Here is a 143,324-nt window from a genome sequence, read left to right on the forward strand (position 1 = left end):
TTCCTTCTCCTCACCTCCCAAAGTAAGCACCTAAAGTTGTAACATCAAAAATGAGGTACTAAAAAAAAAAAAAGAAAAAAAAAATAAATCACACAATGAATAACGTAAGTAAACTTTTACAGATTTTTTTTTTCCTCACAGCAAGAGTATGTATTTTTTGTGCAACATAAAATTCTTCAAGATTGAATTAAACAATCAACAAAAACCACAAAATGAAAAAAGAAATACAAAGAGTCCAATAAAAGGAGAGAAAAAAGAGCAGTACCTCCTCTGCTTTCTAGCCATCGGACAAATAAATAATCAGAATAATAAAAAAAAAAGATTTTTCAGAAGGCCTGCAAAATGCCAAAGGAGGAAAAGAAGCCTAATCGTGATGATCTTCATCGTGAAACCCAAAAAGAATGAACTACCTTTATGCTAGAATGGGATTTTTTCCTTTTCTTACCTTCATACGGTCTCTAACTTGGGCAGATATACCTATATACGCATATATATTTATTTATATATAATTTGTTTTTACTAAGTGTGTGGTATTTAGTGTCAAATATACAATTTCCTAAATATGGTTTTCTCTGGTGTTGGAAGAATGTGGACAGGGGATAGTAACATTGGCTTTCTCCCCTTCCCAAAAAACACAAGTGAGCCAATTACACATCTTCGGGGAAAAAAAAAAAAAAAAAAAAAAAACAATCTTTAAAACACCATTTTGAAAATGTGCTTTTGTAAGTGCCCATAATAAATCGATACAAAGATTCCTTCGTCAATGCTGGTATTTTTTTCCTATTACATAATTTCTTAAACAACCACATGCAGTTACATTTACGGATAGAGATTTACATCTGGGGGAAAAAAAAAAAAAAAAGACTTAAGATCAATAATATTTTCCGTAAACTAGAATCCTTTTATTTCAATTCATCCCAGTTCTGTTTTGCAGCAAAGTAGAGGTCTGTCTGTCAGTCTTCCATTTGTCCTTTTATTTGTATGCGTGTGTGTGTATGTGTGTGTGCGCGTGTGTGTGTGTGTGTTCAAGGTGTTCCATACTCCGAGACAGTAACAGCTTCCCCCGAGTCCTTCCAAAGATGGCGGACGGACGACCTCCTTCCGCGACAGAGCCGTCCCTTCCCCCGAGCGTGGTCTCTCACGCGGCGACGGTGACGTCCCCACCCCTCACTCGTCGTCCTCGTCCTCGTCCTCCTCGCCGTCGGACAGCGAGGCGCAGGGCCGGATCTGCCGGTAGCCGTCCAGCCACTTCTCCACCATCTGCGTGACGAGTGGGTGGTTCCGGCGGCGGGAGCTCTTCTGCAGAGCCACCAGCATCCCGCCGTCCGTCACGCAGCAGTCCAGCCACTCCCGCAGCAGCTTCTCCTGCTGCTCCTCGTTCCCCATCTGAGGGAAGGAAGAAGGGGAAAGGACTGTCAGACAAATACAGGGACTAACCTCACACGCATACCAGTAGAGACCAGGTTACAGGGACTAACCTCACACGCATACCAGCAGAGCCCAAATACAGGGACAAACCTCACACGCATACCAGTAGAGGCCAGCTTACAGGGACAAACCTCACATGCACACACCAGCAGAGCCCAAATACAGGGACAAACTTCACACACACACACACACACACACACACACCAGCAGAGCCCAAATACAGGGACAAACCTCACACGCACACACCAGTAGAGACCAGGCTACAGGGACAACCCTCACATGCATACCATTAGAGACCAGGCTACACCTCACCGTACACCAGCATAAATCAGGCAAAGCTTCCATGTAGACATGCACAACAAGAGCGACCAGGTGAAATTCAAGACGCCAAACTCACACATACACACAACGCAGGGATACACACTATTACAAAGACTACAGGGAAACTACACATCTGCACAGGAAGACAAGACTAACTGCAAGGGCCCTGGCCACTCACACACACTCAAAGAGAAAGTTAAATGCAGGAAACAAACCTCTCCTTAGACAATCAAACAGACAGATCACTCATGAATGCTACAAGGGGAAGCATACTTAGACACACACACACACACACACACACACACACACACACACACACACGCACACACACACACAGACCATCTGTTACATAGCCGAATGGGGAGACTAGGAAACTACACCTCTGTGCAGGGAAAGAGACTGGGAACACTACAGGGAGTAAACCTCACACACAGGAAAGCAGAAACGAGCTCATGAAACCCACAGGGGGAGCCATTTACACATACTGACCCAAGAGCACATACACACACACACACACACACACACACACACACACACACACACACACACACACACACACACACACACACACACACACACACTCACACACACACACACACACACACACACACACACGCGCACGCACGCACGCGCGCACACACACACACACACACACACACACACACACACACACACACACACACACACACACACACACACACACACACACACACACACATGCACACGCCCACACACACAAACACAAACTTATATACACTCACCACATTCAAATCATACAGGGAAACCAAACATGTACAGGAACAGATGCTGGCTGCACTGCTGGGAGCAAATGTTGGGTGCTTTATGGGGACACCTCACTCACTGCACACAATTACCAACACTGAACGGAAACCAAACCCCCTCACAGGACAGCGATCACTAAAACAGGACATAAGCATGCACAGTCCAGCCCCTAAGCACACATGCTGTATGACTGTGATTATGATTTGCTTATGACTGTGCACCTACACACACCACCAATTACCAACAACAGATGGAAATGGAGTCCCATTACAGGACGGTGATCGTTGCAGTGGGATGGACACAAACATGCACGGTCCTAAACGCGCACACCGCAGGGACGACCGCGAGAGCTCCCTACCTCTTGTGCAGATAAAAAGTGGATGTGGAGAAGCTTCCTCTCGCTGTCCACGAGTGGCAGGAAGGTGACGGTGACGTCGTCGTCCGTGTTGAGGTTGGCGCCCGCGCCGCGATTGTCGTAGCCGTCGTTCTCCATGGCCACCAGTGCGGAGAAGTGGCCCCTCGTGTAGCCGAGGGCGATGGGGCTTTTCCAGCAAAAGCTCTGTTCCCACAGTAAAGGCAAATACACACCTACAGGGGGGGAGGCATTTTAATAAACAACCAGGCAGAGTCCAACGTCAAGTGCCCCTACCCGCCCGGACGCGAGGCAGAGTCAGATTGGCAGAGCGATGTGGATTTAACGACGCTGAGCCTCTCTCCCAGGGAATATGGTTTCATCAGGCTGCAATTACCCTTGGCAAGCGCCGAAGTCAAGCGCAATACATTCACCTTGTGACCGTGTATAAATAGTTGGATCCAACCCAGAGAGGCGAGCAAGTGAGTGAGTGAGTGAGTGAGTGAGCCGTTTAAACAGTGTTGCATTGTACTGTTGGGACGCACTCCGCTGCCCTACTTTAATGAGTCCTCCCCGTGGAGAACAACCCCCCCCCCGCCCCAACAGTTCCTCCTTCAGCAACACGCACTGCAAATCATTCCTCCATCACCCCCCGAAATTAGCGCAGGACTGCACCACTACAGCCGGCATTCATCAGTCCAAATTAAAAGCAGGCCGCGTTTTACAACGGGCTACTATGCTGCAGAACACATTTCATGGAAAAACATTTACCTATGGCAGCATTTTAGCAATGCGGCTCAGAAAACAGTAAGATCCGTACATAGTTGGCTTAGTTTTCATTTTGTTAGCCACATTTCATTTCATAATGGTGTTGTCAGGGCAAAGCATTCTCAGATGATGTCTTGATCAGTTCTGAAACGCAGAACAAAAACCAGGGCAATTTGATCTGCAATCAACAGAAAAGCCATGCGGTAAAATCAAGTGGAGCTTGAATTCAATGTTTTTTTGTATGGTTTCAGAATAAGCCCTAATTCAGAGGAGGAGAGAAAACAAAAACACGTCTGTGATTTGAGATACAGCTACAATGGCGGCAGTGTACAGCCCATTCGAGGGCCTCCGCGTTTCGGAGCTCGGCCGAGGTGGGAGGCTTTTTTCCTCACAGGCCTAATTTACGGCCCTGATGCTGCCCCCCGCCCCGCTAGCTCCAGGGTTTTTAAAGACCCGATTCCAGGCTCCGTTTAATAGGTCTGGCTCTCGATTGCAGCCAGGTGCGTCTGGTTAAAATTCTCTGCAGGAGCTGTAGAGCCACACTAGAACGGCCTCAGCATCAACCCAATAATCACTTTTGCAGGTCTGAGGTGGCACTGCCTGTATGGTGCACTCAGGGACATTTACAGGGACTGGCGCTTTACACTACTGTCATTTAACAGACGCCGTTACCCTTACAGATGTTACATAGCCACTTACATAGGTTACAGTTTTATCCATTCATACAGCTGGATATTTCGCGAGGCAACTGCTGGTCAAGTACCTTGCCCAAGGGTGCAGCAGCAGTGCCCCATTGGAGAATTGAACCAGCAACCTTTTGGTTACAAGCCCTGCTCCTTGAGCCGCCTGCCTGCTCCCCACTTCATAATAAAAACTACACCTGGATGCAAGAAGCACATTTAAGTTCTGATAAGAGACCTGTGATGCACAACCACCATGTTTCACCATCCGTTTCACTATCTGAATGTAGAGAAAGGCAACCACACGTCATTTAGCATTTACCTAGTATAAACCGTTAAAATTACGCCTTCAGAAACAGTTCGGATAAAGCCACTCACCTTGAAAACGAGTGTACCCTAATGTTTCGCCACGGAAACTCTTGTAATACTTCACTCCGTAGACTATGATTGGTCTACGAAGAATGTGTGCAAGAACAAAAATGTGTGTCTGTTCCAAGCTGGCTCCAGGCTGCAGTGGGCAGAAGAGAACAGAGGAAGGCAGCATTAAGGCAATGTTAACAGGAACGCCATTCAGTGTTCAGAATAATGCTATAGAATAATAATGCTAAGAAATGCTCTTGGGTATCTCGTGCTGCAAATGCTAATAAAAAATATTTACTGTGGCCTTATGCATGAATTACAACCACACCTGAACTAACTGCCCTTACAGGTCAGTGAAAGTGTGAACACCAAACAGGACCCATTAGAGGTTTATGTGGTTTCAGGCCACAAACAGGGCCTCTTATTTCACTCCTAGTTTTGTTTTAGTTCTAAAGCTTTCCACTCATTTTCTAAGCAATGACATCCTCACCATGCACACAGCATATATTCATATCCTCACAAGTAGTTTTTGGTGCAGTTGTTTATACACAGTATATTATAAAATATAAAGAATATAATAATTTGTGCCTTTAAGGGATCAGATATCTATCCACGAGCAAAGCTGTTTTTAATCTGACACATTTACATTTACATTTATTCATTCAGCAGACGCTTTTATCCAAAACGACTTACATAGTACAGTTACAGTTCTTTACAATGTTATCCATTTATACAGCTGGATATTTACTGAGGCAATTGTGGGTTAAGTACCTTGCCCAAGGGTACAGCAGCAGTGTCCCAGCAGGGATCGAACCGGCAACCTTTCGGTTACGAGTCCTGCTCTTTAACCACTATGCTACACTGCCGCCCCATGACACCATTCATAATTTGTCCACGTGCTGTAATGAAATGCTCTGGCTGGTAGTAAGGGCAGACTGTGTCGGAGTGGAGTAGGAGGGTTTGGTTTCCAGGCACACAGGACTTGTTTTGGAACACTTCACTGTGCATGGCAAGCACTCAGCGCCTAGCATAAAACATTACATTTTGGAGCGATTCCAGACGCTCCCCCTGAAAGAGGACAGGTAAGCGTACCTGGCTGGCCAGGGACAGGATGAAGGCCCAGTCCTCCTGCCACTGCTCCTCCCGCAGGGAGAAATGCAGGCCGAAGCTCTGCGAGTACCACGACTCCCACTCCTTCCAGCGCGTGTAGAACCTGCGGCAGTTACAACCACCGGTTACGACCAGTTAGGACCAGTTAATACCGGTTACAGCGAACACTGTGAAACTGTGAAAGCTCACCATCTCAGAAACCGCCCTTCCAGAGGAACACGCAGCATTACATTACTGTCATTATGTCTCCCTTATCCAGAGTGACTTACATACAGTAGGTACCACTTAACTGTGGCCACATGGTGTTGGGGTTGAGGACTGGACTAACAACCAGAGGATGGCACATCCCAACCACATTATTGTCATTTTAGCAGACGTTCTTCTTCAGAATGAATTACACAGGTTACAATTTTATCCATTTGCTGGACATTCACTGAGGCAATTGTGGGTTAAGTACCAGGCCCAAGGGTACCACAGCAGCGGGGAACTGAACCAGCAACCTTCTGGTTAGAAGTCCCGATCCTTAACACTACGCCACACTGCTATCAGCAAGACTGAATGCGTGCCCTACGCTGACTTAAAATTCTGCTGCGCCTCCCCTGTTATTAATACTGTATTACTGATACAGCTGCCTGACACGATTATTAATGAGAATGTGCTTAAAAACAGCGCAGCTAATACTAATTAGTAATTACTAACACGAATTTTACATCACACTCCCTGTAATACATAAATACAGGCGGGGCTTCTTTACACTATAACAATTATAGTGAGAAACAATGTTCAAGGGCACGCCGGCAGCGCGCTGTCCTCCCCCGCCTACCAGTGAGAGCAGTCGTGTAGGCTGTCGTGCAGAGTCTTGCGGAGCACCGAGTCCTTGTCGTAGATACCCCACGTGGCCTGCAGCACCGAGTCCAGCAGGCAGTCCCCGGCCGTGCGGTTCCACAGGGCGTACAGCCGGCTGTCCAGCCGCGTCCCCAGCTCCAGCGACCAGTTAATGATGGGGGACTCCTCCTCCAGCTCTGCATGAGGGCGACAGACGGGGAGGGGGGGACTGCTTCATTATCCCTCCGACCGACCGGAACCTTCTCCCCGTGACCCAATTAACACCGCTAAAACGGGTCACAAGACGCCTTGCAGCGGTGACCTCCAGCAAACATGGGGGGGGGGATACAAACACCACCGTCCCCGGAGGACGCAGCACTCCATAAGGGGGAGGGGGGTCCTAACTCAATTAGCCTAATTAGAGCAGGAGCACGGAGAGGTTATAAGGAACAGAATGTGAAAGTTGGCAGAGATCAGGCAAAAACACGCAGTGCAACTGCTCTTCCGTGAAGCCTTTCAAAAACAGCACTTGGTTGCCGCTGTTAGACAGATAGATACACGACTGTTTGAATAACAATGGCAACACCGAATGAGGAGACGTAACCGGGTCACGCTGCGGTCGTGTCGGCTTTACCTTTCTGTACGTCACGGTCCAGAACCTCGTCAAACAGCTTCTCCTGAACGGAGGGGGGCAGGTCCTCAATATCTGCATATAAAATTGATTTTGTAAAGATGAACGTTAAAACAAAAATAACAGATGACAGAAACAACTACGCCACTACTGAACCAACAAGTGGCATTTGTTTTAAGGACGTGTCCCATGATCATTACATTACATCACATTATTGGCATTTAGCAGACACTCTTACCCAGAACGACTTACATAGGTTACAATTTTTACATGTTATCCATTCATACAGGTCCATATTTACTGACGCACTTCTGGGTTAAGTACCTGACCTGAGGGCACAGCAGCAGTGCCCCGGCAGGGAATAAAACCAGCAACCATTCAGTTATTAGCCCTGCTCCTTACCACTATGCACACTCTCTTTTGAATGAAATTAAACAGAAAAATGTTGCCACTATACAGTCTTATTATCACCATTACTTTGCAGGACTCAAGGCTATATACACATAATAGAATACTGATAACTGATAAGTCTCTCTGACTGGAAGTGCACTTGTGAGCTCACACCCTCAGATGAAAATATGCTGCTTTCACTGAGCATCAATAAACATCTTCTCTGATTGGAGAACTGCAAATGTCAATGCCTGAGCATTCTTGTCGCAGATATCGTCTGCAGACACTTTGCCGCACTCAACAGGGCCCTGGCAGCCATTCTCTGGTTAAAAGAGGAGCGCGTTTCTTTTGTGGAACGGAGTGGTTTAAGCGGCCTTCAGCTATGTCCTACGTGTGGCCAAAAACAGACACATGAACTCTTAACCCAAGTGTTTTCACAAATGCCTCATTGTACAAATAAAGCCATGGGGCAACTGCAGTATTTCAACATCATATGCTGACTTCACAATCCTCCTGTCCCAGCTGACCAAATATGAAATGGAAAACGCAGATTTAGGAACACCTTTCAGCGGCTGTTAAAATAAATCCCACACAATACATAACTGCATAACTGCAGAATGCACTGTACAACATGTCATTTTAAAATCTAAGATAAAATATATGCACACTTCTCCAGGCAAGCCCTAAGTACACCTGCATTTTAAAACTGACCTGAGAAAAATAGTTTAGAAAATATTTAATATTTCAAACTTGCTCAACTCAAAATTTTTAAACTTGCATATAAGTTTACAATATATATGGTTATGTAGTGTATTTTAACATTATTACATTATTGATATTTATCAGATGCTCGTATCCCGAGCGACTTTTTTTAACCACATTTATTCCATGTTTAAGTCAGCAGAGACAACGGTTCATAATTCAACAAACACCGCTGGCTCTTTAAAAGAGCTGAAGATCTGTAATCGCCGCAGAGCAGCCCCGCAGACCGCCTGCTTAAGCCTGAGTCTCTGCAGCGAGCGGCGAACGCGTGGAGGAATGCTACGGCAGCACACGGCGCAGCAAACGTGTCCTCACCTGCTGGTAGTGTGAAGGTGACGAGGTCGGTGAGGAAGTAGCAGGCGAAGTCGCCCTTTCGCTGGTGCAGGGAGGCGGCGATCTCCCTGCGGATCTGCTCCGTCAGCTCGGGGCACACCATGGCCGGGATGCACTTACTCGCCTGCTGGGAGACCTGGGGTGTGGGCGGGGCACAGGGGGGAACACTTGCTTTAGCCAAACCGGGGGTTCACATGGCAACCCACACGGAACCCCCCTCTCGCATATGCCTTTATATGGTCTTTAGAGCGAGTTTTTAATTTTTTAAATACAAACTTGCCTGTAAACAAAGCTATAGGTTTGGCTACTGGACGGTGCCCTCATCGCCTCTAAACCACGGACCAGAGTCATTTTCCATTGAGAATCACGTGTCTGAATTGGACTGCCCCAAAGTGGAATGTTGGCTTTATGCCACCTGGGGTTATTATTATTATTGGCAGATGCTGTTATCCAGAGTGACTTACATAGGTTACAATTTTTTTACATTACTCATTTATACAGCTAGATATTTACTTATGTACCTTGCCCAAGGGTACGGCACCAGTTCCCCAGTGGCCAATCGAACCGGCAAACTTTCGAGCCCTGCTCCTTACCAGTACGCTATACTGCAGGTTCACACAGCGGAGGCATTCACCATCTCCATATATGGTCTTAAGAGTGACTGTTTAGAGGCAGGTTTGTATTTAAAAAAACTGAAACAAAGTTATGGGTTGGTTACTGAACGCTACGCTCTACACTCGTTTACCAATGCGAATCGCGTGTCTGAATCAGACTGCATCAAGTGCGGCACGCCGATGCACCTCATTACCAGCCTATGAAAATGTCAAGCTGTCATAGTAATATGTTAATAAAAACACACGCATTTCATGCAGTAAGACTCTCCCATTTGAGCAGATCTGCTGAATACTCTGCATTATAGTCTTAGCTATACCCAGTGAAAAAGGATTTGACAGCCAAGCCACCTGGTGCTAGAAAACAAGGAACTGTTGCCACGTGAGTTTAAACCAAGGACAGCACATTGAGATCACAGAGATGCCACATTCATTTTGGATTCATTCTAAAAATACTTTCATGCTCATGTTTCTAAAATACGCTCACACAAAACACAGAACTAAAGGCACAGCTGTTATGCAAAACTGAATCTCTCTTTCTGCAGTGTATTGATGTCCTCTGAACCATGCAGGCATTTTCCATCCTTTTCAACATGAATGGGCTGCAGCCCTGTGCCGAGCGGGCAGCAGGTGGCCTCCGGGCCACACACTCTAAAGGCAGCCACCCCCTCTGAAGGTCACCCAGGGGTTTGAGTCCCTCGACCTTCAAACCAGATCCGGCAGTACCAGTGTAATCTGGGATCATCGTGACAGGTTTACTCTCATCCTATTAAAATTAACACCTGCACGGATATGAAATATGAATAACAAATAATCATTTTAGCGTACTGTGCGGTGACAGGGAATGCATGCCTCGGATTATTCTGCATCTTTTTTCCCCGCTCCTTGAACTCGCTCACTTATCACAGCCTTGCCCACCGCTAAGGCCTCTTTAGCTCCATGACATCACCTGCACCGAGAGCCTATGGCAAGCTGCGATTTGTGTAATCCTTTGTTTAATCCCGAACTCAAAGAGCAAACCCGCTCTGGCATGAACCGCTAGCTTTATTCTGGGAGCGCAGACAGGAAAATAGTCCCTCAAATCACCACGACTGAACTTCCTTTGAGAAAAAAAAAAAAAAAAAGAAAAAAGCGAGTCTATACATGACCTCGTTGATTGCAGGAGCCTTCCTTCCTCCCCCAGTGGCGCTGAGATTTAGGGCAGAATAAAGGCGAGATTTGCCTCCTCGATCCTGAGAGTGCATTTGCTGTAATCCTCCGCTCTCCGGAGCGGAGAGAGTGAGCGCTCCGTGTCCGAGATGCTTCTTCTGGTGTTGGTTTTAGGACACAGGTTTGGTAACAGCGTATGAGGAACCTGACACTGATCATGTCGGGGGAAGAAGTGTGGGGGGGACCTGGGAGGGGAGCTATTGACTTTGGTTGTGGGTTAGCGCTAGTGAGAGTGTTAGCAGTGGAAGGTTTTTAGCTTCATTGAATCCAGCAAGAAGAGCAGAAGCGGTTTACCTAGCTACCCATTAGGTACTATCTTCCCAGCACTTGCTATAGACCCAGATGTGACAAGATCAGGGGAACACGATTCCTTAACAGTAACTGAGCCGATCTCTATGGCGCAGCACAACTGGAAGTCAGATCAGTCAACTACAACCCCGGGCAACAAACGTGCACAAAGTCTGGGTGGGGCGCTGTTAACAAGCACAGGCGGGGCAATGTTCACTGAATTGCATTTTGTACGAAAGTTGATACTGAATTAAATACTTGTTCGTTAGTTTCCTCAGAGTTATCCGGTGCTTGCCTGTGTGTTTGCTTTTTACAAGTATACTTGGCTACACTACCATCAGTCACTAGATCACAGAATCCAAAACACATTGTGAAACTACACGTAAAATAGCAAGTAGTAGGGGGCAGGGATTGAGGTGAAACCAAGATGCAGTCTGGGGAGGTGGGTCTGCAGTCTGTGTCGGATGTTAGCCAGTGACTCCACTGTCCTGACCCCTCCAGGGAGTTCATTCCACCACTGAGGGACCAGTCCAGACAGGGATCGTGTAGGAGAGTGACCACGTCGGGATGGCACAGTAAGTTGTTTATAAAAGCACTTAGCTAAACATACAGTCACAGTATCTGCTCCCCCGTGTTACCTCTGTGAGGAGCACCGCCAGCATGTCCTGCCTCTGGAAGCGGATGGCCAGGTGCACCAGGGTGAAGCCGTCGTCGAAGGCCGAGGGGCGGTTGAGGAGACGCACCTCGTCAGCTGTCAGCTGCCGCGCGATGTCCCCGCCGGACGACTTATACGCCTCCACCGCAGCCAGGTCTCCCTCCACCACACCTGCAGAGAGAGAGAGCCATGTTCGTCAGCAGCTTCACAGCACCCTTACTCAGACAGTATGCATATGCATGCGTTTTTATTTTCTAGTAGGCAATTCTTCACTCGACTTGTTTAAAAAAAAAAAAAAAAAACTTTCAGAAGGACAAAAAAATTTGTACACACATATAAATAAAACATTCTCTCCTACTAAACAATAAAAAAAAAAAAATTGTAGTGGTTTAACACACACTCGTTAGCTTTAACTGCTAGTTGGCACCTCGCCTGGCCAACCTTTGGAACTTTGTCATGCAGTACTTCCAATATTGTTGACTCTGTATGGTTTTTGTGTTTGTATTGTACTGTGTTGTATTGTGTTGTATTGTACCTCACTTGTAAGTGGCTTTGGATAAAAACGTCTGCCAAATGAATAAATGTTATGTAAATGTACTCTTAAGCATTTTAAAAAATGTTGAATGCTGAAAACCTTCAACTTCCAACATCTATTTGCTTTAGTCACAGTGTAAGAACAGTGCCAAATGACACAGCTTGCAGCCCTGTCTTCCCTTGAACTAAAAAGTCCCATCTCTCCTGGGTTGGTGAGCTCAACAGCTTATCGCCTGCGTTCATGGTCATGAAGCGACATGCTCACTGTATAGTAACTGACAGACACTCACAGCTCTGCCCTTGAATCGCACTGCACACCTACTGCTTGAGTTCAGGCCATAAAAGCATTTGTTTATCGAAACACACTCACTCTGTGAACAATGATCTACCAAAAAGCATCCACTGCACAAAAATCTCACATTGTGAGTAAAACAGCTGGATTGCACTGCTAATCCCTTATACCATTATAGCTATTTCCGGAACATCCGTGCGTAGGCAGAGCGTTTCACTGACAAATTTTGCCAGGCCGGCTATTGTCCAAGCACCAGTGGCCACACAATGCTCTGCATTTGCGTTGCCGCTGGGCAGTAGTTTCCAGACACAAAGACGGATGGAAAGGACATTACATTACATTATTGTCATTCAGCAGATGCTCTTATCCAGAGTGACTTACACAGGCTACATGTTTACATGGTATCCGTTCATACAGCTCCATATTTACTTAATTCTGGATTAAGTACCTTGCCCTAGGGTAAAACAGCAGCAGTGCCCCCAGTGAGGAATCGAACCGACAACCTCTTGGTTAGAAGCCCTGAACCTTACCACTATGCTACACTGCCACCCGCCAGGATGAGAGGATTAGAGCGGGAGCTTTGTAACCCAGGCGCACGCGACTTCAGAACGGATACGTCAGCCCTGCCCCAAGTCCATCATCCGCATCATTACAACAGAGTAAAAACTTCTGAGCTCTGTTAGGATTAATACAGACACAGAGTTTAGGAAAGCATTCTTCCACAACGCGGTCCTTTGGTGAAATGCTGTTCCTTCTTCTCAAGCCGGTCGTCTCAAGCCGGCAAAGCGGGGAAAATACCTGGCAGTGAGGGGCGCGTGGACAAAAAAGCCTGCTTTGACATTCCTCTAAGTGCCCGCTCGAGGCGAACCTGCACAATCGCTCTAGACGCTCAAGCGGTTCAAAAAACACAAGACGTCGATGCTGGTACGTTCTGAACAGGCAGACGCCTGGAACACATCCAAGGAAATGTCCCCGCTGTTAATTTTATACACAATGTAGCCAGCTGCCTCAGACCTCTGCTACCCGCCGAGCCTCAGAATGAATGCTCTCAGCAATCTACACTCGCTCCGCAACTATGACTCACAAATGTAAGTGTTACAATTTTCCACCACTGATCCATGTCATTTCAGCAACCATCACGTTATGCAAGGAAAAAAATGAAATAAAAATCACTGGGTTAAATGTGTTACTTCATATCATAAGTTCAATGTGTACAGACAGTATGCCTGACAGTCTTCCTCTTACAGTGCAGACATTTACACTAACTGAGCACATGACTACAGTTACAACTAGGGAACAAACTAGCAAATTAACAATGAATCTGTTACAGCAAAACAAAAGTTATCTACACACTGTGTGGTATAGTTTGAAGCAAGAGACTGGCCTACATGTAGGAAAGGACAATGTTATAATGAAACTATGAGTGAGTGTGCAGCGGACTAAAATATGCTCAACACTTTTCCTGTGGCCAAATGGTTAGAGGCATATTCTCACTTGTGATGACCCAGACTGGCTAGAAAGGTGGCCAGCCTACCTTCTAAACAAGGTAGACACCTCCACTTCTACTGTTTTTTCTGTCTCTTTCTACAAGTATCTACCATCAAGGCTGTGTGTCAGCATCAGCTAACAGAGAGAAAACAAACAGCACTTAGCAAAAGATCAGCGGAAAATGTCACACATTGGCTTAATGTATGGCAAGCTACCACTGCTCAGAGGAACACATAAAATCTGAAATAGCTGATCTAGCTACTTAGTAATTAGATGAAGTCAATTAGTTAATGTAGTTTGATGACACTAGAGTATTTCATACTGAAACAAAGAGTGTAAACAATTCAAACTGAATACAAAACAAAAACTGAGCTCCTAACTGAGCCACCGCATGCTGAATTTCTGACGGAGCCATTAACACTGTGGTCACAAAGTCATAAGATCAATGAGGTTAACTATTTTTTTTTAAATGGTGAGGAGCTATATTTTTCTGTGTGTTCACTTAACCCCCCCACTGCCACCACAAGCACACCACAAAGCGTATACAGTGAAAAGTGTACTTCACACTTACCAGACTGAAATAGTCGTTTGAGAAACTGATGCACAGTGTTTGTAAAGATGTGCTGTCTGTGAAACAACTCTTCAGCCACCCGTGTGAAAATCTGAAAATATACTGCACCTTCCGTTCAGACACTCACGTTCCACTGTGGGATGCATTTCATCTGGTAGCTGAGCTCTGAACTTGAATGAAACTTCTGCTTTACAGGTCTACAGAATTACACAGGTGGTATGCCGGACCCATGCATTCCTAATTACCCGTGTTGGTTAATTTATGTATCAGCATATTTTGCTTAAAACAATTTTAGGTGACTTCTTTAGCTGCTGTCAGAGTGTACTGGCATTGCAATGGCACTCCCGGTATATAGCAGGTCGAGCCGAGTCTTACTATAAGCAGGCCACTGCACTGACCAGAAGTGGCTTTGGTGGCTGGGAATGTGTTTTGCATGCCCAGCATAGCAGTCAAGACGAAGGCAGCTGTGTCCAAAGCGGAAGGCTATTTAACTACCCCGGCAAGCCTCCAATCTCTATTCTTCTCCAGCGGTCTAAACTCGGTCCTACACCTCCTTTACAGTCTCTGCGTCCGGCCCGGCGTCACACAAGGGAGTCAAATTTAGCGTGGAATAAAAAGAAGGCTGCACTGTACCGGTGCCGTCGCCCCCGCACACTGAGTGATGATACACTTAGAGCTTCCACGGGCCCGTTCCCAGCCTCCGCTCCCAGTTTCGTTTATGACAGATGTCCAGCTCTCTCCCCGGAAGCTCCGGCTAATTTTAACACCCTCTCCGTGTGAGCGCGCTCACTGCCAGAGAGTAACGGATTACCTCGCGACGTCCGGACTCGGAATCCTTCAGAATTCCAATCGTGTCCTCTACACCGACCTTGAGCGAGAATTCATAAACAGGCGCTCCGGAACAGTGAGATCGCTTTGAACATTCAGGCTTTACCCCCCACATCTACAATGAAGTGAGGGTAACTACCGTCGACAACGGCAATGAAAAATCTAAACTGATTTTTGCATTAGTTAAACCTGAAGCGCATTTAAAAAAAAAAAAAAAAAAAACAACAAACAACTTGCCCCAAGGTCAGATTGGTTTCCAAGCAGAGGCTTTTTAAAAATCAGTAAATCGGATTTAAAAGAATTAAGTTCAACAAACACTAGGTCTAACACTTCAAAGAGTTTTTGTAATGTTTTCTACATGGACAAGTTACACTGCCGCAGAAGCAAGTTTCCTACTGAAACAAGAGAACAATTTTACATAAACACTGCTCTTCCTCCAATTTGCAAAAAAAAAAAAAAAAAAAAATTCAACAGGATCTCCTAAGTTATGTGTAAAAACAAATCTATGTGCAAAAAAGGGCTGGTACGTTTCCAGCCTAAGAAAACAATCCACAGCAATACCATCAGACTCCAGAGATCTTTGTGGAGCCTCTTGCACTGTTAAAGCCAGCTTTTTGGCTGGTTCCCCTCTTGGATTACTGCATCAAAGAGAGGTCCCGTCAGCCAGGAGGCAGAAAATAAGTTGTTTAAGAAGATGATTTCTGTACAATGTAAAAAAAAAAAAAAAAAAAAAAAACCTCAGGCATTGCCTACATGTCAAAAGAACTATGTAGTGCACTCTCTCTGCTGGCAGTTCTACACATTCTTTCCTCATTCTTACACAATCTTCAGATTTTTAACTTTGTTTTCACTACATCATTCTTTGATGTTACCACAGGTAATGACACACCATCGTGTCAATGATTTCTCTAGCTTTATGGCACTCCCTGTCTGTGGCACTCTAAAAGGAACTGGACGTTCTGTGCTCTTTACAACCAGTTAATACGATATCAACTGTCAGTCCAATGTAATATTTAAAAAGCAGGTTATTCCTTTGAATCAGGACTCTCTGCTATTCATTCAGGACTCCAATAATACATTTTCCCTCAAGGAAACTATTAAACCTGATGATTCTTCATTGAATGAACTCTTAAAGCTGCGGGCCCAAGTGTCATGTCACACTACATCAAGTCCTTGAGAAATCCGTGTTTCGATAGGAAATGACAGACCACGTTAATTACTTCCCTTGACACACGTTTTTAGTCTGGTCAAAGGACAGGCCCTGTGAGCAGTAACCTGTGGCACGGCCACAGCAGGAATCTTAAAGCAGTACCTTCTGTTTCGGCCCCAGTCAATGGCAGCTATGGAATAGGCCTTAGCATAACAGACCATTAATAGGAAACACAGTGTGCGCAGCATAGAGAGAGAGATTCCTGAGCCTCAAAATAACTGACAGTTTGCTGCGGGCGGGGGCGGCATACTGGAGCTGTAACGCACAGCCCGGGGCGAGAAGCAGGACGGAGGTCAGGACTCCGAGTTCACGGCTGCTTATTTTTTGCCCGATGCAAATCGAGGGTCGGGAGCTATTTTGCGCCGCAGAATGGCTGTCTCAGCACATGAGCAGCACTGTTTACAAGCTCGCCTGACTGGGAGCCAGGGGGGCTGCGAGCGCTGCCAGTTCCCGTGTCTGAGGGCCTCTGGACGGGGCTCCTGAGAGAGCAGCTGTTCCAATGCCACTCTAACCCTACACCCAGGGCGGCAGTGTGGCATAGTGGTAAAGGAGCAGGACTCGTAACCAAAGGCTGCTGGTTTGATTCCCTGCTGGGGCACTACTGCTGTACCCTTGGGCAAGGTACTCAACCCGGAATCGTCTCAGTATATCAAGCTGCAGCTGGGTCATGTAAAAAACTGTAACCTATACAAGTCGCTCTGGGTATCTGAGTGTCTGCTAAATGACAATAAAGCAATGTAATGTAAAATACCCCTGCCTCTGCCCCTGCTCCTGACCCTACCCCTCCACCTATCGCTAAAGCCTTCCCCTGTGGCCCTCCACCTAGCCCTAACCCTTGCCCTTGCCCTTCCAGCCTCCACCTCTGTCCGCAGGGTAGAGAAAGGGTGCTACACATCCAACTGCCATGTGAGAGCCCTCTGATTCATTCACTCTGTCACGCGCTCTTCTTACAGCACAGCTCACAAAGCACACACGGGCACTGATGTCACACTCATTCACTCACTCTCTCACTCATCCACTGTCTCTTCCACAGCTGGTACAGCTTGGTGATGACACCACTTTCACTTCTGTACCAGCATTGTCAAGACTCTGTACTCAAGAGCCAAAGATTACTCAAAAATAACTTTAAAAAACAAGCTGTTCCGCCAACGAGATGCTGAATCACTTATCCCACAACACTCGCTCAAGGTAAAACACAGTCCAAAATGAGCTTTTTCCACTAAAAAACACTTGAGGCCTAATAAGTGACAGCAAAGGGAAGACCATGCCTGGTTACGGGTAAAATCAACAGCCTAACTCAGACAAAGGTCAGCTTCTTACTAAAAGTGGAACCACAACTACTGTCTAGAAGCAGATAAGCCACACTTTGTTTAAACACACATACACACATATACACACAAAGATCATCCTGCTGCACATCTCCATTTACAAAATAGTGAGATCATCTGAACAGAGGCACAAAGAGAGGAAACTGAATCCCCCTCCGTTTTAATACAAAGACGATAAAATGATTGCCTCTGGAGCGTCTCTCGCTGCCATCACCACGCCATGACATCACGGAAGCGGTAGAAAGGCCAGCACAATGCTAGTGTTGTTACCGGGAGAAACGGTCAGAACAGAGTACTCTCTCAATAGTGAAAAGCAATTGTCCTTCAGGCATGGGGGTGTGGAACACCAGCACACCAAATAGCACTGAAATAAGTTTTTTTTTTTGTTGTTGTTTTTTGAGGGTTTGCTTAACCTCAACAATGAGGAACACTCAACAATGAGAAGTGGCAAAATATTACTAGAATAAGGATTAGAGATCCACACCCATACACAGCGCAACCGTCAGCAGACACCCCTGTCCAAATGGTAAATTTAAATGTGAACTGTTCTGTGACTGTGACAATAACAAAAATGAATGGCGTTTTTTTTTCCTAAACCTACTCACCCGCGCACGCATTGAGAAAGAGCCAGTCCGTTTTCCTCATGCGGTTCTTTATCTGTTTCAGCTTCTTGAAGTCGACCTCCAGCTCCTCCTTGCTGCCGACGGCGCCGGCCGCCAGCTCGATGCGCTGGAAGTCCATCTTGAGCTCCTGCTCCCTCTTGGAGGTGGGCGGTGAGCGCCTCTGGCCCCCGCTGCAGCCGCTCCGCCAGCGGGCCCGGTCCTGCTCGTTGATGATGGAGGACGGGTCCTCGGGCTCAGCCAGCTCGATGGCCTCCTGGCCGTTGGGCCTGGGGTGGTCGCAGACCACGCACTTCCTGGTCTTGGGCCAGTTCTCGTAGGTGCAGGCCGAGCAGGTCCAGTGCTGCGCGCGGGTGTTGAGCCGGTTGCGGTCGTTGTACTCCTCGCAGGGGTCCTGAGGCGGGGGGCCCGGCCGGCTGCCCGAGCCCGAGGTGTGCGGGGAGTCCGTGGGGCTGCGGGTTCGCTGCCGCTGGCACAGGCACTGCGTGCAGCGGATGGCGCGCGGCCAGTTCAGGTAGGTGCACATCTGGCAGGACCACTTGCTGCTGGTCTCCGCCACGCTGGCCACCTTGACGCGGGGCCGGGCGCTGGAGTCCGGGCAGATGAGCAGGGCGCCGCCGCCGCCCTCCGTGCCGGGCGCGTCCCACTCGCGGCCGCCGTCCAGCCCCGGGCCGCTCTTGAAGGGCTCCTCGGTGATGATGGTGCCGCTGGGCCGCGGGGCACGGCACATGGTGCACTTGATGGCAGACGGCCAGTTCTCGTAGGTGCAGTACTCGCAGGCCCACTTCACCCCCAGCTCCGTCATCGCTGACCGCTCGCTCCGCACGCTCCGGCTGCCTTCTCAAGGGGATCGGGCAGGAGGCAAGCTGCTGAAACACAAACGCAAGTCCGTGAATGACGCTCCTTCCCGGCCGAGCTCTCCGCGACAAACCACATCAGCCACCAGCGAGAAGGTGGCAGCGAGGCTAAAACAGGCCATAACAGAAACAAACTCCAGGGCACCAAGCTACAGCTGGCGGACTTCACAAAAAGTAGGCTAATTCACTCTGAGATGTTTTGTCTGGCGTATCAGCAACAGGCCCACATTTCCTTGCCACAAACATTCGTGATATTTCCATGAATAAAACAAATTCTATGAGCCAGCTCTCTGCTTGAAGTCCAATTATGGCGTGACTAGACTAAACATTTGTTGCAACCACTACCTTGAAAGCTCGGAAACCCAAAAGAGAACATCACAGTGGCATAACCAACTAAACAAAGCTCTCAGCCCAGACACTTGCATTAAATAAACCCGAGAGGCCTCGATGCAAATTCAGCTCGCTCGCACAACAAAACCCTCAAAAGCAAATTGCTTTAGCTCGGGCTGCTTTGATTATCAAATGTTCCTTACAATGCCCGGACCCCTGGCAGCGCGTTCTGCTTCTGGCAAAGCACTTCAAACCAGACACCGAGGTGTACAAATGCTGAATAAAGCTGGAAGTGCTCCTGCATTCGTGCCAGGACAACTGCACTTTTGAGCTCACACATAAGCCAAGATAAAGCTGACTTACTACAATTGCGACTCCGCTGTCTCGACTTGTCTTTTATCTTAGTTCTGAAAGCGTGCGCGGAAGCTGAGCTCGTGTCGATGTGCCAAGGCTGAAACCCCATACTCCACTCCTAGGGCCGAGTACGACGATCGCACAGGCAATCTCAGCCGGACCATTGTAAACAACCTCTCCCACAACAACACCGCACACAGCCTAGCCACCAGGACGCCGCTGCAATCGAGTTCCAGGCCTGAACCTACCCGCGCCGGGTTCACGCCGAGTTCGTACGTTTAAAACTCGGCTTTTGGTAAATGCCTGCAACAATAACTCTGCATGCGTGACACGCGTAATCCATTTAAGCAAACCTAATAGGCCACACAAATTAAGCCAATACTTTCTGAGTTCGTCCGTGGACATGCAACTCCTGCTCAAACACGTTTGCATTCTCAGAGGTAGTTTAGTAGATCTTACACGTTAAATGTGAGGACGGCGTCTTTCCTAATTTGATGACGTAAAACATGTTTTTCTGTTTGTTTTAACAGGTAGTATATTACTAACTTGAACTGATTTCAAAAGTTATTTCACTAGAAGCGCAGATAATACGTGCTGCATCAGTCATTGTGCTATGGAACGTTATGACAGAATGTGGCAGAAAGTGAGAGAACGGAACGCAGAACGAGACCAATGCAGAACACCGCTACTTTTGGAACGACAAAGCGTTTATATTAAACATAGGTGTGTTGTACTCGTTATCTTCATAAAAAATGCATAGCAGATTAGCTTTACACACAACCGTTATCCCGTGCTGAAAAAGTCAGTTACAATTTCGGTAAAATATGCGGTGTTGATAGTCCAAAAATATACTGCTACAATAAACGGAACAAGGTCACGGGTAGGCTACATATTTAAAAAGAAAGTATACAGCACTGTTGGCCCATTTTAAGTTAAACAATTGAACATACCTAGGTCGCTAAATAACTAATAATTGTGCAAAATGGATCTAGATCACACTCTAAAACGACAATGATTTCATAGGCGTTGTATCCTCGAAACGACCTGTCTTAGACTGGGACAATAGAAGCGATGGGGTCAAGTAGTTCGGTAGACAAGCCATTTTAGTTACTTAGTTACTAAAACTATGCCTTCCTCATTTGCTAGTACCTTAAATATCAAAAAGCCACCTCGTTCAATTATTGTTGCAAGCTAGCTATACTGAGCAGAGGAAATATCACTTGCAGTGTTACTTCCTCAACGCTGACAGGCGAGTGCAAGTCCATATACAGTCCCTTTAAGTTCATTTGATCATTTCGGTTTCACGACGCATTTATACGGAGTGTAAACAAACCTCGGGAATTGTGCTTTTCCGTCAAAAGAATGCGACCATCTGTTCAAATCTAGCAGGCTAACGTTAGCTACGCCAGCTAGCTAGCAAGTGACCCTTTGATGTGAGCAGTCACTCCGGTTACAACACATTCGGCTCAAGTTTTGCAGCTGGCTAGCTAACTTTAGACACTATCGTGGCAAGACTGCAACGGGAACAGTTACGTAGCTATCCGTTATACACTTAAATACAATCTGATGAGCTAGCAAACTAGCCACCGAGCTTCCTAGTCTTCAACTAAGGAACTGGGCTCACATATAACTAGCAAACAGGCTCGCTATTTACTTGCTCGAAATTCAATACGGTGCTACCATGAGAGGCAAACAGTGTTACCGGAGACACAGCTAGCTATATCTGGCTTGCAAGACGGCTAGCTAACAACTTAACTGGCTATAGCTTTCCATCAAGCAGGGCAAAGTGACAACAAGCACCAGACTGGCTTAGCTAGACAGGCTAACGTTATCGATAGAAGCCTCTCCGTGGCTAGCTAGCAACACTGACGTTGTCTCGTTTTACGTCAGTGGGGACACCGCAAGATCATTTTTTAATCCCATTGATTGCAAAAATGAACACGGTTTGATATTAAACCACTCAACCTTTAGCTAAACGCCGTACCCTGTGAATGTTTGAAGGTAAAGGGCCGTACCTTTTACAGTGTTTACGCTCCTCTCCCTGGTGCTCAAACCACAACAAACCCTTCCTCGGGCAGCCCCAGTCCCCCGTCCTCTCGAGCTTTTCCAGATCCCTATTTTTTCTCCGTTTAATTCCACGACCCTTCCTTAACCGCGACTCCCATTCCCCACCCTTCGCTCGTTAAACCTCGCGGAAACAGTCACTTTCGCGACACTTATCCCCTTTCCGCCCCCTTTTCTTTTCAGTTTTTTTTAAACCATTTTAATCCCCATTTCCACAGCGTTACTCTTCCTGTGTGTCTAATGGCGGAGACTGGGAAACAGGAGAAGCCAAAATAAACCTTCTTCTCTGAAGGCAGGGGGCTGCCGACGTCACGCACCACCTGGTCTCCGTCGCCAAAGTGGATTGGATGTTTCTGCAGTCCCCTATTATTGGCCAATCAGAGGCCACGTCTTTCATCGCTAATCGTTAAATGGCCTCTCCGCAGAGGAAAATAGAAACTGTGCCTCTTTATAACCATCTTGGCTCTGAGGGAGGCGTTATGAGTTATGAGATCTGTACTATTGTCGGAGCCACAATGGCGACAGTTCCATAACCTCCGTGAAATTGACTCCACTCTACTTCAGTGAAGGTTTTCAGTAGTAACAAGATGATGTCACCACTAAACAACCGCTGCAGCAGTGAGCCCGCAGTAGAAAAAAAGCCTGTTGGAAATGTATTGCCCAATATTGCACATTAGTGCCCTTTAAATATGGCTTGTGCAATCTTCCCTACATCTGGCGCGCTAGTAAGCTTGCGAATGACAGTATTACCTTGGCAACTGTAGATGCTGAATGAGGCAAAAGAGCCACTGGTTTCATTGGCTCATGCTAAAGACGGATGGATAATGAATAATAACGTCTGGAACTATTGTAGATCAATAAGCAGGCATAGTCATCCGTTGTATAACTTTGATTATGTTGCTTATACGCACAGGACAAATTCCGTAATTCGGTTGTATTAATTTAAATCTAGTGACCAGCTGTACAAGCATCTGATCAGTGTGCTTTGCAGATCCAGTTATCCTTGCTGAATATTACAAGAGCGTCTGAACTAATGCCGTGAGCTTATAGCTTATAGCTCTAAGGGGCCTTCGTGATTATTAATCTTTAAACGCACGGTTTTTAAGTAAAGAAGTTTTAAAGCATTTGCAGTCATGTAATCGTTGCATGTCATTTGCATTAGATAACTTGTGTAATATTTTGTCAAGCAAACTGAATGTATTTATCCATGTATTGAAGTAGTATCTTAGTGTTACCTTTGTTGTGACCTTAGTCAGTGGAGCAGAGAGGTCATAGGAGAGATGTCAGCTGAGCCTTAAATATTATGTAATTCAGTGTGTCTGATTTTTATAGCAAGCACAAGCCACATCAGATCTTCAACTGGATTCAATTACCTTTTAATATCACATTCCATTCACTTGAATGGAATGAAGCACCTTTGAAACAAATGTTGAACACACTTTAAAGCAAAAATGGGCCCATTGTAGTTTTGATTCAAGGTAAATTTTAGAAATTTCATAAAAATATGGCGAGCTACACCTGTCTTTGAAAATCTGTGATATTACCATAAAACATTGTGAGGATGCCTTTTGAAGGAAATTTCACACTCTTACTTGTTTTTAGACCGCCTACTATTCGACGTCACAGAAAAATGGCAGCCTACTTGTGCCGGTTGCATCACATTGGTCTCCACGTTACAAACGTGGACAAAATAGCGTATGACCTTGTTGCCAAGTTCAAATTTAATCTATTTGCTGCGAGACTGACAGAACAATCAAGACAATTCGCCTTCAGGAAGGGATCGGCGGTTTTCATCGTAAACGAACGATTGAATCACCCCCTCCATAGTTTGAATGGGGGAGTGTCAAGAGGACAGAACAGTACGTCTCCTCCAGCGCAAGGTCTGAGCAAAATATACTCTAATGTTTTCAAAGTTGGGGACAGAATCGGTAACTCTGACTGTAGGCTTCTTTACGACGTCCAGCGTAACTACTCCGTGGATACTGCGTGCAACGTGTGTTTTGAAGTGAAGGATGTGGAGAGGTCATTCAGAGCTCTCCGCAGCCTAGGGTGCGACTTCCTCGTGCCTCCAACAAATGTTGAGGATGACAGAGGAGTTGTTTCTTATTCCGTTGTGAAATCCATCGTGGGCAATGTTTGCCACACGCTAATCGACAAGACGAAATACAATGGACCATTTTTACCCGGTTTTCAAGAGGTTGAAAATGTGACGAAGAATGAGGCACGTGTTGAGGAACTGTCATCTTGTCCGATTACTCATTTTGATCACATAACATATGCGTGTCCTAGGAAAAGCACACCTGACGTTATGCGATGGTACGAGAAGCACTTTGGCTTTCAGAGGTTTTTCATCGAAAGGTAAGGTTGAGCTGCGCGCCTGCTGTCTGAACAGGGCATAGTTACGCTTTGAAATGGCAAAAAGATTTAAAAAGGAATGAACTCTGAATACACCGAATAGTTGGATTCCTTACAGCTGTGGTACTGTGTCAAAGTTGTTCTTTCTTCGCTTAATATACACAAGCAGCAAAAACGCAGTGGTGGCTGTGGGTTATTACTCGCTAAAAATATAAAACCCCTTGATGACTGATGTTAAGGCAGCAGCAACCTCCTACTTTATGAGAAGCATTCAGCATTACACATTAAATATGAAGTATTGCTGCCCTTTTCCACCTACACAAACTGCTGTTCATGTTGAAATTATGCAATGGTTCACCCTTAACTGCACTGAACGTCTGTATTTTTGTTTTCTGAACAGGAATGAGGATGTGAATGAGGGATACGTGCTGGACGAAGACGGGATCGGTCTGCGTCTGACTGCCATGGAGTACTGGAAATGCAGTGAGTCAGGAGTGAAACTCCCTTTTGAGGACAAGAAGGAGCCTGACTGCAAGTTTGTCATCGCAGAGTCACTGCCTGACCAAGGTAGCTAACCCACGCACAGCCTTGAGGGAAAGATGATAGCATCATAATGAAGCCATAGTATACTGACACTGCCTAGTCAATCTTTCACATGTTATTACAGTTCAGGATGGGCTGTTACTGCAGTTCAAGAACTGATGATGTCCATCACAACGATAGTCAAACAAACAAACAAACGTAATGAAAAGTAATTAGGATTTCAACACAAAGTGCCATAAAAGACAACTGAACCCACTGCCAAGGTAAAGTCTAACTACCTATACACCTGTGCTATAGAACAGCAAATCCACTTCCTATCCAGCAATGGGTGGGCCCTGTAATGCGGACTCCAGGAAAAGCTATATTACTACTCAAACTGGCAAACTCAATCCCAGTGCCACCTGAGAATCTACACTGCTTTTGCACAATTATACTACGACAAAACAACTAGGCTATCAAATGGGAATAAATATAGTAAGTACAAAGTATATGTCTGGAAAAAAATACTTCCATCAGATCATGTCCTGCACTTAATTACAGAGGTCATAATTGCCCCTTAGGCTGAGCTCCAGCCACCAGTGCAGTCAAAGACGTGACATGTGACCTTGGCAATCTTTCAGGGAGAAACCAGGTGGATACTTTTTTGGAGGAGCACAAGGGGGCAGGGATCCAGCACGTGGGGCTGTACACCAAGGACATCGTCTCCACGGCACGCAGCCTGTCTCATGCCGGGGTGGAATTCTTCTCCCCTCCTCCCGCCTACTACACTGAGGTCAGTCTCATACTCATTTTTGATTTCCTTTTGTTCCAACTCAAAGGTACAAAACACATTCAAAAAACAGCGCACTTGGGTTATGTATAGCCAATTCAAGTTCATTTCAAGCCATCATAAGAACAGGTGAATTTTTTGTTGCAAATTGTGTTTTGGTTAGGATATTCTTCATTACAAAAAAGTAATGATTTGATGGTCTGTTTAGACTTCTGTACAGAGGATGCTCTGTAACTGTGCAGCCTAATCAGGAATGTCTTTTGCCTACCAGAATGCAACTGGACCTTTAGTGCTAAAAATGGTATGTCCTGTTCCCTTCTGATGAAGCATTTTAGTGGTCTACGTTTGAGTGAAATTATCAAGATGTTTGTGAATTTTGCATACGAGCCAATGCTGTGGTGTGTCCACCTCTTAAAAAGCTTAGTTCAAGGAACACTGAATATTCCCACATTAGGAATGGGCTGCCACTTTTAGTGACTGTAGTATCATTTCCGCGAATGACACGAATGAGCAAATGCCCGATTTGGTTTCCCCGTGCTGTCCCGTCCTCTGTCGCGGTGGCAGGTGGGGAAGCAGCAGGAGATAGTGGACGCAGGTCACGACCCTCGGCTGCTGTCCCAGCACGGCATCCTTCTGGACACTGACCTACGCCAGGACGCATCGGACTCCCCCTGCCATCTCACAACCCCCGAGAACAAAAGGTACGGCCTCCCCTTCGTTCAAATCATCTGCCAAACTGTACCTCATTCTGACTGATAAAATATATCCGCGGTGAACAAAGCACTATTATAATTATGCTATATGCTATATGCATGTGTAATTGAGTGAGGACATCAAATATCACTTGTTACTCACTGACAGACTGGCTTTATCAGTGCAGTTGTTGAGATACCCTACAGGTGAAAGATGTTATTGCATTTGGACAACTGATGGTTCTCTGAGTTGGATTTTTGTTTTTACGTAGGTATTGAATAAATCAAGTATTAAATCAAGGGTTACAATACATCACGTGACCGTCAGAATCCCAAATTCTTCTTTTCTCCCCTCCTGTCAAAAATTCAGTAAAATGTTTCCACAAGGAGGCATGGCGATAAGTGATGGCTTGACCAACCACAGATGTGGCAAAGAGCATTAGATGGCAATATGGAGAGCACATATAGTAGACCTAAACAGCCAACGCACTGCATGCACTTTAGATATATTTTTTGCACTTTCAGCATATTCCCCCTCTGCTTTCACAGATACCTCCTCCAGGTGTTCACCAAGCCCATTTTTGCGGAAGACACTTTTTTCCTGGAACTGATCGAGCGAAGGGGGGCGTCCGGTTTCGGGGAGGGGAACATCCGAGCCCTGTGGAGATCCGTGCAGACGTACATGGAAAGCGAAAGAGAGAAGGGGCAGATGCAGAGCCCAGAGAGCGTGACAGTGCAAAGCGGACAAAGCTGACAGCGCCAACTAATGGTGCCACTGGCAAAGAACCTTCACAAACCTGTTCCTGGATGTTCACCTGTTAAAAACTGCGGGCACTTAAAAAGAAACTACAGATGGAATTAATATAGAAATTATAATATATAATATATTCAATTGAATAGGTTTACATGGCTACTTTCAGTAACCACAAAATGTGACATTGTATTGTGGTGTAAAATTCATGCCCCCTCAGGCTATCGCTGGAACATCTCTAAAGGATCTAAGAGACTAATGACAGAGTAAATGCAACCAGTCTATGCAACCACATCACATCCCTCACTGCTAAGATAGAGGTATTAACTGAACCACGCTGTCAGTGGAAGCCATAAACATGACAGGGAAGAATGATCACAGGTACTCCGCAGACCGTATAAACGCTTCTCCTTTATTACCCCATACAAATCAAATCGGCTTTGCAAAACAGTCCAGTATTTAATCTGTCCTCAGCCATTGTTACAGATGTTCAGAGCAAACACAGTTGAGCAAGTGGTCATGGGATTTTGTGCTTGACAATAATAAAGCAGGTCCTCAAGGGCCAGCCAAACCGAGAACAGCAGGTATGCGTAAATGCACTTCGGTACCGGGCCAACACCACTTGCACTGTTCCTACCACTGGTCTCAATTAAACGAGTATTGACCAGTGTGACTGTCACAGCTACAGTGATTGTTTTCATACATTTCCTATGGCACCTCTACACTTTGTGTATATATATGTATAAGTTCATTTAACATTTGTCATTGTCTCAAAAAAAGAAAATCCTAACAGTTGTGCTATTGTGCCAAACTTTTTTTTAATCTTTTAAACATACTTAAGCAACAAAAAACCGAACAGAGGTAGCCATGGGTCGTTTCTCCCTAAAAATATAAGACTTCTAGATGATCTTAAGGTAGCAGCAGTAGCAGCAGCCTCCTACTTTTATGAGAAGCATTCTGCATTGTACATTAAAGATGAACCAACGCTGCCCGTTTCCACCTACACCAACTGCTGCCCACATTGAGTTCACATCACCAGTAACAGGTGCAGCTTTCGGCTCTCAGTGCACACTACCCATCTGACGTGTGGCCGTGCTGTGCGGACGCCGGCCCCTTCCTCTCTACACCCATCTAGTCTCTTGTCGCTTGACTGCTAGGCGCTGTCGTCTGGCGCTTCTACAAGCCAGCCCATCTGGTGTCTGACTTTTTTTTTTGAGGGGTTTTGGTGGTCTAACTGTAGACACAGAAGGCACAGAATCCTGGGCGAGGTCTTTTTTTCCCACCTCCCTGCTTGTACACTACGGCGTGTGTCTATGAGGTCTGTCGATAGTAATACCATAGCCATTCACTGGATTTCCCCTCCATTTCAACACAGCAGGACATCCCTTCCCTTCCATATATACATAAACCCATCCTCCCACAGAGGGGCTAATTTCACAACAGTAGTTGCCGTTCACAGTAGATGTGGTGGCTTTACGAGTTGGAGGCAAGAGCAAAACAAAATTCATAACTCCACCACACCACAGAAAGGAGCTTCTTGGTATTATAATGCTTATTCTGTCAGCCCAAAAAATTGCACATAAGTCACAATGTTTTTGCTCCTGGTGGAAAGAGCAAACTTAACCAATGGCACAATTAAAAAGCATTGGAAAGGACAATTGGGGGAAAAAAAGAACAGTACAATGTCAGTGATATTTGAGGATAAGAAACTGACACTGTGTCATAATATTAACCATGGTACACTGGTTACAGAAGCTCACCCCTCAGTAGGTTATAGCATAATGAATTGTAAATCTGTATTTTGTTGAAGTAAGAGACAACATCTATTACCACTTCATCTGATTGCTGAAGGAAGTTAAATGTGTACAAGATGAGCCTGATAACAAAAGCAATCATAGTTTTCATCTTTGCTTAACGTGAACAGATTAGACCAAGACTCTAGCTAACCCCTTAATTTGGCTCAGTAAAAGAACCTTTGAAGGCCACAGAAAAACACAATTTCCCTTTTCGTTTCGATAAATACAAAAACAAGGCAAAACAGTGCAAGAGGTAATGGAACAAATGGATTATCTAAGTTGTTCATACATCTGACGCTCATCCGTGAAGAGCAAAGTGGGAACCCAGCCATTTCACTGGTGTGATCTAACCTAACCAAGCTGGCACCAGCTGGAAGTGTACTCTTCAGCAGTCAGTACAATATGTGGTATTCTCTTCTGAACATGGAACAAAAAACTCCATTCATCAGGGAAATGATCTCCACAATCCCATTAGTGAGGGTTAAAATGAAGGCAGACTTAAAAAAAAAAAAAATGAAACAAGCAAACAGCAGAACTCTCTGTGCATGCCTTTTATTTCCAGGGCCTACACTCTTTAAACACCATCCTTCTTATCCTGGCTTCTATATGGATGTTCAGCTTTTTTTGTTTCAGTCCGAGCCCGTGCACCCCAACACACCCCCCCAGCATTCAGCTCTGAGAGGTTTGCGAGCTGCGGGCATTTCCGTCTGGTCTGACAGCAGCTGGTCGGCCCCGGGCCAGCGCCAGTAGTCTACTATTGGACTGCCCCGAGGGCTCGTTAACCGGGTTTTCATACTCGCTACTGTCCTCGTCGTCCTCCTCTTCTTCTTCGTCTTCCTCGTTCTCCTGCCCAGCGGCCTGTCTGTCCAAGAACTCGGCACTGGAGCCGTCTCCATTCCCGGGGTACTCCGTGCCCCCGAACACCTGGCTGCGGGCGGGGTGTCGTGAGGCCCCCACCGCCTGGGGCCGGGGGAGGAGGGCCGTGCCGGGCGCAGGGGACGGTGCTAGCAGGGGGTCCCGGGGCACTGAGTCTGAGTACGGGGGCGGAGCGTCTGAGGTACTGGGCCTCTCTGGGCCCAGCCGGTCTGCTGCGGAGCTGTGGAAGGCCACGCTGGAGCGGGGAGAGGGGTCTGAATCCTCCACTGAAGCAGCATTCAGCTCTGCTGCTGCTGCTGCTGCTGTTTCCTGGAGTCCTGAGCAGGGAGACCCAAAGGGGACAGGTCAGCCAGAGGCACAGTGTGGGCAGATGGGAGCAGAACAATACTAAATGCTTATATGACCATTTCATTTTGATTTGGCTGGTATTGAATGATTTTTATTTAAAAAAAAAAAACCCTTGCAAATGAAGACAATTGAGAAGACTTACGCCTTCCCTCCTGTGCACTCTTGTGTTTCCTGAGAGATATCTGCTCCTTGAGTCTGCTCACTTCCTCTCGGACCTTCTCTTTCGCGCGTTCGCTCTGTTCCACCTCTCCACACACAGCCTGCGACAGGAGAGACCAATCAGAGCATCCCCCCGTGACCCTGAAAATTACACACGCTGCACACAGGCCCTAGAGCACAAAACACCTGGCTGTACTCTTACACAGGTCAAGATGGCAGCGATGACATCACGCAGACAGCCTTTGCTTCCAGTTGGACAGTGGTTTGATAAAATGAATTCTGATGTACATTCTGGACAAAGGACAAAATGTATTTGCAGTGTGGATCTGGTTTCTATTACCACTGTGTTTGGTAAGTACATAGTGCATTCAGCAAACAGAACAGCAAAACGGCAAAATCAACAGCATTTCCCCAGGAATTGAGATTGAAAGTGAATCACGCCTGAAATGAATTCAGTTTTTTGCTCATCTGAGTACTATGGTAAATACTGTATTTACTTCTCGATTTGCAAATATTGGTCTCTGGGGAGAAAGGCTCACACCACCATATGCTTGGATACTACATTATAAAAATGTGTACTTACTTGAAGTTTCTCTTGTAGTGCACTGTAGACCTGGAAGATTGTTCTGATATCCTTCATCACTCCGTCTCTGTCGAAGAACTCAGCCCTGCAACATTCATATCCGCCTCTGAATAAGTTAATGCTTACTTTGCGTCTATTGGTGGCTTTACAAACTGTGAAATGACAGACAAAACCGTGGCGTTACAAACTGTGAGAAGAGTGTGCCACGGCTCTCATTATGATTTTCTCAGCAGTATTCAATGTAGCTCCAAAATGGTTTAATCTGAGCACAACTGGCTGCTAGCTTCTCTTCCTTACGACAAGCAGTCACATCTGCAGAGATCAGAGGCCTGGTTCTAATGGATGCACACACTATGGGAGACATTATCAGTGACAAAACAAAAAAAAACATGGAAAATGCACCTTTAGAGGGGTCTGTGGATACCATGAACAATAAACACAAATGAAAACACAGCTGACAAATGATTCTGTTTGACTCCAGCTCTTCCCAAACATTACGCTGCATTACATTACATTCACCTAGCAGACGCCCTCATCCACAGTGACTTCCATCACAAGAAGTGTGTCCATTCAAGTTGAATGAGCAACAGTGTCAGACCAGGCTAACAACACTCCCAGACCAGTGAGTGTGAGCATAACACCTTCAAGCCCTACCCCCAAGTTAACTTGTGCTAACCTGAGTGGACAAGGGAAGCCAAGTATACTACCATATATCAGTCACTAGATCACAGAATCCAAAACACATAGCAATATAACACATAAAATGTAGTATCACAGTGAATTTAAAGAGTAGAATCAGCTTCGCTTAGTTCATGTCAAAATAGAAGCGTGAGATCTTGTTTAAGCCTCTTGTGGGAGTAAAGCCCTTTGAGGAGAAGTGACTGCGTAATGGCACAGGGCCAAGCTGCCGGGCTGAGACCATGTGGCTAAGGACAGGGCAGGACGGGACGGGGCAGCAGCACATGGCGGGAGGGGGCCCCTCTGCACCCCCTCACCCCCCCCCCCCCCCCCCCCCCACAACACTCGCTTACTCTGACCACCTGTCACTGCCAGAAACGCTGGCGTTCCCTTAGTGCATTGGTATTCCCAAAAGGGTCAATAAAAAAAACACTGTTTTGTTTAGTTTTCACTACATTACATTACTGTCATTTGGCACACGCTCTTATCCAGAGTGACTTACAATTTCATCCATGTCTACAGCTAGATATTTACTCTAGCAATTGTGGGTTAAGTACCTTATCCAAGGGTACAACAGCAGTGCCCCAACAGCGAATCAAATTAGTAACCTTATTAGTAGCCCTGCTCCTTACCACTAGACCACACTGCTGCCAGTTTTGGGTTTACATATAAAAATGCAGTTATATATGAATAGCTGGCTGCTGTTCTTTAGGTTACTTTTTATGTCCATCAGGTGGATCTGAGCCCGTCACATTACCCCCCTCGGGCCCCCCCCTAAGATCTGGACTCGCTCACCCATGCTCCTTGATGACCTTGGCATAGCTGCAGGAGGTGTTGGGGACAGACGACACCTTGTACTCCTGCTGGCTCGTGTTCCCCAGGTTTGGGATGCTGAGGGACACCCTCTGATTGTACCTGCTGGTGAGGAGCAGCGACCAGACCACTGTCAGTCTCACACAAAGAGCCGCCGGTGGAGGCGGTCACTTTGTTACCGCTGATCTAGGTACAGTGGCTTCGGAAAATATTCAGACCCCTAATCTAAAATGGATTAAATGTATCCTTTTGGCCTAGTAAATATTTTTTGATATTTAATAAATTTGCAAAAAATTTCCCAAAAAATGTTTTTGCTTTGTCTTTATGGGTTATTGCACGTAGATTGACAGCCAAAAGAATACGTTTAATCCATTTTAGATTACTGAATACTGTACACAAGTCACTGTACACTAGACAAAACCGTGTGTTGCATTCACTCAGTCATAAGTGTACTCCTTAGTACATACATTAAAAAAAATCTTCACCATTATCATCTTCCCACCTTTGATGTCAATTCATCCATTTTATTCACCGGTTTTATTTGTATTGTTTTTCTTTTTTCTTACCCACTTTATTAATAATCCTAATAAATTATAAATAATCCATTAGTTACTGTCCCATGTCAACTGATTTGTCCTAAATCATAAAATTACATATGTGTACTGTAATGGGGTGACATGAAGCTGAAATATTATGTGAATCACCCATCATGTCTGGAGTAAAATATAAGGGAATATATAAAAAGGCTATAAGGCTGAAGCTGCAGGTTGTAGTTGTGCCTTGATAAATTTGGAATACATGTCGACAGAGGGCATAAATACATACTGTATGTAGCGGATTAAGAGCCCTTTTGACCTCTCTGTACAGCCTGCAAACAGTATAGGTGAGGGAGCAGAGGAACGTACAGTACAATCTGCAGTCCAAACCGCAGTTTATAAACATGGCTTCAGATAATACGTTACACACGGTCAGGCTATGGCGCGTATTACTGCCCGATGCTTTCTATATCCAAACTCGGCAACCTGGCCTCTTTCATAATCAGTCGGTGGGGGGCTAGATTGAGTTCCAATACTGCTGGCCTCTCACTGTCAGCGCTGACGTGCAGGTAGCTCCTCCTCCCCGGCCTGTCACTTCAGCCGGACGCTGAGGGACACAGTCCACAGCGTGAGCTGCGTGCCCAAGCCTTTAATCCCCACGGGCCAACATCCAGCAACCCCCCCCCCCCCCCCCACACCCCCACACACACACTCACACTACGCCACTCCCCCACCCCCTGCCTTGCTGCTAGCATTTCAGTTTGTGACAGAGTCAAGGCAAAGGACATTCCCAACTGGGGTGGCTGTAATTGACATAACAGCTGTGCCGCTTAGGAACCGCATGGAAAAAAAACAGAAGGGTTTGTGGGTAAATACAGACTGTCAGGAGAGGTGGTGACCAAGTGAAGAGGCTGCCTTTAAGGGACCCCAGATTTAACCCTATAAGCGCAGGACTCGGCGTGGACCTGGTTGGCATGTAGTGAGGATTAGGGAGTATCTGTGACTGGCAAAGGTGCTGTGTGAGCAGAGCTGCGGTCAGATTGCAGATACCGTGGGGCCTTATCTGACCACAGATCAGTTATCCCTCACAGCGCTCCTTAGAGAAGCGGTATCGATAACAGGGCCACCACATTACTAAACAGATTGGATTGCTTTAATCATTGCTTTGCCCTTTAAAGGTGAAAGCAGAAGGTGCATCTGCAACTTTGTCCAGACCCTTCAAGCAATGAATAACTAAGATGAAATGGATCAGTATGAATAGTGAGACCATTAACGTCTAAAATTGGTAAATGTGTACAAAATAATTTATATGAACCCGTCACTTGACCCAAAATAAAATTATTCTTTCCATTCTATGTATCTGAAACAACAGGCTTCATCTGAATAGGAAGGACGTGTCCTTTTTTTCTTGGACACATCAGGTCACCAGGATTTCTTCCCAGCCAAGAAAATCAGCACATTTACTGTCCCGATGAATATTCATCCCAAGCTGATATCAAATATCAAGGACACTCAGTCCCACATGTCAGATGGTGGTCAAACTGACCCCCGCAGCTTGGGTGACAGCTTGAGCAGAAACACCAACGGCTGTGGAGAGGTGGGAAAAAAACCTCAAATAAACCCTCACGCGGGAGCAAGAGGGGGGGGCTCACCTCCGGCCCGGCCTGAACAGCACGTACTCCAGCGCATGCGTGGAGTTGTTGGCGGTGGAGATGAAGCTGAAGAGGAGGAAGACGAGGTCGGGCACGCCCAGCACACGGGTCAGCTGCCTGTGGATGATCTGCTCCCTGAAGGACATCTGCTGCTGCGTGTTCCTCCGGAACCGGTACCAGCCGATGACGTTCTGCGGCAACGGGAACAGCCAGAACGCTCAGAAACAGGTGCTACGGGATGGGTGACATGCCGACAGCCTCTCCAAAGGAAGCAGCAGAAAGAGTGAGCAACAGACCATACCCCACGGGACAGAGACTTACTTTTTTTCGCCCCTTGAGAATTCTACCGAGATTATCCTCATTGACTTTGCCTGCGTAGTCATAAAAGCTGAAGACAAAAGATTGCAAAAGAAAGACAGGATTAAAATTCTCACATTTGTGTGACTACAAATGAAATTTTTATCAAGAGCAAATGCAGGGCTCAAAAAGAAAGCAGGTGAATATTAAAATTAATGGAGAGCCATTGTGGCAGATTGGCATTTTAAAATGGTTTCACCGCATAATCAAACTAAATTCAATCAATTAGTATGTTAATACAACAACATAATTAATTCATATTAATAGGAAAAAAATCTTACCTAAACAGTTGTGCACACGGCTCATGATTATGAACTTCTGAGGAGTAACAACAAAAGCAAAATTAATAAATTTGCATTCTGTTGCTTAGCAGATGCTCGTATCCAGAGTGACGTGCAAGATGAGAATGTTTAAAATTACGCTCACATTTTTGACATCCAGCAGACACTTATCCAGAGCAACGCATCAGATGTGAGTACATAATGCTACATTTGCATTACATTTTATATTACAGTACATCTCACACATTTCAAAATCTATGCGTACCAACTTTATTACACAAACACAGCCTGGCTAAAGGCCAGCTATGTGTGCACATGGTGTACTAATGGCCTTTCTAATGTCACGTGTAATGCACATACTAATCAACAAGTTGCTTATATTAAAGGTGTCATTTTTTAGAAATGTTTCATTTAACCCCACCAAGTGTAAGCATTATTAAAATATTGAGTGTTTATTGTTGGATGTGTGCCAAAAAGATCTATTTATGGTGGGGTGATGTGTGAAACAAAATGATACTTCAGTGCCTACAAGGAATATAATATGCATAATTAGCCCAACTCAAACCAGCCTGCTCGAAAGTCACTGTCCTTTTTAGTTATGAAACATTGACACATATGCAAATTACATGACAGACTGAAATAAACTGCTGGATGCCACATTGGAAACAACAACTTGAATAACTGATAAAAGTAATGTAAAATTAATGGACAAAATATGAAAGACTGACAAAAGAAAGAAAGGCAAAACTGACATGCATCTGCTTATTGTTAGAGAAACACTGTAATTCAGGGTTTATTAATCATATTTCCATGTGACAGTTAGCAGGGGTATAAACATTTCCAATTTCACCTATCACCATGCTTTGCTTGGTTAAGAGGAAACCGCACCTACATTTGAAGTCAGAATGTACAGAGCAGTGGAGCAAGGAGAGTACACCCCCTTTTTAGAATAAAATCCAATCCCAAATGTGCATCTCCAAAATGGCCACCTTCACACTCCAAGTCAGAAAACATGTATCCACCAGTAAAGTGCTTAAGTCATTCTGTACAGTCTGTTCTCCTAGTCAGAACAAACTCAGGTCAGAACAGAGCCCTATATGAATCAGCAAGACCCGTTCCAGGAGGAACAGTCTTGACTCATAATGTCATAAAGCTGGCTAACCATGGAGAGAGCTCACAAATATTACCATGGAAAATTTTCATGCAATAAATAGATCACACAGACTGTCAGTTATCTATGTCCTGCATTAACTTTGTGTATCTAAATTATTTATGCTGGATAAAACAGCCAGGCCTTAGAATGACAGTGTCAGTAAATGACCATTCAAGCAGAATGTTCCCATTCTACATGTACAAGCAAACCAATCAGTATGGTGGAAAAATCCACACGCTTTCCACCCACAATTCAACGGCAACCAGCAGCAAGTAAGGATCTCACAGAATTCAGCGTGCATGTCATTCAAATGACTTCTGCCTCAAGCCTGACAACATTCTTTCTTTGAAAGCTAATATTGTACAAAGCTGTAGAACTGATAAACCTCGGCATATCAGTCAGCTATTGTGTCTGTTTGGAAAAAACAGAAGTAATAATCAAAGCTTGCTTTGGCAAAAGGAAGTAAAGTGACTGTGTTTTGGACAGCTGTCTGGCTGTGACTGTATTTTACCAGGTAAATACATTGTAATTCTATCAGATTTGCTTCACTGAGTAGGAGGAAGCAAATTAACAGGCCTCTACCACAGAAACGATCAAATTACTTCCTCTGTTACTTAGAGCAGATCTTCCTCCTTAACATGACTTGCGAAACGTCTTTTGAACACATTTGAAAAGACCTAGGGCTATCCTCTTCAGAAAAGGGATTACGAGAGGACCCCCACGGGCAGGACCAAACCTGCTTCAATCCACACTAACCACATGGTAAAGAGGTTGTTTCATCCATGGTGATCTGTGTATAAACACAAGTGAAAGTCTGATATGAAGATCGTACCTACTACTTGGAGGAATTCGGTGTTGCTTATCTGTGAATCGCTGATGCTGACAGTCTCCTCTTGCCTTACTTCTCCAAAAAGAAATCCTTCCTGCAAAAATAATAAATATCCCTTGGTTAATGCTAAAGGGTCTCTCTGTCTCATTCTGTGATTTATAAGTCCCAGTTTTATGAACAGAAGAAATTATTTTCACAAGAAAAATCGAGACGCCCCAAAAATAATGGGATCCCAATAAGACGATTTTGTAATGATACGCATTATATTGCACTGCGTTAAACTCGTATTAAAATTTAAACCATAAATTCACCTTTCCTTCCGGCTGGACTGGCATAGTTTTAATTTGAACTGGAAGTAAAGTCAGACACTACATAATAAGGGGTCATAGCTAGTTAGCTAGCAATGTACAGTAAACATAGGTTCACTAGCTAGCAAAAGGCAACAAAACAAAAGCTTGGAGCTGTCCCACAGATTATATAGCGATCACAAAATGTTTCACTTAAAGGATCATTTTTCTCACATGGACTTACAGGTAAAAGTTTTTAGTATAAGTATGTACTTAGAACAAAATAGCGCTTATTTAGAACCAAGTAGCTAGAGAGTGGTTACTGATTATTCCAGGGCAAAAGTGCAAAAAAATGTGTTAAAAGTGTCCTAAACTACTTGGTAAGTAGACTGTCACGAAAACCATGCAAAGAATGCGGACAACAGAATTTCTTAAATACGGTGTCGAACCAGATAAACAGGATCGGCAGCCGGCTGTCTCAGCGCAGTTAAAGAGCATTAAAGATAGCTATATACCTCAAGCTAAATTAGAAATGTTTGCTAGCTATATTGTCAGTAAACAATTTTAATACTGGAACCAATAATCTAAAAGCTGACCAACTACCTAGCAATCTAACAGTGGTAAGCATTAACTTTTCCAGACAAGCTCCAAATCTGGATCACAGATAAGTAACTGACTAACTTAGCTAGCTACATGCTACTCGATAACATTAGACCTTTCGGCCGTGGCAAATCAGAACAACTTAGTTACGTTATCTGGATATCTTTCCTGCTAGCGACTTACATATAACAATTTCACCACGTCATGGAGCGTTGAGATTTCTGTGCAAATAGCTAGTCTAATCCACAAGAAACATAACACTACAATTTAAATACTCTAGGTAGCTACACAGTCGATACAGGAAGATGACATTAGCTAGCTACCTAGCCTGGAGAAACTTGATACTCATCAGACAGTGACAGGCAAAACAACTATTGAAAGAGAGAGATCGGAGTCGTGGGATATGATCTGCCCTGTTTCAAAAGGCTGTTTTGGATACTTACATGGTCAGAATTGCTGTTGGCGCTGTGATAACACACAGAACTGAAAGTATAACCCGAAATGGAAGCAGCCATGATTGATACATCCCCCACCTGTCCCACAATCCACTGCGGTAACACGATCTTGTCGCAAACATCTGTATTAAACATTATGGGAAATGTAGGCGTAATCGCGCAGGTCATGCCCGCATTTGTAAATGTTCTACAAACACCAATATCCTGCGTAATTACAATCAAGAGCGTGCAACTGCTTTTGTTTCTAAAAGCCGGAATGCTCAAAAGCTAAATCCATCAGTTCAAATATTTATGCAATTGACACCACTGAGGGTGCGTCACTTTCAAATGACGTTTCTTTGCTTTACATTATTGTGATTTGGCAGACGCTTTTATCCAGAGCGACTTACATAGGTTACGATTTCCCCAGGGTATCGCCGCAGTATACTCTGACACTACTCTACTCTGCCCCGCTGGGGCATTCCTTGTCAGAGTATACTGAATTTGCGGTAGGGACAGCGAGCCAAGTTACCTCTGTGGACCGATGTTGTTGTCGACACGCCCATAGCAACAGTCTGTATAGATAGTGCTGTATTTATGTTGCGTTGACAATGTTGTTTATCAGCTCGCATGACTGTCAAAAGGACAACAAGTGGCAGGTGAAGTACATGTGATTACTTCACACACACTCTGTCCAGTGCCCGGAACAAAACAGTGCTATGTAATTAGTACTAATACTAATAAAGCAACTAGTTTCAAAACAGCATCTGAATCATCAAAATTAAACCAACGGTAGCAGATCAGTGGTTCCACGCTTAGATTAGACGTCCAGATTGTCGGTTTCTGATCAGCGAAGTGGTTTAGCAAGGGTTTTTGTTTGTTTGTTTGCTGTTTACCCTTTGGAGGACTTCTCCTCTAGATATATAGGCTATGTAAAAGCAAATATAAAATATAAAAGGCCAATGTAAAAGCGGAAAAGCCATATGCCTATTCTAGTTTGAGTTCTTAACGGTCGTTTGGTTAAGACTAATTAATAATAATAATAATTAATTAATAGTGAAGCATTACCAAGTAATGTACTGATACACACACAACTAATTAATTGTGTAGCTATGATGCAACTAACAGAAATGTGACAGAATCAAACGTAACCAAAATTAAATTCAATGAAAGCAGTGTGTACACAATTATATCCAACGGAAGCAGAGAACGGCCGTGCTTGCAATTATTTTTTATGCCGTTATCTCAGATCAAATCGGCCTTTTGTTTTCTCGAGATAACGAAATAATTAACTCGTGATCTCGATATAATGACATATAAGAATTGCAAGCACGGCCGTTCTCGGCTTCCGTAATATCCAACAATTTCTCTCTAGGATTATTTATTTTTCATTTAGAGTAAGTGAGCGTCTGTAGTTTCTAAGATAAATAACTACAAAATATAATTTCCTTTCTCTCTGTTTCTGTCCATTTGGCCCTAGCAAATATTTCGCTAAAAAGGTTACTAAACGGTTGGCACATCAAATAAAGGGCACTACAGACTGAGAAACTGTCTTGTAGTTCTACACTATATCCATAGGTGGCAGTATTACTCTTTATCGGCTGAGGTCTTGTTTCCAGAATTTCTGACACTACAGGGGCTCTGTAGCTTCGTATCCTACTGTTGCGCTCTTCCTGGGCGTTTGACTTTGCAATCATAGTGCATTCTTCATCAGTCAATAGTCCAAGCCTGTCCAGTCCAAAAAACTGGATGCAAACAACATACTCTGACACAACGGCAATAATGGCAATACAACAAATAGGTTCTCCTAAATGTAATTCAGAGTCATCATTATGATATAATTAGCATTTATTGTTTAAGGGAAAGTCAAAGCCTTGCAATTTATTCTGTTCTGTCCCAGTATAGATGAAGAACCTATACAACCTATTGTATAGGGTGGATTCAAGCCAATGGATTCTATGTAAATGGAGGCAGTATATCAACAAACATACAAAGGGTTGAACCAGGGGTGGTTCTCTGAGCCTCCATAAACAAACTGTCTTTGGTTCAAAGCTACATACTCTATTTAAGTCATTGGCTGGATTATTTTGCATTTCACATCTTAATTAAAGAAACCGAAATCAGAATGTTGTCTTAAAGCAACCTACCTGACCACATCTAAGGAAAACAAAAAATTATGCATCCAATTCAACACCAAGCTTCTCTGATCTTTCTCTGTCATTAGTGGTGAGCTAAGGGATAGTCTGAAGCAAATTGTCCATATTCAATCTGTTTAAACAACATTGTATGTAAAGGGTTTGTTTTGACAAAGTGAAAAGTCATAGTCTTCAGCACTTCACAAATAACCTTAGAAAACTATAGAAGTGCACACATCCACATTTTAAGTATGGATCTTGTCGAGTCAGACAACAGCCATAGCTGAGACTCTCATTACAAAATGAGGAGTAACAAGATTAATCTTAAATGATGTTACACCTTGCAATGACTTCAAAGGAAAACCTTCAAAAATAGTATTCAGATGAGCAGATGGTGCAAAATTAGCACATTTGCCATGGTTTCTGTGGAAGTAATTAGTTTCATTTCACATCAGCAACCAAACAACAGTTTGTAAAACTTAAGTTTTGGATCAAAACATCACTTAACATCAAGTTCTGATGTTTGAAATAAATATACATTAACAACTGTGTGCTTCCTTGTTTGCATTTTTAAAACAATGTGTGCTTGTTCTGTCAAGTCAGAACTGTACAGTGATTCTGTAATGTAGTACAAGGATAAAGACACTTTGTTTAATCAAAGGGTAAATAGTTTAGGTTTACAGAACCTAAGAGGAAACAGTGGTGTTGCGGTTGCTTTCCTTCCTTCAAAGGGTTTTCTACCCACAAACCTTTGTTTTCTCTGTATTTCTCAATAAACACAGGTAATGCTAGCGTTGCCCTCTGAGGTCCTGTACAAGCCAACTACAGACAAGGCCATTGACGGTGTGGTTTGTGCAAAGTGCTCTCTCAGGAGCCAGTGACATTAGGCCAGCTTTCTGCAGTTAGCACTCCCCGGCCCCCTGGTCTGCGGCCAGGAGGAAACTCGGCCGTATTTACTCTGAAGGGGGAGTAGAAAATAGGCAGGCGCAAAAAGTAATAGGGGTTGGCCCTGAAAAAACACAGATTTGCCCACCTCATGCAAAAACCGAGTTTTAATTACTTATACAACATTTTTTTCTTTTGCTTGCACATGTTGTCGGACATGTTTTCAGCTCTGACCATTCACCTTATGAGTTTGTGTGTTCTCACCAGGCTTCATGTGCAAGTATGCTGGGGCGCACTCCTGGACCGGTGTTACACGTGGTGGACACTTCACAGCTCTGGTCTGTATGTGAGCTGTGGTCTCTTGGCATCCTTGTGTGGTTCCCCAGAGCAAGCGAGTATAAGGCAGTACTGTATGAATTGCCCTTAGGAACAAATGGAGAAAAAGTCAGTCAGAAAACACGGCTCGATCACCACAAGACAGCAGATCATCCGGGGGGGCTTCATTTGTGCTGAGTTATCAAAGATGTCCCTTGTGTCCTGAGAGCTGTCTGACAGTTCCATGTCTTTGGAGCCTCAACAAAATTCTGTGTCAGCTGAGCATATTGAATACAAGGGCATACAGCTTTCCATTCAGAAGCACCTTACATTTTTTCCTCTCGGTGTGGAATCAATGGTTAGCCTCATAAAATATGCAAATGTCTGATCCCAGTGTTCTGAGTGTGTGTTTACTTTTGGTCATGGCCACAAGCACGCTTTAGAGAGCTGGTGTTCCATGCCACAGCAGAATAAAGGCACTCTTTCATTGGATGTTTGTCTTAGCTACTGCAACAGTTGGGAAGGATCAGAGGGGGAAAACGCATAGCTACCGTTCTGGTCACAGTTAGTGTTGTCCCAGGGTTTACTGCCAGTCTTTGAGGAGTTCACACAGCAAGTGAAGTGTTTGTGGAAAACACCGAAATGGTGTTTGTGAAAAGGATTTGTTTAAAATCCAATCCCATCGATGTATGTTCATTACTGAAATGTATAAAATAATTCTGACCATTTTTCTACTTTAATGTTTACCATAATCTTTGGGAGGAAAAAAAGATATGTGCATGGTGTATTACTATGGTTTCTGTTAGTAGAAAATATCTTGATTGCTATGTGTCTTGTTTTTTATGCTGAACTGTCTCATTTCTTCCATGAAGCTGAATCATGTATTAACAAGGTCATATCTGGTTCTTCCAACTTGCACAATATGACAGGTTGTAAAATGGTTTATATGAAGGACTGTCATCTCTTTCTGCAACTTAACAAAGGAGTATCTGCTACATCTGCTTGGAGGAATGGCAAAAAATAGCAAATATATCAAATTGCATCCTGTCCTGTTAATGCTCCATGCCATAAAGTAAGCCGTTTATGACTGAATTACATGATTCTGGATGGCAAAGAGTATTTCCTTACACTCTGGTTTCTTTCTGCACCTTTTAGAGCTGACAATCATTGCTTCCAGATTTCGCCAGTGAACTGAGTCACAGAGCCGGTGTTGTGCACATCACTTGTACTGCTAAGTTACAGAGATGGTGCTGTTTACATCACAATCACAGCTGCTGGATACTGATGTGTCACCAGACTCTGAGATAGAGAGTGACAAAGCTCCAGGGCCAGATGGAACAGTGAAACCATTTCTCCTGCCTGTAGGCACTCCGACTTTCAGCTGGAGTCATCTCCAATAAAACTCCTGGGATTCAGACCAGAGCGGACCCTTAAACACAGGGTCAAAGTTCATCTGGACCCATCCTTCAATCTGACAGTGCCCAATGAGGTGCTCAACAAATGATAATGTTAGCCTAGCTACACCTCATGGCGTGCGATTTCGACAAATTACCTTTTGAATGGAGCTGTTTACCGCCACAATGAAACAGGCCTATAAAACGACCATTTGTAATGTCAGCAGTTATAGTGAATGCTGTAAGAATTACAGCTGAAAATTGTGCTAGGCCATGTGGCAAACAAAGGCATCCCTGAAAATGCCTGAGACCCAGATGAGAGATTGAAGAATGACTATCTCTGTCATCACGGGAAAAAGTGAGGACATAAGAATCAGACATGGCAACAGAGGAGCTGAGTGCATTTTACTTTTCCATTTTTGGTTCCCAATTGATACCTCTCTTTGAGAATTATTATTTTTTATGCCCCTAAGCACTGAAAAACAGGGGTGTAGGCTTTACTTTGGGAGGGTGGGAACATGTCAAAATGCCTAGCATTGTACTAAATCAAGTTTCTGAATGCAAATATGTTCTGGGAGAGAACTGTGCACATATTTTACTATAATGAAATATTTAACCACCAAAACCAGTAAACCACTGATACAGAGTATACTTTGGCATTCTTGTTCCTAAGATTGATTTCAAAGAAAAGTTCAACAACAAGTGATGTGAAATAAATAGAACAGTCTGACATGTAAACATTCAAAAGTTATATTGTGGCATGTTAAATTGTTTTCCCTCTAACTATGTCCTCTGTGTCCCACGAGGTTTGATTCCTGCAAGATCCTGCCATTCCTCACCTCCAGTTTGATGGCTAGACTGGTGCCAGTTTGACTGAGCTTGTCTTGAAACACCTGGGCTGTGCGGTGTCTCTTCACATCATATCACAGCACACAACAGGTGACAAATGGCACTCTCTGCCATGTCAGTTTCTCTCTGTTTTTGTATTGTCTATACACCCCAGATGGTTATGGGTTCAAACCCCAATCAAGTCAAACCAAAGCCTGGAATCCATTGCCTGTTGGCTTGTCACGCAGAATTGCGACTGTGGATAACAGCCCCGTGATAGCCTGGTGTCCCCCCTAAGGGGTGCACCTACGTACCAAGCCACATAACAGCTCCAAAGCTATGAATCTTCAAGGCACAGAGACAGCATCCATTCAGCCCAACAAAGAACAGTCACTTCAGCAAAGACTGGCCCAGAAAGGAAACCAGAAGACCAGACCCTCATGTTGGATTTCCCTCTTATAATTACTTGACTGGTATTTTTTGAAGGTTGGTATTGTAGGGATGTCTTCCTGCGCAGGTCTATTGTTCAGTTTCAATGGTGTACATACGTTGTGTCAGCAGGTTCCGGGTTTCAGCGTACTTTGCCTGATTGTCAGCAGTCCCACAGATTTCTGAACCTCATGAACAATTCATGCTCCCATTTTTCTAACACCTGTCTTGACTGACTTCTGAAATTCTATACGCAAGCTGTTCATTCTTAGAAGTGTATCTGTATTGTCTTGAGTAACACTAATCTGACATAGTCAAGTAATCAAGACTGGCTTTTCAAAGTCAACCAAAATCTCAGAACACGGTGTCTGTTTGCACTTTAAAATGACCCCCCCCCCCCCCCCCCCACTCTCAAAGTACAGCAGAGGGAGGTATGTCACATTGTGTAACTCTCTAAGGTGGGTGAAGAGAACGTCAGAGACCATAACTGTATCTCTCTGGTGTATTACAATGCGCATCACTGGCCATATCACAAGAAACACGAGAGGCACAATTTAGTCAGGTAAAGAAGACATGTTACCCTACCCCACCAGCTCTGTTGCCTCCTTCTTTACATGAAATGTACCACCAAGGTCTCAGCAGTGAATCACCTTCATGCCATGTTGACTGTTGATAAACAGATCAATGTTGCATGTGCATGTGATGACATGAGCACTTCAACAACAGGAAAATCAGGCCCTACCTATCCGAGCATGCTGCGCAGCTCCTTGTCCAGGCACTGGTCATCTCAAGACTGGACTGATGCAATGCTCTTTCGGCCAGCCTACCTGCATGCACTATTAAACCTCTGCAGTTGATACAGGACGTAGCTGCACTTCTGGTTTTCAACCAACCAAAAAGGGTTCATGTTACACTCCTCTTAGTCTCACTCCTCTGGCTCCCTGTAGCTGCCTGCATCATGTTCAAGGCCTTGATGCTCACATACAGGGTGACCAACAAAACTGCACTTAAGTACCTGAACTCACTGCTGCAACCCTATGTTCCCTCCCGACTGCCACACTCTGCCACCGAACGGCGCCTGGTGGTCCTGTCGCATCGTGGCGTTAAATCACTATCCAGGACTTTCTCCGCCACTGTCCTCCGGTGGTGGAATGAACTTCCACACCTCATTCGTTCTGCTGAGTCCCACTCTGTCTTCAAGAAACATCTGAAGATACAGCTCTTCCACTCTCACCTGAGCACCTGAAACACTTCCCCCATCTCCTATTAGCTATATTCAAAAAAATGTAATGGTTTGGCTGTAATAGTTTAACGTAATGGTTTGGTTGTAATGGTTTGGTTGTAATGGTTTAAATGTAATGGTTTGGTTGTAATGGCTTAACATACTCACTCACTTTACCTGCTAGTTGGTACCTCACCTGGCCAACCTTTGGAACTTTGTCATGCAGTACTTCCAATATTGTTGACTCTGTATGGTTTTTCACTTGTGTTGTATTGTACCTCACTTGTAAGTCGCTTTGGATAAAAGCGTCTGCCAAATGAATAAACGTATATGTAATGTAAATGTGTGAGTGATGCCACATAACATTCTGTCCACCTTTCAGTAGCACTGGGGACAGTGTATACCATACATTACATTACATTATATTCATTTAGCAGAATCTCGTATCCAGCAACTTCCAGCACAAAAGAATAGAAGTGTATCCATTCAAGTTGAATGAGCAGCTGTGTCAGACCAGGCTAACAACACTCCCAGATCAGTGAATGTGAACATAACACTATTAGTATGAGCATATGAGCATAACATAACATAACATTCCTTATTGTGATGTCATCTGCCGTAGCCGTTTTGTGTTGAGGTATTAAACACATGACATGTCTTAATGGTTTCAGCCAATGTTAGAGAGCTTACAGTTGCATTTGAGGGTTGATGCAGTCAGGTTGTCATTTTTTCACATGGTTGGGTTTCCAATTCCACACAGATATTTGCCAAAAACTAAACGCTCAACACGCACCCTCAGCTCTAAAGTGAATAATGAAGGATAGGTTTGATTTAAATGATTGATACACGGAATAGGATCAAGCATCTCCACGCTGAAAGACATAAAGACATAATGATGTTTAGCGCATGGATTTTTACACAGACTCAGTATTGTGTTACCAGCTTGTGCAGGCTGTGCAATTTCAGGAAGTTGTGTTTTGTCAGTTATAATACAAAAGGAAACTGCAATAATACTGAAATATATTTCTACAAGAGTGTTCTCAGGTATATGTTTTGACTGTGTTTGAGTCTCAGTATACTGTACATTTGTGTCTCCCCAGCCCCATCCTCTTGAGTTGTGGCTCAGCAGTGTAAGTATTCCTCTCATTACTATGAGCGCCCTCCGGGGAATGACTAGAAAAGCACAGGGAGAAGGTGTCCTTGTGATTCCCTTGTGACTCTACTTTGAGCACAATGACTAAGAAATATCTTCAAAGGACCATTAACCTAAGAGAAGAAATCCCATGTTCAAGCCATTAATGGAGAAACTGTCAGCCTTTATCCTCAGTTGGGTTAGTTAGGTCAGCTAATAATCACAAATAATAAGAAAGGTAGCTTTGGCAGATTGTGTTGTCATGTAACATTCCCCCACACAACTGTATGTAATATTTAAACTCCTTGTCCTTTTTGTACTTTTGAGGTTGTCTTGCTACAAGCTACTCAATATCTACTACACTGTGTCAACACTGTGTCAACAACCAGGCATGCCATGCCTAGCACTTGGAATGCTTGAATAGTGTTATGCTCACACTCACTGGTCTAGGAGTGTTGATAGCCTGGTCTGACAATGTTGCTGGATGCACTTGTGTTCTATTGTGCTGGACGTTTGTGCTGGACGTTTGCGCTGGATAAGAGCATCTACTAAATGAATGTAATGTAACGTAACTATTGAACTATTATGACTATTAAAAAGACCATTGTGATTTTGTCTCTATCCATGTCATTCACATCTGCATTGCTATTTGCAGCTGATATTATTGGTTTCTCATTAGCGACCAATTCTCTTTTATGTGGAGCTGAATCTGCGAAAGAAAGGCTTCATTACTTCCAACAGTGGCACCTATGGTTCACCAGAGTGTCCTGGTCAGCTCCAGCAGAGGACCTGCATGGGCATTCTTATCTTACTATAGTCATGTGTAGAGACAAGACTTGTATGTTGTTCTACCAAAAAACACTTCCCCACCCATAAATGAATGAGTTGAAACGGATGAATGAATTTTATCTAGTATCGGTGTGAAAGGCTTGCATTTAAACTTCAAACTTGTTCTGCAGCCTTGGCCCAAACGTGGAATGTGGGATGATGGCCCAGCGGGAGCAGCCGAGGCCGAGGCCTGAGAATAAACTTGTGCACGGCGCTTCAGACAGTCCCTCCCTAATTAATTGACTTACATGCGGATGAATGTTTTCATAAGACACAGGATTGATAAACAAGCGCCTTGGACTACCACAATGAGTTTTTTGTCAAAATCCTTCAACTGTACTTTTTTTCTTCTGCAAAATTAGAGTGGCAGTTGTTAACGGCTGGATTTCATGGTCTGCGATGAGACTTGGAGTTCTTTGAGAGGTCCCACAGAGATATGTGGATGCTATCCATGGGGAAGTTCCATACCAAGAATCCCTCAGACAGGTGCTGTTGAGGAGGTTGCTAAGAAACGGTACAACAAATATGGCACAATAGGGAGACACTGTAATCCTATCAGATATGCCATGACGCATTAGCCTGATCAAGTCAGTTTTTCCAGATAACACTCTATGAGGAGTGTTTGCCACTGCTGTAAATCTCCATTTGTCATAAGCTCCTTTCAAGACATATGAAGCAAGTTGAATGCTGCTTCTCAGTAAATCTCATGGAATTTTCATTCATAGAGCAAGACTACAGGTACATTACTAGAGCTCCCCTTGAACTTGTTGGCTAACACATGTGTTTGTGTTTACCAGCATCCTATTTCAATAACTGGATGCAGGTCTGGCCAGTTTTTTTGCACAATGTGAATGCCCTGAGACAGCAGGAGGAAAAAGACGAAATGGGGGAAGAAGCAAAAAACGATTTAAGTTGGGAATGCATAAAAAATTAACCTACTGTGAATGCAACTTGGGATGAGTACAGTAATGAAAATAAAAAATCACTGAGCATACTGCAAGATTTTGACTCTACGCTTAGGTGGACAATACAATTTTTACCCAAAATTTTGAAAAAAAAATCTCACACAACCACAAGTCAACTTTTACACCTATGGAATGGAAATCAGTGGGAAAGCTTCAATGACAAATTATCATAGAAAATGAAATTAGCATAACAGAGGAGAAGAACAAGAATCAGTCATTTGAACCATATGAGATGATGTGCTATAGGCATGTCATTGATCTATAGTATGGAGAAGTACTGAGATATTCTGCACATAGACAAGCATATATCTTTACATATGCAAGGTATAAAATGTATCAAGAGGGTATTGGTACATGTATTGTAGGGGCAAAAATTCTTGACTGTTTTACAGAGCTCAATAACAGTGACAGCTCTTGTAATTACAATGCTAGAGCATGTTGGTTTCCTGCTCCAGTGATGGTCAGATTGACATCGTTTTACTCATAAACATGAATGTAATGTAAATGAATGTAATGTAATAAAAGACTTTTTCTGATTTACAGAACTGTTCAAGATTCACTGTAACTCTTTGGCTTGATCTTGTTAGTACCGGACAGCTCTGGAGATTGACAAAAACACATGTATGTTACATGGACACCACTGTCAAAAACCACTGTCTAAAAGCATTGTGAACACCTGCGAAATGCATGACTGTAATTCTGATGCCTTGATGGATGTGAGGTGCTGTGAGTGTTTGTGAGTGGATGTTGGAGTCAATTCAGAGGCCGGGTGCTCAGGTGTAGACACTGGTGCTCAGATAAAGGCCTGCTACTCAGCTCATTCTGGTCATCGAAGGGTGAGCTGCCTTTTCTCTTTTTAAAAGGCAGACCATGATTCTGTCTCCAGTCTCAGGTGTGATACAGAAAATATGTGTTTTGCTTTATTCAGTATTAAGGGGAAATGTTTAAAACATCTCAATACAAGTGCTGATAAATCACTTATGGAAGTAGATGTGCTATTTTCCAGAAGGAGGACCGTGTAAATGTGGGAAAGACACTCCTATGTCTCATTTCAACCACCCAACAAATCTTAACCGACACCATCACCAAACTGTTTGAACGGTGTGGTCATGTGTGTTCAAAAAATAATGCAAAAATGCATTGCACATGTCATCCCTATGCCAATTTGCCTTTGCCTATATGAGACAGGCGCGGTGGAAGTGCCAGACTCCACTACACAAGCCTTTGAACCTTTCAGGGTCGTCCAATGGCTAAATTAGAGTGGATCCGAAGCAACATTTTACCACAACATGCAGTCCTAATGGTCCCTTGGACGTACTCAGACAAGTAATTTACCCAAAACAGCAGCTTTTAATTTCCTCATTTTAACGCGGGTATACACCTAACAGCAGGAGGCACAGCACAGAGAACAAACACGGGCCTGCGGTTAGTATTAGCTGACGTTCCACAGCTGTTTGTCACTGTCTCTTTGTGTCTGGGCCTGAAACCTTTGCGCAGTTGTGCTGACAAGGGAGGCACCGGTTAAATGCTTAGGCAAACACCCAAGTAGCGCACAGGTCTGCAGGCATAGAGAATGGACAGATTGAAATGCCTTCATCTACACACTTGGTTGCTTAGTTATTTGCACGCAGCAGTATCTCATTACCCTACACCATAGCATTAATGGAACCAGTACCATGTATGCGAGGAAAGTTATAAATTGTATGTGAGAATATGGCATTTTTAATATCAAGGCGTTCATTAGTCTTAATTAGTTTGAACATTTTCCATATGCATATGGCCTACATACGTACGTCACTGTGTATACAACTATCTAGTTAGCCACAGCTATATAGGGAAAAGGAGGCTAGCGGGATAGACAACATGTCATAAAATATAACCATCAGTGATGGAATAATTAGTTGTATTAATTATACAGACGATTTACACATATTGCATACTATTTACGTTATTAATGCCACATGCTGGTGTTTAGCTGCACTAACCTTATGTGTTAGCAGAGTTGTTTAACTTGCCAATACACTTTTGCCTCTAAACTACACTTACACGTTCCGTTGTCTACTGGCTATCTATCTTGCTTCCTCTTTCATGCGTTTGTTTTTGATTACTCCGGAGTAGACGGTGCCAAGTGCATAAGGTAAGACAGTTCTAAAATTGTAATTGTATACCAAATGAATTCATTGTTATTGTGTAAAACTGCGAATATAGTAAAAAATTAAATATAGATATATTTGAAAAAATCAGCTAGTGTGCGGCACACAACTATCATTTGCAATAGTAGCTCTACTTAGTCATGTCCTGGTCACCCCTCCGTAAAAATGAATGGTTCAGCTGTGTGCGGATATTGTTACAATGTGTAAAGCGAAGGAACTGGCGTAGTGTTTATACTCAGTCAGTTTGGCGTTGCAGGATCGTGCGGCAGGGTGCACGAAGGGGACGTCTGTTGTGGAAGCTAGCTAGTTGCAAGCATTGAAAATGAAGATGCCAGCCAGCTAGCTAGCTAACTAACTGAGCTTTACAACTGGCTGGGGAGTCAGGCATTGATCGCTAACCGGGGATGTTATATCAGTATGCTGCCTGATTCTTGTAAGTACTCAGTTACGTTAGACGGATGGTTAAATGACAGCATGTTTGCAGTTGGCTAGCTACCTAAAGTGTTCAGATTGCAGGGTAAACATTAGCGTTGGAGCTAGCTGCCTTGCTCGCTACATAACTAATTAACTAGCTTTCCAGTTTGCGCATACTCTGCGTTTGTGCCAGCTAAAGTCTTTGTGCAACGTTAACAGCTTACAAGACAGATAAACGAGATAATCACTAACCTTGCTAACAGGCATCTATCTAAAACTTTGTTTTCATGCAGCTTGTTAGCGAGCTATACATAATAGCTGCTGTTTACTAGGTGATCAACTGCCTTGACAAGAGTTCTATACAAGATCTCGTCTACAACTACCGTAGGTAGCTAGCGACTTGTCGGAATGACAGTCAAGCATATCCTTCTGTAACTGTGATATGTTTTACGACTGGTACTGAGAATGGCAAGCAAGAGAGTCTGCACGCATTGTTTGTAGCTACTGAGCTAATGTTTGATAGGCGAGGAACATGAGAAAATATGGGGTATTGTGAGACGGTAGTTTGCAAGCCAGTTACGGAGTTGCACTGTCTTAACTAAGTCCTGTGTTATTTAAACTGAACTAGATCTTGTAGCTTGCTAGTTAGCTACTAAGAAACTCGCAATAAACATGTGGCTATTCTTTTCATAAGTATACTAGCTAGCTAACGAAAGAGCGAGCTTAAACAATCTTGAAAACTTAAGGACGGCGAAATACAGATGTTTTCCTTGGTGGGGTTTGCTTCTCAGTAATTTAGTTATAGACTTCCTTCCTAGATTACAACACTGCAATCGAAGAACAATGGTCGTTAAAGTGGAGAGAAAAGTATGGCTGTTCTGCCATGTTTTAGGGGCTGCAGCAGTGTAGGCGCATGGTCACAGCTGGGGTGTAGATCAGGTTCTAAGTAAAGTAATGAGGAGTTGGTCGAGGGATCATTTGCTTTGTTGCCGAGCTGAACTGTGCATGACTGCTGAGACGGGACAAAAGGTTTCTTGTGCGCAAAGGCTTCTGCTCTGGGCCTTGCTTAGCTTTGCAAACAAGGCAATTTACGTCGAAAACTTAATTGAGGTGCTGCACACACGCAGGCAGAACAAGCAGTCCCAGTTGGAGAATATATTCAGACTTTGTAGGGACTTTAGAGACTCAGACTTTTCCTATAGTTTTATGTGGACATAGGCAAGGTAGTCATGTCTTGACAATTTTGTATCACGTTGGCTATTTCTGTTGAAATGGGATGGTCGTCTTTGTTTTTTTTCACAGACAGACATTGTGTTTTTTGTTGTTATTAATGTGTGATTCACAAAAGAAGCTGGTACTGCAAAGCTGACATAATTGTTCAAGTTCCTCTTTATTAAAGGCATAGCTATCAGTACTTGGTAGCCTAGGCCTACTTGCTGACACATGGTATCGGACACTCCTTATCGTGATTTCTGTACAAAAACAGAACATGATAGGTACGTATCCTGTTTAGCAAAGCTGTAAAATGTGCTAGGGGAAAATGCCTCTGTGGCCTATACGGCTATTATGTAAGTCTACGCTGCATTAGGAGATAATTTGTGTTTGTGTTAACGCATTTGTTTATCTTTTCCAAGAGTATGCAAGTTCACCTATTCCAGATGTTTCACCAAGGCCCAGTGCAATTCAGACACCCTCAGAAGATGTGAGCTGTAATAGTGGTTGCTGGCCTTGTTTGCATTAAAAGAAAAACACAACACACACACACACAAAAAAAGGATGTAACCCCCAGGGGAACTGTGCACGTTGAGAAATAAATAATGTGACTGCAATGGCTGACACTGCAGTGTTGCGCGTGAGAGGACATGGCAGGGATGCGGTGCCAGATTTCCCAGTGGACTCTGGGCCTCCGTGACACTGGTCAGAAATTTCCGTCATCTTTGGGCTACCTTTCAGCTGCAGCTTGGAGCAGGGCAGGCGGACGTCCAAGTTCACAGCGCTCGGAGCCTGCTTGTTGTGTTTTGAGCGTTTCCAACCAATAGGTCGTGATTCCATGAAAAAGCTTTCCACTGGAATGGCCCTGAGAGAGAACTGTGCAAAGTATTAGAATACCTTTTTTTTTAGCTGATGTTTTATAGAGCTGTTTCCACTAATGTTTTGTTGTTAATGGACAGTGAAACTTTCCAGTAGCCTGCTTTTCAGGGGCCAGATCTATTCCCTGTAGCCTTGGTGTAGCATTCCATGAACCGCTGCAGCACTAATCTGCTCACCAAACTCCTTTTTCTCTTCATGTGGGTTTACAGATGTATTTTGAGAGGATGTTTGTCCTGGGTAGTTGGGCGTATCGGGCTAACAATCTCTTCAGGAGGCAGGAACCAAAGCCAAGGCAGAACTGGTTTTGCACCAAGTAACTGAAATGACATGGAAATGCCAATAGTGTAACCTCTTAGATTGTTATCTCGCCGTGACAAGATGAATAGCACGGGCCATCTGCGCTTTGAATGAGGTTAGCTGTCTTTCTCATCCTGTCTGATGTTTTTGCTGGCCCTAGAGACCTTGTAAAGCTAAGGAGGTGGGGTTTGTTTAGTCTTGCCTCCTCCTGTTTTCATTGTGTGCAGTTAAGACTTGATTTCTGTCATTAGGATTAGTATTCTACTGAGATGCCTGGTGTAGAGTATTCTGCCAGTGCAGCAAGTGGTATATATTCAACATTATATTCAACATTGCATTCAAACTCAGAGTTAGCACCTAGGTGTGATTTTTACATATTTTTTTTCCCGCACAAAAACACAGGTTAAATTGAATTTTGCTGCAGCCACAGTCTAAGTACCTACCTTGCATGCTGTTTATGTCGTATATGCTTGACCGCTGTCTGTCCAAAATCCCGAAGGTAAACAGGAAGAGAGTAACATTAGCTGTGGAGTAGCTCGAGTGAACAATGGCCAACCATCTAGGCCCATTTATCATTTATTTAATGCCTGGAGGCAATGTATCAGGCAACCCTATGTGAAGCACTGCAGGCCAAAGCTGATCGCTTAGATATTTTACTGCTCTTGATGGCGTAAAGAAGTCGAGCTGATTGTGACTGATGTAATTTTTTCTTAATTTTATACCACAGACGAAGAGCAGGGCTCATGTTCCCACTGAATTTATTGAGAAAACATGTTCTGTCAGCCCTTTGCAGGGGAGATAAGAGGGGCGGGTTGGTGCGGTCGCCACCTAATTGTGAACCACACTTTGCATGACAGCACATTGCTTCTGCTCTGAAGCAAACAGTACTGGTTGTTCTCAAACCACAGCGTTTGAAAGCAAGACCAATGTGCCTTTTTTCGAAGCAAACATGCATATGTGGACATGACCTACATAACCTGTATTTTGTGTCAAAGGGTTGAGTTAGGCTTAGGAGTCAAGGTTGCTTCTAGTCACTGTTCTCTCCGTAGACACTTCCAACCATGCAAATCTTGATTCTGTTTCATTCAGAAGTTAAAATAAAATATAAAGTCTTGCTCTTTGTTTTGGGAACTTCATATATGAAGAAGAAAATTGAGCTTTTGATAATCCAAATAGTCTGCTAGGCCCTCTGCTTTGAGAGCTACCTAAAGGAAGTAAATTTGTGTTCTTTCCTCATATTACGCTGGTATCACAAATTTGTCACTGTTTTAGTAATTTGTCTGCATCCTGTTGACCTCTGTTGAACTATAGTGTATCTGTACTTTTTAAAGTTACCATGACTTGGTTCCTGTAAACATTTTCATAACATTTCTCATGATACACTTCACAGATTAGAAGCAACATGCAATTTTTCAAATTTAATGGGGAATTGAACACACTTACAAAATGCAAGGCTGTCTTTGAGATGGTTTTGTTACAAGTTGACCGTGTGGTTCTTCCTAAAAGGTTGTCCCAAATCTGCTTAGTGATGTGAATGTGGCAGGCGAAGTTTTTGGCCTAGACAGATTAAAATGATGAATGAGGTGAATGTCAGTGAATGGGTTTGCTGTAAGAAGAAGAGACACTGACCATCTTCTGGCATGGACAGAAGACTCACCCCTTTAGACTGCATCTCATTCTGAAAGGGTGAGTAGACTTAAGTTTTAGCACTTAAGTCTCGTTTCCATTGACACTTAAGATGTGTTATTGGCCTTTTGTTGTTGCACCTTTAGTCTAAGTCACTAACTGCACTGGACGTTGTAGTGCTTTGTGTCCCATTGACACTGTTGTGCAATTGTGGCGTTTTCTGTCTGATGTTGTTCATACAGCCACTCTCTGTACCTTTGCAAGTTGGTCTGGGTACGAAGGTCCGCCAAGTCAGTGAGGGCAAGTGTGAGAAATAGGGGACATTATGATTAGTAATTGCCGGGTCATTGGTGAATTTAGATTGTGAAAGGTGTGCAACTGTGTGCAGTACGGGTTTGCACGGCATGGTAGTGTAGCGTGATTGTGGCCCAGGTGTTTTAAGTGTCAGGGAAGGCAGGTGCTGTTTAAGAAAGGCAGGTGGAGGCCGGGCAGCAGAATGCGTGGAACTGACACCGACCAAACAGGCCCAGACTTCTTTCTATGGGTTATTCAGAGTCCCCCTGCTCTGTAGGTGGGGGGATGGGGGGAACTGGAGTTCAAATGTGGTGCCCTGCTTTGTGAACGTCCTTTCACACCGTCTCATTCCCTCAGTGACTACTTGACCAAGCGCAATCCAGTGCAATAGATTTTCCTCTACCTATTTACTGAAAATAGAGCACACAAACTGAGAGGCAGCATAATTGCAGCAGGGACACCGAGTGGACAGTATTGATATGCAAATATGTGCATTACCCTGACAAGTAGGACAGTCTCTCTCTCTCTCTCTCTCTCTCTCTCTCTCTCTCTCTCTCCTCTTGAGAGATCCTGTAAACCTCTTCCCTTTTTTTGGCGCAGGTATACAAGCCGCACATGAAGTAATTAAGCAAAGTTGTTTCTAAAAAGCCGGGCCCCTGCATTGGCTTCTGCGTGTTTAAGATGCACGGACGCAAGGGGGCCTTTGTGTTTATGGTAAACGGCTCTATTGGGGCCCCCCGCGTTTGTGTGGGCAGCTGTGCCGCTCGTGAAACCCATGGCGGTGCCCCGCTCCCCCCCCCCCCCCCCGGTCTCCAGCCTTTGGGCCCTCATCCCCCCTAAGCGCTACTGCAAGCCTCCGAAACTTGTTAGCTATGCCTGTCATTGCCTCTATACACGCACATTTCATTTTAACGATTCTCTCCCTCTCTCTCTTGCACTCTCTTCTGCTTGCTCACTCACTCACTCTGTTGCTCGCCCACCACCTCATCCTAATTGTTTGCATTGAATCTTAGTTGACAGTGCAAAAGCGGTGTTGAATTTCAGACTAATGGGGCAATAGTAGGTGGATCATTTGTGGTAGGAATATATATTTTTGCTTGTTTTTTATTTAGTCATTCCTGATTACCATTATGCGTGTTTCAGGCGACATTTGTAATGGCCACAAAAGTTTAATGGCTCATGCAAAGCCCAAGGCACTGAATCCCCCTCCAGTAATTTGGTTTGGTTTGGCTTTAAACATCTGGGGGCCTCTGGCCAATGCGGCAGGCATACACTGCGCTAATTGATTTACTGTGTTCTCAGGAGCACCATAACCTGCACCACGAGCTGCTCTTTCCCAGAATGCCTTTGGTGAGCCGGAGGACTCGAGGCCAGCGGGTTTGCATTTCTGCTAAGATTTACTGCTGCCCGAGAGCGACACCCATCGGGTGACCGCGAGGAGACCGCCGAAGGGTGTGCTGTAATTACTGTCACCCCCTCCACGCTGGGAGAGATGGATCCGCCAACTTTTGGGTGTGTTCCGTCGGTCCCAAAACCCCATACTTTTTGTTTGAGCAGGAGTATTACGAATTGAGAGAGAAACACTGCCTGGACTGAACCCAAGGTAAATAAGCTTTGAAAAGGCATGAAATTGCTTCCTGGTTTCGCTTTATAGTCTAATGCACTGGGCAAGTTGCAGGGGTTTTTTAAGTAGCAGATTCTGTCTGATGGCTGGCCCGTAAATTGACGGTGGCTCCATGATAGTGTGGGAGTGAAGGGGAACCCAGCCCTCCTCTGGCGGGAGAGGAGTGGGAGGAGGAGGTCTCCCACACGCCAGGAGGCGTCGCCACAGGCACCGCCCTGGAACCGACCCTGGATATTCACAGAAGTCACACCCCTGCTAGTTTTCCCTTTTCTGTCTTAAGGCTTAGTTGGGAACGAGAAACCATTCTTAAGTTTATTTTCCATGCCCCCCCCCCTTTAAATCACCACCACATTGTAACTGAACATACCACCTGGCTTATTCATGCGAGCCTTCCTTTTCTCTCTATGGATAGGTCGGTCCAGACAGCACTCCCTCCCTCTGTTCTGATGTAGGCATACCGGTTCCGTGAAAGCGAACACCAGATTTCTGCTCCGGTCCAAACCGGCATGTTCACCTTGTCCTCCTCCTGCCACTGGGCTTCTCCTGGCATTGCCGATGTGCACGGGCCTCACTTCAGTGACCGCTTGAAGTGCACAAAAGCTAAGAGGGTGATTTGCAAAAACGACAACAACAACAACAACAACAAAAACCATATCAGAACAACCCAACCCATAATGGCTCAGGTGCATCCAGTAAGATGGTATGCTATGTCAGGTGCAATGTCAATCCCAAGGTTGATTTGTGTCAATATCTCTCAACCCAGAGGTCAGGGTTTCCATTACATTATTGTCATTTAGCAGATGCTCTTATCCAGTATGACTCGCATATGTTACAGTTTTATCCATTTGCATCTGGATATTTACTGAGGTGATTGTGGGTTGAGTACTTTGCCCAAGGGTACAACATCAGTGCCCCAGCGGGGAATCAAACCAGCAACCGTTTGGAGGTCAGGGTTTCTGCCTTGTAGCTCCTCGTATACTCAGCAGGCAGCGTGAAAATGGCAGAATCGGTGGTAATCCTCAGACCATTTCACGGAGATGGGTATCTGTGCACATGCCTCAGGGATCTGGCAGCCTCCAGGGGTTGTGGCTTTGTGTCAGAATCCAGAAAACTTTTCCTGTTGAGCTGAGGTGCGTTTAGCAGACTTGCTCAAGGGCGTATGGGTGCAGCCCTAGTGCGCGGCGGCAAGGAGCAGCTACAGTGTGCATGACTCCATCTGTCCAGAAGTGGGCTGTGGGGGACCACGTGACCACACGCGTTTACACACCCCAGCGGGCTCTTGCTCGGGGTCCATGACATGGATTACTGTAATTGCAGGGGCTGGGAGCTGCCGGGCTCTGATGTAATGTATCCATGTGGATTAAGACCCGGTTAATGGGCATAGGAACGGGCGCTGCGGAACGAGGGGGAGAAACCGCAAATTAAGGGCCAAGGTGATTAGCAGTGTATCTGATGCGTGGAGAGGCCAGGGAGGGGGTCCTCTTGGGAGCCTGGAGTCACTGGCCGTGCCTGCACCCCACCAAGGCATTTCAAAATGGACGAATGTAACATGTTCCTTAAGGAAGAGTCCTTTACAGGCCAGCGAGATCACCGCTTACCTTCTCTGTATCCCGGAGTTGGGAATACACCAAAAAATTTGATCTTTAGACTGTAGAATCACTAGGTCACTTAAATGAGGGTTTGAGATGAGTCAAAACTCAGACTGATCCAGAGGTTCATTTTGTGGTGTCAAATATCAGTGTAGGAGAGCATTAAAAAAACTTATATTGGGCTAATTTGTGATTTATTGGCCTTCCTGGAAGTGCAAGTGAGAGCATGGAGTTACTATTTAAACAGAAAAGTCTCAGTCCCGTACTGTTTGATGGAATAAGGGGGGGGGTCAATGAAATATTCACCCTTCTCATCTGTCCAAATGTCTAATTATTCATCATAACATACATCTGTATTACGGATGTTCACCACTTCTTATGTGGAAACCCGTAGTCCTGAAGCCTGCATGGGTTGTAGGGCAGGAATTAAAAGGATTAGGCCAACAGTGCGCACTCTTCCCCACAAGTGTTTGTTAAGGGCCTCTCTGAATATGATTGTAAAGCATTGCAACAGGCATTGTGAGGCCTGGGCTCACTGCTCAAGGGGTACAATACAAGAAGCGCCTGAGCCATGCCACTACTGGAAAGAAAAGGAGGTTGTCTCTGTTTCCAGGGGATTATGGGTACCCCATGTCTGTTCCCAGCGGTTCATGGGTGTTTTCACCTTTGCACAGTATTGCATCTTCTTACACCTAAGAATAACCCGTTCAAAATGCCTGTTGCCATCATGCAGGGGCGTAGCATAATTCATGGAGGTCCATTGTCACCACCAAGGCCAGAAGTTAGGGTGAAGCAGTCTGGCATAGTGGTAAGTAGCAGGACTCGTATCCAAAACGTTGCTGGTTTGATTCCCCTCTGGGGCACTGCTGCTGTACCCTTGGGCAAGGTACTTAACTGAAGGTACTTGCCTCAGTAAATATCCAGCTGTATAAATGGGTTACATATAAAAACTGTACCCTATGTAAGTTGCTCTGCATAAGAGTGTCTGCTAAATGACAGTAATGGAATGTGATGAGGGCTGGGCTGCTTCGCGTGAGCCACTAGAACCCCGGAGGAAGTTCCTCGGAAAAGGGCTCCGCTTTTATCTCCTCGATATGGCCCAGCGACGGCACGCCGAGCGCCACTGTCCAGGAGATAAAGACGCTATCGGCTTCGAAAGGCACCGTTTTAGACGTTCAAGATAAAGAGGTGGTTTGCCACGCTGACACGGGGTTGTGGTCACGGGTCCAAGGCGTTTCGGTCAAAGAAATTAAAAATCGGAACCAGCGCAGCGTCCGGTTCATCAGCATTTCGGGGGGAGGCTTTTGCGGTATGGTCGAGGGGGCGGGATGGTGCGGGACTCGGCAGAACCGTGGCTTGGAGCAGACGGAGCCGTGGAGCGTGTCCGGGAACACTCTGTTCGTTCTGCTGTCTTAGCCCGGTCGCTATGTGAGACGGCACCAACCTTGCCAGAATCACAGCACCGGGTTCTGCTTTCAGCATTCATGTCCCAAACTGATCCGCACTGGTGTAGGGTTGGCTCTGCTTCTCTGTATTCTGCATGTTTAAATATGTAAATAATAACCAAAGAGCATTCTGATGCTTTGGTCTTATGGAAGAGGTGACCAACTTCAATGGCTAGTATTATGTAGAAATTGCACTGATGGTAAGTCCTTGCATTTATATAACATTTGTTATAACTCCTTTCAAGAATCTCAAGGTCGGGGGGGGTGGGAGTGGGGGGTGCCACTAGTGTGGCACCCACCTGGATTTAATACAGCGGTCATTTTGCATAAGAATGCTCACCATACATCAGTTGAAGTGGGAGAGGCGAGGATTTGTATAGCCAATTAAAGCAGGGAGCTTAGAGGGCCAGACTGGGAATTCGGCCAGCGCACGGCGGTACACCCCTACTTGGCTCTACTGTATAACCAACAATAATAAGAGCAGCATTGCCGGGAGTCCCTTCGCAACCTGGGCAACGGCTGAAAAGCCACCTGGAGGGGTTATTACAGAACACAAAACCCCAGGAAAAGCTGGACGTACGGTGCGGTCATAAATCAGGCCGGGCCGGGGGCTGCCGACACGGTGCGTGCTATGTACCCCGGGGGCTGGCTCGCTTTTCAAATGTGTACCCCATTGACTGAAATTTTTCCACAAAACCTCAAATATAAAAGGTCTTCATAGACATGTTAATTAGTAGCTGCAAGGTAAACTCCTGATGATTTGTCAGGGAACAGCCCTCGGCTGCACAGCATAAGCGGAGAATGCGCTTGAGCGCGGAGATCTTAAAGAGGCAGCTGTGAGCATTTAGGATTTCGCCATTGGGCACAGGCAGAAAATGGGCCGCTGCAACAGCCCCGGTTTTCGCTCAGCGCCCCCTCTAAAGTCTCCAAACCGCGAGCAGGAGGACGCTTCACCTCCTGCATCATGTTGACCGTGAATACAAAGCGCTCACTTCTGCACAATTGTCAGATTTCCCCACCCCCCCCAAACGTTTGCATTAACTGTGGCCCTGGACGCTGTCCAACGGCTGGCACAAAGAGTGGTTTGCTCTCCTGGCACCACCAGGGCGCTGATCAAAGTTTAGATAGTCTCAAGCATGCAGCACGATAACCCGATCCTGTCGTCCCGGGACACCTGATGCCAGGGGAAATCCGAGAGCCCTCCCTCCCCCCAGTCCATTCATTAGCCTGAACTGATTTCGGCTCGGCCGCGGGCTCGCTGTCACACTCGAGAAACTCTCTGTGGAGTTAATCAAGAGCCGCGCGGCCTAATCCCCTCTTCGCTGGGCTGCCCTGTGCCAGTGGAGTGGAGGAGGCGACGGCTAATTCTGTGGAGAACAGCATGTCCTGGGACAGGGCAGAAATCAGTAAGGGCAATAATGGCTACCCCTGTGCACCATGCTTATTCAAATGTGCAATAATCAGTGGCCTCCTCTTAAGGAAGGGTCAACTCAAAAACCAGCTTCAGCCTTCAGTGCATCCTGTTGCAGTGTCTCAGCAGTGTAGCATAGTGGAAAGGAGCAGGGCTCATAACCCAAAGGTTGCTGGTTCCCCACTGGGGCGTAAAAAAAAAAAAAAAAAAACAATGTAACCTATGTAAGCCGTCTGCTAAATGCTTATAATGTAATATGATGTCTCAACCATTTAATGAACAGCACATAGATAGTATAGCTTTTAGCAAGCAGCATTTCCTAATTGTAAGCTAATTCAGCCTTTGTATTTTGAGTTGAAAGGTGAAAATTGGACCTTGGGGCTACCTTGTGGAACACAGTCGAGATCCGCTACAGCTTTGAGTTTTCGCTTATCTTTGAGGTGCGCTGTGATGAGCCATCACGGGTTTCCTTCAGATCAAAAGCGCAGTGCGGATCTGTGATCAGCAGTAAGTAGTAATCCGTTCAATCAGTGTTTCACGGGGTATAAATTCCCTGCCAGAATGTTCCCTCCTTCTCCATAATTGAAGATGGAACTGTCGATACACTTGTGGCCCCCACACTCCCTGTAACTTCCTGTCACTCGCCGAGCTCACCCTCAACACACACACCCCCCCCCCCCCCCCCAACCCCCCCCCCCCCCCCCCCCCCCGGGTCTGGCAGCCGGTAGAGCTGTGTCATTATACCTGTAATTCAGTCACTCAGCTCCAGTCAGGGCAAAGCAGGAGCGAGTCTCAGGAGTGCTCTCTCGTGTTGTTTACTTAGAGTGATAGGTGGAAGTAATGGGAATCATGTGCTCCCTGCAGTCATCTGTGACAGGACAAAGATGAAACACTAGCAGGCTCTATTGCCCCCCTCCTACCCCCCACCACCCCCAACCCCCCTGCCCCGGCGCAGTCAGAGTCAGGCTTGGCCCCCCCATCCCTTGCCGATGGCCACGGGGGGGGGGGGGGGGGGGGGGGGGGGTCTTGTGATCCCGTCCTGATGTCACCTCATTGTCTCTTGTGGCGTTTTGTCATCGGCGGCACAAGCCTCTTTTGTTTTGGTGGGCACCAGGCGAGCTTCGCTCTCAGCTCCCCGCTCTTGCCCCAGACCTCCTGTCCCTCCCTCGCGCCATTCCTCCTCCTCTCTGTCTCCCTCTCTTTACTTCCCCCCCAGTCTTCCAAATGCAATCACCTTCTCCCTCTACAGATTTGCCTTTTCTCACCCCCGAGGACGCGGGCGTACCGCCCCCGAGGGCAGATTTTTAATCAAAGCAGGCGATTAAAAAGCTGCAGATCTGCGTCTGCCTCCGATCAGCTGCTCCGCGGCTCGTGGCTCAGCGCTGACGGGAGGGTGGTGTTTGGATAACCGTAAGGTCACAGCTATTCCAGGCCTGCCTCCGAGGGTTCTGTTACGCCACCCTGAGGTCCCCTCAGCGTCGTGTGCCGCACGTAGAATATTGCAAGGGAACAAGCACACTGCACTGGATACCTGATAAGTCCCCTAGGATGACAGCAATGTGCGCTACATTTCAGAACTTCCATTAATAAAAGGTTACTGTTGTACCTCCAGAATGGCAGTGGGACTGAAGTAAGCTCACTCTTTTTGTTAAGGGCACCAAAGGCAACCTTCTATGGGACCTTCTCGCTAGTTTCACACATATTAGCCTTGAAACATGCATTTCTAAATGGAGCTTGAAATTAGTTTGTGTTTCTGAGAAAAAGTTGGTAAATGAAAAAGAACACTTAGGGGAAAGTGTCTACTTGGACATGTCAAACACACTAAGTCAGTAGCAAATTGTAGGTAGTTTATAATTGCTTTGTACATCGTACCTAACATTTTACATGAGTCTTCTTTGTAGCCCTCATTCAGTCCTGGATGGGCCTCTTGATCATATTTCACCTCTACCCTGACCCCCCCACAAAATCCCCAACTGTGGAATGGGCTACAACAGGGTCACTGTCCATCTTCCAGCACAGATCCCAGAACCCTATTCAGACTACATCTTGACTGCCCAAGCTGTGACCCCTGCCCCTCCTGACACTGTAACAGAAGTTTAGCGGTTAAACCTGATGGCGGTTATGGAACTGAAGGCAAAAGCCTGGTAGCAGTATGAGCTGTTGCAGCTGCGAAGCAGTTTTTCATTTTGCAGCAGCAAAAGCCTGGTGGTGAACACATTGGCAGTACATGCTTGTGGCAGTATCTCGCGGAAGATTGGCTGTAGCAGGCTATGGCTGTTTGCCCTATGACAGCATTCATTCCCTTTGTTTGTAGCACTCTTTGCCACAATGGTGCTATATTCAAGGATGGCATTAACAATTCAGTATCCATATGGCTGCATGCCTAACTCTGTTGAATACACTTGCTGTCAGTCTCTCTGGGTGAGGGAGTCTGCCAAATGACTACATGTAAATGTATAGGGAATTTTTGGACGTGGGGGTGCCTTTTGTGCATGTTCCTTCAGTTATAGTGGAGCCAGTCTGTATATTTCATATTGGGTATTCTCAACTCAGTACAATTTGGCCTGCATTTGAATGCTAAACTGTGGGTGAAACCGCAGTGCCAGCCCTTGCTCCGTCTTCTGGCCTGCCCCGTGCAGCCAGCGAGTCGCGCTGGCACAAGCCTTCAGTGCTGAATGGGTCCAGTGTTTGAGGCCGCCTGACTCTGCCAGGACACCCCCGCCATCTCCCTGAGAGACGGCGCTGTCTTCGGGCCATGTCAGGGTCGTCGGCCGCCGCCGTCCCTCGGTCCGGCCGGCGGCCCATGACGTGGGAAGAAGGATGCCCTCGCCCTTTTCAGCAGCCGCATGTCCGTTTGTGTTTTTTTTTTTGCGCAGAGCCCCCTAGAGCATTCCAGGAGACCGCAAGGGCCCTTCCGCCAATGGGAGTCCGGCCACGCCTCCGGCCCGCCCACACAGCGCAGCCAGTGAAGATGGCTGCCGTCGCTCTTCGCCTGCACCGGAGTGGACTGAGGCAGAGACGCGAGTTACCATGGTGATCATTCACACTAAAACACTGGAAAAGAAGAAGGGTGTCGATGATGTAACGTCCAGGGAGTCGGACTTGGAGCTGGTGAGAGGCGTTCCAAGAATGCCAGGTTGCGGAACAGCAGCGTGGTGTTGCGTCACGAAGCCACTTGTGAACACAATGTTAAAAAAAAAAAGTGAATTTCTATGTCACAAGGCCAGAAGGTCTTAGTCACACATTGCTGTGGTAGTCAAAATATGTGCGCAGGTCCTTACTCATGCAGCCTCAAAGTAACTGAGTCTTTTCACTTAGGAAGGTTTACAATGAGTGAAGGTTGATATTATCAAATAAAGGGAGTGTAGAAATGTTTGGAAAGATATTTGTGGTCTACCCACAGAGCCGATGGACTTAATTTTGCCTCAGAAGGCTAAACCACAGAGGTCTGGATAAGTATGCGAAGGTGATAACCAAATATGTACTCTCAGTTGTGCTCTCGGCATGAGCTCTGCAAAACGGATGTTCCTTGAGGATGATTACATTGCATTAGAACTGATTCATACCATAAGGGTGTGTCAGCTATGCGTTTGCTCGGGCCAGGTCATGTTCGCTGAAAGCCCAGAGATTGTCGGGGTTGGGTAGAACTGACTCATTTCACTCCAGGCGTAGCTTACTGCCGGTGATGTGAAACACAGACCCCCAGTAATGTGGACAGGGCTTTACCCTCAGCCACGTGAAATGATGTAATCCTGTCAGGATTCCCTGAGCCGATCCGTAGCTCATTCGGCCTGCGGGGTGCGGGAGAGAGCTGTTCAAATGTGAGTCCAGGGAGGGAGAAGCAAGCTGTAGCCGTCCGAAAACGCCTGTTTTAAGACATGCCCCCGCAGCACAGGCTGGCGTATAATTGCTAGCAGTTTACGGCATAAATTCGCCGATGGCCTGCAGCTGGCGACGCCGAAGTGTTGCACTTCCTGTTCTCTTCTGTGAATTCACTCTGCAAGTGTGAACTGTGGTTGCTTCAGAAGAGGTCCTGTGTCAGAGACCCGGGGGGGGCTGTGTGTGTCTCCCCCTCCACCCCCTCCCCACACACGGGGTGCGGAGCTGGTGAGGCGCCTCTCTGACCTCCTCCTTCTCCATTTGTCCACAGCGGGAGCAGCAGGCCATGATAAGCCAGGGAACGACCCTCTTCTCCTGCGGTGTTATGGGTAAGTGCCGTACCCGTCTCTCCCTCCCCCACCCTACCCCTCGCGTGCATTTTCGGCTTCGCACAACCCCCCTGGGCATCAGCCGTGAGCGCCTCCAACTCTCACAAAGAGCTGGCTTGCTTTGAATGTCAGGTTCAGGAGGGGGCTTGGTAGCATGAGAGCCTCTGTCATCTCACTTAAAGATGATTGAAGTGATAGAGCTCACCTTTTTTCTCCCTCTTCCTTCTTCATGTGCTCTTTGTCCAGGGAAGACAGAGCTCAGACACGGGGGGTCAGATGTGTCTGACACTTTGGGATTTGTACTGGCAGGTGCGCTGTCACCAGGGGCTACATAAATGAATGTATGTTGCCCCTGGTGAGCCAACTGTAAAGTACTTTTTTGTTTTTGCTATGTTTACCTTTTGCTGGCCGGCAGCACCTTATTCTCCATTGTGGAGTGTAACGCAGAGCGTGCTTGTTTTTTCCGTTCTGACCACATAAAGGCTGTCGCCTGTGTTTCACCTCTGATTCTGGAAAGCCTCTCCCTGAATGCAGTGAAATGGGGAGGGGAGACCTTGCCTTTGTGGGTCACTGCCAGGGTAGCGCGCTCTGAGGGGTCCTGGGCAGTAATTAAAGCCAGGCTTGCTTCCAGGGAAGGAGCGTGGTGCGGACATGCGAGACAAGGTTTCATTCAGACGTCTGCGTGCCGCTGCTGGCTGGCGGTGCGAGCCTGTGGAGGTGACGCTTTTCTGCATCGGGGCTGAGCTGCGCTTGGCAAAGCACACCGAGGCACCTGACCCCCAACCCCCCCCCCCCACCTCCGCCTGGCCGTTTTGATAAGCGATTAAAAAGCACGTCTCCCTGTCCCTGGGGCAGAGGAGGACACCGCCCATTTCACCCCACCCCCGCTGAGGAGTAATTTTGGTGGAACGGATGACTGTGGAGAACGGCTCTCAGGCCTTCAGGTGGACTGGGCCCAGTGTCCTTTCCCCACGGGAGCCGGCAGCCACAGAATGTCGTGCTTCCCGGACTAGGTTTGAAGGTTGAGGGTTTGGATCCCACTGAGGCCTTGCTGTACTCCCTAAGGTTCTTCAGCAGATATCGCACTCAGCTCCTGTGTTTAAATGTACTCTTGTGCTTCAGTGTTGAGCTCTGGTGTTGAGCTGTGCTCCGCTGTTGAGCTCTGCTCTGGTGTTGAGCTGTGTGCTCCCCTGTTGAGCTCTGGTGTTGAGCTGTGTGCTCCCCTGTTGAGCTCTGGTGTTGAGCTGTGTGCTCCCCTGTTGAGCTCTGGTGTTGAGCTGTGTGCTCCCCTGTTGAGCTCTGGTGTTGAGCTGTGCTCCCCTGTTGAGCTCTGGTGTTTAGCTGTGCTCCCCTGTTGAACCCTGGTGTTGAGCTGTGCTCCCCTGTTGAGCTCTGGTGTTGAGCTGTAATCCTGTGCCGAGGCTGTCGCAGATGTTTTAGCCTCAGTTGCAGCAGGCCTCTCCGGTCGTGGCAGCCTGCCACTAACCAGGAGCTGCTATTTCTGGCTCCTTTGTCTTGCTGGCCTCAGCTCCACTGTACAGAGTATTGTTATCAAGGCAAGTGTCAGACCCTCACAGCTCCTGCCCCTTTCCTCTCTCTCCTGTTTGTTTTTTCAGTCTGTTTTCTTTTTTAAGAAAGACCTAGGAAGGACCTGCCTGTCTAACAGCAGAGACGTGCAGACGGGGGGGGGGGAGGGGAGGGGAATTTTCAGTGAACCAGGAGCACAGATGACCTTCGTTAGCTTTAATTCATTCGTTCTTTTTAAGGCCAGGTGACGTCAAAATAGGCGATTAGTTAATTAAAAGCTTACCATAGTAAGCTCATCAAGTTTGCATGTTTGACTGCTGTACAGATGCTGTGTGACCAGGCCTGATTTGGTGTGTGTGTGTTGCAGGGGCGGATCGGTGGCGGGACCTGGGGCGGAGCTGTGCAGTCCAGCGGGCACCAGTGGGGGCCAGCCTGGAGAGCCTGTGGGACGTGGTGCCGGAGGCGTGCCCAGGGGGCGTGGGCTGGGGTAAGGAGGCGGGCACGGCCGGCGCCGTCTCCATCACCAGCCTGATCCGGGACCTTAGCCTCAGCGACGCCCAGGCCGCCCCTTCTGCCTCACCCACCCCGTCCGCGGCCCCGCCCAGCAAGCGCCAATGCCGCTCGCTCTCCTGCTCGGACGAGCCGGGCGGCTGCCGGTCGCCGTGGCGCCCGCAGGGCTCGCGGGTGTGGACGTCGGTGGAGAAGCGGCGGTGCCACAGCGGGGGCAGCGTGCAGCGCGGTGCGGCCGGCGGCGGGGGCGCGGCCGGCGGGGGGGCCTTCCCCGCCATGCAGCGCAGCTCCAGCTTCAGCCTGCCCGCCCGCTCCAACGCCCTGCCCCTGGGCTTCGAGCTGCCCTGCTTCACCTTCACCGGCCTGCAGCCCTCCTCCTCCCCCTCCCCCTCCCCCGGCCAGCCCCCGCGGCCCCTCTACCTCTCTCACGAACAGATCTGCCTCCCGGGGGAGGCGCGGGACCCCGTGGGGGCCGGCTCCCCGGACTCTACCCCCGAGCTGGACCGCCGTGCGGGCCCCGGGGGCCTAGCCAGGAGTCGCTCGCAGCCCTGCGTCCTGAACGACAAGAAGATCGGCATGAAGCGCCGGAGGCCCGAGGACACGCAGGAGGCCCGGCCCTCCCTCAGCCTGGCCAAGATGACCCAGGTCAGTGGCCGCTGTGAGAGAACAAACTTGTGCGATCATGTATGGGGCAGTGCCCTTTCGGTCTGGGCACAAGGCCCCAGAGGCATCAGTCCTTTCAGCGTTGGGAAGGAAGGGCCAATATCTTCATTTAGCACGTATAATTTGAGGTGGCAGTGTAGCATAGTGGTGAGGAACAGGACTCATAACCGAAAGGTTGCCAGTTCAATTCCCCATTGGGGTACTGCTATTGTACCCTTGGGCAAGGTACTTAACCTAGAATTGCCTCAGTTAATACTCAGTGGTATAAATGAGTAACGTGAAAACCTGTGTAAGTCGCTCTGGATAAGAGCGTCTGCTAAATGCCAGTAATGTAATGTAATAATTCATTTAGCATGTTTAAATTTAGCATGCCTTTTAGCATATATAAATCTGAATGAGGCTCTCTGGCTTCACCACGTGATTTCACAGAAAAGAGCTTTAGAACGGGTGTACACAAAAGCACCAAATCCCCCAGTTGATATAGAAATGTGATGTGTGTCAGTACAGAGGAAGCAGATGGTGCGTGCAGACCACGGGCCTGATGGATAGTGGGGTGGATGGAGGGTGTGTGTGTGAGAGAGATTGTGCTTTCGAATCTGATGAGCCTCTTTCCCTCGTGATCCCGCCCGGGCCCCTCTCAGAACCCCCGTCTCCGAGCCCCATGATCCTACCCCGACCACCCACCTCCCCCTCACCCCCCGTCCTGGGGAGGACTGACTCTCCCTGAAGCCCGGGGAATTCCACGCGGGGCATTACTCAGCAGGATGGCGTCGGCCTCCCCCCCCCCCCCCCCCGGCTCATCAGTCTTGATTAAGATCCACAGGGCTCATGACTGAGGTCAGATCACAAGAAGAGCACCCTCCCACCACCACCACCACCGGCACCAGCCCCCATCTTAATTGTGTAGTGGAAAGTGTACAGACACCACTTCAGCCCAGTAAGCTGTAATCAAATGCAGAAACGCTTTTAGGTGCATGTGGCTGTAGAGAAAAACCCTGACCCTGCTTTGGAATGTTATTGTTTCCTTGACAATGCATTTTCGTAAACGGGAAGCAGGCAGTTTTTGTTCCCTTGGTTTAATTTAGCTGGTTATTAATGGTGGGTGGCTTTCAGTTCTGCGGGCTCTCGGGGGGGTTGAGCTCGGAAAAGCTCTGGTGTCAAAACGCACCCTGACGCACAAGGAGCTGGAACGTGGCAGCTGGAAGGTTTAGACGTTTATGTGATTGTACGCACGCACGCACACACACAGTGTGAGGTGTGAGGTTATACACTGTGGATTAAACCAGAGACCATTTATCTGGGGAGACCGTGCACTCTGCATTCCTTCCTGGTCTAGGAGTTTTATTTTTCTAACTCGTTTTCAAATTGTTTTATTAAATTCCTTTTGTTCATTAACAGATCCTTTATTTTGCTTTGTTTAGTAGTGATAAAGTTCTGGTGATGGAGTGCTCGATAGCCAGGAAGGAGGAATGCGTGTGTGAATCTTTGGATGATATGTGAGTGGGAGATCAGGCTGGGGGAGCTGTCCCTGACGAGGAGCTGGCTGTCTGAGGGTCTCTGATCAGCCATGTGATGGAGTAGTGTAGTATAGTGCTAAGGAGCAGGGCTCATAATCGAAAGGTTGCCAGTTTGAATCCCCACTGGGGCACTGCCGTTATACCCTAGGGAAAGGTACTTAACCCATAGCTGCCTCAGTAAATATCCAGCTGTATAAAGGGATAGAAGTGTAACATGTAAGTTGCTCTGGATAAGAGCATCTTCCAAATGACAGTAATGCAATGTAATGTGTCTCAGCTTGGATGCACAGGAGTAATGATTCTTTAGCGCTATGCAGAGATGCAGCCCAACACTAATGTTGTGGAGGACAGTTTCTGGCTTAGCTGCTAGGGGCTGGCTGCATGAGTCTTTGCTGTATGTGATCCAATCCAGTAGTTTTGTTTAGCGCATGCTTTCTGAGATGTTCTGGATACCCTTTTGCCGGACGCTGTTAGATCAGATTGCTCTTTTTTTCTTCAGCGGACAGTTGTTGTAATTCTTGGTTTTGGGGAGAGTTCTTGCACCCTGCTTAAATGTCAGAGCATCCACACCTGTGTGACCTCAGAGACTGGAGGTCTCCCTGTAGCAGGCTATTGATTTGTGAAGCCTCCGTGCATATCTGCCCCGAGGCTCAGAACCTCGCTGACCTCCTGAGCAGCCTGTATCAGCTGTGCTCTACACAGGCAGCCTGACATACACTCACATCCAGGGACAGAGGCCCACTCACGCTCACGCACACGTATATACATAAAAACACACACACACACAGTCTAAAAGAGCTCACACCCATGTACAGAACCACTCGTACACACTCACACACGTATATACAAACACACACTCACAGAGAGCTCACACACATGCACAGGGGCACACACACACACACACACACACACACACACACACATATATATATGCACACCCTCACAGAGCTCGCACCCACGTAGAGACACAAACACACACACACACACAGTCGGCACACACATGTGGAGACACGCACGCGATTAGACAGGCATGCCTCTTTAACAGCTGAGTCGCAGTGACAGAGAGCACCTTGACCTGCCAATCACTCAAGTCACCAACCTGTCTTGGCTGAAGGTCAACTGTACCTGGAGAAAGCCGGAGGCATTTTCCACGGCAAAGCAACCCTGGCTGACAGCATGCAGAGCACCCCAGATGCTATAGTCAGCTAGCCCGGAGCGTAGGGTAGTCATATAGAAGTCAATGGATTTATTCTGTTTAAAATGCTACATTCAGTTAATGTTTTATTCATGCTTGCTCAGAGCTGGTTCACATGCCATGGGGAGTTCACTCTAGAAAACAAACATCTTACCTCCCATGCTGTATGCCAGATCAGAGTATACTCAGCACTGTTTTCTCTACCTCAATAAGGAGGCAGAACAAAAACACCATAATCTGGCAACCACCCTTAGGTGACCAGATGTGCTCATTTGTTTACAAACAGGTTTGCTACACACAGGTTGAGGTGCAGACAGAGGAGTTCAGCTCAAAAGATTATCTGGCATCCTTAATGCTTGAGCAGAGCAATTAATGCTAATGTAGAGTGGCATATTGGGACTCGGAGGGAAAAGGCCTGACTTCCAGCCGAGGCGGCTCTGTGGAAAGGGCACATTGTGCCAGGGGAAACTGGTAGAGCTGCACCAGATCCTCCAGGTGTGGCCAAAACACCGTAATTAAAGGACTTTAATGTTCTAGTGCAAGAGAGTTACGCATGTCCTGCCTTTGTCTTCGGCTTGCCTTTGTTTGGTGTGCTCGTTTGGAGACGCGGCTCCACCTGTGCCAGGCCCGCTCGGAATGCAGAGGCACGTATTTCGTGATGCGTTTCAGGTGAAGGCTTTTTTTCCCATTTTTTTCTGAGGAATTTTACTCAGTATCAGTCTGAATTCCTCTTAATTCACTCCTGAGGTAACCAGGCCTTTCCCAGGGTTTTTGTTCCATGTGTGCCTTGACCACGGCGCACTGGCATGTTCAGTCACTCCAGGATCATGTGTCAACAGAACAGAGGCGGTCAAACTCCCAGAGCTGTGCTGTGGTCACAGGGTGTCAGTCTGCCTGTCTGTCTGTACTGCTCTCTGTCTGTTAATGGGTTGCAGTACAGTACAGCACACTCAGCTGGCTGCCAGCCTTGTGCCTTCAGGACTGGAGCTCCTAGCCATAAAGCTACACATTTGTTTATAAGGCCGCTCTTTCATATAGGTACTGCAGACTGAAAAGGGCACTAGTCAAGCTTCGAAGAGAAAGGCTGTCTTGGGCTGCAAGGCAAGATTTTCTACTTTAGTGGAACTTTTTTTTTTTTTTTTTTGTGGCGTAACCCCACCCCCGAACTCTCGGTCACTGTCGGCTCGAACCCTGACCGCGAGGGTGTGGGTCAGTAGCCTCCTTACTGACTCTTATTCTGAGCCACTTACATAGGTTACAGTTTTTACATGATTTCCATGTTACAGCTGGGTATTTACTGAGTCAACTCTGGGGTAAGTACCTCGCCCAGGGGTACAGCGGCAGTGCCTCCCGTTTGGCAGAGCCGCGTTTTGGGGGTGGGGGGCAGGGGGCGGCGGCACCCTGGAGCAGGACACCCAGCCCTCCCCATTCAGGTTGGACTCCATCACCCCGCAGTTACACAGTCCCTGCTCTCCCCCCTGCCTCTCTCAGCTGTTCTGCTCTGCCCTCCCTCTGCCAGAGAGCTCTAAATTAAAAGCACTTAAATTGCATTAAAAGCACAAATTACACATCACATACCAGGCTGTATCGTAACATAAAAGCAGTTTGTTTTTATGTCCTTAGAGTATCACTTAAGAAAAAAAAAAAAACAGGAGGGGGGAAGCCATGGCGAGAATCTTGGTGTTAACGGTGTAATTTTTTAAAGACTGCAGCTAATGATTGTGTAATCTAATAACGACTACTGTAATGAGGGGATGTGGGTTTTGTAGCGTGAAAAACGTTTCCCTCAGAAATGAGGAATTCTGGGGGTATTCTGTAGTAGATTGTTAAATGCCCGTGGCGCTCCAGAATGGTAAAAAAAAAAAAAACAGCCTGCACATGCATGTGTGTGAGAGCTGCTGGCCTGGTTTATGAGTAATGGTGCAGGGTGTGTTTCTTCTCACTGCCTGGCTGGAACTAACCCCACACACTCCACACTACAGGAGGGTAGGTTGGGGGAGTACACGCAGGCAGAAACCCAAGTAAACAAGACGAAAAGCCGGGTAAACGAGACAGGATTAGGGCTGTCCCCACCCCCCCCAATCCTGTTGTCTTTAGACCGCGGAGCTGTAACCCGAAGCACATTTTGCAGCGTGAAAGGGTGATTTGAATGATGGTAGTAAAGTGGATGCAAACTCCGAGTGCGTAAAGGCCGAGAGGTAGTGGCGTACTGGATTCAGCTGAAGGCCGTGTTCAGACAGACACGCACATGCGTGCAAGCGGGCGCACACATTCCCACGTGGAGTTGCTGAGGTTAGATCAACAGCCACCTTTACGACCGCGTTTGGTTGTCGCACACGCATACCTTTCTGTCTGAGAGCGAGAGCACTCCCTGTGAGAACGGAGAGGGCTGCTCCTGGATCATTCCGGCGCAGAGGTGCCTGTGTTTCTGTGTGCCTGTGTTTCTGTGTGCCTGTGTTTCTGTGTGCCTGTGTTTGTGTGCCTGTGTTTCTGTGTGTCTGTGTGTCTGTGTTTCTGTGTGTCTGTGTTTCTGTGTGTCTGTGTTTCTGTGTGCCTGTGTTTCTGTGTGCCTGTGTTTCTGTGTGCCTGTGTTTCTGTGTGCCTGTGTGTGTGTTTCTCTGTGTCTATGTGTGTGTGTTTCTCTGTGTCTATGTGTCTGTGTTTCTCTGTGTCTGTGTGCGTGTGCCTGTCTGTGTGTCTCTGTGTGTCTCTGACCTCTATTCACGTGTGCCTCTGTATGTCACTGTGCATATGGCTGTGTCTCTATGTATCTGTGTGACTGTGTGTGCCTGTGTTTCCATGTGACAATATACATGTGCCGGTATTTGTGTCTGTGTCTCTCTTCATATATGTCTCTGTGTGTGTCTCTGTCCCTGTTCACTCGTGCCTCTGTGTGTCAGTGTGTGTGTGCCTGTGTCTCTGCGTATCTTTGTAACTCTGTGTGTCTCTCTCTGCGCGTCTTCCCGCCTGCTGTCTCTGGGGCTCGCTCAGCGGCCCGGGAGATGGAGTAGGCCTGGCTGCGGCCTCTCTCTCTCTCGCAGAGCTCCCCTCTCAGCAGAGCAGCCTCACTGCTTGCTTGCAGCCCCACCCATCCGCTCAGACCAAAGGTTTATGAATGGCCTTGTCACCCTTTCACAAGGGAGAGAGTGTAAGAGTGTGGTCTGGAGAGAGGGAGTGTGGCGGTACGGGGGGAGGGAGGGAGGGAGGGAGGCAGGGATTCGGGTTGAGGGGCGAGGGAGCGGAGCCAAGGAAAACAGCAGGGATCCTGTGATCTCCTGCAGCACATAGTCAGTGAGGCTGTTCCACCACTGGGGGGGCTGGTAGAGGGATGGCCATCTTCCAGTCCTCACCCCGCCCCCCACCCCCTCCCTCTTCCACAGGCCTCCCTTGTACACCTCCTCTGAGCCCAGCTATGTGTGTGTTAAATAGTCCTCTACCCTGCCTACTGGGGAGTTTGTATAGTTTGTGTATGTGTGTGTGTGTGTGTGTGTGTGTGTTCTCTGGTTCAAGTAGTGAAAAACATATATAAATTATAGAAGAAAATATACCTAAATGCTCCTGACAGACACCGATACCAAACGGTGAAAACCAAACAATGTCGCGACCGTGGAGGTCTTTGCTGGGTCCTTCATCCGGATAAACCCTCAGCTGTTGAGCTGATGTGGGGGGGGGGGGTTGCAAACCAGGGATGCCGTCTGTGCCAAGATATGTGTGTGTATATGCCTGAATGCTCATTGTTCAGAGCCGGTCACGGCAAATTACCAGTTCAAGGTTCTGCCTGAGAGAGAGATCTTGCCCAGAGGACTGACACTGAGCCCACTGACTGAGCCCAGCCGACGCGGCGCGTCTAATCAAATCGCCAGTTGCCTCGGCGGGTGCTGTGTGCGCATCCTTGGGCCGTGTCTTCGCAGCTGCCGACATGAGCGCAGTCTTGTGAATCTTTGTGCCCCTGTTCTCCTGGACATTTGTCCATAGGCGCTCTGTAGAGCTGGAGCTGTGAAAGAGGCCCTCTGTCAGGAGCACATTAGCGATCACATGAGCACGGTGCACACGCATGTGTTTTTCATGGGACAGGGCGTAGAAATACACACACCATGTTTGAGGCGAAAAAGGAGGGGGGGGTGGGAAATCGTCCCTTGGTTTACGGTGCAAATATGCCTGTTACTATGGAAACGTGCAAAAGTTGGGAGGAGTCTGTTTAAAAGGCGCCCAGGATGGGTTTATGGGAAAATAAAACCCAGGGAGAATGTTTCGTTGCACGTGTCAGGCATGTTTAAATTGCTCTTGTAAAGGCCATTCACTGAGCATGCCTAACTGAACTTTTTCTTTGCTGATAGTTTTCAAATTACGCTTGGACTTTTCCCCTAAAAACATCCAGTTGGATTTACATTTATGTTAAAGGTGCACAACTAAGTACAGTCCTTACTTACTTCTGTGAGTAATAATTAGCTCTTAAAAAGAGGATATTTTGGTTTCTTGAATAATCCCCCCCCCCCCCCCCCCCCCTGTAGTCTGGCTTTTGATTGTGGTGGAAGAAGTGAATATCAAAATGAGTGTTAAACCAATCTCCTCTCTTCTCTTTCCTCAGAAACTCCAGAATTTCCACAGCCTCAGCTGCCCTGGAATAACTGGGTCAGACTGCTGCCAATCAAGCCCCTCCTCCCCGCCTTACAGTAGCACCGGCCAATGTGTGACTGATTTAAGCTCCGCTTGCCACCTCGAGCCTCAACAGGGCACCAAAGCAGGCGGGGGCAACAAGGACGACCTGTCCAGCGAGGAGCTAGACAGCGACACCGCCGGCAGCGGGGACTCGACGGTCGGGACGGGGAATGGGGAGGAGGCAGAGACTCTTTGGGAGGGGTTGCATAGGAACGGGAAGGACCTCTACCAGCTCGGGGGCGAGCTGGACATTGAGCAGATTGAGAGGAACTGAGTGGGGGTGGGGGGGAAAGCTCTCTGAAAGCAGAACGCAAGCGGAGGATGTTGTGGAGAAGGTTGTGGAGAAGGCAGGAGCACATGAAGGGCCAAGCAAGTGGGATTATGGGAAAGCAGACGTATGACCCAGACTGTCTCAGAGGACTTTTTTTTTTTTTTTCTCCCTGTTGTTGGGAGTGACTGTGGATTGTAGCTGCAGGGGTCTATGGCTTCGTGATGACTCTGTGTGGTATATTCTGCCTCTGTAACCCCCTGCCCCTCCCGGAACCCAGACAGTTCCGGGGGGAGACAAGCTGGGGGGCTGTGTCCTCTTTGTGGGAGTTGAGGGGGGGTGGGGGGGAAGGGTCACCCATAGCGCATTCTCAAAGCTGCTGTCCGTCGGCCTGAATACCTCAGCGCGTCCGGAACGGAGTGAAGAACCCAGAGCTTTGTACAAATTCACATAACCCCCTGAGGGCCCTGCCAGGGTCTCTGACGTCAGCTCCGTCGGCTCGGTGGTACATGATGACCAGAGGGATAGCCCTTTGAGAACAGCTCTCCGAAGGTTCGGGTGTGCCCCACACCCCCCCCAGTTCTCGGCGGACTTGTGGACATCCGCTTGCACACAACATGGCTAAGTACAAAAAGGCATCGCGTTCAGAAAAATAACAGGGAAGTTGGTCTTGAATTGTATTCTCCTCTCTCTCTCTCTTTCTCTCTCCATCTGAAACAGATTATGCTAATAGCATTAATTTCTTTCTTTCTTACGATTTTTAACTATAAAACGATGTAAAACGTTAAAAAAATTCTATATGAATAAACACTGAATTTTAAAATTTCTGTGTCTGTAATGTCAGTTTCGCAGGTTTAATATTGGGCTAATATTGATAGTATGAATGGAATTTGACAGACAGGGCTTGAAAGTAAATCTTTTTTTAGTCATATTTTTACAGAGCATCGGATTTGTTTACACTCACCAGTCTTCAGTCACGATGCAGTTGTTCTTGTGACCGTAGGAGAATGATATTCTCCACAGTTTTCAGCTAAGTACTTGCAGACAGTACGACACTTGTTTATATCCCTGTATGCTGCCAGAAATGTCATCTTCACGGACAGAAGTAGTGAACAAAGGTGATGTTTTATGAACCCCATAATGGGAGGAGGTACTATATAACCAATCACAGACTTGTATGAACCAATCAGAAGACACTGATCTGCATGGCAGGACACCAGTTGGTTGATATCCAAGAGAAACTGGTGGCATGCAATCGGCAGACCATATTGGGGCTCATGAAGCCTCGTTCTCTCATTACTCGCCCGCTATGGAAACATAAGGAGCACATGGTGCACCGCAGAAAGCAGCAAGAGGCCAAGGAACGGAGGAGATGCGGACCACGCCTGGGAAGTGGCGTCTGTGTCTGTCTGTCGGGTCAGGAAGCGGACGGGACCTTCGAATCGGGGAAATCCTGTCCTGCCGTGTGGTGGCTCGGATCAGCCGCTGCATCCTGGCAAGCTCGTGCCGCGGGGAAATGGTGACGTGGCAGGGAGCACGAGTTGCAGGTCAAGGTGTCTGTGCCCCCCCTCGCCCCCCCCTGCCCCGCTTCACTTCTAGCATTGGGCTAGAGGTTGTGACACCTTGTACTTCTTTACAGCAGTAGGGCTTTAGGCCTATTTGCACTGTAGATTCACGTCCATACTGAATCTAACCACTACAGTGTTGTGTCCTTTTGGTAAGGCATTTTAAAATGTGTACACTTTTGTGATATGGAAATATCCACAAGTTCAGTGGTCAGATATAAATGAATAATAATACAAAAGACTCACTAAAGTTAATGTTCAATACTGTAACTCCAATTCAAAAGTAAAAGAATCAGATTAATGAACAGTATTGCTCAAGACTCAATAAATTTAACATCAGCTACTGTACCTCCAAGTCAAAGGTCAAAGCATAGCCATGAGGTTAAATCCAGGCCAGATCATTCTTCATGTGCAACAGTGTCTGTTTTATGCAAGCACCCTGCATGCATTTTGAATGGCATTTCAGGGCTGGTTGAGACACTAGAGCCAAGATTCATACCACGTTACATTACATTATTGGCATTTAGCACTTATCCAGACCAATTTACACAGGTTACAATTCTTCATGTGTAGCCCATTTATACAGCTGGATATTTACTGAGGCAATTCTGGGTTAATTGCCTTTCCCAAGGGTACAACATCAGTGACCCAGTGGGGAATCGAACCAGTCCTGCTCCTTACCACTATGCTACCCCAAGAAAGAGCACAGAATCTATGCCACCTAAACTGTGCACAAGCTGTGCAAATCTGCCAAACAAACAGCCAGGTCTGAGACCCAATGACTGTACAAGGTACCTCTTCTTCTCTAGCATTGTTTGTGTAATGAGGGCCTGAGGAAATGTGCAAAAGGAGCATGGGCTTGTAAATGTGCTGTAAGGTGAGGCGGGCCTCCCAGCTTTTGTTGTACAGGTGGCAGTGTAGCATAGTGGTAAGGAGCAGGGCTTGTAACTGAAAGGTTTCTGGTTTGATTCCCTGCTGGGGTGCTGCTGTTGTATCCATGGGCAAGGTACTGAACCCAAAATTGCTTCAGTAAATATCCAGCTGTATAAATGGGTAGCATGTAAAAATTGGAATGTCACTCTAGAGTGTCTCCTAAATGATAATAATGTAATGTGATGTACGTTCCTCTCTCTGCAGTGGGAATGGCTAAGTCCATTTCGACTTCTCACAGCTCGCACTTTGCCCCCTAATCATGTGCCTTCAACATGCCCCCTACCCCTCCTGTCTCTGATCAAGTGGGTCCCCATTCCTCTGAGATGGCTCTCCATCCCACTGTGCCAGCCTTCATTCCAGTGGTGCAAATCATTTGCAGCTGGATCTCCAGATGAAACCGAGTCTAATGAATGCACTTAGAAGGGTGTATTCCATGAAATTCAACCCCCAAGGTTCAGTCTGTTTCCCGGGCAACCATATCCACTTGTCCACAACCATAGCCACTCCAGTTGTGCTGTGAGGAATAACCACTGTTGGCAGGGCTGGCGTGCTATGCTACGCTATGCAGCTGTGGGGCCATCCGCACTGCACCCCGTTTTGGGCAGGACCCACTCTCCGCTGAGCTGGTGGTGCTTTTGAAGGAGGGCCAGGAGGAACGCTGCTGGGGGTGTAGGAAGCCGTCTTGGCACTGGCATCCCGTTCCAAAACCCGATGCGGACCACGAACAGGGCTTCGCGTATTGCTGTATTTTGAGCCGCTCGTCTAGTGTGAAAGTGAGAAAATGTGGCACTTTGGTATATCGATGACATCCTGTCACCCACGCATAAGTTAAAGAGCACTTTGCTGTAATTCTCCATCATGGGAAAAGCACGATGGCCCTGTCCACAGACCTCAGGCGAGAAGCTGTAAAGCTGAAATGAGCCTGGTAATTTAGATGCTTAGTGAGTTTACTGACAAAAGGGGGGTTTTTGGTTCTGTCCTGGAGGTGTCTTCCCCAGCATTGGGGGCATGGGATCGTGGGCGTGACCACTGAACCTGAAACACGTTTTTCTTTTACCTGGGAAACTGGACACCCCGGCCAAGCCTGGGAGGGGGGGTGCTGTGCAGTACTGTTAGCCCCTTGTTCTGCTTCAGTGTAGCACTTCCTATGGACAGACCCCCCCCCCCCAAGTCCATGGCAACCCCCTGAGCCTGCACACAGGGGGGAGCACAATGGTGTGGCATGCCACATCCTGTAGGTTGCTAATCTGCAGTGACATCTCTGAAACCTGACCCCCCTTCACTGTGTGGGGACCGTTTTGCTTTTTTCAGTTTTTATGTCCCTCCTGGGGTTGCTCCTAGGACTGCTATAGCGGTGCCAGGACATGCCAAACAGGGGGGAGCCCTCCTCAGAAAGTGTTTGGGCTGCAGCTCTAGGCCAGGCACGGCCTCCAGGTGCCAGAGAGCGCTGAAATTTCAGAAGGCTGTGTCATTCCACAGAGAGCTGTCCAAGCTGTGTTTCTGCAGCCGCCCACAGGGGAACGGAGGCGATGAAATGAGGGGAAAAACAAGCTGTTTGGCGGTCGAAAGAGAGAAACCTTTTCACACATCATTTCCCCGAACACAAACGAAACGTAACGGAGACCGCTCTTGAAAACAAAGCATTTGCCTTCCCGTGGGGTGCAGCGGTAGTCTGAAGTCTCAGCTGATGCATCATTTCCTGTCCAGCAGGAAGTGGGGAAGCAGGAGATGAGAAGCTGAGGTAATGCAGTGCTGGTGGTCAGAGAGGAGACAATTGCTGGTATGTTAGCATGGCTCTGTGGCCTAGAGAAACGTGTGATGCAAACATTGACCAACCTGAGTACTACTGATCTTCAACTAGCCTTCAGATATTGAATACCTTAATAATGGCTACCCTCTCTGTATTTTTATTCTGAAAAGCGTGTCTCAAGAACATCAGAACATAAAAAAATGAAGAGATACAGAAAAGAGAGGGAAAACTCCTACACAGTGTAGGATTTCTGCTGCTCGTGATAATTCAGGTTTCTATGTCTACTAGAAATGTTCTGCTTCCTGAGAACGACATCAGCCTGCACTGCCAAAATACTTCCCCTCCAAGATAAGTGAGTCAGCGTCTCCAAAATGTTTCCTCATAGGCAGGGCAACCTGGACCCTTCTCTCAAAAAACATTATAAAACACAGAGGAGAGGAGTGCATTATGAGATTTGTGCTGGTTTCTGCATAGTCATTACATTATATTATTATTACATTATATTTAGCAGACGCTCTTATCCACTTCCATAGGTTACAGTTTAGGTGACATTTTATCCATCTACACAGCTGGATAATTACTGACGCAATTTTGGGTTCAGTACCTTGTCCAAGGGTACAACAGCAGTGCCCAAGCAGGGAACTGAACCAGCAACCTGTCAGCTACAAGCCCTGCTCCTTACCACTAAGGTGCAATGCCAACCTATTCAGAGTAAAAGACGTGGTTCGACACCTTGACAGGCCTCCCTGTGTTGCTGTGACTCTTCACCCGTTCCCAGCATGGATTCTGTTCCATGAAAGAAACCGATGTAAACAGAGAACAGAGACATTTTGAAAATGTGAAACCAGAAATTGATGTACCTCTTGGCTTGGAAGGAACACAAGATAGCCCCCAACAGAGCTGTCAGCGGGTTCCAGGAGTAGGCAAATGGAGCAGAGTGAAAGCAGAGCCACCTCACGAGGCATGTATGCCATGGTTTATGGACTTATGCAATTCTTTTTCTTCTCCCAGAGGTATCAATTATGGTATTGTGGAAATAAAATCCATTAATACCTAGGTGTTAAGAAAAATCTTATCGTTCCCCCAAGGTTATCACCTGTTTAAGCAAAGGAGCAACAGAATACAGTGTATTACATCAACAAAATTCACTGAATATATAGTTAATAAACATGAGAAGTTGATGAAAATACAAGCAGTGGGAGATATCAATGTTTGTCCAATGTTCATTTATCACCATGCTGATCACTACAGCTAGGAGCGCAAAGTCCTTGTCCTTGGATCTTGTCCTTAGCTTTGATGGGCAAACAAATGAATTAACTCACAAATGAAATGTAAAAGGTGTTATTTTATTTCCAGTGCAAGTGTAGTTCTTTTCACTAGTTTTGGTACTTGCTGAACTCACTGAACCGTGTTTATAAAAGAATAAAAGTAACACTTGCGTTTAATTGTGAGTCAGATGTTGATTGAATCCAGGCCCCTATGGTCAGACATGGGGAGTCAGAATCCCCCTGCCATGCCAGCGAGGGCCAGCCGTGCCAGTCGGCATGTGAGGAAGTCTCTGAGCCGAGGGAAAGCAGGAATGCTTCTCTTTTGGCGGGCCCTGTGCTTGAAGACAGAATCATGGGCTGCTTTCCCACGGAACCCATTCTTCTGTGAACCAAAGCTGACATGCCCCTGACTCCACAGGGTTCCACAACTGATACGAATGTTCCTGCGCTCATTGCTGAGTTCTTACCTTCCACATCTAAAAGTTGCTCTCCGCATGTCATTTTCAGAGTTCCTTAGTCTCATCTCATCACAAGGTGCTATTTTGAAAAATGTCATTATTCACTCAATCGATTGCTCGATTACATTACATGGTCATTTAGCAGATGGTCTTATATAGAGTGACTTACAAAGGTTATACTTTTTACATGTCATCCATTTATACAGCTGGACAAATACTGTGGGGCAGGTACGTTGCCCAAGGATACAGCAGCAGTGCCCCAGTGGTGAATCGAATCAGCAACCTGGTTATGAGCCCTGCTCCTTACTGCTACGCTACACTGCTGTAGACTGAGTCAGCTTGAGTGAGGTTAATCTCCAGCAGTACAACATACCAGAGCTGATAAGCAGAAACTTCGATTAGGAAATAAATAAGACAGTAATTATTACCGGAACAGGGCACAAATGACTAACATATCACCATGCATCAGGTTAAACAGTTTCCTTCTTTAACTTGTACAGCTGCTAGCCAACGTACCTGCTCTGCCGTGACATCCCGCTGTGAACTCTAAGCTTGTCCACGAGACTTGTATCCAGCTGAATTTCTGAAAGGGGCCCCGGTCAACAGAACGGAATGTAATTACAGCGCTGATCGATATCGGCCAGTAACTGCTTGGTCCGCTGATTGAGCTTTCGCTCTGCTGTGCAACAATGTGGGACGCCACTGCAGCAGGGAGGGCAGGGAGATCGTTGCTGAGGGCTGTAAAACGTGAGCCCTCTGTTTTAATTGATCATTGACGTGATGGCCCTACAGGTGCAGAGCCACAACAGTGACCTTTACGGATGAAAAGGAATATGGAGGTGAAACCGATGGCATTTTTTTTAATACTTCAAACGGACAATCTTTTGATAAGAATGGAAGTTAATTGGAAATTAGATTAGCGATGACAGTCTATAGGGGAAAGTGGGCCGGAGCTGAGCTGAAATCCGCTCTCAGGAGGAAACAAAGCATAGATTTTTTTCCATGAAAAACAAACGCCTTGACCTTTTATTAATGTTTTCTTGTGCCAGTGGACTTTTTTGGAGTTTGTGGAGTTTATCATGTGTGTAAACATCAGTGGAAGCTATTCAGCTGCAAATAGGGAAAGCAGAAAACTTACATTATTGGGGTGGCAATGTAAACATAGTGGTAAGAAGCAGGACCCTTAACCAAAAAGTTGCTGGTTTGATTCCTCGCTGAAGCACTGCTGCTGTACCCTTGGGCAAGGGTACTCAACCCCCCAGTGCCTCATTAAATACCCAGCTGTATAAATGGATACCATGTAAAAATTGTAGCCTGTGTAAGTCACTCTGGATTAGATTGTTTGCTAAATGCCAATGATAGTAATGTAATGTACTTGACTATTGTCCTGAGTGTTCTAATACTTTTATGCAATTGCCATGTATGCCATTGTGAATGTGGATCAGCCATTTCCAGCTCTGCAGCACTGAGAGAGAACACAAGAACCAAAAAATGAATCATGGCTTTCATCAACCTACCAAAATGATGTCCTGTTATTACACATGAAACCTGTTATTCCACATGAGCACATTTCATTCTATGTTGTGTCTGAGAATGTCTGATTAATTGTGTGTTTTCAAATGAAAGAGCTGAAAGCAAAAAAAATACAGTGATAAGTAGATACAAAACATATTCCACTGATATTTCAAGTTTACAACTCAAAAAACAAGATCATTGTATAACTGCACGGATTAGGCTGAACCCCCTGCTGTCAGGACATGCCCTCCTCAAAAGAGGTCGTTTGTGTTTTTTTGAAAGGAAATCCAACGAGACGGGTAACTTCTGCGAAGTAATCGATCCCTTATGATTACAGGAAGTCCTGGAAACGGCAGTCCTGATAAAACCTCCGAGTATGACATAGCCGAAAGCTGTCTTGACCTTTGCCCTTGGGTCCGGCCCAGAGGGTTTATTTTTCTTCCAGTTTCAGTGAACGACACCATTGTGCAATTTACCCTTTTTATGCCAACAGCGCTGACAGACGATGCTAGCATGGATCTCTCTTCACTCATATTTGCATTGTAAAACAGCCCTGCTCTTCGCAGGGGGAGCCCTCAAAGTTTTTCTTAGCCTGGGACTGTGATAAAGAAATAAACTGTCAAAAAACCTCAGCGTCCTAATGAAGTTTCACCTCTAACAAGACCCTTAGCACACGACTTTTAAATGACCCCACTGATAAACCGCTGGATACAAACCCCTGTAGAAAATAATATTTCACAACAAATACTGAGTTAGAACTCGGGCCAATCAAGCCAGTCCTTAATAACAGTCTGCTGCATTTTATTGCGCTTAATTGCCCAATAAAACTTGTGGTGGTAACGCAACGTGGAGCAACACCAGAACATCACTTTCATAATGCACTTTTTGCCTTCCATAAATCCTGCAGGATAACCAAACAGGAGAGCCATTTGTTTCAGTTGTGTTCCCTGCTTTGAAAACACAACGGAATCTGAAAGTGGGGGATCTGTAGGGAAAGCAGAAATCCCACAAACAACACACTTTTTTATGCTTGTTTGTCCAGATGAACGTGGTAAACCATGTTAACCACCGGTTCTTTGTATCGTGCATTATACACAGAAATGTGAAAAAGGGAAAGAGCCCACTGTAAGCAGAAGTGAGGAGTCAGGTGGAGAGAGAAATGAGCACAGAAGTGGCTTTTTTCTGTGATCAACATTGTTCACAGGGGTCAGTCCTCCTTGTTTTTACCCCTGTGCAAATTACATTTACATTCTCTTACATTACATTACATTCATTACATTCCATTCACACTCTTACCCATAGCGACATCCAGCACAATAGAACAAAAGTGTATCCATTCAAGTTAAATGAGCAACAGTGTCACACCAGGCTAACAACACTCCCAGATCAGTGAATGTGAGCATAACACTATTTAAGCCCTTCCCCAACTTGTGCAACCTGACTAGACAAGGGAGGCCAAGTATAGTACCAAACATCAGTCACTAGATCACAGAACTCAAAACACATTGCAATACTACACCTAAAATAAACAGAAAGTACTACAAGTAGCCGATGTTAGGGGGCAGGGATTGAATGTATCCCAGCGTCCTCTTCTTACAAATAAAAAGTATGTCTGTACTGCAAGGACTGAGAAAGAGGAACTTCTGGGGTTTTTTTTGTTTCAGTATATGGTAAACTGCAATCTGTCGGGTGCGAAACTGTCATTGCGTATTTATGGCAGCGTTTCTCAAACCTCTCCTGGAGTACCACTTGTCCTGCATGTTTTAGATCTCTCCCTGCTCCAACACAGCTGATTCAAATGATCAGTTTGTTATTAGGCAGCTTCAGGAGTTCATAACGGGTTGATCATTTGAATCAGCTGTGTTTGTGACAAGTGGTACTCCAGGAGAGGTTTGAGAAACGCTGATTTATGGTATTTTTGGATGCGGCACTTGAGACATTTCTGGGGAGGATGAAGAGCTGCTAAGTCAGTCATCTTGGGGGGGGGGTCTTTCGACTGACGTCATTCACAAAGGTCCGGTTTCCACACCGCCACGACCTCTTGTCTCTGGGGGGAATGCTACTGAGAACGCTTTTTCTGAGTCGGAGGATTCATTCATTAAGACTTTACAGACAGGTTAGCCGTTGGTTAACTCAGTCATGCAAATAGTAAGTGCAAGGTTAGATACAAATCAATCAGATATACTGGCGTGTGGTCACAGTTGAGCGATATAACCTGAGTGTTATTTTTTGTTGTCTCCTTTTTACACAAATGACTTCTCCGGTCTGTCTGGGAGTCCCGCGTTGGGCGATCTTTTTGTCAAACCAGTCGAACGACCTTTAATATTCAAAGTCGGTTTATGCGCCACAGAGCTGGTCTGACTATAACTTTCTTATCTACATAGAATGCAAAGAGCGAGGCTGGACATTCAACAAGAAAATCATTGTTTCAGTCAGTCATAACCAGTTCTGATGTTCGGCAAGAGTAAACCCCCCATGTTTTGTTCTTTATTCATTTCTGAGGAAGCGCTGATAGGACATGGACCGAATGAAGCCACTTGGACAAGGTTCATATTTACCGCCTCTCGTCCACAGAGACGTCCAGTTTCACAATGCTCGCCTGTGTTCCTATTTAAAAACAAAACACCAGCTGCTTTAATGTTGACTCCCTCCTAACATTTTGGCTGGAGGCGAGCTGTATAAATCACACATCAGCGGAGGCCTTGACAACGCTCTCAAAAAGTTTCCATTGCCGCGACTCATTCAAGAAGCGCACAATACTCCCGACTCGCGCTGAATGGATTAAAGGAAGAAAAATGTTTTTCGGCATCTCACGGCCTATTAACAGCGCATTGTTCCGTTTGTATTGAGATCTCCTTGAAATGTTCTAAACTGGAATGTGATTGATCAAAGCACTGACAAGCCGGGGGTTTTTTTTTTTGTCCTTGTTTCAAGGAGATTCCCCAGTCATAACTCGTCCCGTGACTGGTGTCCGTGGGTGTGTTCGTGTGTGCAAACAAGATTAGCTGTGCTGGCGAACGTTATTGACCTACCTCCCCATGTTTCCATGGCGCACGGCTAAACAGTGAAGACGAGGCCTGGCAGGGGTCGGACTGTGGTGCTTATGTTTGCGCTGGTGTGTTTGTCTGTGTGTGTGTGTGTCTGCAGTCCTGACAACATCTCTGTGGTTCTTTGTGCTTGTCTGTGGTGGTGTGTGCATCTGTGTGCATATTTGTTTTTGAATTTGAGGTGGTGCTGCCATGTCGCATGTCTCCCTTTGTATGTCTTTGTGCTTACAGTGTGTTTGTGCTGTTGTATGTGCCCATCTGTATGTGGTTGCGCTGGTGGTGTTGTGTGCACACTTTTGCATTTCTGTGTGCGTCTTTGGTATCGTTTGCATTGGTGTGTGTGTGTGTGTGTGTGTGCGTGCACGTGTTCACAGCACGGACAGGATTCTTTGTCAGCTAGATAAAGGCACACCAGACTTGTCTGCTATGCTCCAATCAGAGTCCTGGAAGTGCTGGGTCAAGAAGTGAGAGCGTAGAGGAGGTTTTGTGCAGCATGCATCTGCAGGTAGAACAGGGGCACTGTAATCCTTTGAGCGCAAATCCCCTGTCAATTCAATGCACTCTTGTTGTGCACCCTCTCCCTCCCTCCCACTAAAACACTGGCAGTGGCATTCTTGATAAGGATCCAGGTACACCGCTGGGATCCATCCAACTGCCCCACATTCAGCTCCCGTAATACAGGCTGCAGATCGGCATGAGGACCAAACCTTAAGCCTTATCTCAAAGGCTTATCTGGTGGTCGACTTCTCTGAAAACACCACATCCACCCCGCCCCCCACACCCCCCAACTCCTGATTGTACAGGGCAGTGTGAGAATGGCAGACTGTGCTGTGCCCATGGTTTTCCATCAGAGGTAATCATTACTCTTTCAGCAGCTGTTTATTCATCCCCAGGAAGGGGAGATAAAATCCACAACACTAAAATAAACCCAACTCAGATAATGTGGAAGGCAGCAGTGAGTGCATATGTAAGTTTATGAACATAATGGTAGGCTGTAATGAATACTGAGTCTGCGGGTAGTCTGGCTGTATGTGTATGTGTCCTGTGTGTACATCTCGCTTTGTGTGTGTGTGTATGTGTGTGTGTGTCTCACTGAAGGCTGGCTGAAGGTTGGCTCTGTCTCCAGATCTGCGTACACAACAGGGCTACTCTGCTTTTGCCTGTTCTTCATTGGCTGATAACCCAGTAGCACTGATATACAATCTACAGCACATTTGAGCCTGAAACACATCTCTTACCCTGTCCTTCAGCTCTCTCCTTCATGAAACACCGCCCTCAGTTTAAATCCAGATTACCCAAACAGTGACTGATGTTCACAAAACTGTACGTGAAAAATCATACACCATGTCACACCGTGGGGTCAGAGTTCAAGCTATAAGTCAAACCATGCAGTCAGATTAAAAATATTCATTCCAAACTATCAAAACAAGACTGATCTCTTAAGAGATGACGATGTAAACGTTTCAATGTCAGCGTGAGAACAACTCCCAAAACTGGACTTCTATTTTTATTTCTTCACCAGAAGACAGACATGACAGAAGTGCTACATTATTTCCAGTTGGCATAAGCGGCCACAGTTGCTACAAATTACAGTACACTGTGGGGATATTTATTTTATACACAAACAAAAAACCGACAATAAGTTTCAGTGTATCATGGAGTACTTCACTCATACACAGTTAGGTGCATACATGACCTGCCCAACAGCATTCATACCAAAAGATACACAGAAAAATACCTTTTCATATGAGTATCATGACCTACCACAACTAGTTGGTGAAAGTACCGTCTTAGTAGTTCTAAGTTCTGTGTGGGAGAGCTTATGCCTGCTTAAACTACAATAAAGGGATTTCCTAGCTCATGCACATCTTTCTACACTGCGTGTCACAGAACACTCCCAGACTGGGGGAACCTCCCTTTTTAAAACTCGTTTTATGTGTACTCTTATAGGTTAGACTACAGACATCTTTAGTTTAACACAAAGTAGCTGTGTGTCCTTCCTCTGAAATGACATCCACGTGAAGTTTATTACTTGGGATTAAGACTAAAGCCCTGATTCAATCATTGTGCAAGTTATGATGTATGTCATAGCTTGCGCAACATTCTTCTGCATTATTTTAAGCTGACGTAAACAAAAAGATCCTCTAAGTATTGAAAAAAGGGAACTAACTTCCTGAAATGTGTCGTTAACATCAAACCAGGCCAAAAGGCACCTTGGGTGATCTGAAGTCTGACCTAATTCAGTCTGACTAGCCTCTATCTGTCAGTCTACCTAATTTCTCCACCTACCACTGTGCTCTAGTGACACAGAGACTGTAAGGCGGTGGTTTTCCTCAGGGATGGACGGTCAGGTCTTGGGTCAGTGTTTGGGCCTCACTGGCCCCTGTGCTTCAGGATGACGTCCACCGCTTCAGCCAGGTTGTTGACGTACCCGTCCGCCGTCACCGTGGGGTGCTTCTCGTCACTGGGCCTGTCGGGGGAGGCGTGGAGGAAGTGTTTGAGCGCGTGTCGCCCGATCATGCAGAACACATCTGGAGACATCTTTAAACACAGCATCTCCCCCACCCCCCCACCCCTGCAACCATGAGTCCCATCCCCACCCCCTGTGGGCTGACGCAATGCCCGCAGAAATCACGTCCGAGAGAGGGAAGGAGCGACCGGCCCTGCCAGACCACTTCCCTCGCCACTGAGGGTTTCTCAACGAGCACTGAGAAGAAGTGCTGTGTTAACATGTGCTTCTTTTTTTTGCTTTACTTTACAGCAAACAGAGACCTATCTGAGAACGCCAGACTGTGACTTGACCTGCCCCTCTTCTGCTCGCAATTTTGCAATCTCTTAAGCAGCACTCCGCTCTTTTGGATTTTCGGCATCTTAAATCTCTTCCCAAGGCATCTGGGCCCCACCGTGCCAAAAAAGCGCCGTTTTAGCGTGCCTGTTTTCTGTCTGTATCACAGTGGCCTCCGTGCTCTGTTTTTAAACAATGTTTTTCCTGCATTCCCTCCCAGAAACAGCCCTTCGCCCTGACCGTGAGCCGGTGCAGAAATACACAAGTCAGGCGTTTTAACGAGAAAGGAAACCAGCTCCTGTCACGAGACACAATCTCCTCTCTGCTTTCTCAGTGCTGTGGTGCCACTGTACATTTAACACAGAGGGAGATCAGGTATTTGCTTTCATTTCGCCCCTACATAATTCATGAACTGTGAAAGCAACCAAGGACACGGAGAGGGCTATCTTATCTGAGATGAGAACTGGTTTGATCCAAGCTGCTGTTAGTGTCGCTGTGATGTGAACAAGAGGCGAACGTGTTGTAATCAGGGCCTTAATGCTGTTGCTTGGTTTTTGAGCTTGGAATTGTGGTGAGAGTAAGAAGCAGAGCAGGCACACGCCCAGACATTGAACGAACAAAAGAAAAAAGGCCTGAATTCTACTACGGAGCCTCTTCCATCCTATCAGATCGGAGGATTTACAGATCCACCTGATCCATCCAATCAGCCATGCTCATTTACACCGCTGTCCTGCAGAGCGGGGATCCAATCCCTCGCCCCCAGCCCCCAACCCCCACACCCTTTGCGTGTACTCTTCAGGTACACTAAGGTATCAGCGACTGTGGCAGGACAGCTCCAGACAGGGGGCCCCCTTTGTGTAATGGCAGGAGTGCAGCTGGCAGGCCTCCTCAATTGTACCCTCCTCCTGCGGCTGCGCCACTCCAAATATTTGCCCAGCGAAAGTGAGGAGAAAAAGAGCTGCTTTGAGGTGTTGAGCGCTGCCGACCCCCCCCCCCCCCCCACCAAGAGCCAGGGAGGTGGTTGGAGGCGGGTGGGTTTTACACACGTCTGTCAGCAGCCCCGCCCCACGGGGATGTGAGCTCCCTGCTAATGACTAGGGGGGGTGGGGGTGGGGGGTGTTATGTCTCCCGGCAGGCCATTGTTCGCCCTCCCTCTCTCCCAGGGTCTGGTTACACATGCACCGCCAGCCCCGCGGGTGATTGCGTTAGGTGGCGGCGGGTGACAATCTCGGCCTCCTTCTGCCCTCACCCCCCCGGGCTCCAAATCCGGGGTTCGTCCCAGGGTTAGTTACGCATGCATGTATGCATGCACTCGTTTTGCCACCCTCTCTCCCCTTACCCATTGTGATGAATAATTGAGAAACGAGAGAGCGGGGGTCAACACGGCCGCACAGAATTGAGGACAAGGCGGCTCCTGTTACCGCTGAGGTAATGCGGTCCGCCGCTGAAGGTCACGGCGGTATCGATACACATGAACAGAGAGGCCCCCACCTCGCTGTCGTCCCCTCATGCAAACTGTGGCAGAGTGGCGAAAGGTCTTCGCAAACAATGACGCCTTGTTCGCATGTGTGTTGTTGTCACAGTGCTGAGGCGTACGACCGCAGGTGTCTCGTAAGAGCAGAGCAAAAAACGGGATAGAACAGAGTTTTCCTCGTTAAACTGCCCGCACTGGTCCAAACTATCCCAGTCTGGTCTGGTGCTATTTCTGTGCCATTTTCATTCCAAAGGTTGGGGGGACTGGATTTTGTAAACCAAAAAATTGCAGGGTTGAATCTCGTCCTAAGCCTTACTCTCGTACCTTTGAACAAGATATTCCACAAAAATCTTTCTGGTGAGAGGCCAAGCGTCTAAACGGAGAATAATATATAACACGTTAGCTATGTAAGTGACCCTGGTTGAGGGTGTCTGTTGAGTGAAATGTAATGTAACCGGCAGAAAAAAGGGCTTATTATTTACTTGCTGTAGCTCCATGCCTTTGTGCTGACTGTGTTCTCCCTGTCTAAGCCTTAATGCCGCAGACTGCTTGGAAAAACACTGCAGCAATATGGTGTCTGTCACCATAGCCCTCACCACAGTGATAATGTCCTTGGATGTATCCAGAGTGCTTTCACTGTTTATGTAGCATGCTCATAAACGTCAGACACTGCCACATCTGAGCCCCTGTAATCCCTGGATATGGGCGAGAGAGAGCTGGCGTCAAACACCTCTGTCAGCCAGGTAAGACAGATGAGGGTTTTGAGGCGTGCCCCCAACAGACCGAGGCAGGGTTAACGGCCGACCGTCTTTAAAGGACTGCGTTTATGTGTGCGGCTGTGTTTGAGTGATTATGTGTTTGCTTGTACTTATATGATCATGTGCAAGAGTGTAAGAGGGAAAAAGCTGGGGGGTACCGGGCCCTGCTCTGAAGCAGAGCATCCTGCATTTGTTTTTGGATTGTGTATTAATTTTATCAGCGAGGTGACCAACCAAAGTGGCCTTCACCTCTTTTATCAGCCTGTTCGTTCTCTCTCTCCCTCTCCCACACACACAGATGAGCCTGCTCCAAGCCAACAGTCAGCTCCTCCATGTAAGGAGGAGGATCCCGCTGTCACTGGCCACTCAAACATCACCCACCTCTCCTACCCTCTTCGTCTCCTGGAACATCACATTACATTACATTATTGTCATTTAGCTGTCATCCAGAGAAACTTACATAGGTTACAACTTTACATGTTACCCATCTATATAGCTGGACATTTACTGAGACAACTGTATCAGTATCTTTCCCAAGGGTACAGCAGCAGTGCCCGAATGGAGAACTGAACCTGCAACCTTTTGGTTATGAGCTCCGATCCTTACCTCTACGCCACACTGCCGCCCGCTATGGCACAGGCCCCCAAATGCTCATACACAGTAACCAACATCCAACGGGGCCCTTCCTCCGGCCTGCAAATGATGAGCCGCCGTTCCCTGACGTCAGGCATGAGCCTGCAGTTTCTTGGAGCTATGTACCCCAAGTTATCGAGCACCTCTGATGTGACCTATCGAGCAAACTTGGACCTGTCCTGTGCTGTTTTCCATTTGCTTCCGTCCGTTGTCCCCGCCCCACCTGTTTGGACGGATCCCCCCCGAGTTGAGGAGACAGTGGACTGTGGCCTCTGTTGCCAGCATTTCAGGTGAAAACATTAAATAAAATATCCTGTTCAACTGCATCTCAAAGAAACACTTTCATGCAAAACAGATGAAAGCTAGTCGCTGGGACTCTGCCTTCGCTAAAATGCAGCACCGGAGCTTGGCAGGAGGCATGAAACACAATAACCAAGCCTACGCTTCACAGCCAAACTCCAAAGGTTCAGTTGGTTACACTGGGGCAGAGAGTCCGGCAAACACACATATGAAATGAACTGCATTCTTTTGTCAATATGACTGATGAAGGCCGGCACAAGAAGGCACTGTATCAGAGAGGCCTGCCCTCATAACCTAGCTGGGTTTTATGATTATGGAGCAAACAGATCAATTAAAAGTCTCTGCAGAGCAACTCTTAAGCATAATTGCATAATTAGCCTGGGACTGAGGGGAAAAGTCTGAACGGTTGCCGTGGTGCTGGCCGTGAATGGAGCTTTTGCATCACTGCTTGGTGCTGATTCAAAACACGGAAATGAGGGAACAGAAAATACAGAACTGGGAACAATTTCTCTGCCATGGACATCGGCGGTCGGAATGAGTCGGTTTTATTCTCAAATAATTCCCATAAAGTTTGACCGCAGCGTGCACAAAGCCTTTACTTCCTCAGATGTTACTGTGTTCTCTAACAGGAGTCACTCCTCTGAAACACACACTGATAAAAATGACCCCCCCCCCCCCCCCCCCCCCAACAGAGCATTCCATTCAGATCACCTGGTTTACTGTAAGTGGTGAAGTGACATATTGGGATTCACCTGAATCATTGACTAAACCCATCGTCATAAACCAATAAATGCAGGACTAAATGTAAGGGAGAGGCATCTGTGCACAGCTACTGACCTGCGCATTGACCGAGGTGTAGTAAAATGGCAAGGAATCAGGCGAAAGCATGAACACTGCGTCTACACTACATATACATACATCTGCTAGACTGGTTGGTCTCAAGGTCCTAGGACCCTTCACTTCACACAGGCCAGCAGCTGAACGCTCATCAATGGCGTGGGAGCAGCAGGCCCAGTGGCTTGGAGCACTTGTAACAGACCGCCTTCGTCTCTCACATCCTCAGCACAACTGTCCGCCCCCACCAATCCCGGCCCTCCGCTCCGTCCAAGCTCTGGGCCTGGCCTCCGGAGCGGGAACCTGAACTGTTTTGACTGGTCTGGGTAAACAGGGGGAAGGGGGGAGGGGGGCGGTGAGACTGATGATGATGTCCTGGGGTCCTCAGGAGGTACAGATTCCACGCCGCCAGCCCCTGCTTTTCTCATCAGCCCCACCCCGCCCCCTCTCCACTGGCACGAGGCAATAACGCAAATAAGGAAGTAATAGTTAAAAAAAGCTGATGTGCAAAGTGGGGGAAAAAAACATTTAAGGAACTGGTCATTTATTTCCGCGAAGCGGCCAGCTCGGTTTAGTACCTTGTAATTGGGGTTTCTTGGACGCGAGGTGTCCAGCACGTATTCCTCGCTGGAACTGCAAAAGATGTTTTACTATTTTTGTACAAAGCGCTGCGCTATGCTGTGCACCCACCGGGCCGCATAAACAGAGACCCGGAGCCTGCAGACTGCGGCTTGACAGCATGGATTCTGCAGTTGAAGCCAGGGACTTCACCTGAGACGCTTCGGCAAATATCCTGCAGTGCAAACGGATAATGTGTCATGCGAGAGCTCTTTAAGCAGCCGTGGATAAGGATGTCTGCTAATTAAATAACTGCAGTGACACGGCTGCTACAGCACAACAACGTCATGTGACACCGCCATGTGACGTTCACATGAAAGGGGGTCGATGGATCAATACAATCCAGCAGAGGGGCCTCCTTCACAGCAATCGAAAATAATCACACTGCTTCTCTGTCTCCTCTCTGTGCCCAGTGAAAGCAGAACCCCCATCAGTTGAAGCCACACCACAGGAAAAATTTTGGAGCGCCTCTTTTCATTGCTTTTTCTTCCCCCTCAAACCCTGTCCCAGCTGAGGCGAGACACATTCCAAACAACAAATGTACAAGTGAAACATCCATCCATAAAGTTTTGATGTGAACACAGCTCAGTCCAATAATGTACATGTACAGTGCATGTGGTAGAAATGGCCAGGCACTTTTTCCCTGGAAAGAGAAGTCGTTTACAAGGAATGAGACTCAGCGGGCTAGTAATTTATTTAACATGACTGTGAAGTGGACAACTGTCGAAGCTTCACATGCGTAAAGCGTCCACAGAGACCTTCTGGCTCGTTACCAGCACTTCCTGGCTCTGCACTCAGCCCAGGCATTCAGAGCCTGTAACTCAAATCATGTTTTACACAGAACGCGTAGTGGCATCACTAAGTGTTTTGAATACGGCAACCATGGGTGTAACATCTCTCCTTCCCTGCTGTGTCTCCTTTGCCCGGTTCTGCACCGCGTCTGTGCCCCCCTCTTCCAAACACAGGTCAAAGTGGACCCTCCCCCTGCTGTTCTTGCGAACCTCTGTGGATATCAGATTCAATGCAGAATGTTCCTCCGCTCTCCAGACATCTGTGGCCCGGGTTGTGTCTCAGAGCTGACCTTTTACCCCCTTCTACAGATCCTCCTCATGCCTTCCTCTGACAGTTCCGGAACGTTCCCCCAGTACGGCCCCTCCCAAATCCATCAGCGGCCCACTCTTGCAATCCTCATGGGCCGTTCGCTTCATTTTGGAAATCACCTCAGCAGCGTGTGTTTGTGGTGTGAGCCTCCAGGGTGGAGTGCAGTCACCGATAAGGCCCTGCTCTGGGCACGGACAGGGGCTATGTCCACCCCTCTTTTTAAAACCCGGCCCCCCATTTCCTGAAGAGCCGGCTAGGGTCTTTCCTGATGGGGCTTATGGCTTACAGACATGTGTTTAAGGTGCAGCCTCCTTGCTTCAGCCTACCATCTGTGAACCATGACAGGTTAACCCCCCCCCCCCCCCCCCCCCACCCCTTCCCCTCAGCTCTCTGGAGTGGAAAAGTACTGTACCAGGGGCTAAGTTGCTCTCGACAAAACCGGCCCATTGTCACACCGTGAGGCTCATTGTCTGCCTCTTAAAAAAGGGACCATAAATAATTAAGTAAACAAAGTTGGTAAAGAGCTGCCAGATTTGAGAATGTGCTCTGTAGGGGGGTGCTTAGCACCCCAGGGTGGTGAGAGACTTGGAAGCTCTGCCAAAACTAGGCCCACACACCTGTGAATGCTGCACCAGCAGGCCCTGTTCTTAGGCATCTCCTTCTACGGACACACAGTGGTTCCACAAAAAGAGCAATCCCCTTATAAACAGTATGAATTTATACATCAGCCTTTAAAGGGCCACTGATTCGGTGTGTGCATTGTGCTTTGTCCAACTCGACACTCCCCTGGGGTTAAATTTCAAATGCATGTGCAGGCTTCAATCAACACTTACTCCTGACTGACTCACAATTAAATATAAGTGTTGCTTTTATTATTCATAAACTCAGTTTGCTGAATTCAGCAATCATCAAAATTAAATAAAAGAACTGTGTTTCTATTGGATAAAAATGAACACACACATGTTTTTGTCAGTCAAAGTTAAGGACAAATCTTGACTGAATCCAGCCATTACCTCTTACAGAAAATACAAATTTGATTTCAAGTTCCCACTGGGAACACATGTCAAATGATTACTGCTGGGCATTTCTTAAAGAACGGCCCTTTGTTTTCCTTTAACGATTGCCCAGAAGATTCACTTAAAATGACACCCTGAAAGCTGCCGTACATTCAGATGCATTTCTATTGGCAGAGCTCAGCTGTCTGGACAGAAGACGGGTGGGGTTTGATATCCAAACAAAACGGCTTACCAGTGGAGGGACCAAGGCACGGTTCACTCATTTACAGGGCTCTCCCTCCCTCACTTTTCCTCCCTCCATCTGTCTCTTCCCCTTTCCCTCCCTCTAAGACTGGGCCAGAGCCGGCAAAGGCAGGAAGAAGCCAGTCCTTCCATGTGACACTTTGGAAATGGCTGTGGAAGTTCACTGCCTCTTTCGTTCTGGCATCCCCCCGCTCCCCGCTCCCTTAAAGGCAGGATCCTGTCCTGGTGTAGCCAGTGCGTGGAGCACAGCACGCTCAGAGCGAACCATGCAGAACAGCACCCGCAGGCCTGGGGTCGATTCCTGGCGTGATTAAACCGATTTCCAGGACTGAATGGTCAATGCCAATTCCATGACACTGAAACAGGCCTTCGGCAGCTTGATAAATTGATTTCACCACACAGCCAATAGGAATTATGTGGTCCGACCCACAGGGGGTCCAAACAATGGCAATGGCAAAAAAAAGAATAGGGGTGCACATTCCTATGTTATGCTACGTTACATTATGTTATGTTATTGTCATTTAGAAGATGCTCTTATCCAGAGCAACTTACATTTTACGTTTTTTACATGTTATCAATTTATACAGCTGGATATTTACTAAGGCAATTCTGGGTTAAGTACCTTGCCCAAGGGTACAGAAGCAGTGCCCCAGTGGGGAATTGAACCAGCTCTAATATGACATACGCCTACATCTCAAGTTCCCATTCAGTCACAATTTAAATTCATCTACCTTTGAAAACGTAAAAAAGTTAAGTCTCGCATATTTGTTCACTGTCTGGTCTGAGGAAGTAGTAATAAATCAACAGAAACTGCTGGCCATATGCTTTGGAAAGTGTGACTTTACTTCCTTAGCAACCGCTTGATTACCACAGTGCCTCCATTGTTTTATCCATTTCACATGCTGGAGGGAACAATGGCGCTATCCCACCTAGGAATTAAGCTAAGAGCGATCTGTCATCTACGCACTGTGGTGAGCCCGGGGAATAAACACGTTACGCAACACTGGGCCTTATGACACTGCAGTGCGCAGTTTTGGGCGTCCTGTTTGGTCCCTGCCTGGGGGGAGGTGGGAAGCCAAAAAGAGCGGGCCCCGGGTCCCAACGGAGCCCTCGTTGTTTCCCAGGCGAGGGAAGGCCCCCCCACACACAGCCCCCCGCGGCCTCCATGTTTACTCTATCTGTCTGTCTGCTGCTGCCCAAACAAATATCTGCCCTGACCACGCGACGTTCCCCTGCTCTTATTTTTGGTGTGGAGGCAAAGCGTGTGGTTCCTGGTTCCTGTTCAAAGGAGGGCCGGTTCTGAGCGTTGCGCGGGCTCCGCACCCCGTGTCACAGGCCTCTGGGATGCTCAGGCAGCGGGCGCAGCTGTTACGCAGCTACGGACTCCTTTGCGAGCCAGTGGCCTGCTCACACGCTAGCGTTAGCCTAACCGCACCGGTATCTCTTCAGAAGTAACATGAAATTAGATAAGTTAGCATCCTTCCTCTCCTCCTTCCTCTCATGACAGAACAAGCTTGGCGCTCACAGCTGTTTGCAAAAACAAAAACCAAAGAAAAAAGTTTTATGGATGTCGTCGTTTTCTTTCCATTACACCGCATGCTATTACAAACTGCCTGGATCCAGGTAATGATCCGTATTTGCGAAAGGTCAGGGATTGCGGCACGCTGTCTACCTCAATGTGCAAGAGAGAGGACGATCCCTTGCCTGTAGCGGCAGGTGATTGCAGGGGAAGGTGGGATCCGGCTGAGTGTGGCAGTGCAGCACAACAAACCCCAAGGGCTGGGGGAGCTCTGCATGGGTGCACGCTGTCTGCCCTCAGTAACACACACACACACACACACACACACACACACACACACACACACACACACACGTACAAAGCAATCCGGTTCCACAACTGTCTGCCTGCCTGTCAAACAGCAAAGATGTAATCACCTCAGGCGGAGCTTTCATAATCGTCTGGAGGTGACAGGCACAAACAACGGCTCCGACATGTCGGATCGGTCTCCTCCCCGACAACGAGGCACAACCCGAAACCTGCATGCATACACCGCACAAAGGTAGGGTGAAGGACAGAGAGTGAAGAATGTAAAATAAGCCGGGGCTGAGAGACAGGACGGAACGTACTGTACCCATGGCAACCCGGAGGGCGCAGGGACCCCCCAGAGGGCTTTGCGGAACTCCGCCTGGTCATAATGGCCTTGCATAGAACGGCCTGCCCACCCCTTGGGGTCTGGAGATGCACAGCTCCCCTGCAGCGGGACAAGGCCTCTGCAGTGTGGCTGAGAGCAAAGAGAGGCCCTTTCCTGCAGGCCCGTTAGCCGAGCAGTGGGAGAGGGACTCGTCTTCCCTGAGGAAAAGGGGCTTAAATGGAGTAAAACGTCTGAGCACCACTGAAAGGCGGGGAGGTCCCGTCCTGCTGGCGTTTGTTTACTTTCTTTTTCTCTAACGATCTTTCCTTCCTCGCGCATATTAGAGATAATGACTTCATTTAGTTCGACTCCATTACTTCGAGCAGGGGGCCGGTGGCGCAGGAAGTCCCCGCTTATTGCGGGGTGGCTGACCAACATGCCAAGCCCCCCACCATTCCCCCCCAGCACCACGCAAGGGTGAAGAGATGTGCGCTCGGGCCTGCAGTGAGGAGCAACACACCCTTAACACCCATAACACACCCTTAACCCGAGACCGCACTTCAAAAGCCATTATTTTTATCGCCACACAGGAATAGTTTGGTTCTTGGAGAATGGTACAGTACATTACCTTCAGGCTCATACATGATGATTTTGTTCACATTTCAAGCCTGATCAGCACATTCTGTTTCTGCTTTTCGGCGCCAGCATAGTGTACAAACTGCACTGCCTGGGGAGGATAGCGAAAAGCAAACGAGTTTGGGATGCTGCTCTGAATGAGAAAAGGACAGTGCATTAGAAACCGGATATGCTAGGCAGTGCACGTAGCACTGAAGAAACACTGACGAAATCGGACAGGACGCTGATGTATGTTACTCAATCTCTACCAGGGGGATTGGGAGTAGTAATACCTCACTAATCATTTGAGAACAAGTGACACTGTACCCCGCCTCATGGACAGTGTTACAGCAGTGGCGCTGTGAACATTTACTTGACTCGGAGGCGTGACTGTGACAAACTCGCTTAACCCCTTGCTCTGTCGTCTCAGAGGCTGACACAGGGATGGGACCATGGCGCGATCTCTTTGTGTGATCGGCCAGGCGGTGACCCCTAACGGCCATTTCCTGGCATGTCCCTGATCACGGTGTACAGACGGGTGGGGGTAAGCGGATTGGGTGTAAACGCCGTGTTCTCGATTTGTCTCACTGGGGAAGGCCCAGTACAGAGAGTCATCCAAACACTTCTACTCACAACTCCAGAGAGTTAGGTCTGCACTGGGCCCTCACGTTAACACTCCCGCTCACAGCTCCAGAGAGTTAGGTCTGCACTGGGCCCTCACGTTAACACTCCCGCTCACAGCTCCAGAGAGTTAGGTCTGCACTGGGCCCTCACATTAACACTCCCGCTCACAGCTCCAGAGAGTTAGGTCTGCACTGGGCCCTCACGTTAACACTCCCGCTCACAGCTCCAGAGAGTTAGGTCTGCACTGGGCCCTCACGTTAACACTCCCGCTCACAGCTCCAGAGAGTTAGGTCTGCACTGGGCCCTCACATTAACACTCCCGCTCACAGCTCCAGAGAGTTATGTCTGCACTGGGCCCTCACATTAACACTCCCGCTCACAGCTCCAGAGAGTTAGGTCTGCACTGGGCCCTCACGTTAACACTCCCGCTCACAGCTCCAGAGAGTTAGGTCTGCACTGGGCCCTCACGTTAACACTCCCGCTCACAGCTCCAGAGAGTTAGGTCTGCACTGGGCCCTCACGTTAACACTCCCGCTCACAGCTCCAGAGAGTTAGGTCTGCACTGGGCCCTCACATTAACACTCCCGCTCACAGCTCCAGAGAGTTAGGTCTGCACTGGGCCCTCACATTAACACTCCTGCTCACAGCGACAGCTGGCGTGAGGAAAGAACATCCGAATGGTAAACAATTTAGAGAGAGCCGACGTCTGGAAAGGCCCCGCCATGCCCTCTGTCAGTGCGTCGGCAGTACGGCTCGGGGGGGGGGGGGGGGGGGGGGGGCTGATTTGTCTTGCTTAACATTCACCAGAGGTGCGCTGGCCGAGTGACTAACGGCCCCAAGTGTGGGACTGTCACTCTCACCACAAACAATGGGAGACCCTGAATTTTCCAGTCTTACCACAGACCACCGCAACGCCAGTTATTGTTTAATGTGCCTCGTAAGAGAACACTAACATGGAGAGTAAAAAACACAAGCTGCTGTTTGTTCTCTCCCTGCCTGGAATGAAGTGATGTACCACAAATCAAGGAAGTGGGGTTTGTTCTGCAAGCACAGAGAGGACTGGAAATACTGTAAACACACTGACTGTCTAATCATTGTGAAGGCATTTGTGTACCCAGATGATACAGCGTGACAATGGCTGGTGAGGATAGGCGGCGGCAGCGTGGCGTGGTGTCAAGGAGCAGAATTTATAACCAAAAGGTTGCTGGTTTGATTCCCTGCTGGAGCACTGCTGTTATACCCTTGGGAAAGGTACTTAACCTAGATACTAGTGAGTATCCAGATGTAAATTGCAACCTATGTAAGCTGCTCTGTAAAAGAGCTTCTGCTAAATGACAATGATGTCATATAATGTAATGGGACATCATGTATGACCATACACCCACATAGTACCACATCCACACCTAGACCATTCACCTACTGGGTCACCTGCACTTTCTCAGTGGCCTTTTGGTAATGACCTTGTTGGGCATGGCAGCTGACCCAAAAATGATAGATCTCATTAATGGTGGGGAGGACTCTTGTTTTTGGAGGGTAACCATTTTTCTCTCTCTTCAAAGACCGTGCCTTAATAACCACTGAGAGCCCCACTGGGGCTGTCCTTTCATGGGAGTCTGCTTCAGTGCTCCCTAGGGCAGGGAAACGAAACCACAGGCCCCACACAGAGACCTGTGAAGGTGCCAGCCCAAAACTGATATGAAGATCAAACAGCAGTTAAAGGTCACCTGCTGTACTGGCTCTTTACTTAAAAAAAAAACATTAACACTACCTTACCTTACAATTACCATTTTATGTGCAGATCTAATTGGATCTCGGTTTTCAGGGCGCAGTTGTCAGGAAAGGAAGCCCAAAATTGCTTGAGAATGCACCCCAGGGAAAGTGACCTTAGAAGCACGCAACAAGTCAACACTTACAAGGGCTTGTTCCTCACAGTCTGGCACGTCCGACCGGAAACTTTCCCCGGGTTTTTCATTTCTCAGAGAAGCACACCAGGTGCCTTGCAGCGGGGTTAGCCGGCTCAGGTACTGCAATGCACAGGATTCAGTAAAGACGTCACAGACAAAGCGAGGACAAATGGCACCCCTGATGCACAGACGGGCCAACATGTACTACAGCCAGTCATTATAACGCGTTTGAAATTACAGGTTACGGTTAAAGCTGCACTCAGAAACTTCCAGACTATAGGTTTCCCACGTGCGTTAATGACATCAGCCCTCGGCTTCCTTGCACTGCTGATTAGCTCTGGGGGGTGGAAGGGGGTGGGGGGTGGAAGGGGGGACCTGTTCTGCATTACAGATTTCTCAAGCACCACTATTTTTGGCCGTTCATTATTTTTAGCATGGGAAAAGCTGGGTCTTGAGTGAATGGTTACAATCAAGGGGCTCACCACAGACAGAGAAAGCCCCTGAAAGGAAAGAGCGGGGTGTCAGTCCCACTAGCTCTGCAATGGCTGTGATCTTGCCAAGCCTTCCCTGCCGCATAAACCATTACGGTACATTTTTTACATTATTGTGATTTAGCATATGCTCTCATCCAGAGCACCTTATTCAGGTTACAACTGGTTACAATACAGCTGGATATTTACTGAGGCAATTGTCGGTGAAGTACCTTACCAAAGGGTACAGAAGCAGTGAACCAGCGGGGAACTGAATCAGCAACCTTTCGGTCTGGAGCCCTACACCTTACCACTACACCACAGTGCTGAAAGTTCCTGGGCTGCGCCTGAAGCACATCAGTGATAAAGCTGCTACCTGCCTGTGGCGGATGCCCTACGAATAAAGAAATACAACATGACCGGGACAATGACAAATATATCAAATTAGACTTTGTGATGGAAACTTATACAGACTGCCCCCTCTCTCCCACAACACAAAGCGTAAGTACATGTGGTAATGTTTAGTCTGAAAACTTTATTAGGCTCTTAAGGTAAACTACTGTGTTACAAATGAAATGTCTGTAATCGCACACAGCTTTTGCGCTCAAGCTGCAGTTTATCGGAATCATTTCAACTATGCCCTCAGCGCATTACATGTTCTAACCTTTCTTTCAAAAGAAGAAAAACACTCCAGTGAGAGAAATACGAGCAATTAAAAACCACAGAAAAGGTTTTCAGGAAAACAGAAAAAAACATCGCAAGCTGTAACACAGCCGTGCGCGTACAGCCACACAGCAAGATATTTTCCATTGATAAGCGTGTGTGTATATCTGGAGAGCTGCGTGTTAAGGTGGAGTGGCGTCCAAACGGGGGGCAAAACGTGCAAATGCACACAAGGGCCCCAACGGCAGGTTTGGACAACTACGACCTTGCATTACATTACATTATACTACATTACATTATATTATATTACATTATATTACATTCACTTAGCAGAGGCTCTTATCCAGAGCAACTTCCAGAACAAAAGAACAGGAGTGTATCCATTCAAGTTGAACGAGGAACGATGTCAGACCAATCTAACAGCACTCCCAGACCAGTGAGTGTGAGCATAACACCATTCAAGCCCTACCACAAGTTAACTTGGTGGAACCGAGAAGCAGTCTGAAGAGGTGGGTCTTCAGTCTGCTTACATTACATGACATTACATTGCATTGTGTTGTCATTTAACTGACGCTCTTACTAAGGGCGACATGCATAGTAGATTACAATTTTATCTATTTATAGAGCTGGATATTTACTAAGCTAACTGTCAGTTCAATATCTTGCCCAAGGGCACAACAGCAGAGCTCATTTACCACTACATCACACTGCTGCTTATCCGAGAGCAGACTCTGTGACCCTATAACCCTGCAAAGCTCCTTCAGAGCAAGGCGGCTCTGGAGTTCTCACCCTCCCTCCTTGCTGAAGTGTGTATCTGGCTGGTGGATCTAAAGGGACTATTTTTTGCTTTCACATGATGCTGGCTTTGAAGCTGCAGCCGACACAGCCTCGCGGGATCCACGGGTCCGCGCTGCATCTGGCCAAGCTTGGAAACAGCTGTGTTTCTCAAAAAACACCACCATGTTTTACTGCTACCCATCAGCCGGGGGGCTAGGGGTGGGGACTGGAAACTGGGAACTGGGGATGGGCCTGAGCAGTAAAACAGTGTTAAATCTAGGGCTGCCCGAAATGCCTGGGTGTCTCTGATGATTTGAGTGGCGTAGGGTTAACGGTGTCTGCCCGAATGCTCGGGGGTCTATCTGGGGAACTGTGGTTAAATGCGCTTCTGCCCGAGAACCTGCATGAAATGAGGGGTCGCTGGTGAGAGAGAACGGGAGGGACACACATATACACACACACACACGCACGCACGCACGCACGCGCACACACACACACACACACACACACACACACACACTTTGCAGAATCAATAGTAACCATGCCATGAGCCGCACACCGCACAGAAGAGCTGTAGGACATAAGGAAGACCCTTTTGAAAATCAATGACATTCTTTAGCTTGTTCCCCCTACGGACAGCAAGCGGGATGATATAAAAAGATTGTCCTACAAACGGCGACAACAACATTCATACTCGACAACATTCATACCAAGAAATATTCCTCTGTAAAGACAAGAACGAGAGAGTTACAGCAAGGCTTTTGGAACAAGGAAGTACAGATATGTTTAAAACAAAGACACGGCTAACCAAAACAACAAGTTACCAAGCACCAACTGGATCCACACGCTAGCTCATCCAGCTCCAAGAACAACTCCCACACACCCCCGTGCGCTTGCGTGCAACCCAAGTGCATCTGCCTGCACACATGTGAGGGTATGTGTGTGACAGGACACGCATGTTCACAGGACCGGCTGTCTGACCCCCCATCAAAGTAGGCTAAGCCAAATCTGCCCTGACCACACGCCCACACGGTCTCATTGAGACAAACCAAGCCAACGATTATAAATAGATCCTAATACATTACGCTGTAATGCGCTGCATTGTTTATTGGCTTAGAGCGTTCCCCTTTCTACAGCTGGATATGTAATGGAGTGATTCAGGTTAAGGCACTGGCTTAAGTGTACAATGACAGTGTCCCACATGGGTTGGAACCTGCAACTCCCCTTGTTACAGGAAAAGCACCATGTGCCATGCTTCACTGTCAGTTCATAATCCATGAAGTAACAGCTGAGAAACAGCGCTGAGTTAAGGCCAGCCTTAGCACACATCACACTGTAACACAAGAGATAAAAGCCAGAGGGGCTGAAAGACAGGCCTGTGCAAGGAAACCACACACACACACACACACACACACACACACACACACACACACACACACACACACACACACTCTTTGCGACATACATACGCACATGCACACACTGCCACACACACAAGGCCACACGCGCAGGCTTTATCAGGTGCAGCCCGGACGTCCCGCTTACACTGATGTGAACTGCAGCTGGGTGGGCGTTCAGATGACTGCGGAGCACTTGTTGTGCACGTGCTCCTGGTTTATACTGGAGGCAGGATGCCAGAGCACGGTCAATACAGGGACGCCACGGTGAGACTTACAACCTATCTGTGCAGTGTGACCCACAATGCATCACTCGCGCACATCCTCAGCTAGTTGTTCAACCCCCCCCACTCGCCTCTATCTTCTTACTCTGTTGCACAACTCCACTCCGTAGCTGCACGGAACAGAAAGTCCTGCCAATTGCTCCCGTGTACCGATTGTTGACATCAAGTACCTTTATGGCACTCTGTCTGTCTTTCACTGCTTGCCCCTGCCCCACCCCCCCTCTCCTCCTCCGTCCCTCTCTCTCTCACACTCACACACACACACACACACGCAAACATGTTCATTACATTGGTTCCTGAATGAGTGGCCATATGTTTCTGTAATTTGCTTAGCTGCAAACTGAGGCTCAATCATCTCATTTAGAGTGAGGAAGTCAAGGCCTTACAGCACTCTCAAGCTGTGTGAAGACACAGGACGACGAACATGAAAATAATTGTGGGGAAAGGTCAAGCAGAGAGAGAGCAGTTGCTAGCTGATGTATCCTAGACAGAAACGCACATTTCTGCAGCAGAGGAGAAGTTACGCTCCTGCATGTATCTGCCTGGTGTGCATGCTTAGTCTGATCAACTTTGCATAGCATGCACACTACATTATTGCATTACATTACATTAGTGTCATTTAGCTGGTGTTCTTATTCAGAGAAACCTACATAGGTAACAACTTTATCCACTAATACAGCTGGATATTTACTGAGGCAACTGTGGGTTAAGTACCTGGCTCAAGGGTACAGCAGCAGTGCTCCAGCAGAGAATTGAGCCAGCAACCTTACGGTTAAAAGCCCTGCTCCTTACCACTACGCCACGATAATGCCCATTGCATATTACATATTTTTAATTTCAGGCGCTGGAAATTTGCTGAAGCGTTTCTAGTTTAGGACCTTGGTCAAGGGTGCCACAGTGGCGCACCACCCATGCTTCACGCCCAAAACAAGTGCAGTTCCCTAAACACTGCGCAGCACCGCTGCCAGGACCATTCACACCCCAGGCCCTTGGCTGCTATCCAAGAGCACGGGAAACACTCTGGGTCCCACCCAGAACTCAGCACTGGGCCTCTCTGTAGGCCGTGATTTACAAATGTTACTTTCAAAATGGGAATTTTGAACAAAGCTCATACAACCAAGGATGTTGCCAACCAAGGATGTGACATGAGAATATGTTGCTCTTTCTGAGCTCGTATCACTCTCTGTTCACAGGCGGTAATTGCGTGGAAACTTCGGCGGTGTTGCCAAGTCCTGCCGTGCCTCTAGCCATTTAATGTCAGCGATCCTTGTCAAGGCCTGAAAGAACCAGAACAAGGTGCCCACACCTTTGATGCTTTCACCTATTAATTGCTTCGTAATAATGTGTAGGATGTTAATGAGACACTCTGTCTGAAAACTTCACATCCCACAAAACCAGGCAAAGCTGTGCCAAATTCTTAAGCTGCAGCGCACCCTAGTGGCAAAATGTTAAACATAAACACTCACATCACTGGTGAGGGTCAAGACACTTTCGCTAAAATCAAAGGTGCCGAACTGAGCGCTCAGGGTGGATTTCAGTCAGTAATGGTAATTCAAATCTGGCAGTGTCATCATTATTAATACTGACTTATCCTAGATGTGAGAATTGAAGTCCACACTGAGCACGCTAAAACAAATCCCCACCTGAGTTGCGAATGAGACACGGGTGCATTCTTATTTACATTTAACTAATGAACAAAAATCAGGCTGGCAATAAATCTAACTTAAAATGGCAACAAAGAAGAAACATCTGGCTTGCACCTAACAGCCCTAGCAAGCATACAGTTAAATGACACAAATGAGATTTGCACATTGCATCAAATTTTCTACAATAATGTTTTCTCCACCTGAATTTTCAGCACCCGAGTACATCAGACGAACATCTGCTTGGGGGGTATGCATGAATTATAATAACTGAACTGTCAGATCATCTCTTTCTTTTTACATTTTAAGAATGATAAACCATAACTTGAGATTACACTGGTGTCCAATACTCTTTAAATAATGAATTGCAAAGGATTTGGAGAAATGCACAGGTATAGATACACTTTGCTAGTAACCTAATCAGAATGATTAAGACAGAGAACTGACTGGAGCAAAGACCAACAGACACAGCCCTTCAGGAGCCGAGTTTGACACCACAAAGTCAACACTAAACTTATGATGCCTTCTGAATCCTGTGAAACGGGCATTTCAACAACATATAACATAACATAACATAACATAACATAACAAACAAACATTTCATTTGTTTGAAATGTTTCCTTTTACTAAGCCAAATGCAGACTCATGTAACATCTGTGATCTGCATGGCACTGTCTCCTAAAAGTAGGGCTCATAACTAGTGGATTAGCTTGTTTAGAGTCCTGGCTTTGAAACCAGGGTAGGACACTAGTGCTGCACTATTCAATGAAGAATATTCCATCAATTATTTTAGTAAAAAGGTAGTTCAATAAACTGATTACTCCTGATTCATATTAATTAAAGGAAAAATTAACAAAAATAATTATAATACTATTAAATATATCAGAAGCAGCAGGAGACAGATAGATAGGTAACTGACTCATACACACACAGACAGACAGACACACACACACACACACACACACCCACTCACCCAGGAACACACACTCACACTCCCCCTCACACATCAACACACAAAGACAAATGCTTACACAGGAACACACAAACAGTCACACTCGCACTCACACAGACATACACACACAAACTGACCTGTATTTCCCCGTCCTCACTTGAAGGGCCTTCATTCCGCAGTTCTGAGCTCCGCCTACATCATTCACCAGATCATCTCCGATCATCAACGCCTGTCAGGGGGACAAAAAGAGGGCCCAGGGGGCTGTCACTCAGTGCCACAACAGTCACCCGATCCCTCACCCGCCCCACGCCTGAGAGGAACAGCTGCCACTAGAAACGCCAACAGCTCTGCCATGGGAAATGTCTACTGAGACTGATAGTGTCAGCATAAGATTCACTTCAATCGTGAAATCATCAGCATATATTTTTTATAGTTAGTATCATGAACACATGGTTATCTAAATACAGCGAGTCACACCCACAAACTCATGGCACACAAATTAGCGTTCTTGATAATCAGTACCCTTCATTTGATTGGAGAACATATTTATCACTTCCTGTAAGAGAGAATTTTTTTAACAGTAACAAATATCTGTTTGCCTCCAGCTCAGAGCTATCTCGGTATTACTGCTGTACTCATGGTGCTAGGCTGTGCACTCTGACACCTCTTCAGCTGTACATGAACAAATTATTACGCTGTGAACTACAGCACCTTTTATGTACAGATGCCATAAATCTCTCCTTGGCTCAGAGATAAATTCCAGACATGTTCAAATGCCCATTCAGAACCACTCACATAAAACCTTAAATGCTTTAGTGCCAATATGTGAGACACGATAACCCTCTTCACCTTGGCGGGAATAATCCACGGCAACGCGGCACGGCATGCAGAGAAATATGGGGCTATTACGGCTGGGCAGAGAGAGAGAGAGAGAGAGAGAGGGATGGAGAGAGGAGAGGGAGGAAAAGAGGGAGGGAGAGAGATGGGAGAAGAGAGAAAGAGAGGAAAAGAGGGAGGGAGAGAGATGGGAGAAGAGAGAAAGAGAGGAAAAGAGGGGAGGGAGAGAGATGGGGGAAGAGTGAAAGAGAGGAAAAGAGGGAGGAATAGAGAGAGGGATGGAGAGAGGAGATGGAGAAAAAGAGGGAGGGAGAGAGAAAGAGAGGAAAAGAGGGAGAGAGAAAGAGAGGAAAAGAGGGAGGGAGAGAGATGGGGGAAGAGAGAAAGAGAGGAGGGAGAAAGAGATAGGGAGAGAGAGAGGGATGGAGAGAGGACATGGAGAAAAAGAGGGGGGGAGAGAGAAAGAGCGGGAGAGGCTAGGGAGAGAGAGGGATGGAGAAAGGAAAAAGAGGGAGAGAGAGACGGGGGGAAAGAGAGAGGCTAGGAGAGAGAGATAGGGAGAGACGGGGGGGAGGGTGCCCCGCCTTCTCTGGAAAAGAAGTTGACCTTTCTGATTTTTTTTCTCCCGGGGGGTGAAGATTAAGTGTACGGGCGAGGGCTGTGCGTTTTGATTTGCACAGACGGGCGAGTGCGGAGCCAGGGCGCGGGAGGCTCCACATGAGTAGTGAACCCTGCAGAAGCCATCTTGCGTCGGAGGCATATGGAGACCGCTGAACGTCCCGAGGGGGGGTGGCAGGGGGGGACAGGGGGGACAGCCTGATTTACTGTCGGTGAAGGGCACTAATCACCAGAGCAGGGGCAATTATTCCCCCCCAATCACTTTCCATTCATGGTTTGGGGTGGGGGGGCTGGGTCACTGGTTGGAGGATGAAGGTCGGGAGGTTGCCTTGTTGTGGAGCATAAAAAAAGGGTCACCCAAACCTGGCCCCTGTCCCTGTCCTTTCGCACAGCGGGGAGCTGGAGGACGGGTGTGTAGAAACAGACTTTAAATCTGTGCTGACAGCGGGCATCAGGGAGAATAGAAAGCTCAGCTCAGGGAAGGTCGGCTTGCCTGGCAGACAGTACATAAGCCTCTAATCAAGCGACCGCACCCAGCTGATGTGATACACATCGTTAAGAGTTAATCCAAGCGCTCAGATTCCTTTGGCAGATGTGAGGTGTTGTTTTTGGCATTACGGCTCTGCTACCCTGTCCTCAGGACTCCTTCTGTAAAACTTACAATGATTCATTCCCTGCCAACCTGGGCAACCCGTTTGGTAAAAGTACCCCCCCCCGGGTTGAGGGGGTGGGGTTTGTCCTGGGGGGGATCACACCTGGGTCTGCAGACAATGGGGGTCAGTCTCACCCCCCACCCCCTGAGTTTGGAGAGAGATTCTGTCAGCCATGCCAGGGTGGCAGTGTAGCATAATATTAGGGAGCAGGGCTCTGAAACTGAAAGGTTGCAGGTTCAATTCCCCGCTGGGGCACTGCTGCTGTACCCTTGGACAAGGTATTTAACCCAGAATTGCCTCAGTAACTATCCATCTGCAGAAATGGGCAACATGTGAAAAATTATAACCTGTATAAGTTGCTCTGGATAAGAACATCTGCTAAATGACAGCAATGTAGCGTAATATACTTAAAATAAAATTCGCACTCAAAGAGAACCAGGGTGAGTAATGCCACTGGAAGTTAAATTACTGATGTGTTATTCTGACTCCACTGAGGAAAGTCTGGGTGGGGGGTGGAAGTGGTGGTGTGGGGGGTGTGAAGGACCTCTGGGAGCGGACCCCGGAGCAGGGGGGGATCCTTGTTCGATGGAAGGAACAATTAGGGGGCGGAATGAGGGGAGGCCGTGAGGGGAAACAGCTGATGAGGAATTTATTGATTAGCACTGCCTTGCCGCTCTCACGCTCGCTAAAGCAATTACAGCACCCGACGCCGGGGGCCCGCCCGCCAAAGGCCCCCGCGTGCACCGCAACAGTGAGCAGCAAATCACCGCGTCCACCAATCAATCCGCCATCAGAGCCATTTTATACATACATTTCAAACTAGACTGAAAAGTGGTGTCTACTGTTGCAATGTATGCATAAACTCACACATATGAAAGTGCCATTGTCTGATGTATTAGTAGCAAGATATCCTGAAAACAAAATACTATTAGCATAATCTCAGTGTAGATGAAAAACATCCCAAATAAGTAGCTCTCAGTTCTGAGGCTCCTATGGTCAGTTTACAGATAACAAAATTCTGAATGCATTGTCTGAGATTTGCATGAATCAGTATCAGAAAAGTGAAATGAGGTTTTTTCAAGGTGTAAGACCACGTTTTAAAACCACTTCTATGCAGCCTCCACATCATGGGGTTCTTACAGTGATTCTCTAAGCCGCTGGGCTGACAGATCACTGTGATTGGATGGTGCAGCATCCTATTTGTGGAGGGGATCCTGTCCTAGTGTAAGCCCAGGAGATCACCATGCCCAGAGCTCCTACCTCCTGGGGCTGGATGCCCATGTCAGTCAGAGTGCTCTGGAAAAACATCGGTGCCGGCTTTCCCACCACCTCCGCCTCCACGTCGCAGGCATACTGGAATACGGAAGACACACACAGAAACACACACACACACACACACACACACACAAACAATTGTCACACAGTTGTCAAATTGCTGCTTTCCACAGTTCCTGTTATGTACTTGTATTACTTGCTGTTTCTTTTACGTGTAGTATCGCAACGTGTTTTGGATTTTGTGACCTAGAGACTGATGTGTGGTAGTATACTTGGCCTCCCTTGTCTAGTCAGGTTAACACACAATAACTTAGGGTAGGGCTTCAACAGTGTTATGCTCACATTCACCGGTCTGGGAATGTTGTTAGCCTGGTCTGACACTGTTGCTCATTCACCTCAAATGGACACACCTCTATTCTTTTGTGCTGGAAGTCGCTCAGGATAAGGGCGTCTGCTAAATGAATATAATGTAACGTAACGTAGTGTAATTTATACACTCGTGTGTTCACACCGCTGGACACACAAAAATAAATCCAATCTGCAGAAGAGAGGGTCCCGATCCTGACTCCGTCGCACCAAGCGGTGAAGCTAGCGAAGGGAACGCACCTCTAGAGCCTTCATGAACACACCCACATCCAGCTTCAGGCCGTCGGTCTCTTTGTAGTAGCGCCTGCGGAGAGGAGAGGACACCAGAGGAATTGGGAGTCGAACTGGAAGGAAGTCTTATTTACTCTTCTCTTTACTTAACATTCCATTACATTATCATTTAGCAGATGCTCTTACCCAGAGCAACTTACATAGTTTGTAATATAGCTGTATAAATGTTATCCTGAGGCAGCTCCTTTCGGTTAAAAGGCTTGCTCCTTACCACTGTGCTACACTGTCACCCCTTTCACTAGGCTGGCTGGGGACAAGCAAACCGCATATTCCCCCAATTAGGAGCAGGGATGAACGAATATTTAACTGTTCAAATATGTAATCATGACATCACTAATCAATTACTTGGATAAGAACTACTGTTTATTAATGCTTGTTATGCTTGTTAATGCCAAAGTGTGGCATAGTGGTAAGAACCACGGCTTGTAACCAAAAAGTTGCTGGTTCGACTCACTGCTAGGGCACTGCTGCTGTACCCTAGGGCAAGGTACTTAACATAGAATTGCTGCAGTAAATATCCAGGTGTATAAATGGATAATGCGTAAAAAACTGCAACATATGTAAGACTCTCTGGATAAGACCATCTGCTAAATAACAATAACGTAATATAATGCCTACTCATTGGCTTATACTTATGCTTGTCAATGCTTATTCAATATTCAAAAAGGTGAACACCCTGCAGGAAATAACAGACAGTCTACAGTCCACAGTCTACAAACCCCAATTATCTGAATTTTCGATCTCTGTAACTAGAGAACAGCTGAATATGAAATCATTTGACTCATTTTGAAGAATTCCTCTGTGCCGCATAAAGCTGGGCGGCAGTATCCGAGGGTAAGGAAGACAGACACACACTGTGAGCATGCTGAGTACGTGCGTGTGGATATGCCATTTCATTACCATTTTAAAAAGCCATTAAAACAACAGGAACGTGACCTTCTCCACCACACACCTCCATGTTGCAGGCCACGAGAGTGAACGTCAGCTCTCTCCTATGTCCCCATCTCCTGCGTCCTCATTCTACAGGAGCTGAGAGGTCCCTCTTAGAAGCAGAGGGAGATTGCGATGCGGGTAGGAGGAGTGTGTGTGTGTGTGTGTGTGTGTGTGTGTGTGTGTGGGGGGGGGGGGGGGGGGGGGGGCACGTCTCTTTCATTTAACGCTTTATCTTTCGTTGTCGCTCTCCATCATTCACTCGAGGCCCTCTCCCCTACGCTTGACCTGACCTCTGCGGGAACAGCCATTATGCCTCCGCCGAGAGAGGTAAACCAACAGCCTCATTCCCGTGCAACAACGTGACAGAGGACATTAAGCAGCCTCTTCTCCTGCCCTGCCTCAACTACCCCTGCTGAATTTAAATCACGGCACTCGCGCACGGCCCCCTGTGAGTCCCAGCTGCCCCATACACCTGCCCCGTGGCCAGCTGGACCCAGGAAACCTCCCAGCTTCCAGGAAGTCTTTCAGTCCATTTTGCCAAAAGACCCAGGTCCCAGGCACTGAGGCTCAGTGTGTCCCTACAACCTGATCACCATGAATAGTGTTGTAGTACTTGTATTACTTGCTGTTTATTTTATGAGTAATATCGTGATGTGTTTTGGATTCTGTGACTGAGTGACTGATGTATGGTAGTATACTTGGCTTCCCTTGTCTAGTCAGATTGCACAAGTTAACTTGTGGTAGGGCTTGAATAGGCTTGAATAGGGTTATTCTCATACTCAGTGGTTCAGGAGTGTTCTTAGCCTGGTCTGACACTATTTCTCATTCAACTTGATACACTTCTGTTCTGTTGTGCTGGAAATCGCGCTGGATAAGAGTGCCAGCTAAATGAATGTACTCTAATGTAATGTAATGTAAAGAGGTCATTCAGTCCACTTTGCCAAAAGACCCAGGTCTCAGTGAGTCCATACATTCTGATCACCACAAGGTGGTAACACGATGCTCAGCCACACCTCCTGCAGAGCTGTAGCTGTCAGCAGTTAACAGTCTGGTTTCGGCTTCAACTGTACAATCAGGACAAAACAAGGCCGTCACGCTATTACCATAATAGGAGTGATTTTCTCTACATTTTTTGTTTCATAATGACAGAGCATGATTACTGGCAGGCCTAGAGTGTGGTGTGTAACATGTCACAATATGTCGAGCAGACTGAAGATGTATGGATACAAATTATGGATAGAAATTACGCAGCCTCTGCAATCACAGTACATTGTAAACAAAACATGTCCTTGTTTGCACATTTCATGCAGTTTTGTTAAATGCACTTGGTATATGTACACTGCAAGTCACGCTGGATAAGAGCATCTACTAAATGATAAAATGTAAATGTAAAGTAATGCAATGTAAACACACTGGATTAGCAGTACAAGTTCATGTACTCCTTACAACCATGCCCTACGGTAAATGACAGTCTTGCTACCATTGTCCATGTACAAAATACATGCCTTCCATTGTACAAAGAAGCAGTGTTAAGGCTGGCTTCCTGGTTAGGTAACGCAGTAAATTTAAATACCAGACCCTGGTAATCATATCATATTATTCCTCATACATATTTCTGCGCCAGCAGCTCACCCCTACCCTTTGCCCAAAGAGAAAAGCACCGGCTTCTCCAGGCCCATCAGAACCTGGAAAGCATCGTTGAGGGCCCGGTAGGAGAAATTGTCGGCTGCATCCCCGATGACCACGCAGTTTGGGTTCGTCTTCTCGACACTGTCAAACTCAGGCAAAACATCTGTGGTGAGGACAGTGCACATGGTCAAGAGCACAATCACAATCATTTCTCACGCTGAAAGCTGTGTGAGGGAGTTTACAATGGAAGGAGCAATACTTTGACCACAATTTTGTCTAACCCAAGCCTGTACTGCATCTGTATTATAGTTTGTTATTCATTTTGCTGACTGTCCTGTTGTTTTTTAATAACATGTAAGCTGTCATGTACTGAAATATGCCAAAACAATAAAAACTATTACAAAAAGAAGAAAGAAAAACAGAGAGGTAGGGGAGATTCATGTACACAAAAAAGAGGATGTACCACAGAGGAACCTACAGATTCACTACATGCCACAACAGTCCTTTCTGACAGCTGCAATCTGTTATGTGTCACTGAGTGATTGAATGAATAACTCAGATAATCAATTTATCAATCCAGCAATGAATCAATCAAAATTTAACAGCAACAGAATGCCTGGTAATGAAGTACTAAAACCAGAAACAGCTTTCATGGAATTAAACAGTACAAAAAGACGGTGGAACTCTGGTTAACAAAAAATCCTACACAGGATTCTCTACAAAAGAAAGTAGTTTCCAGAATATCAAGTGTAATGTTATCCCACCTCCACCCTCCTCCAGATGAAAAGTCAATTTAGGATTAAAAGTAATAAAATCATTCACTTTTTAAAAGAATTGTGGATGCATTGACCCAAATTTTGGCCACATTGCCCCACCTCACTACTTTGTTACTTATCTGCTTGGCCTTTCCCATAAGTGGTTTCTTACAATGTTAACTATGATAGAAATAAGCCATGCAACAGGCTGGTCTGGTGGCAGTTGTCCCTGATATCATTGTTGGACGTCTGCGTACCATCATGTACCAGCAGGTGAGGCCGGAGGCTGCGCTCCTTCAGGATGGCCAGGGCGGCGGGCGCCGGGGAGAACACCTCGCTCACCGAGATGTCGAAGCCCATCCTCCGCAGCTTCGCCACAAACTTCTCCCGTGTGGCCTGGGTCTCGTTGGTGCAGAACCGCAGCTGCAGGTCCGACGCCTTGATCCTTGGGGAAGAGCACAGAGGGTAGGATGACTGACACAAACCCAAATACAGAGATGACTCAAGGCACAGGAAATCAGGTTCAAAATGTTACCTTTACTGAAGACCTGCGAAATACAAAGAGGCTTGGGCAAGAGCGCACGTGCGCATAACAGACGGTAACTAAACACTGAGCAAAGACATGAACAAAGGGCAGGGCTTAAATAACAGAGAATGCAGGTGTAATAACTAATCAACACAGGTGAAACACATTAAATGAGACACAGACAACACAGGAAGCTACGTGGCCATCTGGTGGCCAACCCAGGAAGCAGCAGCCAAATTCCTGAGGCTGAACCCTCCCTCTGGTGCAGAACTAAGAACCCTCTGAGCAACGCACCCGTGAGCAGAACTCTGATGAGAGTTGTGTTCAAATTCTAATCATGGTCAGGATTATTATAAAATCCACCAGAATCCATCACTTCTCCAATGTAACATGTAACATTAAACAGGTATAGGCCACGCGCTCATCTTTATTCCTCACATTAAGAATTTCATTCTGCTGCAGGTGATGGATCGAAAAGTACGAGCGCTTTCATTAAAGGTGAGGCCTCCATTCTATGAGCACACGCGAGTCTAATGCCCCGAAAGATAACGCTCAATGGAGACGTCAACGGGTGCAAACAAAAGGTGCTTATGGGCCAAACAGAGATGGATCCCGCGCCGCTCTCTTTCGTATCCAGCCTCCCCTTCCCGTTCCACCAGCAACTCTCACTCCCTCTTCCCCCTAGCCACAACCGTGATGAATTCCTTCCCCACTATTTATATTTCCTAATTGTAATGAGTATGAATGATCAATTAGAGCCAGTGCTTAATTGCCCTTCATAAAGACAGCTCTCCTGGTTTAAATGAGACCATTTAAATAATGTAACGAATAGCTCTCGCCTTCGCACTACAAATACATCTTCATTGTTTGCAGCGGCGGACGTGATAGTCCCTCGTAATTTAATGGGGCAATTGAGTGAAGAAGTGCAGGTGGTGTCAGGGGAGTAATTATTGTTAATGAATTATGATGTGACCTTCTCAGAACAATGAGCAATCAGAGCTGCGATTGAGTGACAGTGGGTCACACATCTGCCATGGCAAAACAGAGGACCTCTGTGTTAGTAAAGACTTCTGAACTTTGCACTGGCACTTTACAACTGCCACAGACTATGCTATGACTGCGTAACTCTGGTAGCTGCTTCCCCAGTGTTACTGCCTCCTACGTAACCTCCTACCGAATCAAAACTGGCTATGCAGCTGCCCCACATAAATCAGCAGATGAGATGCGGTACATATTCATCAAATTCCCCCACCACTGCTTAAGACAAGTCATGCTCAAGCCAATGGGCTGCCGCAGGTGCATGTATGCAGCTCCATGTGATCAGGCACAATCCACAAAAGGCATGCATATCCAAACAGGGGCACTCCACATGACATTGGCCAATGCAGCCTGAGCTGCACACTTCTTCCACACTGTACCATCACTACCCACCACGCGAAGAGAAAGTACAGCCATTACATTACTATTATTGGCATATTATCCACTTATACAGCCTTATATTTATTGAGGCAATTCTGAGTTAGGTACCTTTCCCAAGGGTAGAGCATCAGCCCCAGTGGGGAATTGAACAAGCTACCTTTCATTTACAAGCTCTACTCCTTACCACTACGCTACTCTGCCGTCCATATGTCTGCAGTTCAGTGAAGCTGATTTATTGATCTAGCCTGATTGACTTGTAGCCTTGGGTTTGAATTGCCAGGGAATCGAAACAGCAACCTTTTGGTTACAAGCTCTGCCCTGTGCCACTATACTACACTGCAGCCCAGGTCGAAACCAGCGGACCTCCTTCCCTACTCCAAACAGTACCTTTATCTGGGGTGCTCAGAGAGCCAGCCCCGAGCGGCTTGAACTGACCTTTACCTCGAGGCGGCGGGACGGGGAGCCGTGAGTGACAGCGTCCCTCACCGTAATGACCCCGCGTCCGATGAGCCGGGCCCTTAACAAATCACCGCCCAACTTCACACATCTGCTGCCCGTCAGCATCTGCCGGGCGCACTCACCCGCACATAATGGAAAACTCTCATTACCGCTGTGGAACAGGTAGGGCGTCACCGTAATTACTGGGCACCGCCGGCTGACCTTGCGCGGTCCCAGCAAAATCCCTGCCATCAGACTCCCCATGCTTGGGAAAAGCCCTGTTGGACATCCACACTGAGGACGAAGGCCTCTGACCGTTCAAACACGAGGGAGCACCGGGCTTGTGTGTCACAAACGACGAGTTATTCTCCTCACATACTGAAGTAGAACACAGCTAAGAAAGTGTAGACAGTCTTGTGTGCTGATCTGCCTATTTACATCCATAAACGTATATAACGGTGCATTCACCTGTCATTCTTCCTTGTTCTGATCTTAGGGATGACAAAAGAACCGTGTTCCTGCAAAAAGTGGCTTCCCTGATTTCACATAGCCACCTTTCGCCATAGCAGCGCACAGTACCACACTCTAGAAGCTTGATCACAAAAACAACAGGAAATCGCAAGCATTTAAAGCTGTTAATGGATCTAGCCTACGGGATCATTCGGTAGCTAGCAACAAACTTCATTTCTTGGCCCCAGCCAAACAACTGTCAGCTGTCAACCTTCCCTGCAGCCCTGCTCGGATACGCCCACAAATTCTCATCCACGTATTGGATTCAGTTTAGTTAGGCTAATATACTGACATTTGAACGAATCCGCTGCAACTACGCGACGGATTGTACAAATTAAGTTGGCCTATGAACATATATATTTTTTGCAAACAACTGCTGGTTGTCAAACTTGTTCAGTTGTGCAACATAAATAAGAGCTGATCGGCTTTTTTGTAACGAAAGCTTATCTTAATTATCAATGCAATCCACATTTTATGAATCACATTTAACAGCTACCTATATACCTATAAAGTTAAAGTATAAATCTCACCTTTTCACTGCTTCAACAGAGCCAGGAATAGGAATGCCTCCTCCTTCCCCGCTGTCATACAACACGCCGCACATATCTAAAACAACTCCTTTCAGGTTTTTGATACAGTCCGTCCATTCTTTAGCGGCCATGTTTAGACACACGGTATCTATTTCAGGATAGCGCGGTGCACCAAGGGACATGTAGTTGTAAGTTAAAGTGATTAAAATTTTAAATAGAAGCGTATTTCATCGTTACCAACCCTGTCCCACAGTTTGCAGTCAATAGTCAATGCTGTTTCAAGAATGCAGTTCAGTTATACTACCTTTGTGCGTTGTTGTTAAAAAAGTACCTATGCTTATGGTCAACTTCGCCTAATTAGGCTACCTGTACCTACTGGCCGTTTATGGATGTATCCGCTTGTCTCATTTGACAAAAAGCAAATGAATGCTCTTGAAATGGTAACTTTACAAGTTAGGTGCGTAAAACGTCATCATCTTACCGTAGCTGCTTGATGGCGAACCTACGTTTTAAAAACGGAATTAATTTGACCGTGGCTGTGCGACAATAAATTGACTACAATGCTTTCCAATTCCATTTGCATTTTGTAACTCATTTTGTATTCAAAGGCATCGTAACAAAGAATCTTTTTCGCTTAAAGGTAAAACCCAGCTCTTCTCAATCTTATTGCAATTCATATCACTTTTGGTCACTTCTCTTAAGCTAGACTAACCCGGCTATGGTTAAATACACAATTAAGCATAACATTAGCAAGTTCAGACGCGGTGCTTGGGATGCCTCTTATAAAAGAATACCGTCTTTGCTGGGCTCTGTCAGTTAGTGACACTGCAAATATGATAGAAATGTGAAGGGATCAGCAGATTTCTGTATACATTCAAACCACTTGGTTGTTTGGTTGGATGGTGAAGGGAGGGGTGTTATTAGGTCGACTGCCGGATTTTTGTAGGTTACCGACCGTGGACAAAAAGTTAAAAGGGAGCCTTGTGAGAAAAACTAATTATTTAACATGACTGATACTCAGCCGTCTCCTCCGTGCATCAGATGTTAAGATCAAAACCAGACGTGATTATATTAACGATTCTCATAATGTTATGTGTGTTTTACTTTGTCATGACAACCCAACGTTTATATGTAAAATCTTTTAGGGTTCGTTTTAAGATGCCAATTTCTGAAAATTTCACACACGCACAAAAAAATAGTTTGGATATAAACTACAGTTTCCAGCCTTGCACTTGGTGCACTGGTCATTCAATTATTTTGTCTAAGAGACTGGAAATTAGACTAAAGTTGTATTTCAGAGGTATATAGCGTGATTAAGAGCTACTTGCATGGAAGAGAAGTCCGTCTGACAGGCACAAATATCTGATTTGTCTTTACCACGTGGGCAGCAGAATCCGCGTCTAAACCCACCAAACAGATACCAGGGAGAAAAGAGCGGCTTCGACATCGGAGTCCTTATTCATTGCGTATCGCTGAACCCTGCTGTCAGTCCAGCGTGCGCCAACTCGAGAAACTGCGGGCAACAAACCGGCATGAAAACAGGCGGACCTCTTTGAAACAGAACAGATAAGCGAAATAAGCTTGTTTTCCACATTTATTTTTGCGTCAGCCAATATAATACACCATTCCTTAACTTGGAGGTTTATCTGCATATTTTTTCATTGATGTTGGAGTACCGGGACACCGGGGTCAAAATGACTCCAAGCCACAAGATCTCGTTTTCAATTATTGACATACTGGATCCAAATAAGTTCAACGGTAAAAAGACAGGCGCACTTTCAGGCATAACTGCACCGAAGAAAGAGAGGTTTCCATCAGATGATGCCGCTGAGGGAAGTTTAGCAGAAAGAGCATCTGATCCCTGTGGTGATCCAGTCCTCCGAGACAAAAGCTTAGGTAAGACATCATTCATTAGAAATGTTTTCTCTGAGAAAATAAATAATATATGTTGAACTAGTTTAACAGTGTCATTCGATTTGCATAAGTTAACAGGGCAAAACGTAGGAACAGACAACACAGGAAGATAACAGAATGCATTTAGTAACATTTTTGTTTGTCCACAATGACATTTTGACATGCATTTATGGTCATGCACTTTATATTGTATGCCAGAGGGCTAGCTCCAATGTTTCAATGGGTCTTCGACCCAAAAAAGCACCCGCATTTTAATTTTTGTTGTCTACTCAAAGGTGACCTTTCTCTACAGATGCATTTTCTTCAAACCCCGCATTCAGTCGCTTGTACCCCGGTTGAATGTCTGTGATTGGCTTTGGGACAGCCAGCCTCGGTAATTGTTTAAATCGTCCCATTGAGGATGCCTCGGCTCGTGCTGATCGATATCCCATTACTGCATCCTGCATATCTCCCTCTAGCAGCTTGCAGGTGCAAACTTCAAACCCCATCCATGTCTGATCCTAAATATTGTTCGATTAAAACTTGCCTTTAATAGATGACATTTATCGATCCGCCAACAAATATGAAACTCCATTAGCACGTCAGGGCTAGATGGTGGAGCTGGATTTGGTCGGGATTGCTTTCCGCAACATGACATTTTAAGCGATTTGTGATTTATAAGTGATTTAAGGATTACATCCACCTTCGCCTCTTCTTCCTGCCATTGCTCCATTCCGTTCAAGGAATGGCCGATCCATATCAACAAGTAATAATTTAAAGGACTTTCCATTTTCACACGTGCGACTCAAAATCTCATAAACAAACGCGGGATTTTGACGTACAGCAATCTTTAAAACGCCAAACTGCTTTTAAGTAGTTGCATTAAAGAGCAGTCATTTGCTTTTGCCTTTTGGTGTATGCACTGTGTGATCAACATATTGCGGGCCCCACACAGTGAATTCACTCTTAACTTCTTCACGGGTCATCATCATTGACAGAAGCCTCTGTCGTAAAATGTAATTAATACAGAACCCTGTATTAATTACATTTTACGACATTAATACAGGAGCTGCACCAAATTGATGTGAGCGCTGTACATTCAGTATTCATTTCATTGGCTATCTCTAGCCCATATTCTCTTTTCCAGTATCATTCACACAAAATATGACATTATGGCAAACGTTCATTGAAGGCTACTAAAAATAAAGTCTCTGCCAAAATGCATGTACAGTCGTAGGCCTAAAGGCCTACAAGCAAAATTCCTGTAAACTTTGACTTTAAGGTGGGTGTGTGAAATCAATCAATCTGTTACACACTTGACACTCAGGCACTGGGAACTTGGTCCAGATGCTACAATTCATATACTATCATTTGCCCTGCAGATGGAGAGAAGCGGATGGGCCGTCCAAATTGTGCAGATGACACGGAGAGGGTAGGCGACACTGAGGCCGTGTCAGTGCTGACACCACGACAATCGGACTCTTCCCCCGACAGACCGGTGAAAGAGCGAGACGAGAGAAGCGAGACGAATAAACTTGAAACGGGTGACCAAGAACCCACGCGGCAAAAGATCCGCGGCCGCTCGGATCACGGTTGTTCCAAATCCCGACGCGCTAGGACTGCTTTCACTTACGAACAGCTGGTGGCGCTGGAGAACAAATTCCGCGTTACGCGCTACCTGTCTGTTTGCGAACGCCTCAACCTCGCCTTGTCTCTCAGCCTCACCGAAACCCAGGTGAAGATCTGGTTTCAGAACAGAAGAACTAAATGGAAAAAGCAAAACCCTGGGGCTGACAGCGCTATTCAGCCCGGAACAAATTCTTTGGTAACAGTCAGTGCAAGTCATACACAGACTGGGACAAGTTCGTTGAATTACCAAACTTTTAATACGTACAGTTCTGGGAATATGGTGTTCCAGGCACCTGGTGCAGTTCCACTGTCGTCCGCTGGAGGGCTGTTGAAGCCCTTCGTCCACAGCAGCTTCATTCAGCCAACCTTTTACACCCCGCATTTGTAAAGACTGTCTCCTTGAAATAACCAATATCGGATTTAACCGTATTATAAAGACATTTTCGCTGTGTTATTTGCGATGACACCATTGTAAAATCCATTACTCAGATTTCATGACCTCTAGTTTAATCGAGGGAGGCACTACTGACTCTTTGTCGCACAGTGTGTTCATGTATTGACATCCACTGAGAGTGCACCATTCCTTACTCCCCAACATAATGCTCTCTCTCTCTCTCTCTGTTTGTTTACATGGAGCATCTCCAATAAACAAATTCAAGAGCAAGCATGTTTAACCCTTTAAAATAGGTAGTATCTTTTTAAATTACCTATGCAGTCCCCTGGTGTACTTTGTTGTGTACTGGTGTAAAATCTTGTCTGAACAGCCCCGAATGTGTGGATGGAATGAAAATAAAAAATGACTTATTTTTGTAAATTGTAATGGTTTTTTGTAACATTGCAATTTTGATAATTGTATTGCAGTATGTGCAAAAGGGCACACTACGAATGCTGTAAAATTGTAAAACAAAGAAGAGTACCATGGAATAATAATATAAAGTGGGGTGTATATCTGTTCTCTTCTGTTCTGACAGAATGGGAATCCGAGACAACCTCAAAGAACAAGTTGCTGACAATTCTGAGACATTTGCCAGGTTGATAAATAATTACACTTACGTGCAGGTGAGCAATAGAGGAGACTTACACTGTGTGAGTAGCAGGGGTTTTAAAACCTGTGTGTTCTTTTACCTCAGTTGTGTGGAACAGACATATTAAAACAAGCAAAAACATGCGGCCAGTATCCAAGATTTAAATAATTCAGGTCAGTCCCTTTCTGTCCATGTGCTGTAAAGTTAAAATGTGAGCTGTAAGGTTAATGTGTGATGTGTTGTACTCCCTTATAACAATCACTGATAGAAGAATCAATTGCCTGTGATGGTCTAAACATTACAGTAATCATAAAAGAAACCACTATCAAAAACTTCCTTTGTCTGAGTCAACCAGCCTACTTTGAAGTCGGCTACACAATCATGTTGCATGAATGCAACATCAGAAAGGAATGTACTGTATTAATAGAGAGAACTACTATAGGGAAGGAGTTACTTCTCTAACTACAAAGAAATATAACAATAAGCAATCATTCCTTGTGGGGTTCACATAGACACATATAGAACTAATAATGATATGTTCTATTCTATTATATGTTCTTATGTTCTATTTGTATGGCACCTGCAACAGTACAGCATAAAGTGCTTCACTAAAATAATTTTACCACAACATCAACTAGAACTACTACTACTAGATAAAACAGACTATATACAAAGGTAAAAGGGTGTAAAAGTAAATTTTAATGTGCATTTTAGAGAAGTTTTACAAGAACACATATTAAAAACTGTGTGGCGTAATCTTCGGAACTTTGTCAGGACATACAGTCATTAATTGATCAGATGTAAACTTCACACCCCCAGCTTTCAGTTCTCTGCCTTGCGCCATAAAAGTTAACGTGCCATTCATATGCTGCATCACCTTTTTAAGTATGAATTACACAATAGGCTACTCAACATACGTGGGCGGGTTTCCAAAACACCGCAAGTGTAATAGAGACAGGAAGAAAACAGACATAAATTAATTTTCCCAGAGTTAGGTATATTCAAGATGTAACATTCCACTCCAGGTTACTCACGCACATTCCTTTATAGTTAACTGGGCAATTCTGAGCTAGCGGGGTAGGAACAATAAGGAGAAAGCATGACGAAAACTGGCGGGTGGGCGTGTATCTCATGTCTGCTCAGACCTCGAACGCTGCCCGGCTTGTTAGTGAGTTTCACTGCGGAATCTATTTCTATTTGATTAAAAAAGATAGTTGGGGAAAAAAAAACTACTGGCGTACAAATTCAACGGCTGGGGTTAAATTATTATACGTGGGAAAAGTACATTCAGGAGAGCATCATCTCCCTTTCTGGAGGACAGAGATAGCTGGTTGGCTAATAGGTCACCGCCACCGTCACAGGACAACGCCACATTGACGTAAGAGACCCACTACAAGACCCAGCAGGGCTGACGGCGAGGCGTGATAGCGTTAGTTTATGTTGTAAGGGATTTGCAGATCAAGCGGACTGTTTCATCGATTTATAAGGTAATTCTTGGCAAATCTTTATATGTATTTCGGCATTAGTCGCTAGATAGTGTTCTATGCCGACTGATCATCCATCATTAAGCAAGCTAGCTGGTTAGCAAGCTAACATGAAAGTGTACGATGCTTAACTTGCTAGACTAGCTATGTTAAGCGGCTGGCTAGCTGGCTGATGATGGACATGCTCGCAAACTGACCCGCTAGCTGGCTAGCTAGATAGCGAGCTATGCTAAGTGTAATAATTGTCGGAATTCCTCTTTCTTCGTTTCCTATTGACAGTATAGCCTGTCTCGCTAACTAGCTGTATATCGATTGATATCTAATCAAGGTAGCTAACTAACCAGCTAGGTGACTTTAACTGGGAAAATGTATCCTTAGTTACAACTAGGTAATGTTCACTAGCAAATGTAAGCTCAGTAAGTAGTATCCAAGTTGTCCCTTAGCGTAACTGAAGAGTTACACCAAACCCTACGAGTAGCATTTATGAATTATAGCACGATGAAATGTAACTATACAGGGCGGCAAGTAGTCAAGAAACTTAACTACCAGTAGCAAACGAGTCTTTGCTCTATCCGTGTAGCTAACGTTACCGCAGGTTAAAAAAAGATCACCAGGCGACGTGTCATCTGGCAGAGCACATGTATGTAGTACTGGTATTTTGCTAGACTAGCTGTCCACTACCCAGCTGTCCGCAGTAAATGCATTAGCGTCCAAACTGTCTTGACCACCCAGTACCATGGAGGATTATATATAATAATATGACACAAGCTGCTGGCGAATAACCACTGCCAGCTAAACCAGATGTACCGCACCCCCCAAACGTAATGTCATTCTTTTCTTCTAGTTTGGTAGCCAGCCAGCTGGCTACTCTGGTTCTTGCTTCGACTTTTTAAAGATAAAGTTAAATAACGACCTATTTTCATCCATACAATTTGCTTATGATTTCAATTGCAGATAGTAATTTAAATGTAGGCCATTCGTTTTTTTTCAGTTCACAGGAGGAATAGGTTTTCACCATATCAGAGTAACGTTGCATCTTGAAGGGAGCGTCGTGATGTGAGCAATAAAAAGGGGCAGTTCCGTGGTGAAATGTCTTGTTAATACAGTGATAGAAAGTATGTAAATAATTTCAGTATATGATCGTCTTTAAAGCAATTATTAAGTAAGTTACCATACTTGATAAGAGTAGATAGGTAGACATTTCAGTAGACCTTACATTTCATTTGTGAAATTAAACTTAGTAGCAGCAGCTTTGTATTAGCATCAAGGAAACCTTAAGGAAACCTTGGTATTTTGAAGTACACCTGGAATAACTGACTTCTTGCAAAGTTTGAATAAATACTTTTGATTCACTGCAAACAGTATTGATCTCTAAAGGATATTATAGCCAGTTTAATTTGCAAATCCCTCCTTTATACACTCAGCCTAGTGCATTCTGCTGCCTCTGCATTTCTGAACTGGGAACCTTTTGCTCTTAGCAAAATACTTTGCATTTCACTCAGAACTGCAGCATTTCACAACATGCTTTTGAGGTGCCTCTCTTCAGATCTGTGGGCTTGCCTGAATGTCCAAGGTGTGTGAGCCAGTGCCAAGCGCTGGTGAAAATTCAGTATCTGCAAGGCCTTGTAATATCGTCCAATGGCAGTGTGTCGAGTTAGCGAGCCTCAGACCTTCTAGGAAAAAAACATTAAGTTATCAACTAATGAGATTAAACCATCGCTCCAAGTGAAATTTTATACAAAGTCTTGTCACACTTTTTCCGTACTGTCCGTGACATGAGGCTTTTAAACCTGAGGTCATCTTATCGCTGTCCCTTTTTTAATCTCTCTCTTTGTAACAAATGCAACACAACCCATGCTTCATATCTAATGTGCTCGGGTGCAGGTTTTTTGGCTTGGCCTGTAATAGCAGCCTTTGTCAGTGTTAGTGACTTCACATAAGCTGTTGGTTAGTGACAAATTGGCGCCTGAGTAGTTTGGCTGGGGTTTTTGAGACGTGCTGCGAGCGCCTGTCCTAATTTAGTCTCTGGATTGGGCGTAGGGGGGTGTGCCAAGGGGCAACGCCGTTACAGCCTATCGTCTTTCAGTCCTATTTTAACTAGGATGCAGCAGCCAATCGGATATTAGTGTGGGGTCTGGCCAAATGGGACGACCTTGGTTTGGTCAGGTGCTTCGGATCTGCAGTGCAGTTTATCTGTAGCAGAGGACACGCTTAAAAAAAATCCCCCCTCTTTGCAGATGAAACCATGTGACAGAAAAATCGATTGCCACATGCGCTGGCTGCTGATCAAGTGTGTAACCGTGTGTGACATACGTTGTTTAGAGTGTCAGTGGCAGGTCTTGTGAAACTTGTTCATTCGGCTCCATCCAATGTAAAACTGCTCTTCCTTACACAAGCAGTTAGCGATTATTCAGTGTGTTCAACTGAAGCTGTTGTCTTAACATTGTGTCAGAGGGCTTTGAGGTAGGTGTTTCATTTAATCATTGACGGAGAATCTTTGTTTGAAGAAGTGGTGGCAGGTAAAGGAGCAGAATTGGCATCACCATGTTCCTATCCCTTTTATGTGTGGCACTGTGGTGTAGTGGTAAGGAAGAGGACTTGTAACCAAAAGGTTGCTGGTTCAATTCCCCACTGGAGCACTGCTCTTGCACCCTTTGGGAAAGGTACTTGACTCAAAATTTCCGCAGTAAATATCCAGCTGTATAAATGGATACAATTGTAAGTCTCTCTAGATAAGAGCATCAGCTAAATGACAGCAATGTAATGTAATGTGTAGACACTAAGCACAGTCTATAGTTGGTAACCAGAAATCTATTTGCACCTACTGTGGCTTCAAGGACAACCCTTGTTAAGCTAACAGTGTAAATTGTCCCGATGCAATGCAAATTGGCTGCCTAGGTAAGTGCACCCCCAATGTTGGTTTAGACACAGAAATAAGACACACTGTGCGTGCAGTATAATAGTGTGGCTATGAGGTGACAGATATACAACAAACACTGTCCTTGCTGGGTGAGGAACCATTACATTACATTATTATCATTTAGCAGAAACTCTTATCCAGAGTGACTTACATAACTTTACGTATTACCCATTTATACAGCTGGATATCTACTCGGGCACTTCTGGATTAAGTACCTTGCCCAAGGATACTGCAGCAGTGCCACAGCAGGGAAACAGCAGCTTTTCGGTTACGACTCTGTGTTACACTGCCAAACGCTAAGATATTGGTCAAAGCAGCAGATAAGAGCACCTGTTATTTCATAGTTTTGATGTAGTTTTAAATGAGATGTCTGAATCAGAACAGTAAAGACTTCACGAAAAGGAGCACAAAAGCTTCAAAATAACAAAGGCAAAGTACTCCATGAGTTTATTATCTTACAGTTCTCTGTTCATGAAAAAGTGAAGAAAGATGTAGAAAAATGTGGAGTGCTTCCGAGTGGCTCAGTGAGTGATGTCACTGGTTGTGGGAGAAAGCTGTGCCCTATGACCCGGGTTTGAGCTCAGCTTTGTTATCAGCAAATGGCGCTAGGGAGCCCACAGCAGCGGAGCAAGCTGGCCTTGTGTCCACCGCGGTCGGGGTTCGGCTTCTTGGGTGCCTGTGAATTACTCAGCTGACGTGAGGGAGACGTGACTGTGAGCAGAGAGCGGGGAAGATATATGTTGCAAGCGTATCGAAAGATAGCTCTCAGGTGCTGCGGAGTAGGCAAGCCTAGTATGTACAATTGCTGATTGAAAAATAAAATTAGAGTGCATGTATCAAAAGGGGTAAAAAAAAAAAAACAAAAAAAGAAAGTGCAAAGTGCAGCAAGTGTGTCAGTCCTGAAGGTTACATCATGCGACCTTCGACGGTATAGTCAAATTTGGGATGAAGCGGAGCCAGAATGAGCAAGGTTGAGAAATACATGAGAAATCAGCTGTCAGTGTACCATGGCGTAACATCAGAAAAACATTTTTTTATTTCTAAGTGAAAGCGTTTTCTTGTTTAATTGCATGTTTTGCATGTTGATACATCAAAAAGTGCTGTTTGAAGAAGGAGCGACCTGGAGTTTAATAGTCTGTAGTTGTTGTTGATTGTTGACTGATTCCTGCAGTATGTACACTGAAACTTTGCAGACGCCTGTGGGGAAAAACCAATTTGCTGTGTAAAAAACAAATTAAGTAACGCTGCGCCATTCCACCTCAGAGAACGGTGTGGCTTTCTTTTGGATTAATGAGTGTCCTGCTCTGTAGGACAGGATAGAAGCCACTATCTTCTGCTGTGTTGTCGCCGACAAGAGGAAACTGAATGCTGACAGTGTTGCCACCTGCTTTTAATCTAATCCTTGTGTCCCCAGCGGCAAGTCTGAAACGGGGAGCTTTTGGGTCTAAGGCTTCTGCCCTTTTGGCTCAGTCTCATAGACACGAGGAGGTGACTCATCGGTCTTCTCTGTCCATTTCTCTGTCTCTTTCTGGTGCAGACGACTCGAACCCGAGACAGTGCAGAGCGATGTTTTCCAAGCTGAACCGCCGCGTGTTCCAGGTGGGGCCCGTCCTGGCCAGGGGCCTACACTCAGGGGCCCGGCCCGCCTCCACAGCCGCCCCCAGCCTGAGGCGGGCGGAGCGCCCACTGACCTCTGAGGAGGTGTACGCCCGGGAGGGCAAGTACGGAGCCCACAACTACCACCCACTCCCTGTGGCACTGGAGCGAGGCGAAGGTGTGGCACAGGTTTCCCTAAAATGCACTCGGGGTGGTTCTGTGAGAAAATGAAACCCACAGAAAGTGTTTGGTTGGATGCGCTGAGCTTTTGTGATTCTTTTGTGATCCGTTGGCATTTTGTGTATGTGTGTCTGTGTGTGTCTGTGTGTGTCTGTGTGCGTCTGTGTGCGTGTGTGTGAGTGTGAGTGACCTTGAGTCCAGCACAATGCTTTCCTTGTGGTTTATTGGAAAGTACTGAATTTAAGCCAGGAAACAAACTTCAAATCTGTTTAATGTCTGTGTAGATGGATTTGTTATCCTAATTGATAATGGTGAAGTTACAGCTACTGATGTGTTTTATAAGTGGAAATCTTAGGAGCACTTGGTGTATGTGCTTTAAAGACAGGACTGTTTGCCGATGTAATAAATACCACATTGTATTCGTCAACTGCTGCTATCTAATGCCAATAGCCTGGTTGGGTTGCTCGATGCAGGACTGTACGTGTGGGACGTCGAAGGCCGCAGATATTTTGACTTCCTGAGCGCCTACAGCGCAGTGAACCAGGGCCACTGCCACCCGAAGATCATCGCCGCGCTCAACTACCAGGCGTCCAGGCTCACGCTCACCTCTCGGGCCTTCTACAATGACGTGCTGGGGGAGTACGAGGAGCTCATCGCCACGCTGTTCGGCTACGACAAGGTCCTGCCCATGAACACAGGTTAGGACGAGTAACGGCGTGGGCCTCCCGGGCTGACAACGGGCCGTGATTACCATGGCGATTATCCCTCTCTCTTTTACACGCAGGTGTTGAAGCCGGAGAGACGGCCTGCAAGCTGGCTCGAAAGTGGGCGTACCAAGTGAAAGGTGTGCCCAAGTACAAAGCCAAGATAATTTTTGCAAGTAAGTAAGCCAGTAACCTGAACAGTGATTAAACTAAAGAGGTCTCTCTGTTCTGTTTCACAGACCAGGATTTGTGTTTACCGTAGTAAGTTGTTGCTAAGGTACATTGATCAATCAGTGCACAAAATGGTCCATTCCCTGTCTCCTCTAAGAACTCGGAGTGCTTTGAGCGGTCATGATCATTATGTAGCTGGAAAGAACATCACGAACCTGACACCAAACAAGAAATTAAGGCATTAATGAGCAACTTTTGTCAGATTGCAGACTTGTAACTGAAAGAGGGCAATAGTCATGCCTTGTGGCAGTTAAGCACTGTGACCCACAAAACTTTGACCAGGAAAAGGTCATTGATTGATTTTTCAGTTATTTATTTGCTTATTTATTTACAAAATTGAAGGACTGATCCACACTTTGTGAACCAAATTTTGTTCACAGACTGCTGTTTTTGACTTGATGACTGTAGTAACAGACTGCGCTCAAAGCTTTTGTGTGTTTGTTCACACTCACACATAGTGCATGGGTATCCAGGCTCCCCTTCCAAAGAACAGAACTTGCTCTCTTTTCAGATGGCCATGACAACTCCGACGTGACTTCTATACACATGCAAAACCTGATTGTGAATCGTATAGCCAATAGGGGCACGTTGTTATCAGGCTGGTCTGTTGTTCTTATTGACGATGGACACACTATTCAAGAGTGGTAATTGGGATGGATGTGATGAAGTTGCATAATGTAGTAGTCCGATTTGTGGACCCTTTCTGGTGACACACGCAAGTTAATGCACATTAGCATTAGCAAGCAATGCTAAAGTAATACAGGCTTTTCTGCCCGCTTCTAGTTGGACTGACAGCTGCTGCTGTACTGTGTGTGAACTTGAACATGTTAAGAGCAAGAAGGGGAACACACTGTAGGCACTGTGAACACAGTCTATGATTCCTAAAACCACAGTTATTTCTGTCTATAAACACATGGGTATTTAAATATTTAATGTTTCAATAATTCAGTTTCTAGTAACTTATGATAAAAAAGCTCTTTTTTCTCTCACACGAGGAATCCACCAAGTCAGAAAGTCTATAAAAATGGTGAAATGTTTAGTCAAGAATGCTGTTTCCTGTCAGACCAGGATCAGTGTAAGAAGCCGAACAGCTTTCTCTTATTTTCTTTTCATATCTGTAAAGGTTTCCTGTATTTCATGGATCTAGGCTGTGGGCCCAGACTGCTTAAAGACAAGCCATCTCATACTGACAGAGTGTAAAGTACAGCACAACTAACGTATCATTTGTGACTCGAGAACTCAACAGAACAAATGGTCACAGTAAACTACATACACTAATCACTGTCACTGCAGTAAGCCAAGAAAGACAAGGTATCATCCAAGAGCTTGTCACAGATGACTTTCCTGGCACGTACTATAATGCCAATAGACTGTCAAAGTGAATTTTTTCACTCGGCAGTTGAGAAATTCACTCTAGGTACCGCATCCATCAAACACTCCTGCAAGAGTCACTGTCACCAAAAATATTTCTGGGCCAGGCATTGTGCTGGTTAGGTACAGCGCCTGCCTCCCGTACAGTAAGCATACATATTACATTACATTATTGTCAGTTATCAGACTCTCTTATCCAGAGTGACTTACATAGGTTACAATTTTTACATGCTATCCATTTATATAGCTGGATATTTACTGAGGCAGTTGTGGGTTAGTACCTTGCTCAAAGGTACAGCAGCAGCCCCAGCGGGGAATTGAACCAGCAACCTTTCATTTACAAGCCCTACTCCTTACCACTGTGCTACTTTGTCACCCATATGTATGCAATTTGGTGAAGCTGATTTATTGATCTAGCCTGATTGACTTGTGGCCTTGGGTTTGAGTTGCCGTGGCGCTAATGGATCGGTTGTCCTGTTCTTCCACCACAGATGGGAACTTCTGGGGCCGTACGATGGCGGCCATCTCCAGCTCCACTGACCCTAGTAGCTATGATGGCTTCGGGCCCTTCATGCCTGGCTTTGAGCTCATTCCCTACAACGACATCCCGGCGCTGGAGGTGGGCCTCTCACTTTCTCTGCAAAAGCCCAAACTCTGCACTCCTGTCTGTGCTTTCATAGAACTTTTCCTGTGTTGCACTGGTAGCTTTTGTGTAAGCCTTTATGGCCCTGGGTTTTTGTTGGGTTAAAGTGCTGCCTTTCCATCCCTCTGGGACTATTTAACTGTTACCACACAAGCTGAAGTCGTCTGGGGTCAGTGAGACAGTAGGACTGTTTATTTGTTTAAAATGCCCCTAGAACCTTTCAGTGGAGCAAATCAGTGACCCTGATTTGTATTTGTACCCAAGATTAATGTATAAATGCATGGTATATCAAACCAGATATTTGCTTTGGTTTTACTGTCTTATAGAATCACCATTGGTGGCTTTTTAAAAAGATGAAGCAAAGCTTACGCTGACCGCAGAACAGTTGCTAGAGAGCAGTGCCTCTTTGGGTTGTTGACCATCTCCGGTTGCCTTTTCACAGCGAGCCCTGCAGGACCAGAATGTTGCGGCCTTCATGGTGGAGCCCATCCAGGGCGAGGCTGGGGTTGTGGTGCCGGACCCGGGGTACCTCACCAAAGTGAGAGAGCTCTGCACTCAGCACAACGTGAGTACGAGCCCCACCTCTGGATTGCGCCCAAATTTTCAACGCACTGTTTTCTTTTAAGGAGGCTTTTAGGCCGACCGTAAAATGAGCTGTTTGTGGTATTTGTTACATCACATATGTGCTTAGCGGAGGCCCTTAATGAACACGGTTACATAATATTCTTCCTTGTGCACTCCCATGTTACGTTACATTACATTATTGACGTTTAGCGGATGCTCCCATCCAGAGTGACAATAGGTTACAATTTTATCCATTTATAAAGCTGGATATTTACTTGAGGCAATTGTGGCTTGCCCAAGGGTACAGCAGCAGTGCCTCAGTTGGGAATCGAACCAGCAGCCTTTCACGTTACAAGCCCTGCTTCTTACTACTATGCTACTCTGCTGCCCACACATGCATATCAACCACATGCATAGCGGACAAATGTACTTTGCTCAACGGCAGAGCCCTAACTGGGACTCAAACTGGCAGTCTTTTGCTTTACAAGACCTGGTCCATGCCCCTGCTCCACCTGGCTGTCAATCAGTGTCAAACCACTGAATCTCAGAGCCACCGAATCTCAGTTGTAACAACTTAGCAGCTACTTGTTGTTCCACTGTCACATACTACTAATGTTGTGCCTGACAGCAGGTGTTAGCAGTGTGCTGTTCTACTGGTAGCAGTGATCTGAAGGCTGTGTCAGTTTGACCCCCTGTGTTGCCATGTTTGTGGTATAAACATGCACAGTGAAACATTTGCTGTCGCTCTTTAGCACCCCATTGCTTACACACTTTCTCCCATGTTGTTACTGTGTGTTAAATAGAAACACCAGCCCATATTATTGCATTATCACATTATTGGCATTTAGCAAGCACTCTTATCCAGAGCAACTTACATAGGTTACAGTTTTTACATATTATGAACTTATACAGCTGAATATTTACTTAATATTTACTTCTCTCTCCCCTGGTGCTCCCCCCTGCTATGCAGGTGCTGTTCATTGCTGACGAGGTGCAGACAGGGCTGGCCAGGACGGGCCGGAGGCTGGCAGTGGACCACGAGGCGGTGCGTCCAGACCTGGTGCTGCTGGGCAAGGCCCTGTCTGGAGGAGTCTACCCCGTGAGTGTCCGAATCCCCTGGCGGCACCCGCCCCCCCCCCCCCCCCTTTCCCATGAGCCACTGGTGCTCGGAATAGAATCACCTGTGACAGATTACAAATAGGATGCAGGCGGTGCCTTCACTGCCTTTCAAAGTGCTGTTCTAAGCCGATATGAGCTGTCTGATCATTTTAGTTCCATTTTTAGTTGATAGGGATTTGGTCCATTTAACTGAATTGAGAATTACAAATGAAATTCACTAGTGGCCAGTACATCCCAGTAATGCTTTCATAATATGTGAATATTATGTGATGTTAATGAAGAGTGGTTTCTAAATGGTGTTTCATTACATTATATTATTGTCATTTAGCAGATGCTCTTAGAGTGACTTACATTGGTTACAGTTTCTCTATGTTACCCATTTATACATCTGGATATTTACTGAGGCAATTGTGGGTTAAGTACTGTACCTTTCCCAAGGTTACAGTATCATTGCCCTGGCAGGGAGTCGAACCAGCAACCTTTTGTTTCGGGCCTTGATCCTTACCACCATGGTGCACTGCTGCTCCTTAAAATCGAGCGCGCTGCCTCTCACATGTTGTGTAGTGGAGAGTTGGAAAAAGTTGTGGGTGTAGCTGTTGTGAATATTAGGGGTGTAGTGAAAACGGGTAGGTGCTGGCCAGGTGACCGTGGTGTTTCCCAATCCAGGTGTCCGCTGTGCTGTGTGACGACGAGGTGATGCTGACCATCAAGCCTGGAGAGCACGGCTCCACGTACGGGGGGAACCCTCTGGGCTGCCGAGTGGCCATCGCTGCCCTGGAGGTCAGTGTGACAGAGCTACCCGTACTCCCACCTGTCTGCTGTGCTGTCTGTCTACATGTCTAATGAGCCACCATCCAGCTGCCAACCCACCATCCACCTGTCTGCTAACCTACCTTCCATCTACTAACCCCCTGTCCATCTACTTGCCTGCCATCCACCTCTGTACTAGCCCATCATTTGCCTGTCTACAAACCAAGCATACACCTGTCCACACACCTACACATCCAAGAGCCGTCACCCTAAGTAAAATACACCCAAAAAACACGCACATCCACCAGTACTCATCCAGTAATCCACTACCCAACCATTTACTCCACAGTGGAAATCCACCCGTTGACCAAACAGCACAATGTCAGCAATAACCAATGGAAAGGGTGAGAATTTTCCCAGCTGCAGGGGCACGACACTGACCCTCCCTCCTTGCTGCAGGTGCTGGAGGAGGAGAAGTTAGCAGAGAACGCTGAAAAGATGGGCCAGCTGCTGCGGGCGGAGCTCATGAAACTGCCCAGTGACATTGTCACCACAGTCAGGGGGAAGGGCCTTCTCAACGCCATCGTCATCAAGGAGACCAAAGGTAGGGCCCACATTCTGTCTGTCACGTGGTCCTTCGTGTGGAATAAGTGGCATCGTTATTTTTTATGCATGGGGCAGCAGTGTAGCACAGTGGTAAGGAGTAGGGCTTGTAACGTGAAAGGTTGCTGATTCAATTCCCCACTGGAGCACTGCTGCTCTACCCTTGGGCAAGGTACTCAACCAAGAATTGCCTCGGTAAATATCCGGGTGTATAAATGGATAACATGTAAGCATGTAAGTCGCTCTGGATAAGAGCTTCTGCTAAATGCCAGTAATGTAATATCATATAATGCGATAGTAGTACTGCACACAGCCTCCTCTCAGATGTCAGTAAGTAGCCAGGGCTTTACTGTTGCAGTCGCAAGCAATGATAGAGGATACTGTTTCCATTCAACCCCGTAGATGATGTGTTACTGCAGGGCAGCAGAGTGGAATAGAATGATTGAAATACTGATTTTGCTGGAGGCTTGAAAAGCCTTGGCTGCTTACGTTTCTGAACCTTGAGATATTTTCAGTAAAGTGCTTACAAATTTAAGGAAAATTCACCGCTAATCCCGGTACCTGTGAGTGGCCGTCCAGTGTAGAGCTGTGCTCTTTAGTGGTTCATACAGGGCCCTTTACTGTCACACATGGTTCTGCTTTCAGACTACGATGCCTGGAGGGTGTGCCTGCGTCTGAGGGACAACGGACTGCTGGCCAAGCCCACGCATGGTGACATCATCAGGTTTGCCCCACCCCTAATAATCAAGGAGGAAGAGGTCATGGAGTGTGTGGACATCATTCAGAAGACCATCCTGTCCTTCTGAATCAGCGGCCAGCCCCGGTCCGTCAGATTGTTGTTCTTACACGGACAACCAGATGGACCATATGCCATGAACTATCAAATGAGAAGTATACGGATTCTAAACCTTTTTTAAATTTAAAACATGCCATCACATAAATAAGGGCTCTGGTCAGTCAGCTTAATGTTCTTTGTTCTTAACTCTGTCAGCGAGAAATTTAGGCAAATGTTACGTTTATCAGTTCTTAGACATTTGCTTTGGTTCGTGTCATTGACCACAAAGTTTGTGACATTGTGGAAGTGTTACACAAGGTACATTCCTCAGAGATAAGAATGAAGCACATTGCTGTTCATTTGGATTGGGGCCTTAAAGGTCCTAAAAAGTGCATCATCTGAATACTTTCTTGTGAAAGTATCTCTTGGAATGTATCAGAGGAATCTGGGCAGGCCAAACTCCTTCATAGATGAAGTCACTTTTGACCAAGTCATTATGCTCAGCCACAGACTGAATGCTTTTAAAGAAAGCATTTGTAGTTTTGTTACAGCGTGAAGCTTGATACTGATATATTAGTTTTCTGTGGAAAGCTAAGCTGGAAATAATATGCAAAGGGCTGCAGATGTTGAATATTTTAAGTCTTCAGATAACTTGTCACATATTAACGTAAACTAATATTTAACAGCGATGAAAAACATTTACTGACGCGTGTAAACATGCTTTCCCTTTGTTTCTTGCACTCAGAATTCCCTTCATTTATATTTTTCCTGCTGTTACATAGAAAAAGCTATGTCACTGATTTTAGTACATTTTACGAACACTTCGTGCGTATTTCCTATGTTTGTTGATAAATGAGTAATATATTTCTAATTTTAAAACTCTTCCTTATTCAGGCAGTTGTATTGCATTGTTTTTATCCACAGTTATTATTTCCAGTTCAGAGCACTGGTTTACCCATGGAGTATAATGTTATTCTCAGAACTGAGTGGAAACTGGATGTGAATCCAACATACTTCCAAAAATATGCCTTAGAATAAATGCATTGCTATCCAGACAATATTAATGTTATATTTTTCTGGTGGTTATCTTTCTCGCAAACAACACTGCAGATGAGCCAAGTGCAATAAGGACAGTTGTCAGCAAATAGTTTGCCAGTAGTTAGCTACCGCACTGTAGCTTGCTAACATGTAAAAAGTAGTTTCCTTCTGTTTTGATATTATATTTGTTATGTTTGTTTGCTAATTAGGTAAGAGAACAGTAATTCAGCAGTATACCGCTGTCCAATGAATTGTGATTGAAACAGTGTTAGGGTTAGGGTTAGGACTGGCTAGTAAGCTAGCTTGTAAGAGACCTACAGTCTAAACCATGCAGCTAAGTAGAAGGAAGGCTGGACAGGTTGTCCGGTGCTAATCAACTGAAAATTAAGCCATTTTAAACATTGTAAGTTGCAGTGTCCGCATTGTACCTTTTGAAGTAATTTTAAGCTAGGGAATCTCTATAGCTTGCTAGCTTCAGGCCTTCTGTACCACACAATCCCCAGTGAACAGTGTGGATGAGTCTAATGGTGACAGGATAATTGTGCTATACATACTATGCTGCCCACTTTTTTTTATTACAAATGAAAATTCTTATGCCCTTTCTGGTAGCAGATATTTAGTTGACTGTCTGTTGACAGCTATTTTGAAATTCTTCCAATGTTTCAAGATTGTGCAATTCTAACATTTTTCTGGATGAATAATGATTGCAGCCTTGAACATTTGTAACGCAGAATCATCACACCGTTGAAACAGCTGTACAAAAAAATGCGACAAAGAGATTGTATGTTTTCACACAAAACCTGCCTAAAAGGGAGCTATGTTGTTTTGTTACAGAAATGGAAATGATAATGGTCATTTTAAGACCATAACGTTACTTCATTATGCTTGTGAATGGGGCTTTATTTGTTTGAATTCTACTGTGCAGACTGCAGTCAAACAAAATGTCCCTTAATGTCTGCACCATGTAATATTACATTCACATACTCTCGAGCTGCACGCCTTGGAAACCAAGGGGTACACAAAGGGATAGTAAAAGGGGTTTATTTGTTTATTCCACCAATCACATGGTCAAGACCAGGAACAAGCAACCTTACCCTGGGGGTTCTGCAGGTGGTTCTGATTGTTGTTCCATTCAGGCCCTGACTCAGTCATAAGACATGGTGAATGTACAGTACCTGTCAAAAGTTTGGACACAACTGCTCACAGAAGATCTCCTTCTATGAGCTAAAGATTTATTTTTTAGTAGTTTCCACGTTTTAGAAAAATAGTAAAGACATCAGAAGTATGAAATAACACAAATTGAATTATGCAGTGACCAAAAAGTGTTAAACAAATCAAAACTATCTTATATTTTAGATTCTTCATTTTTTTTGGAAAGAAATTCATACATAGGCATGAACGTTTATTTATATTTGTCTGATAAACAGATTTCAAGCATTTAAGGATAAGTCTTTAGATCAAAATGTCTTTGAATGCATGTTTCCCATTATCTTAATCAGGTGCATCCAAGCTTTTGACTGGTACTGTAGGTGGTCGATGCATTCAGGGTGATCAGCAATGTCCTGTTTTCCTTGAAAGGTAATTTACACGGACACTTCCATCCCACTCCTGCTGTTGACGGTAATCCTGGGGGAATCTGTGCTTCACATTCTGTACCATTGAGAATATACTATTTCCTTCAGATGTGTGTTAAGAGTGAAGAATGTCTGAGGGTTACGTGAGCTCTGCTAAAGGGCTTTCATTCAGGTTTATTTATTCGCGGAGTGCTTCGGGTCCGGCCGTCTCAAGATTGTTCAGCATCCTGAACAGAACAGAACGTAACAGGAATACTGTTACGTGTTGCATATGGTTTAAATGACAACAGTGTGATTGAAATTGTTACCAGAGGTATTCTTGTAATAAATCTGAGGAGAGCCATTGGTTTGTTTTCATTACTACACAGCCAAAGCTTGGCAGGCATGGAGTGGGTTGGGGATCCTTAGTGAGTTGATTGTTTTCCTGTGGGGCCACCCAAGAAGGCTAATGATTTTTCTTCTCCAACAATTATTTTACATGTGCAACTTAACAGTGTGAATTCATTTTTGTGACACTTCCATTGCATTATTTAACAACGCATTGCGCAGTAAAGCACACCTTACTTCAAAGAAAGATTTTTTTTAAAGACTGCACAGTTCCAGCTATCTCATAACTATTCCTACTGACATAAATGTTTATGCCTAAACAATGTGGTGTGTTGGGTAGCTAGCTGTATTATGTACTGTATTTTTCTGAAGGCTAAGCAGCTATATTCTGTGCACAAAGTAGCACTATTCATTTTAGACTTTCAAATCATTATGTAATTACAGTATACTAACTGGTTAACTGTAACTTTCTTTGTTTCTCCGTTTTTAAATGAAAAGAACATTGCTCTCCTCTTTTTGTTCCAGAGATAAAGTGTACATCAAGAGACAGTTTGAGTTAATCTGCAAATCTGCCCTCACAGACAGGTACTTACACAATGTAACTTAATGTAAGAATATTTTAATAGGTCATTTTTTAACCTTAATAGCCCATTTTACATGTAAAGTATGAAAGGTGCCAATAAGCAGACATTGTGGCATGACATGCCAGACATTGTAGCTATCAATATAAATATATTGTAATATATGGTAGTTTATTATTTGCATACTCTCATATTTTGTAATTTATTAGCAGTTCTAATACTTATTATTAACCTAAAGCAAACATTTATTAGTTTAATAACTCAATTTTCTCATCAGAAGTGTTAATTTGCTTATGGGAGAATCTCAATGTATATGCTGTATGTACATATTTGTATGTGTTTTTTGGAGAATGCCCTTTTAATCTTACATCTACCATCATGCACTGCATATATTTTCCACTAGGTGGAGCTACAATCTTTTTTTCAGCACCTTGAAATAGAAGCGGCGTATAAAGGACTGGTTGTCAGGCCGTGGCAGGGCTGAGTGTTTGTATATCTTGTGTATCTTATCATCTGATTATGTGTGTGAGGGTGAGTGTGTGTGTGCATGTGAGTATGTGTGTGTGTGTGTGTGTGTGTGTGTGTGTGTGTGAATGTATGTGAGAGTATTTACTCAAAATGTCCCTATCCCATCAGCTCTTAGAGAAAGCGAGTTTCCTGTCACGTAGGTCGGTGTAAATGGAGAATGACCTGATTGAATCGTGAATCAGCAACAGCTCGAATGGAGATGAGGATAACCACTCATTCCTGAAAAGATGCCTCGCGCTTGGTGCCACTGTGTTTCCTCCAGCAACCATCCCAGTAATGTAACGGAGTATAAAAGCACTAGCCTGCATTCAATCATGTGAAGTAGCAAAACTGCTGCCAGATGGGGGCACTTAAGTCTTAATCATAAAGCTATTGGAGTGAAAGACTGCAGTTCATTATAACCGAAGCAATACCCTTTGCCGCTCTGTTAGGTCTAATTGCATATCGCGGTGACAGGCCAGCTCACCTGTTATTCACCACAGCCCTGATGGGTCAGTCTGTCAGTGCCAGCCCTGCCGGGGCGTCAATAAGCTGTGTGCCACCCAGGGTGCTGAAGTGTCATTGTGAGGGCACGGTGACGGATCTTCGTCTGAAAGGAGCGGGCAATGATCAATCTTCCTCTCCGCCTGCCCGTCCTGCCCTGAGCTGCTTGAGTGAGCTAATGAGAGAGTGTGGGAGACAGGGAGAGCCGCAGTGTGTCGGTGGTGCCAGGAAGGGAGGCTTACAGCGGGCTCTCCGGCCTGCTGTGTGACAGGCGGCGTCTGATCGCCCGCCCCCTGCTTCCCCTCCCCTGTCAGCAGTCAATTACCCAGAGGTCACGGCAGGCGGGTAGCCGGGCGGCCGCCGGGATTGGTCACGTCTGTCACAATGTAAACATTCCGCTACTGCGTCACTATCCACCCGTAACTCGGTGAGACATGATCCTCTCTCAGAGTGTGAGGCCGGCAGCGGGTGTCCTGGGAGAATGCGTGCATGCGGACACACACAGACACGTACATGCACACACACACACACCCTTTCTGTCTCTCTATCTCACTGGAGGTCACACGGATAACTGAGCAACATTAACCACCTCACTTCACCTCCCCCCACCCAACACACACACACACAAACTCACCCTCTCTCTCTCTGTTACTGGAGGTCACATGGATAACTGAGCTAAATTAACTACCTCACCTCACCTCACCTCCCCCTACCCAATACACACACACTCTCTCACACACTCAGCACAACCTTACAAAAAACAAACATACATAAAAAATGCAAATGCAGTAAAAGCCCAGATCGAATCTACAATCAGAGAAGATGTCACACTGAGGGCACTAAACCCAAACTACAAGTCAACCCCCCCCCCCCCCCCCCCCCGAAAAGGCTGGTGCCATATGGTGAATTGGCCCAAAGTGCCACAGCCTTGAAATGCTCATTGTCAAATCAGTGTGTGTAAGTGTCGTAAACAAAGTGGTCGGTGGTGGTGGTGGTGGTGGTGGTGGTGGTGGGGGTGGGGGGGTGGGGTGTTTGGCCGGTGCTGCTGCGGCCTTGGAAGGGAAGACTCCGTTCCCTCCATGTCCCTGGGGCCAGGGGCCAGCTCATGGCCGGGGCCTGGGACGCCGGCTTCTTTGTGGCGTGTGACAGAGAGATGTGCGAGGGTGCCATCACTCTGAACCACAGGAAGGGACATAAAGTCTGGGGCTGCCTGGGCCTGACAGCTGTACCAACCTGCTGCCATTAATCTGAGGGACTGACAGAGCACTCACCCGTGCTCAGGCTGAGATCTCTCTTTATTTCCTCTGTCCGTCTCTGCTAAAACTTCAGCGTGCCTGGATGACCATTTTTCAACGTGCGTGGGACAACGCTTGACGTCAATCATGGAGGCGTTCTTTGGTTTGACATGCCTATTATAGTGGACTATGCTGACTTCCTATATCTGGGTTTTTGTGGTCTTCTGTGTTTACAACTTTTTAATCTTCTGTTTTTTTCTTGCCTATTTATGCTCTTTTTGACCATTAAATTAAATTCTTTCAAAAATCTCATCCCCTCTGTCTCTGTTAACTGTTTATTGCTTGATGTAAGGACTTTCAGGGTGGGGCCTAGTGTTGATCCATGTGAAGAATCGATAGAAACCTATGCTACTATAGAAAAATTGCCAAATGATGTTACAAAAATCAAACCCAGTCCTCACCAAGGAAGGTGAAAGTTGTGAAGCAACAGGAGAGACAGTGTGTAACTCACCATAGGGTATAATGGAATTTGTTGGTTTTTTTTATTTAATATATTTAACCCAGTGAAAATCACCCATTGGCATGAAGGTTCTGCCTGTCCGAAAGATGCTTAGGTTATCTTTGAACAAATTTTAAATTTAGTACTGAAAACTCCAAACTGTTTTTTGCATCATAATTCCATCATAATTCCAGGAATTATGATTTCATTTCAATAAAAAATCTTGTTATGCAATTTCACATATTAAAAGTAACAAACAAAAAAGGTAATTTTTCCTTTGAAATTGATTTCTACTGCTTGCAACCTTTTAGTGTCCAGAAACTGTGCATTTTGAATACATGAGTAATTACACCCTAATATATTTGAAATGCAAAACTGATCCAGCAGCCGGCTTCTTTTTTATTCAGCTGATTAAGTACTATTAGGCACCTGCTATGTGCAGCATGCAAAATCAATAACTTATTACAATTTTAACAACTCGTTATCGACTGATCTTTTTTGTAAAACAGATGTTCCTGTCTCTAAAGCTAAGGATAAATAAAGCTGGAGCACAATACCAGCAGCCACATTGATCCCTGGCTCCGTGTTCCCTTTGAAAAACATGCTGCTAAATGAATTCGTCTCGCTAATTGCAGCCCTAAATTAATTAGAATCAGCTGATGCTTCCATTACTTGGGTACTGTCAACACAAAGGCTAGAGCAGCCAGCACTGTGGCGTGTTAATGATGGGGATAAACAGTTTTCTTCATCAGGGGCTCACAGAAGATAGTCATTTGATTAACACGCCTGTCCTGGCCCCGCTGCAGTCTTTTTTTCTGTACTGCAGAGGAATGCTTGATTTCATTGATAGCATCTTTCCCGTTGCTCAGTTGCATTGATCGGATAAATCAAGCAGTCAGAGGCACGAAGATAAGAAATGTATCATAAGAGATACC

At 46.1% G+C, this 143,324-nt stretch overlaps 6 protein-coding genes across 8 annotated transcripts; 3 read left to right on the forward strand and 3 right to left on the reverse strand.

The window, feature by feature from the left end:
* Positions 1 to 337: 337 nt before the first annotated feature.
* Positions 338 to 22,248, reverse strand: zranb1a (zinc finger, RAN-binding domain containing 1a). Of its 2 annotated transcripts, none has more exons than XM_036522584.1 (10): positions 21,934 to 22,248; positions 18,363 to 19,243; positions 11,490 to 11,677; positions 8,726 to 8,879; positions 7,262 to 7,333; positions 6,626 to 6,824; positions 5,785 to 5,905; positions 4,711 to 4,840; positions 2,891 to 3,120; positions 338 to 1,386 (listed from the first exon to the last, which is right to left on the reverse strand). In XM_036522584.1, exons 2-10 carry the CDS (start codon positions 19,180 to 19,182, stop codon positions 1,168 to 1,170), a joined length of 2,133 nt encoding a protein of 710 aa, XP_036378477.1. In that variant the 5' UTR covers positions 19,183 to 19,243; positions 21,934 to 22,248; the 3' UTR covers positions 338 to 1,167. The 2 variants fall into 2 exon arrangements, with proteins under 2 accessions (XP_036378477.1, XP_036378468.1); XM_036522575.1 differs by having other exon boundaries at positions 18,363 to 19,246.
* A 1,364-nt stretch (positions 22,249 to 23,612) lies between these two features.
* LOC118780148 (4-hydroxyphenylpyruvate dioxygenase-like protein) lies at positions 23,613 to 29,402 on the forward strand. Its single transcript, XM_036532480.1, has 5 exons — positions 23,613 to 24,340; positions 24,738 to 24,904; positions 25,501 to 25,652; positions 26,214 to 26,350; positions 26,891 to 29,402. The coding sequence occupies exons 1-5, from the start codon at positions 23,613 to 23,615 to the stop codon at positions 27,093 to 27,095; spliced, it is 1,389 nt and encodes a 462-aa protein (XP_036388373.1). The 3' UTR covers positions 27,096 to 29,402.
* Positions 29,073 to 38,579, reverse strand: LOC118780154 (BRISC complex subunit Abraxas 2-like). Of its 2 annotated transcripts, none has more exons than XM_036532494.1 (9): positions 38,484 to 38,579; positions 37,157 to 37,247; positions 35,172 to 35,208; positions 34,855 to 34,921; positions 34,534 to 34,724; positions 32,328 to 32,450; positions 30,855 to 30,939; positions 30,255 to 30,372; positions 29,073 to 30,081 (listed from the first exon to the last, which is right to left on the reverse strand). In XM_036532494.1, exons 1-9 carry the CDS (start codon positions 38,553 to 38,555, stop codon positions 29,558 to 29,560), a joined length of 1,308 nt encoding a protein of 435 aa, XP_036388387.1. In that variant the 5' UTR covers positions 38,556 to 38,579; the 3' UTR covers positions 29,073 to 29,557. The 2 variants fall into 2 exon arrangements, with proteins under 2 accessions (XP_036388387.1, XP_036388393.1); XM_036532500.1 differs by lacking the exon at positions 38,484 to 38,579 and adding an exon at positions 38,224 to 38,288 and having other exon boundaries at positions 29,479 to 30,081.
* Positions 38,580 to 50,985: 12,406 nt separating this feature from the next.
* LOC118768734 (protein FAM53B-like) lies at positions 50,986 to 76,260 on the forward strand. The gene is made up of 5 exons (XM_036515660.1): positions 50,986 to 51,193; positions 64,428 to 64,662; positions 65,702 to 65,759; positions 67,654 to 68,441; positions 75,760 to 76,260. Exons 2-5 carry the CDS (start codon positions 64,582 to 64,584, stop codon positions 76,102 to 76,104), a joined length of 1,272 nt encoding a protein of 423 aa, XP_036371553.1. The 5' UTR covers positions 50,986 to 51,193; positions 64,428 to 64,581; the 3' UTR covers positions 76,105 to 76,260.
* Positions 76,261 to 88,186: 11,926 nt separating this feature from the next.
* On the reverse strand, positions 88,187 to 118,775 carry LOC118787663 (phospholysine phosphohistidine inorganic pyrophosphate phosphatase). Its single transcript, XM_036543217.1, has 7 exons — positions 118,638 to 118,775; positions 115,472 to 115,659; positions 114,469 to 114,622; positions 111,847 to 111,910; positions 111,226 to 111,318; positions 107,995 to 108,086; positions 88,187 to 89,104 (listed from the first exon to the last, which is right to left on the reverse strand). The coding sequence occupies exons 1-7, from the start codon at positions 118,766 to 118,768 to the stop codon at positions 89,008 to 89,010; spliced, it is 819 nt and encodes a 272-aa protein (XP_036399110.1). The 5' UTR covers positions 118,769 to 118,775; the 3' UTR covers positions 88,187 to 89,007.
* Positions 118,776 to 124,557: 5,782 nt separating this feature from the next.
* On the forward strand, positions 124,558 to 138,473 carry LOC118790374 (ornithine aminotransferase, mitochondrial-like). The gene is made up of 10 exons (XM_036547284.1): positions 124,558 to 124,671; positions 129,126 to 129,362; positions 129,838 to 130,062; positions 130,149 to 130,244; positions 132,162 to 132,289; positions 132,756 to 132,878; positions 133,848 to 133,976; positions 134,663 to 134,776; positions 135,206 to 135,350; positions 135,995 to 138,473. Exons 2-10 carry the CDS (start codon positions 129,155 to 129,157, stop codon positions 136,153 to 136,155), a joined length of 1,329 nt encoding a protein of 442 aa, XP_036403177.1. The 5' UTR covers positions 124,558 to 124,671; positions 129,126 to 129,154; the 3' UTR covers positions 136,156 to 138,473.
* The last annotated feature ends 4,851 nt before the right edge of the window (positions 138,474 to 143,324 follow it).

The sequence above is a fragment of the Megalops cyprinoides genome, chromosome 1, assembly GCF_013368585.1.
Source record: "Megalops cyprinoides isolate fMegCyp1 chromosome 1, fMegCyp1.pri, whole genome shotgun sequence".
Lineage (NCBI taxonomy): Eukaryota > Metazoa > Chordata > Actinopteri > Elopiformes > Megalopidae > Megalops > Megalops cyprinoides.

Bases quoted from the DNA above. Each gene is read 5' to 3' on its own strand.
- LOC118780154 (XM_036532494.1), bottom strand. From the start codon at position 38,555: ATGGCTGCTTCCATTTCGGGTTATACTTTCAGTTCTGTGTGTTATCAC. The intron at 30,940-32,327 runs GTGAGCGAGTCC...TGAATGTTGCAG, and splicing joins AAGGTCATCAAGGAGCATGG to GGCTGAGTTCTTCGACAGAG. The intron at 30,082-30,254 runs GTAAGTCTTCTC...CTCCCTGCTCAG, and splicing joins GAGTGCACAGGAGGGAAGGC to GACTCCAGGAAACAGCAGCA.
- LOC118768734 (XM_036515660.1), top strand. From the start codon at position 64,582: ATGGTGATCATTCACACTAAAACACTGGAAAAGAAGAAGGGTGTCGAT. The intron at 64,663-65,701 runs GTGAGAGGCGTT...ATTTGTCCACAG, and splicing joins GGGAGTCGGACTTGGAGCTG to CGGGAGCAGCAGGCCATGAT. The intron at 65,760-67,653 runs GTAAGTGCCGTA...TGTGTGTTGCAG, and splicing joins CTTCTCCTGCGGTGTTATGG to GGGCGGATCGGTGGCGGGAC.
- LOC118787663 (XM_036543217.1), bottom strand. From the start codon at position 118,768: ATGGCCGCTAAAGAATGGACGGACTGTATCAAAAACCTGAAAGGAGTT. The intron at 114,623-115,471 runs GTACGCAGACGT...TCCTCACCACAG, and splicing joins TCACCTGCTGGTACATGATG to ATGTTTTGCCTGAGTTTGAC. The intron at 108,087-111,225 runs GTAGGAGCTCTG...TCCCCCTGACAG, and splicing joins TGGGCATCCAGCCCCAGGAG to GCGTTGATGATCGGAGATGA.
- LOC118780148 (XM_036532480.1), top strand. From the start codon at position 23,613: ATGGCAGCCTACTTGTGCCGGTTGCATCACATTGGTCTCCACGTTACA. The intron at 24,341-24,737 runs GTAAGGTTGAGC...TTTTCTGAACAG, and splicing joins CAGAGGTTTTTCATCGAAAG to GAATGAGGATGTGAATGAGG. The intron at 26,351-26,890 runs GTACGGCCTCCC...CTGCTTTCACAG, and splicing joins ACAACCCCCGAGAACAAAAG to ATACCTCCTCCAGGTGTTCA.
- zranb1a (XM_036522584.1), bottom strand. From the start codon at position 19,182: ATGACGGAGCTGGGGGTGAAGTGGGCCTGCGAGTACTGCACCTACGAG. The intron at 7,334-8,725 runs GTGAGGACACGT...TTTTATATGCAG, and splicing joins CACCTTCACACTACCAGCAG to ATATTGAGGACCTGCCCCCC. The intron at 4,841-5,784 runs GTACGCTTACCT...TGCCCACTGCAG, and splicing joins TCCTGTCCCTGGCCAGCCAG to CCTGGAGCCAGCTTGGAACA.
- LOC118790374 (XM_036547284.1), top strand. From the start codon at position 129,155: ATGTTTTCCAAGCTGAACCGCCGCGTGTTCCAGGTGGGGCCCGTCCTG. The intron at 130,063-130,148 runs GTTAGGACGAGT...TTTTACACGCAG, and splicing joins GGTCCTGCCCATGAACACAG to GTGTTGAAGCCGGAGAGACG. The intron at 134,777-135,205 runs GTCAGTGTGACA...TCCTTGCTGCAG, and splicing joins TGGCCATCGCTGCCCTGGAG to GTGCTGGAGGAGGAGAAGTT.